The 144,179-nt window shown below is 41.8% G+C and overlaps 4 protein-coding genes across 6 annotated transcripts; 1 reads left to right on the top strand and 3 right to left on the bottom strand.

Moving 5' to 3' along the window:
- Positions 1–20,596: 20,596 nt before the first annotated feature.
- Positions 20,597–29,291, bottom strand: rgcc (regulator of cell cycle). Its single transcript, XM_078262653.1, has 5 exons — positions 29,124–29,291; positions 28,488–28,661; positions 23,656–23,763; positions 22,169–22,231; positions 20,597–21,308 (listed from the first exon to the last, which is right to left on the bottom strand). Exons 1-5 carry the CDS (start codon positions 29,149–29,151, stop codon positions 21,301–21,303), a joined length of 381 nt encoding a protein of 126 aa, XP_078118779.1. The 5' UTR covers positions 29,152–29,291; the 3' UTR covers positions 20,597–21,300.
- A 6,834-nt stretch (positions 29,292–36,125) lies between these two features.
- On the bottom strand, positions 36,126–60,623 carry f5 (coagulation factor V). The gene is made up of 25 exons (XM_078262654.1): positions 60,430–60,623; positions 59,320–59,405; positions 56,237–56,359; positions 54,590–54,802; positions 53,681–53,836; positions 52,750–52,971; positions 52,125–52,290; positions 50,819–50,999; positions 49,713–49,809; positions 49,397–49,602; positions 49,002–49,149; positions 48,641–48,853; positions 45,451–48,004; positions 44,754–44,922; positions 43,889–44,125; positions 42,870–43,086; positions 42,447–42,626; positions 40,547–40,663; positions 40,373–40,444; positions 39,843–39,928; positions 39,336–39,491; positions 39,092–39,236; positions 37,532–37,683; positions 37,088–37,270; positions 36,126–36,937 (listed from the first exon to the last, which is right to left on the bottom strand). The coding sequence occupies exons 1-25, from the start codon at positions 60,591–60,593 to the stop codon at positions 36,791–36,793; spliced, it is 6,390 nt and encodes a 2,129-aa protein (XP_078118780.1). The 5' UTR covers positions 60,594–60,623; the 3' UTR covers positions 36,126–36,790.
- A 3,132-nt stretch (positions 60,624–63,755) lies between these two features.
- On the top strand, positions 63,756–77,389 carry slc35a5 (solute carrier family 35 member A5). 2 transcript variants are annotated; one of them, XM_078262657.1, is made up of 10 exons: positions 63,756–63,849; positions 65,190–65,346; positions 65,525–65,623; positions 66,796–66,929; positions 67,973–68,040; positions 70,396–70,584; positions 72,582–72,782; positions 72,885–73,012; positions 73,272–73,576; positions 75,730–77,389. In XM_078262657.1, exons 2-10 carry the CDS (start codon positions 65,220–65,222, stop codon positions 75,796–75,798), a joined length of 1,320 nt encoding a protein of 439 aa, XP_078118783.1. In that variant the 5' UTR covers positions 63,756–63,849; positions 65,190–65,219; the 3' UTR covers positions 75,799–77,389. The 2 variants fall into 2 exon arrangements, with proteins under 2 accessions (XP_078118783.1, XP_078118784.1); XM_078262658.1 differs by having other exon boundaries at positions 73,272–73,540.
- Positions 77,390–78,773: 1,384 nt separating this feature from the next.
- ccdc80 (coiled-coil domain containing 80) lies at positions 78,774–101,659 on the bottom strand. 2 transcript variants are annotated; one of them, XM_078262656.1, is made up of 10 exons: positions 100,066–101,659; positions 98,335–98,532; positions 96,759–97,243; positions 94,330–94,668; positions 93,197–93,353; positions 90,590–90,726; positions 87,627–87,778; positions 83,950–84,053; positions 81,916–81,999; positions 78,774–79,504 (listed from the first exon to the last, which is right to left on the bottom strand). In XM_078262656.1, the coding sequence occupies exons 1-10, from the start codon at positions 100,715–100,717 to the stop codon at positions 79,182–79,184; spliced, it is 2,631 nt and encodes an 876-aa protein (XP_078118782.1). In that variant the 5' UTR covers positions 100,718–101,659; the 3' UTR covers positions 78,774–79,181. The 2 variants fall into 2 exon arrangements, with proteins under 2 accessions (XP_078118782.1, XP_078118781.1); XM_078262655.1 differs by having other exon boundaries at positions 96,759–97,246.
- Positions 101,660–144,179: the final 42,520 nt, after the last annotated feature.

A 144,179-nucleotide genomic window follows, 5' to 3' on the forward strand; every position in this document is an offset into this window, starting at 1 on the left:
CCATGTCTGCCTCCACATATCCTCCATTGGAGTCATACTCATAAATATGGTTACTGGAAAAAAAAAATGCAATGAAATTAACAGTGAAAAAAGTGTGAAACTGTAAATTTCTCTAAATGCCAATTATAGTCCTGGCCATCATCCTCCATTATTAATACTTTCTCACAGTCCTGTGATGAGTCTTGCTGTACATCACGCAGAGGATGTGGTTTTGTCAGTGTTGCTGTAGTCAGCTCAACAGATATGATAATGCTGTTGTCCTTGACTACTGGTAAACAGTGTTTTGTTGATGTGCTTGTGACTGTTGAGTTGTTAGTTCCACTAGCTATTTATTATACAAATGTGGTCATTTTTGAGGCCGTCCTTCTTGTCCCCAAAAAAAACGCCCCCATAAGTTGTTTGTTCAAGCAGCAAAACGTCTCATATTTAATGAGAGAATAGAGTATTGAGTATCATCCCCAAATAGTATTATAATTAATAGCATTCTAGACAAAAACACAATTTGAATGAGTTCAATGTCAAGAAAGTGCTTGTGTCCTACATGACGACATTTAGAAATGCAATCACAAGAAAAAATACTACAGTGTAGGTGCTTGTGTGCGTGCGTGCGTGCGTGCGTGCGTGCGTGCGTGCGTGTGTCTTTTAACACATGTTGATTTATGGGGCAGTCAGGGAGATTTCCCCTCTGACAGGGCCAAGTGTTTGTGGAGCAGAGAGGACACGCCTGGAGCCGTGGAGGAAACGACACAGCTCAAATATTCTTCTGCACTGCTGACGTCGTTGTCTTCTGTTGCTGTTTAACTCAAAATCAATTCAAGTCAATCATATTTACATTAGCCAAAAATCATAATTCACACGTGACTCAGAGGAGTTTTCAGTCTGTGATGTACACCGTCAGATAACCTTGATTTAGAAAAGGAAGAACTCTAAAGAATCAACTTGGATGTAAAAAGGGAGGGTTAATTAAGTATATTGTATACTTGTATTTAAGTAACATCTTCAATGCAGGCCTTTTACTTGTAACAGAGTGTTTTCACAATGCAGTGTTGGTACTTTAACTTAAGTTAAGGATCTGAATACTTCCTCCACCACTGTTGAATACTGACATATATTTGAATTGGGTTGTGTTTATTAGTACAGCAGTTTTGCATGTGTTCTCAGTGGTTGGTATGTGTTTGAAACACAGTATTGAGACTAATTTCCCTCCTATGTTCTCTCCTTGCTTGTTAAAGGTGTGTTCATTGGCAAAATCGGCCAGTCGTGGTGTTTGCTATGGGTCAGATTTTGAGACTTCTCAAAGTTACAGGAGTTGAGGCCAGGCCAGCTCACAGTCACATGAGAATACAGTATGTTGCATACTTGCTGACTGCGTGCTGATGTTGGCGCATGCAGTACACATCTGGCTTCACCTTCAGCTCCACACGTTGTCACTGCTGTTTGTCCGTTGTTCCGCTTCCTGCGCGGCAATGTGAGTGCGTTACTGGTGTGTGTTGGAGTCTGTGTGTGTGTGTACAATACAACCGGTGCTGCCATGATTTGTTTAGCAGATTTCTGTTTCCCTCTCCTCCCTCTCTCTCTGTCCCTCTTCCACGCTCTCACTCTTTCCTTCCTGCGTCTTTCTCTCACACCACCACGTCAACACCGAACTGGTCTGGCAAGACCTTTAACCACCCCCCATCTTTCCCTCTTTCTGTCTCTCTCTCTCTCTCTCTCTCTCTCTCTCTCTCTCTCTCTCTTCTCCAGCTGCATTCCAGTGTATGTCAGAGATGATATGCGATAATTCTCACCAGTTCAGACGAATTGAAACAAATGTTCCCTTTGCATTACTGTCTCGATGAGTGAGCCCCACTCAGTCTGTGTCTTTGTGTGTTTGTAATTGTCAAGTCATCTTTGTACTGTATATAACATAAGTTGACCCCAAAGTGCTTTACAACCAAGGCAGATGGTTTGAAATCTGCCTTGACACAGATAGACATTACGTATATAAAAAGTACATAACAAACAACCACCCCTGTGTGTGTGTCTCTCTCTCTCTCTCTCTCTCTCTCTCTCTCTCTCTCTCTCTCCTCCTGCTGCATTCCAGTGTATTTCAGAGATGATATGCGATAATGCTGCCAGTTCAGACCAATGGAAAGAAATGTTCTCTTCAGCATTACTGTCGTGATGAGGGATTTAAAAAAAAAGGACTGATGCTTCCAGCCTCACTCAGTCTATGTGCTGTGTCCAGTGGTGGAAAGTACATTTACTCAATTACTGTACTTAAGTATGCATTCAAGGTACTTGTACTGTACTTGAGTCTTCTCTTTTCATGCCACTTTCTACTTCTACTCTGCTACATCTCAGATAGAAATATTGTACTTTTCCCTCCACTACATTCATCTGACAGCTTTAGTCACTAGTTACTTTACAAATTAAGATGTCTGCACACAAAACACATGCAGCCACTGTTGCACTAAATGCTTGCTCTTGGGGGGAATGGTTGGGTCTTTGTAAATTATAGAGTGTGGTCTAGACCTACTCTATCTGTAAAGTGTCTTGAGATCATTCTTGTTATGAGTTGATACTATAAATAAAATTGAATTGACTTGAATTAGTTTATAAAATGCAATGTTTTATTATAAATCTAACTACCCAACAATATATTTACAGAACTGTTTGGATCGTTTCCAGTTTCTAAAATGGGAGTTTTTTTCTGCATTGAGTACTTTTACTTTTAATACTTTAAGTACATTTTCCTGTTGATATTACAGACTTTTACTTAAGTAACATTTTCAATGCAGGGCTTTTACTTGTAGTATTTTTACAGTGTGGTATTAATACTTTTGCTTAAGCAAAGGATCTGAATACTTCTACCACAGCCTGTGTATCTTTGTGTGTTTGTAATTGTGTTTGTGCTTCATATTTCCTTTCTTCTCTCTTTCTCCCTGCATGCACAAAACAAGGGTGGAGCTGTAGCCCTTGACCTCAGAACTGCAGCGTTGTGCAGACAGCGTCTAAGCCAGAGATTATCCCTGACAACGGCCCCAAGGAGAGGAGCCATAACGACCATAATGATGATGGAAGATACTGTAAAACTCTGACAGGTAGAGAGGGATTTCTGAAAGCCAAATGGTCCCGTTTTCCGTTGAGTTACGATAATAAGCAGGGGTGCCTGGCACTAGAGCTGGGTACCGAATTCAATACTTTTTATGTACCGACTGAATTGCCTCTAAAGTATCAAGTATGGAAAAACGCCTCGTCATTCAATACCCAATTTCAAAACCTAGGGAGTAAATCTCATCAGCGTCAGTGAGCCAATGAGCACGCAACATGCTTCTACTGAGATCTAATAATGTCTGTGATTGGCTGTTTTGCGTTACACGTTGTGGAGCACTCAGGAAAAACTACGTTACACAGAGACGGGCTCACGTAGTAGGAGCCGAAAAATACACTAAAAGATTTGTGCCGTAATGTTGTAATTTCTTTTTGTTTAATTAAATTGGTATCGAAAACAGTATCGTTTAGGAAACGGTATCGAAAGTCACGGTACTGGTATTGGTACCGGTATCGAACTTTTTTGAACGATATCCAGCCCTACCTGGCACCATTTTAACGACCATCTAGTCATCTAGATCACGATGCTGTGATATTCCTAGAGCAGAAGTCCTTAGCTCACAATAAATTAACACATACTTACTCTTTTTTTGTTGCAATTATTCTTCAGGCTAAAATTGCCCCTGGTTTTAAGTAAGCCTTTATCCTCATGTATCGCTGAAAAAGAAAACAGCATATCATTTTCCCCACACCCGTACCCACGTATGCATTCTTCCAAAGACTATACTATGTCTCCAAAAAAAAACAACACAGCAATCCTGACCTGTACTCCACTGAGGCCAGCTCTGTTTTGGAAAGACGTCATCACCCAAATGATTGCTACTGATGATCCCTTCTCATCTAATAATAGTCACTAATATTATTTTGCTGCCTAATAGGCTCGGAAATGACACAACGCTGATATGGATTTCCTGCTCTCCCTCTTTCATTGAATAAATGTTGGCGACCTGCACAAAAGATAGAGCAAAAAAATGAAAAGAGACCGCTAATGAGTATAATTAGCGTAGCCACAGTTAGATTTGGTTATTCCTGTGTGTCTGAGGCTTGATGGGCCTAATTAGCTCAACGGTCAGGAAATGCCTTTCTGAATGAGCTTTCCTGCTCTGCCAGCCAAGGGCGTAGGTTTTGTTTCAACATTGGAGGGTGAACATTGTAACCGGGGTACTCCCCCACTTACATTTGGAGTGTCAAACACTTCCGTTCCTGCATTTTTTTAATCTATTTATGGTGCAAATGTCTTTATTAATGTAAAGGAAATAATTCAATTCAATTACATTTTATTTGTAGTATAAAACCATAACAAGAGTTATCTCAAGACACTTTACAGATAGAGTAGGTCTAGGCTTGATCTCAGTGTTGCATTTGACACGGTCGACCATGACATATTACTAGACCGACTTGAAAACTGGGTTGGCCTTTCTGGCTCAGTACTAAACTGGTTTGAATCCTACTTAAAGAATAGGGATTACTTTGTATCTATAGGTAATTATGTATTTGAGCATACAAATATGATGTGCGGAGTTCCTCAAGGCTCCATTCTGGGGCCTCTTCTGTTTAACATCTACATGCTTCCACTGGCTCAGATTATGGAAAACAACAAAATACGTTACCATAGTTATGCTGATGACACACAAATGTACATAACCTTATCGCCTATATAGGTAGGCGGTGTCTGAAGGTGCCGGTTGGGGGTGTGATGAACAGTGGCAATAATAGTCACAATAAAGATAATGGAACTGTGACTAGAAATAGTAGTTGTAGTAGTTCATGGCAAGGCAGGGCACTGCAGGGCATTACAGGATTTAGCAGGGCACAGCAGAGCATAGCAGGGCACAGCAGAGCATAGCAGGGCGTAGCAGGACGTAGCAGGGCACTGCAGAGTGTAGCAGAGTGTAACAGGGCATAGCAGGGTGCGCAGCAGGACCACGGCGACAGCTACAACCCTGATTTAGGTGCCACCCTAATCAAAGGAAACATGCTGGGCAAAAAACAAAAACATAGGGACTCTGGGGAATAAGTTCCCCAGAGCTATTTTAGTAACAAGCATTTCTGGGACATGGATGCACACAGATGGAAAAAGAGAGGGGCTCAGTGTGTCAAAGGAAGGAAGTCCCCCAGCAGTCTAAAACTATAACAGCATAATGTCATAAGAGAGACAGGTTAAGGAGAGGAGCCTGGTTGGGCTAGAACTCTCCCCTGCCAGATCGGGCTGTACCGGCCTGCCTCCCTCTACTACTCTAATAACTAGTCTCCCGTATTGTTCAAAACTTTCTTCATATAATAAACATCACACATCACACATTTTTCTAGGATTCATGTAGCAACATCTTAACAATAAATCTGGTGGAGAAATGAAACCTTGTTAAAGCCAGACGCTCCAAAGTTTAAATCTACATAAAAGACATGCAATCACAAGAAATCACATCTTCATTTTTCATGCATGTCTGTTTCTGCTTTGCCTTGTGGTAGCTAAAACAATATTTTTCACCACCAGTCTTTCTTAGTTAAACTGTACTCTACATAATTCACTGTTTATGACAAATATGTTTAATAGAGTTCAGAAAAGAACAGGAAGCGTGCAGTGTCTTGTTTAAGCTTCTTCTGGAACTCTGTTTCTTAGTGCTGAGGGAGGACAGGATGATAGATAGAGGTCTTCGCTTTTACAGGAAAGGGTGATTAAATATTTTAATCTGACAGTAATTCATTATCCTTCAACTAAAAATATTCTGCTGAGTAAAGGTGCATGTTCTCACACACACACACACACACACACACACACACACACACACACACACACAAATTGTACACACACACACACACACACACACACACACACACACACACACACACACACACAATGTTCACACACAAAATAAACTTGATCAATGATTTAAACACACGCAAATGCACTTAAAAAAAAAAAAGCCCATCCCACTTAAACATTTTTGTCTCCAAAAACTGCAACACTAAAAAAAAAACATAAATCAGGGCAAGAATGGACAAGAAGTGGAAGAATAGGCATCAAACAATCTCTTTTTTCCATTTCTTATCAGCTAGGCGTGGGGGCAAAACCAAGGAACCCCCCTGTCCTTTGTCAAAGAGAGAACAGAGTTAGGCCTGTCCTCACTGCCTGTGTTGGGCAGTAATCATGTGGGGTGATTGCACCGATGCCCTGCAGGCCCTGCTGAAAATGGAACACGCTCCTTTAGGTTCCACCGTCTCGGATAGAACAGAATTTTTTCATACTACTCGCTACCGTTGTCTCTCTTACAGTTTTTTTTACAATTACTTTGCTACTAATTTCAGAACCTTGATGTCATTTTTCAAAACTCTAGACACAAAACTCAAAACGGTCATCACTTGTAACACAGGCTGTCCAATGTTCAAAACATTGCATTGTGCATTCATATCTTTAAAGAAGTATTGCACTTGCACAATCATTGGTTCAAAAAACAAATGTATTGTGAAATACCATTGAAACGTTATTTTAGATCACCCACACACAAGCTACCGATAGTTTCACTGTGTTATTGTTCGTACAATCATTAAATATTGTAGTACAAAATAGGTGATTGTTTCATTATGGTACTACATATGAATATATCCCTGTAAAAGTACTGCAGTAGTAGAGAGAATACTACAGACCAATGTGGTATACGTGGTATATATGGTACGAGTATATGTAATAAATATATATATTTATTTATTTACTGTATTTAACCTTTATTTACAGTATCCAGGTAAGTCGATTGAGAACAATTTCTCATTTGCAACAACAACCTGTCACATTCACACAGTTCCACATTTATACATGGAAGCTGCCCAGTACAACCACAGTCTGATCTGCTGGCCTGCAGTACTGTCAATACAGTAAATAGTCTTAAAGGTGGAACATGGGACCATAGAAACAGTGTCTGATACTGTAAACAGTAGTACATTACAGGAAAGAATGATGATGAAATATTACATCCACAGATCATGTAGTCTAATTGGTTCATGCTCCACGCTAGTTGGTGACAATAAATCTCTTTATCTTGAAACTTTCATGATCTAAACATGGAATATTGTTTGTCTATTTCCATACAACTATGCATTAAGAGTAATGCAACAGTTACTTATCATTTTGAGTAGTTGTATCGATTGATAGTTAGATCATTGTAATGAAATGAATAGACAATCATCTGAAATGTAATGTGTGAATTGCCTTTTGAAATAGTAGTACTTTGATGTTAAGTTGTGTCATATTGAACAGGTGATCTTTGTTAAATGAACAAATGATCTTTGGTTTATGCGTATTGTATCCAAGCAATTGAAAAAAGTTTTGAAAAAAAAAGTGCATTTTGATCATTGGTTGTGAGTTTTGTGTCTAGAGTTTTGAAATATGATGTCAAGGTTCTGAAATTAGTGCCAAAGTGATTGTAAAAAAAACTGTAATACTACGTCATCTTCAAGCGCCACATAGCTGCTGCTCTTCCCGGTGCGTTCTACACACACGCTGAAGGGGGATTTATACGTCGTCTCTGACTCTGACAGCCACTGCCCAAGTGTCAGTATTTTACGAGTTCGGAGTGAGAACGTGTTGTGTGTAAAGGCTTTAGGCCGCCCTACACGTAATTGTAGGTCCAGTTTAATATGCAACTTCATTTAATACAATATATGTAGAAGGGAGTCCCTGATCTGTCTCTCTTTCAGCTAATGGGTCCTTGGCTTAAAAAATGTTGAAGACCCCCTCTCGCCGTCCGTCAGATAAACTAAGGTGAGGTTTTCCCCTCAGGGTCCAGTTGTCAGGGAAAGTCTGGTCACGTGTGAATTCAGCCTTAATGACAGGGTGCTGCTGCTGGCCCAAAGCTAAACCATGACCCAGCTTTCTAACATGGCCACTGGGCAGGCAGCGCTGAGGGGGCAGAGCGGGGGGGCGGCATCTGGGGCTCCAGCCTTGAATGTTTTCTCAACAGCACCGAATCTTTGAGGGTTTTAAAATAACTTCAACTTTGTGTCATTTCCCCTCAGTCTCTCTGACTGGACCGACAAATCAATGCAGCAACTCTGTTATGTAAACTCAAAAAATAGAGACATCAGACAGTTTCTGTCTCTCTTTAGGTGTCAGGAGTGAAAATGAGTCATCCTCAATATTTGTTGTGTTCTGGTTTCAGAATGAGGAAGACAATCGGAGAACAATAAGATCAAAAATAGGATGTGACAAAACCTCGGAAAAAGGCGGCAGAAATGTCAAAAAAAGGCCAAAACTTTGAAATCGTCAAGAAAAGCGACAAAAATGTTGAAAAAAGTGACAAAAACTGTGAAAATAGCAAAAAAACAAATCTCTAAAAAGTGACAGCGTCTTTTCAAAAAGTGACAAAAAACTTGAAAATTGCAACAAACAAAAATGTCGGAAAAGCGGCAAAAGACCTCGAAAGCATCAAGAAACGCAACAAAAACATTGGAAAAAGCATCAAAACATTAAAAAAAACTACAAATATGTTGAAAAAATTACACAAACGTTGAAAGAACTGACAAAAATTTTGACAAAAAATAGAATGTTACAACATTCATTTTTTTCCAAAATGATGTACAGATTTTTAGGCATTCTTTTATCAAACGGCTAGAAAATAAATACATGTATCTATCTGTTTACAACGTCTGGCTCCGCCCCTGCAGGGGAGTAAAGCCACTCTCCTTCTAAATGCCACAGGCTGTGTTCAGGGTGAGAAGAAAGACAGAGAAAGGTATAAAAGACAATAGATGGGGACAAGTTTAGATGTGAAAGGGAGACATGCACAGATAAAGGAAGAGGGTGGAGAAGAATACAGTATCTTGGCAGGGTGGAGGAGGGGAAGAGGATTAAAGACGGGGGAGTGGCGGGGGGATAGAGAGATAAAACAGAAGGATGGGTGGAGAAGTGAAAGCAGGAGGAGGGATTACAGAAGGCATCTGTTGGAACTTAATTATTAACAATGGCCTTTGTCTGCTAAAATAATGTCTAGTTAAGTTATTAACACAACAGCTGTGGATTCATATTTAATGATAATGCATTTGGGACACTGAAACATGTAACAACATATTATTTATTATGTATTATTAGGCCATTAAACATGAAAGTGGCTTAACGTTTAAAAAACAGTTATAGATAGATAGATAGATAGATACATAGATAGATAGATAGATAGATAGATAGATAGATACATAGATAGATAGATAGATAGATAGATAGATAGATAGATAGATACATAGATAGATACATAGATAGATAGATAGATAGATGCATAGATAGATATATACATAGATAGATAGATAGATAGATAGATATATGCATAGATAGATAGATAGATACATAGATAGATAGATAGATAGATAGATAGATACATAGATAGATAGATAGATATATGCATAGATAGATAGATAGATAGATAGATAGATAGATAGATACTTTATTCATCCCGAGGGAAATTTTAGGCATCCAGTATCTTAGACAACCATAACAAAACAAACACACACACACACACACACACACACACACACACACACACACACACACACACATATATGTATATCTCACATACATAAAACTCACTCACAGAAATTTAAAGAGTTAACAATTTGTGAAGTGATTACAAAGGTCTGGTACGGACTGACCATGTGATGCAATGACCATGATAAGGTGCTATGGTAGAGTGTGTACAGCGCAATAGCTTATTATTAAATATTAACTATGACTATGAAAAGACCAGAATGTAAACATCATAGAATTGCTTGACAAACGAGAAAAGAAATAATATACTTTAAGAACAATATAACAGGGAATAAGTTCTAAGATGTAGATGTTGTGACCACAGCCCAGATTGTGCAGGAGGGCTAATAGAGCCTATAAGACAGTCAGGTGTACAGCAGACAAAGTGATATAATGGTAGGGGCTGAGAGAGACAGGCTCATGCTGAAAAGTCCATTTCTCCCCTCCCCCTTTGTGTGGTATTGAAGAGCTGGATGGCCCTGGGGACAAAAGACCTCCTCAACCTGTCTGTTGAGCATGACAGTGACAGAAGTCTGCCACTGAACATGCTCCTCTGTTATGTTGTTGTGTTTAAGGACACTCCGGTTTCTGAGAAATACATCCATGTTTTTTAAATAACCATTGGTGATAACTTCAAGCTTTTGAAAAAAGTATTAAATTAACAAATAAGCACTTCCTTAACAATTCCTATGATGAAGGAAGTTTCAAATGTCTGCAAGCCGATTTGCACACCGCGTTTCATACCAGCATGAACAGAAACCAGCGGCTCGGTGGAAAAAAAAGGAAATCAATCCAAATTAAATTTGGAAAATGTGCAGTGGTGTGAAAATATATCCAGATTAGATGATGACCTCAGCCATGTTTTGGTCGTTTAAAGCTTCAAGCAGCGTGACTCTGCATTTCACTTGACAAAGCACAGTGGATTCTCCTCTTCTCTTTCTATTTCTCGTTTCTCTCCTGAAGAAAAGAAGACTAGGGCCCTATTTTAACGATCTGAGCGCACGGAGTGAAGCGCCTGGCGCAGGTGTGTTTAGGGCATGTCCAAATCCACTTACTAGGAAAAAAGGGTCCGTGCGCCGGGCACATGGTTCAAAAGGGTTGTACTTAGTGTCTTCATTAATTCATAGGTGTGTTTTGGACGTAACATGCAATAAACCAATCAGAGATCATCTCCCATTCCCTTTAAAAGCCAGGCCAGTTGGACCTTGGAGCATTGCTATTATGCTAATATTTTTATTTGTAATCCTTCCTGCATGTGTGTGTGCTGCTGTGCGTCCCTGTGTGTGTGTAACAAGCATAGTGTGCGTGCTGTGCATAACCCTAGGAGCATTTTACTAATTTGCTGTTAAAATAACAATGAAATGCTGCGCTGTTGACTTTAGACCAGGTTTTTGTTGGTCAATGGCGCGATCACTTTCCGCTGCCTCAAGATAGCAATACGCCAAGAATGCACCTGAACACACCTCCCTGTAAGACCAGCACGCCCATGGGTGTACAGATGGGCGCAGGTGCATTTTCTATTTAAACGACGTGGGCGCTGGACGGGAAACTGACAACTGGGTCGGTCTTAAACTAGCAAAGACACTTGGGTCGGGCTTTGCGCTGTGCAAGATAGGACCCTGAGGCTACATCTACACTACTACGCTTTGGGTTAAAAACAAATACCTTTTGCTATGTTAACGCCTCGCGTCCACACCACTCTGGGATGCACCCTCTGTGTGTGGTTTTGGAGTCGTTAAACAGAAATAAAGACAGCTTGTCTTTCACTGCCTCAGCAGTACGTTACAACCTCACGCCCCCTAAACCCCCCTAAAATAGAAAGGTACTGATGAATTGACTGTGATTGGAGACCCTGTCGTTGCTGTTCAAACTGCACACAGTAACAGGGGGAATCCATCTTTCCTCTCCTTCTCTATAGCTTTTCCACTCTCCCCCCCTTTCTCTCTCTCTCTCTCTCTCTCTCTCTCTCTCTCTCTCTCTCTCTTTCTGTTTAATCTGCCTTTTGGCAACCACTGGAACAGATAAGTGTGCACCACAGAGAGGTCTATTGAGTGAAGAGATGGTTCATTGTGGCTCAACTGGGGGCCATTTAGGAATTAAGAGGGGACAAATTGCATCACTGCGTAACATTCCTCGAGAGAGACACAGAGTGTAAAACTCTCTGATGTGCTGCAGTATAATCTGCTTCAACTTTATCAAGTGTTCATGTTCCGTTATGTCTCTCTCTTTCTCTCTGGTGTGAAGCTAACGACTTTTATCGGAATGCCTTTTTGAGTATATCTCTCTCTTTCTGTCCCTCTTCCTTTAAATGATACATGGGTCTTATTTTTCTAGCCTTGGTTATCTAGTAGCAGTTACAATAAAAATCACTCAAGTGATTGCTGAGAGCTGGAAATATAGCGACATCACAGTTTAGCCAGATTTGTTGCATGTCATACCCCTCTCTTCATCTCCTTGTTTCCTAGATACAGATAGTTACCTATCTATATCTCTACTGTCATTATCAAAAATTAAATGCTAAAAATAAATAAATAAACCCTGTATGAATGAGATCCAAGTTGTAATGATTTGGAATTATCTTTATCACAAGGGTATTGTTTTTTGGCGCTTTTTCCGACGTTTTTTCTGTGCTTTTGACACTTTTTCAAACGTTTTTGTGATTTTTTTTCCCCCACGTTTTTGAATTCATACCTTAATTTTTTTTGTTTAGTAAATGATCAATTATTTGGACTAATAGTTAAGATCAGAGGATGTTGAGTGGATCACAGTTTATGTCAAAGTTTAGTAAAACCATTTCATTTTTTTTTTTAAATGCTATAAAATAACCAACATTCAATGGAAGGTATGATTAATTTTACCTGCGAAGAATGTTTTATGGCTTCCATACAACCATGTTATTTTTGGGCAATTGGGTTGAAAGAAACCCATATTTTTTTGACTTTTTTCCACCTTTATTTGTGACCAGACAGCTAGGTGAGAAAGGGGAAGACATGCAGGAAATTGTCACAGGTTGGAGTTGAACCCTGGACCTCTGTTTCAAGGCATAAACCTCTCAGTACATGTGTACCTGCTCTACCACTGAGCCAACCCAGCCGCTTGTATCTTTTCTTTAAAGTCAGACAACCTTGGCTTGAATGGCATTCTTATCTATGCAACTCACAGCTCTGAGACCGATTAAGTTGTGCAAGTGGAAGGCCTCCAGATATAGCGCAGAGGATCGGTGCTTTGCTAGCTCTTCTTTAAATAATAAAAGTGACAGAAAGGGGGAGAGGAAGAGGGAGGAGAGAGGTGCAGAGATAGAGGGATGCGTGTGTTGAATATTGTACATTAGGAGCAATGGGGTTGCAGAAAGACAGATGGATAAATGGGAGGAAATGGAGAGAGCAAAAGATGGGAGCCAGACAGCCCAGTCTGACAATAAGGAGGAGGACCATGACAGCACGGAGCCATCTGGGATCAGCCCGGTGCTACACACACACACACACACACACACACACACACACACACACAGAATTTTTTTATTACATTTCATTTAGCTGACGCTTTTATCTAAAGTGACTTCCAATAAGTGCATTATTTCTTTGTTTTTTACAAATGTGTGAACAATATGTGTCGCAAATGTGCAAGATTTGAGTTTGATTAGTAAGTTAACTGACACATTGAATGCAGTCACCACAGTTTCCTCTTGGGGTTACCACAGCTCCCAGTGACTCATCATCAGTTTGGAAATAAAGGGTCACTCTCCCTTTGTACTAATGGACGGTATACTGTACACTCTGACTCAGAGTCTGACTGCGAACTGGTCACTCTGCCACGTAGACGTCCTGCATGATTCATAAGAATCAAGACGATCTGGTGTTGATTTACCAGAGCTAACAGCAGGTTTAAACATGCTCAGGCTGCTCCTAATGCAAAATACATTAGTTAAATGGCATTTCCCTTTGTTTTCTGTGATCTGTGTGTGCTTTGTCTTCTCTGTCTTTCTCGCCCTGTCTACTTCAGGTGTTTCTGTCTACTATTGACTGTCCAATAAAGAAGAAATGCCAACATTTTCTAACATAAATTTGTATCAGCGGACACCAGTGTCCTCATTTCTCCCCCATATAAACCCCTCCAGCTTGACTCAGAGGAAGTGCAGGCTGAGTTAAGAGTAGCCGAGGGACACAGCTGTGTCTGAGCACTGACTGGGAATTCAGCCGGCTCAAAGCCCGGTGATATCACAAGCTCTCTTCACAAAAGCATATGCCAACATCTTCCCATCTCATGTCCCATCTGTTATGATGTGCTGCAGACACATGGAAAAAGCTGCAATGCTGCTTTACGTAAATAATATAATAAATAATATGTGCCAATAATTCACAAAGTGAATGAGAATATTTTCCACATGTAATAGACAATCTCATAGAGTTTTTTTCAACAGTGTTTTATAAAATGTAGCTATGACACTGGGTTAGTTTGTGACAACCACCCAAGTCATAAAAAACTGAAAAACTTAAAACAAAAGCTACGTGCCTGATCATTTGTAAGTGCTTGAAAATCAAACAAACAGGGATGTCTCATGGAACTACAGCTTGCGCGGCTGTAGTTCCACGAGACAACCTGTAGGGGGACCGAAGAGGGACAAGTTACATAGTATGCCTTTAAGTTAAGGAAAAGGTCGTGGGTGGGCTTACATTTCCATGACACGTGGGACAACAACGGGACGGTTGGGTTTAGGAAAACAATAACACAGGACGGTTGGGTTTAGTAAAAGAAGAAAGCGACGGTTGGGTTTAGGAAACGTGACACGCGGGACAACAATGGGACGGTTGGGTTTAGGAAAAGAAGAACGGGACAGTTGGATTTAGTAAAAGAAGAAAGCAACGGTTGGGTTTAGGAAACATGACATGTGGGACACGATCCCCGGTCTCCTGGGTGAAAGTCCTGTGTTGTTTGACCCATCCATCACCCCAACCAACCTCCATATGCGGATTTTCGGCCTTTCATACCAGTCGCTACCGTTGTCACTCTTAGTGCTACGTCATCTTCTCATTGACTTTACATTGGCATTGTTTTCTGTGGTGGCCACACAGAATTTTCACACATTCCGTGCCATCACCACGTAATGCGCTGTTAACAGTTTGTGATCATTTCACTGAATTCTGTGAGACCAGGCTGGTTCAAAAGTTGTTTTAGTTGTGAACAGAAAACTCAGATTGGACAGATAGTCTAGCTAGCTGTCTTGATTTAGATTGATTGATTGATTAATTTAGAGATCTGGCATAGTCCACATCCACACATCCGGCCAAAAAGAATGAAATCGGGTGGAATTTCCGGCAGCAACGGAGAAATCCCTGAAGTGGAACGTCGTGGATATAGACTACAGTGTATATAACCTCAGGAACATGTTTCAGGTTTCACACAGACTGATGAACGAATGCGCTAACCAAATGCAAGTGGAGCAAAGGAGAAGTTGCACAACTTCCTACTGCAGAACGATTGAATCTATTTTCAAAATGCTGTTGTCATAACACTGCGTGTTATGTGTTTTGTCCAGTTTTGAAATGTTCATTTTTGTAGTGTACACATTGGACATTGTTTCTTAGTTACCAAACAAGCCAAAAAGTAATGAGTCTTTAGAAAACCATCTAGCACCTGCTACTGAGCTTTCAGTTCATCTGCATGGACTTCCTCAGCAGTAAATTCACTGCTCTGTCAGCTGCAACACACATTGTTCAGACTTCCCAGACTTAATCAACTTTTGTTTTTGTTAAAGAAGGAAAAGACAATCCCAAAACGTAATATCATCGAATCGCAATACTTAAAAAATCGGAATAAAATTGCAATACAAATCGAACCAGCACCCATGTAGAGTGAAAGAACCCAATCGGGACAAAAGCATATCGTCACAGCACTACTAAATTTCATCATCGCGTAATTTTAGTCACAAGTTAAATGCCATTAACGTGGACACAGGGAGGTGTAACAAGCAGTAACAAGCATTACCATCTGGTACTTCATCCTCCAGTGTTGTTTTTACATTTTAAGATATTATCACGGGTCAAGGTAATACAGATGCTTAAGTGCAGAATTAGACAGAGACTGTCAGTCAGGTAATAGAAAACACAATCTGATAGTGATGATGGAGAGCATAATGGACGTGCAATTTTAGGGACTGCATGAGATCAGGGTCAGGGAGAGGCAATAATAAATACCTCCATGACAGCCAAACCTGCCTTTCAATCATCATGTAAATGAGTCTTGACTTTGTCATAATTACGAGGGAATGAGTTTAGACGTCCTTGGCGCTGGCTGCTGTCTGTGCATATGAAGCATTTACACTTACTCAGCATACTCTTCTTTTTTTTTGAACATTCAAACAGTTTAGTGATTATTATTAATATGTTATTTCCACTGAGGTAATGCCCTCTGCCTTTCAAACTGCCATTATTAAACCTTCTGTCATTCCCTCCAAAATCCTTGAACATTTAGTATGTGACAAATGACTAGAGCGTCATGCTTTGAACTACCTTTTTGAACCCTTTCTGTCAGAGACAAGGACTATTATTCACACATAGCCTATGTGCAAATGACATATCCAGTCCACTTGACTTTCCTGTCTTTGGACTGTGGGAGGAGATCAGAACACGTAAAGGAAAACCTCATGAACCCAAGAAGAACAACATGCAAACACAACTCTGAAAAAGCAAAGTCAAACCTGGGACCTTCCTTCTGAGAGGCAACAGTGCAAACAACGAGGTGAACAGAAAGATAAAGGCTCAGACACACACACACACACACACACACACACACACACACACACACACACACACACACACACACACACACACACACACACACACACACACACACACACACACACACACACCCCTCTTTATGCTTCACTACACACTAAGATGTATGCATACAGAGAGTGTATACTGTAAATCATGTGCACACATTTGAAGAGAGTAACATACAGTAAATAAATGCTCATCATTAATGTGCCCGTTTCCTTGCTCTGCAGCAGGGACATCTGGACACCAGTGATGTGAAGACCCGGTGGAAAGCCGAACCTGATATTTGGCTCTGTGTATTTCTGTCTCTTTGTGATGTGGACATACAGCTGTGTGTCTCTGCCCAGCCTATTCATAGAACGACCACTTCAGCAGTCTTGAGGGGCCTCCCATCGAGACTGACACATGGTTACAGGATTTAGTGTGCTCCTCTTTCTCCATCCAGTTCTCCATCTATCCGCCCATTCCTTCATTCACCTTAGCTTTCTATATTTGAAGGCCTTCTATTTACTGTGTTCTCTTAACTTCCAACTAGCCTGTGTCTCCTGCTTTCCCACACTTTGTTGCCAGATCTATCTCCATAGCGCTGTGGAGTAGGGTCTGGCTCCAATGCTAAAACGCTCTGGGTTGGTTGCATTTCTTTAAACCAATCACAATGGTCTTGGGCGGCGCTAAGCTCTGGACGCAGTGACGGTGGCTCTGCAAAGTAGTCTTGGGAAGGAACTTGTTTTGGTGGAACATTTGCACCCCGCAAAAGAAAACGCCACATACAATATTAAATGAAGTTAACTGTTCATACAATACAGTAACGTGAGCTATTTAAATTAGCTGGATACATAGTTAGACCTCATTATCTCTTACCAGTGTATCTCTGTGTGTTCTTCGTCCACAGCAATCCCACCAATTGCTCCCAAAACGTCCCAGTTAGAGAGGAAATGCCGGAAACATATTCTTTGTAAATCTTTAAAATCATTTCCTAGCAGACCTGTCTTGTTGCACCATCCAAATTTTCTTCATCTTCTTCTTCTACTTTCCATTTTCGGTGCGTAGATTGCTAGCTCGAAGTTCGTGTTGTTTACCGTAACTTAGGGATTTTGAAAATGGCATCTCAGCGCAGAAGGTGAGGGGAAAATGTACTTTGGTTGATCCAGACTAGTATACGGGCTGTCCACTGGCAAAGCCAACACTTCTACAGGACTAATCCATGCTGCCAAAAAGATGCCCACCTTTGCCAACTGGGAAAGTTGTTTTAGAAGAAAGGGCAACCCTCCCGCTGCCCTCGTGGGATCATGTGTTGTGTCAACATGGTCTCTCAGATCAGTGCCAGCTGATCCGTGGTGCAGAACAGTGCAGATAGGTGGACTCACAGAGGGAGAGTGCCCACAGCTTTTCGTCTGCTAACTGTAGTGAAGAAACAACACAGAGACGGGTGTCTGCATGCCAGCTTCCTGCCATCAGATTAACCCAGTCTGGCATGCACTGATAGGCTGGCTGGATCCACTGACTGTGAACAACAGCCGTGCACAGCTGTGAGCGACTCTCAATCACAATCACAGGTCTCATGTGGGCTGAGGTCTCATTTGAGCCCTTCAAAACATGAGACTTCATAGGAAATCAAATCAAAGGCTGCAGCACAAATCAGTTCAGATGCAATCAGTAACTGGCTGAAGGAAAGGAGGGACATGATGTCTTCCTTTACAACAGTTAGTGGCCAAGTGAGGACACAGAGCCACATTACAGTAAACATAGTCTCGCATTGCCATACCTTCCTCCACAGCTCTACGGAAGTAGGTCTGGCTAGTCCACACAGCATTTCTGGATGGGAGAAAAACATGCTCTGGTTTATTAGCATTTCTTTAAACCAATGGCAATCGTCTTGGGTGGTGCTAAGCCTTGGACGGAGCAACGGTGCCTCTGCAAAGTAGCCTCGGGAAGGAACGTGTATGTTCAAAAGTTGTTTTAGTTGTGCAACAGAAAACTCAGATTGGACAGATAGTCTAGCTAGCTGTCTGGATTTACCCTGCAGAGATCTGAGGAGCAGTTAACCATAGTCCTCACAAATCCACCGGAGGTTAGAATGCCAACACAGAGAAAGAGGAAGGGGACGGACATCTGGCCTAAAATGAGGCACATCTGGCCGAATTTCCAGCGGAAACTGAACAATCACTGATAAGATTTTCTCCCAGGGTCTAACACCCCTTGGAAGCCCCTTCTCACCCCTAGGGGTCCCCGGGCCCCATTTCCGGAACCATTGACGTAGGCCACGACATAGGACACTTACTGTACGTAACTGGCACTACCATAAATCAGCCTTAAGAATGTATAACAGAAAGCCTGCGTGACAAACTTGTAGCATGGACTTTACCAGGCAGGGGGAGAGACACCATTGAGTTACATTATGGGAAATGTAGGAACCATCATGTTTGGCTGTTTGGCATATAGCACTAAAAGTCAGAATATCTTGGCCTCTTTTGCACACATTTTGACCATTCTTTTTTTCAATCTGTGTCTTGCAAGTACCGAAACTTTATGAAATAGTAATACATAATTGTTGGAGTATTCCTTTAAGTACATCAAACTACATCAAAACAATTCGGTTGCACCTGCTGCACTGCTACCATGGAACCAGTGTCGACGCGTATCTGCCCATAGTTAGTGACCTTTGACCCCTGGTGGTCAGCAGATGGAGGGGTGCCTCTGACACAAGATTACTTCAGCCACACCTGCTGCTGGGCCACGAAGGGTCGCGCCCTCCTGTCTCCCTCCACCTCTGGAAATAGACCCTACTGCTGCAGAAGTTACGTAAGTCCCTGCTTTGTTGAGTGCTTGACTAATGAGCACAGAAGACGTGTAATAGCTATTTCTGTGTATATATATTTCTCAGTGAATGTCCCACTTCTTCCTTCATGCAGTCTAGTTTGGTGAGTCTTTCTCTGTGGTGGACTACAGTGCATAACTGCATCCACATTCCATGAAAGTAATTGTTTAATGTAGATCCCATTTGGTTTGCCTGCCTGCCTGTGTTTGCAGCACTGTGTTGGCCGAGTTAAGGCTACATCTAAAGAGCTACGTTTTAATTTTTAGGCAGCGTTTTGAGACAAAAACAATCTCCGTCCACACAAGAGTTTTAGCTCCAGTAGCAGAACTAATCTCTGTCCATATTAACACGTCTGACAACACATATCATATGACCATTCGCATACAAAGGTCACATTTAAATTGTGACCGTCAACATCTAATAACACCAAACCTGAGGATAGTGAAAGTAAATCAAAGTTTATTCACAAATTAACTACGATTGATTAAACCAAAACTATGGGAGGTCTGGCCAAAATGAACAAAAGAGAAGAAGCCTGGGCCAACCCATCAAGGGCTGTCGGACCCAGAACTCCCCCCCCCCAAACTAAAGAGTAGACTAACTAATAGAAACAAAGCCGCGAAAACTAGACTACCAGACCTCCATCCTCAAAGCAATGAAACACAAAAAAGAAAGATAACAGAAAACAACGGAAGACAGCGATGATCCGTGCTGCTTCAGTCTCTTCCCCCCGAGCGATTTCTGTCTCCCTCTTATATCCAAGGGCGGGGCCACCCTCAATCACAGATCAGGAACACCTGAGATGAACAGAGAGGAGGAAAGAGCAGGGCGGGGAGCACATAACAGGAGGAAGCAGATATTCTGACGTTACAGACTACAAAGCAACCCCGGACTTTTCAAACCAAAACAGGGGCAGCAGTGTTTCCAAATGTCTTCGTTTTAGGGGCTCGGAAACGCCGGAGTAGTGTGGACACAAGACGTAAACGTACTAAAAGATATTCGTTTTTTAAAACCATTGTAGAAGTGTGGATGTAGCTTAAGCCAAACAATTTGGAAGGAGATCAGCATTAATACACACAGGGGCCAAGAGAAGGAAACACCAGGAAAGTGGTGTTGGAGGGTTAATAAAGTGCTGAGATGCAGAGGAGCCAGCTGTCATTCAAAAATCCCCACTGTATTACCGCTCCAATTCAGCCAGTCAGCAGCTCCACAGCCTCTGGACGAAATCAATACCTTCTTGTGTGATTTGATTTGAATATAGATATAAGGACTAAAAAGAGAGAGGGGAATTACTACAGCACATATAAAGCTAAACAGAAGTGCACATTAAATTCAGATTACTGAGAGAATGTGACAGAAGTGCAGAGAAGCAGATGTTTCAATGAAGAGAGGAGGCACGTGTTATTAAAAGAACAATATTCCATACTTTAATATCATCTCTGGCAGGCATTAGCTGTATTAAATAGACATATATTGCTTTCCAGTTTTCAGTTCACATTTAAGCATGTAACTTTATTCCAACAATCGTAATCTGACTGTCCTGTTAATACCAAGGCAAACAGAATGTGAAGCCATTATTATTTACATGAGATACAAAAATATATTTCCCAAAAAAAAGAAGCTCTATAAAATTACAAATATATTTCAATTATAAAAAGCCATTTTTTAAATACTCTTCCAGCTCAAGTTTGGGATGAGGGAGTGTAGCCTGGCCTGTGTGGTGGTTTGTGAATCTGACAATACATTTCCCCAGTGACTTTTTGTACGATATATATCGCCACATTTTCATTCCTCACAACATTTCATGGAGTCCATTACATCATGGCTGCTGAAGTATTCTTGTCCTCAGGTTCCCCAAGAATTATTTTTGACCCTTCTTGCAGCTAGGTGGCCTGGAGTTAGTAGAGCTGGGTTAACTTTAGGAGAGTGCTGGGCTAGACCTGAAGCCGTGGTGGAGCCACTTTGGAAGTTTGCTGTGCCATCCAGCTGTATTCTGTTGGGTGGTTTTTCTGTGTGGGGGGGCCGAGCGCATGCTAGCCGCTTGACGGGGGTCCAGACATGCACTCCCTCATGGCTACACTCCAAGATGACTGTGAGCCTCCGTGTCACATGCCTAAGAAGAGACAGACAGACATGATTAGAACTGGACTGCCTGGCTCCTTTGCTTGCCAGCTCTATTCTCAGAGCGGTGGACGTTCTGGTTTACGGGCTGGTCATCGTAAACACCGGTGGCCCTAATAAACACACCATTCTCCGGGGCTAACAGGGGGCTGGCTGACTGCCCCGGCTGGCTGACTGCATGTCCAGATTTACAAAGCGACTGGACGCCTGCGAGCTCTGAAAGATGGACATTCAGTGGCCAAAACACAGAACAGAGCCAGATGGTTGAAGGAATATAAAAAAAAAAAAAAAAATGGAAATTAAGAAAGCGTTTCAACTCCTACTTCTGTCTTATTCCATTCCTGACATTTACAATTGGAATTTCAGCCCACGTTTGCACCAGCACACATTCCTTATACTTGGATGCAAGTTCAAACACTCACAAGCCTTGAAGTAAAGAAAGAAAAGTTCCAACACAAATGAACCATGTATGTCTATTACAATGCCCTTTTGCATTCTTAAGTTACACAGCTCGAGGAGAAAAGGACAGGATAAAATTGAAAAACCCAGAGTTCACAGATTGCATGGTGTTGGTTGCAGCACTTTCTGGTGAAAAGGGATACGCTGCCTTTCTCTCCAGTGTAACCCCAGAGGCCTCACGGTCCACATAACATGCCCCGGCTCCTTCACAGTCCCGACACATCCTCGTTTCTTAGAAACCTAAGGGGAGTGCCTCCTGTGTCACTTTATGAATGGTCGTTAGCATAGCTGACATAGGGAACAAACGCTCCTGCTAATCCCAAGTAGCGGGCAGCGCCAGCACATGGGCTAATTCATCAGGGGTTCTGACAGCTAGCTTGCATTAGCACTTACCCTCTAATGTCCTGTCAAGGTCTGCAATGAAGTCCTCCAGTTCCTTAGTGTCGCCCAGTTTGGCTGCAAGGGAGAGAAAGAGATTTAGACTGCACACTGCAAACCTCTGATGTACATTTACAGCTAAAATCTCACAGTATCTTTCTGTTTTAATGTTATACAGGATCATACTGTAAATGGCAATACATTCTGGGAGAAAATATTGATATTACATCGCAATTTGCGAATATTACAGATTACAGTAACAATGCATCTTGGGAAAATAAAGGAAAAGGCGGGAATTACACTGCAGCCTGTATATTAATGTACATTCAAATAATACAGTAAGAATCTGTCTATGTACAGTAAAATACCTTCAAATAAACAGTAGTTTACTGGCAAAGCTGCTGCCTGTATATTACTGTAAATTTACGGTGAAAGTTAACTAAAAATAGGGTTGAGTTGTGTTTGTGTTTGCTCGTTTGAATGACTATATTATTACAGTTATTTGCTGTTAACGTACGGGTCAGCAGTTGCGGAGGTTTTTTTTAAAAGTTGGGAATTTAGAACAACACATTAGACATTTTCAATGAGGAAAGAAGCTCTGGAAAACGTTTGGATGACAATAGAAGACTTGGCTGTCCGGGAAAGTTTGCTAATAAATTCACAAAACGCAATGAGCTGATGTAAAAAAAGTTTAAAGTCAGAATTGTGAGACTAAAATCTTTAATCGGTTTAGGTTTCTTAATTAAGGTTTCAGACTCACTAAAAAATCTCACATACTGGGCGCCTGGGAAGCTCACCTGGTAGAGTGGGCCCTAATACAGAGGCTCAGTCCTTGCCGCAGCGGCCGCGGGTTCGGTTCCAACCTGCGGCCCTTTGCTGCATGTCATTCCCCCTCTCTCTCCCCTTTCATGTCTAAGCTGTCCTGTCAAATAAAGGCCTAAAATGCCACACAAAAAAAAAAATCTCACATACTGTTTTAGCCTACTAAATTGGAATTTCAGACGCAGCCTTAAAAAAGAAAATCTGAATTCTGACTTTAATCCACAGTCTATGCTTTAATCTCACAATTCTGAATTTAAACCCAGAGACTTTATTCTCAGCATTCTGACTTGTTAACTCACAACTCAAATACATTTTTCATATGTAGCCCTAATCCTCTTTTGTAGACGTCTATTCTCTGGTTCCGCTAATGCAAACTAATAAACGGAGGAAGTGGAAATAAATGTTGGAATGAGTCAAGACCAAGACCAAACATTCTGACATGGATTTAAGTTTAATTTTGCCACATCATAAGAATAAAAATGAGATTAATGGTTCTGCATGTCTTACATTATATGATTTATGCTTTGTAATACAGAATAATTACAGAGATGTGATTTTGTCTGCAGCCCTGGGCTTTGCCACAGTAAATAAAACTGTATTTATTTCATTTTTTGTTGTTGTTGTAATGCAACAAGTCACAGTTGTGTGTGTGCGTCTACGCATAACGGGGTGTAGCTCACGTTTTGGTGACATAAGAGGAGGTGAGTTGGTGGCAGGGGAAAGCACGGTGGGGGAGTTCAGCCTCTCATCGCTGAAGCTGAAGCTGTTTCTGTTGAGTGACTCTGCACCTGTCAGTAAAAAAAGAGAGAGAAAACTAAATTTGATTAGGTGAGCGTTCACATTTTGGGGTACCCCCCACGTAGCACACGCAAATGTGATCTGTGTCAGTGGAGCAGCTTCAGGGTGTAGCATTCTCCTCTAATGACAGCCTTCCTCTATGGCCTGTCACACACATGCATGTGCTTGTATTTGGACACACAGAGGTGTGTATACCAGCGGTGGAAGAAGTATTTAGATCCTTTACTTAAGGAAAAGTACTAATACCACACTGTAAAAAAAATACTCTTTACAAGTAAAAGTCATGCAGTGAAAATGTTAGTTAAGTAAAAGTATGTGAGTATCATCAGGAAAACGTACTTAAAGTATTAAAAGGAAAATTACTCAATGCAGAAAAATCCTCACATTTAAGAAACTGTTCTGTCAGGTGTTTAATGGTCTAGTCATTTCAGCTGGACTTGTAGGCCGTTATATTGTTGGGTAGTTTCATTTATAATAAAACATTGTATTTTATAATCTACATGTGTTTTGTGTGCAACAATCTTATGTTGTAAAGTAACTAGTAACTATAAAGCTGTCAGTTGAATGTACAATAAAGTACAATATTACTCTCTGAAATGTAGCGGAGTAGAAGTAGAAAGTGGCATGAAAAAGAAAAGACTCAAGTAAAGTACAAGTACCTCGACATTTGTACTTAAGTACAGTGCTTGAGTAAATGTACTTAGTTACATTCCACATCTGGCGTATACACAAACACATACTTGGACAAAGGCAAAGTGTAACAATTGTACTCCAAAGTCAATGCTGACCCAGAAACAGTTCCATAAGCAGACGTTTGTTTGCTCTGCTACACTGGATAACCCCGAAGCAAAAAAATGTGTGTAGTGGCAGTTAGTGACAGCAATATAACAGGTTGTCCTGGGCAGAGAGGTCTCTGAAGCCATGCAACTCTTCCCTGCTCTTAAGGGAGATTTCTCTCTGACACGTTTAGACTCTGATACCAGAGCAGGGCACGGTCTTGTTCTGTCTCCAATGTACCACCCAAACTCTAAACGCATGGTTACATAAATGATATAATGGCCCCTTTGATTCTGCCAGATCCATATTTCAAGCCACCACATAACAACACATTTTCACTGTCTGGTAAGAAATAAAGGAAGAGAAAAGTAGGGCTGCAACTAACGATTATTTTCATCGTCGATCAATCAGTTGATTATTATAAAATGTCAGAAAATGGTGAAAAATGTCAATCAGTGATTCCCAAAGCCCGAGATGACGTCCTCAAATGTCTTGTTTTGTCCACAACTCAAAGATATTCAGTTGACTGTCACAGAGGAGAGAAGAAACTAGAACAATATTCACATTTGAGAAGCTGGAATCAGAGAATTTGAATATATAAACCGTATAATCCATTATCAAAAAAGTTGGGGATAATTGTATAGTTGACAACTCACGGATTGATCGAGAAGGAAGTGGAGACTCTTTCTGCAGCTAGACTCTTGTATGACAGGATAGAATTGGGCTTGTCTATCTGACTTCATTTTTTTTTTTTAAAACTGTCGAATGAATTCAGTGGTGTAGTCTAATGTATTGTAGTGGGTATACTGTACTGTATATACATATATTGGCCTATATATATGGGCCAGAATCTGCCGTTGTGGGAGGGGGGGGCATATCATAGTGGGGGGTCTGGCTGTCCTCCCCCAGGGTTATTTTGGGCGTCAACGACTTCATTTCCTGCATTCGGATAACTTTTATTCACCAATTTACGGTGGAAATATCTTTATGCCTATGCAAAGAAGGTGTTTTTTTGATGGCAATTCAAAATATATAAATGGAAATAATGGAAAGTATGTCGTTGCGTGTCATTGGGCATTTTCAAGCGGATATATGGAAATCCTGGAGCTTTCTTAGTGGGTATACTGCGTATACCTGCGTATCACGTAGACTACACCGCTGAATGAATGGTAGAATCTCTGTGAGTGTGAAGTTTGTGTGACATAAAGAAAGATTAGGGAGCACTTAAAGCTCGTCTATCTCGCTCGTCTGTGCAGATCTCTGGCGGAACTTAACAGTGTCTCAGATGTCGACCACTTACTTACCAATCTGTGATCTGTACCACTCCCACCACTCAGCACTGTGAACACACAGCGGCAGCTAGAAGACGCCACACACAACGGTCCGACACACACACACACACACACACACACACACACACACACACACCAAAATGTACGTATTTCTCCTCTAGAAAGTTTGTTTAATGGATAAGGCTCAAGATATTCTATAGTAACTTATTGTTAACAAAGCCTTTGGATAAATCAACAGTTAGTGATTCTACTATCAAGTACTGCATGTGTAGCCAAAGTCTGATGTAGCTTTGAGCTATAGCTTCATGAGCCATTACATTGCACTGGGTAACATGTTCCTACATCATGGTGAACATGGGCACTGTAGTTTATATGAGTCAATCTCACATACACCACCCTGCTGTCTTAAATTCAAATGTGTATGAGTCTGCAGCTGAAAATAGTCCCTGTCAGATTTACTCCTTTTTTTTGTAATATTTGCCAAAAAACTACAGTGCCCAGCTGTTTTGGGAAATTACTGAGCCTTTAAAAAAAATGTAATTATGCATTTGTGAGCCATTTTTAAAGATTTACAGTAATGTATTAGGAAACGAATGGGCTGAGAGCATGCACACACGCACACACACACACACACACACACACACACACACACACACACACACACAGAGCAGTGGCCTTAACCTTGACGTTTGACTTGGACATAAATCCCTCTCATTTCTCTGTTTTTATTTCTGCTCATATATTCTGTTTTGTTATTCAAACTCTCGCTCTTCTGCCGTCTTTCTGTCTCTGCCCCTCACTCAAACATGGACGTTCTAGAGTGGACCTATAAGACACTGTGTCATTTATCTGCACGTTCACCAGTCTGTCCATCCATCACGCTGCAACACAATAGGTTGTCCCTGCGTGGGACAGGCCCCTCTTCATTAGACTGCCATGGAGAGGACAGAGCTCATGCAGGAATCTGATCCCCAGAGCAAATCAGCAAGCTCATAAGCACCACAGACAGAGGTTCCAACAACTTCCTCTGCTTTTATTACATAATGGTCCTCACTGGTAATGTGGTAACAACATAAATGCATAATAACTGTGGTTCCAGTGGGTTTGTGAGAGCGTCATCAGAGAATCTGACATTTTATAGACCAAACAACTAATCGATTAATGGATAAAATAATCAACAGATTTATCGACACTGAAAATAATTGTTAAATGCAGTCCTAGTTTAGAAATGACCAAATTAGCGTCTGGATCTCTCTGGAATGATCCAGACAACTGAAGACTTTAAAGATCTTTCCACATCTTCCCCATGGACGTCCCAACCCACTCACACGCGTCTGTCTGGGAAACTATCTTTGCTCACGGGGAGCTGAAGCATATTTTTCTCTCCGTGTATCAGCATATGATCACATTTGGGTAAGAGGCTGCCGGAGGCCAGCTCTCCAGCTGGGGAAGCACACTTTTTAAAAAGACTGTTAGAGAAATAAAGTAACGCATGACAGTAAAACTTTAGAGAAGCAGCCACAATATGGGGGCAGGTGTGCCAAGAAATGCAGCAGTAGCTTAATCTGACGCCCAAATCTCTGGACTTTGATCAAGGATCTCTCTCTCTCTCTCTCTCTCTCTCTGTTCATGTGTGAGAGCATGCATGGATGGATGCATGCATGCGCAACAGTTTGCCGAAAACAGTAACAGAAAGAAGTTATAAGACTTCTCGAAAAAACTTCTTGCGACTGTATCTCACGGCAAAGTTTGGGAAACTCCTTCAGACTGACAACCATAAATGACAGATTCAGAAAACAAACCATAACTACAACATGTCAGAGCCTGATCTCCATTCTGGAGTCACAGTCTGACACCAAATCAGGGACTTTTTATTCCACAATGGTCTGGAATCCCTGCTTTCGAGACTCCTAAATGTATCTACATGACTTTTATTGATCCATGATACAGATCATAGGGAGTTTATCATTTGTATTTTTTATTATAATGATTCATATGGGTTGAAACATTTTACAGTTTTTTTCTTGATTTTTAACTATCAATATTGCATCCATATTTGAAAAATTAGTCTCTGAATCCACTTTTTTTTTAATCTTTTTTTTGGTCTGCTGTTTTACAATCACTCTGCAGCACTTTGAATTGAATATAGTTATGTTTAAAAGGTGATATCAGCGGTGTACTCTATGTGATACGCAGGTATACGCACTAAGAAAGCTCCAGGATTTCCATATACCCACTGAAAAATGCCCAATGACACGCAACTACATACTTTCCATTATATTTTTGATATATTTTGAATTGTCATCTGTGTATTTCCACCGTAAATTGGTGCATAAAAGTGTATCTACAGGAAATGAAGTCGTTGATGCTCAAAACTTCCCTGGGGGAGGACACCCAGACCCCCCACTATGATATGGCCCCCCCTCTCCCAAATGCAGATTCTGGCCAATACACAGAACAGTATACCCACTACAATACATTAGACTACACCACTGGGTGCTATGTGCCCTATTTGTCATTGCATGGTCCAAGGAGAATATTTGACAATATTTTGTTGTTGTCACACCCAGGAGAGCTTTATGGACAAAATGATGCTTCCTAAATCTGTTGAATATACATTTGATAATTGGTCCCCAATAACTCACTCTCGGAGTCGCTGATGCCGCTGTCGCTGACGCTCGCGCTGCTCCTCCTCTTCATGGTCTTGAGGTGTTCGTCGTACCGAAAGTGTCGCTTCTCCACCGGGGACGTGAAGTCCTCCATCACCGCGTCGAACTCGCACAGCACGTCGCTCAGATCCTCCTCGTTGGCCAGCTTCGCTGCAAGAAAAAAACGACGGAGAAAAAGGGACATTTAAGAGAGGCATTTTTGGATCGACTGTAACTTTCCTATGCTCCTAATTATGTGGCTATGTGGATCTACAGTATAGTGAAAAGTATTGCGATATAAATAGGCTAAAAAATGTTAACAAAATAGTTCCTATTGTAATAAAATATTCCTACATTAATGTTACTGGAGCTGTAGAGTCTCATAGGCTGCCAATTAAAACAACTCATGTTTGGGATGGCTATAAGATGATTATGAGATGACTCGAGAAGTAGTAGTAGTGAAAAGTATTGCGATATAATAAAAAAAAAACATAAAAATGTATAATAAAATATTTCCTACTGGAATAGTGTAATTGAATATCCCTACAGGGATGTTATTGGAGTATGGAGTGATACATTAACAGCAAGCAAGTGTTATTAGGCTACGAATAAAGATATTTTGAGAATATTTACCTTGAGGTTTCAGCTTTGGAGACTTCATTATTCCAGTAATCAGGTTGGAGATGATCCAAAATCTGTTATATATATATATAAAATAATAATTTACTGTATGTCCGTCAGTGTAAAGTCCCACTGGGTCCGGCTGTGTGCAAAACTCCTGCAGGTCTTGAACTAACCCTCCAGCCCGAGGACTGCCGCCTTTTATGAGTCCTACTCAGAGGGGGCGGGACGACACAAGCAGAAGAGGGGCGTGTGTGTGTGTGTGTGTGTGTGTGTGTGTGTGTGTGTGTGTGTGTGTGTGTGTGTGTGTGTGCACGCGCGTGTGCGTGCGCGCATCTGCCGCGCGTGTGAGCGCCCGTCTTTCTGTGCGTGTGTGTGTGTATGTGCGTGTGTGCGTGTGTGCGCCCGTGTTTTTGTACGTACGTGTGTGTTCGCACGTGCGTGTGCGTATTTGCCCGTGTGTGTGTGTGTGTGTGTGTGTGCTTGTGTGCCCGTGTGTGGTTGCGTGCGTGTGTGTGCGCGCGCGCGCGGTGACCAATAAAAGTTGTCCTGTTGCAGTTACACTCCCCTGACGTCTCCCTCATAAAAGTATGTTTGTAAACAACTCGTGTGTCGCCTGCCAGGCAGAGCTGAGATATCCAGAGATATTAATAATCATGACCCAGTCAGTGCTTTTCATGTTGTATCACCAGGCAGATCATGCCAGGGGGAGACCAAACTGGGACTGACAGACAGACACATCACCGTTTCTGCACTGTTGATTGTTTGTTATTGATATGTACTGTAAGTTATATAACTAAGCTAACTGAATGTTCTCTATGTAGCTGTGGTGGAGTGTCAAACACAGTGCTCGTCCTAAATAACCATTTTAAGTTGCCAGAACAATAATTTTACTTCATATCAGACGCAAACATTGTTCTTCTCTTATACTCTTAAGCAGTGGTGGAATGTAACGGAGTACATTTACTCAAGTACTGTACTTACGTACTTTACTTGAGTCTTTTCTTTTTCATGCCATTTTCTACTTCTACTCCGCTACATTTCACAGAGAAATATTGTACTTTTTACTCTAAAATATTAATCTGACAGCTTTAGTTACTTTACAAGTTAAGATTTCTTCACACAAAACACATGTAGTTTATAAAATATGATGTTTTTTTTAAATAATTTAAACTACCCAACAATATAACGGCCTGCAATGATTAGACCATTAATCACATATGTGAGGATTTTTCTGCATTGGGTACTTTTACTTCTAATACTTTAACTACATTGTCCTGATGATACTTACATACTTTTAGTTAAAGGTCCAGTGTGTAAGTTGTTCATTCTCAAAATCTGTGTCATTTTTCATGAATATTTACCACCAATACCATCAATTCCAAGTATTCCTTTTTTTACATTTACATTCACATGAACTGGGGTAGACGCTCCATATTCATGCTCCATCTTGTAATACGTTAGCCGGTAAGGGACATACAGGACGTACTGCTCCGCCTTTCTGCTTGTTTTCTCTGTCACATGATAAACTCACAGGTGCTGCTGACGCTGCTAATGGGTATAGTAGCTTCCCGGCCCCGGAAAGTTTGAAGAAGGAAACATTGAGGACCACACGTATTCAAAATCCAAATTTCAGGAACAGGAGTCTTCTTCTTCGCCCAGGAAAAGAAAAAGGATATTGAAAAAAGCAAGAGACCGGCTTTTTGAAGCGTGAAGGCTACCGTAGCTGTGATACGTACTTTGAACTGCGTGGTGAGAGAGAGTTGATTGCGATATATGATCTCAATGCTAGATGGGAGAAATTTCCACACATTGGACCTTTAAGTAACATTTTCAATGCAGGACTTTTACTAAAGTAAAGGATTTGAATACTTCTTCCACCGCTGTTTATATCAAAAGCATCTTCTCTAATAGGCTACTCTCTGAGTAAAAGAACAGCAACATGTCTTCATCAGCCAAAAGGTAAAAGCAGGGGCTGAGCCAGACGTTGTAAACATCAGGAGGATGCTCCCCCGGGGAGGGGCGGGTTCTTTCCCATTCACAGCAGCTATATGCACATTTTTAAAGTCATTTGAGATAGTAGAATGCCTAAAAATCTGTAAATATTTTCAGAAAACCATGACAGCTGCCAAGGAAAAACAATCACCCTGGAGATCCTACATCCTGTTTTATATCTAATCGTTCTCCAACTGTCTTCATCATTCTGAAACCAGAACACAACTGTTGCCACCTAAAGAGAGGCAAACATTATCTGATGTTACTATTTTTAAGGTACATACTGTAACATAAGTGGGGTAGGAATTTGGCGTAAAGAGCATTACTAATCTTGAACCCTATTTTTGTTACACTATGCTGGAGTAGAGTTCAGTTCACACAACACAATGAATGTTTAGCTGACAAATCAACTGAATCCATCCCATGATAATCTGGGCTGCTTTAATCGTAAATCAAGGATCCCCAAAAGAACGCCATGTTAGATTTCTTAATAGCATAATAGTAATGTAGAACAGGTGAGAGAATTTTGAAACCCTAAAGAACCCGATAGTCTGCAAAGGCAAAGTTAGAGCGACGTCTGGTGGTGGTCTGTCACAATTGCATCTGATTTTTTCAGCCTTTGAATTGCTTTGTTCAGTGGTGGAGTGGAGTGATTTTTATTTCGGAAAAATGCTCGGAAAAACCAATAGTTTAATAGACAAAACAATCTCAACTCATTCACTTGTAACGTTGTTCCATTCACTTGTTCCGGAGCTTTCAACCGTATCAAACAATACAGTGGTAAGGTCTGAAACAAGTGGATCCGTGGACCTGGAGTTGAGATTGCTTTGCAAAATATCATGATGAACTGTCAGTTTTCATGTGCTGTTTTGGCTTAAAGACAGCTCTTAAACTGTCCTGAAGCAAACATTTACAGCATGCCCTTTCCTCTTCCTCCCCCATTGGGGATCAATACAAACACTACACACAGGCCTGAAATACACACACATTCATGACTGCTGAACAGGCAGGTTCAGTGATCTGCTCAAGAGCACCTTGGCAGTGCCCAGGAGGTGAACTGGCATCACTCCAGCTACCAGTGCGCACACACACACACACACACGCACACACGATCAGGAGTGGGCTGACAACTGCTGAACAGGTACCCTCAGCAGTTGAGGGGGATTCAGTGACTTGCTCAAGAGCACCTTGGCAGTGCCCAGGAGGTGAACTTGCATCTCTCTAGCTACCAGTCCACACTCCGGTACTTCGGTCCATATGGGGACTTGAACCAGCGTCCCCTCCAGTTCCCAATTCAACTTCCTACAGACTGAGCTATTGCCACGCTAAAAAAGCTGTGCACTGTCCCTGTCAAGTCAAGTAATGCGTAAAAAAAAAAGTTACTTTGCAGATTCAGATTATTATTACAAAATGTAAATCAACTAATACATTCTGATGTATTATTATAGGTTAAGCTACCCACGAGTATAAGAAGAAGTTAGAATGAGCTCCACCTTTACCAGCTGCAACATTAAACAGATGAACACATTAATCCATCCATTTTTGTCCGCTTATCTGGTATCAGGTTGCGGGGGTAGCAGCTCCAGCAGGGGACCCCAAACTTCCCTTTCCCGAGCCACATTAACCAGCTCCGACTGGGGGATCCCGAGGCGTTCCCAGGCCAGGTTGGAGATATAATCCCTCCACCTAGTCCTGGGTCTTCCCCGAGGCCTCCTCCCAGCTGGACGTGCCTGGAACACCTCCCTAGGGAGGCGCCCAGGGGGCATCCTTACCAGATGCCCGAACCACCTCAACTGGCTCCTTTCGAAGCAAAGGAGCAGCGGCTCTACTCCGAGCTCCTCACGGATGACTGAGCTTCTCACCCTATCTCTAAGGGAGATGCCAGCCACCCTCCTGAGGAAACCCATTTCGGCCTCTTGTACCCTGGATCTTGTTCTTTCGGTCATGACCCAACCTTCATGACCATAGGTGAGGGTAGGAACGAAAACTGACCGGTAGATTGAGAGCTTTGCCTTCTGGCTCAGCTCTCTTTTCGTCACAACGGTGCGATAAATTGAATGTAATGCCGCACCCGCTGTGCCGATTCTCCGACCAATCTCCCGCTCCATTGTCCCCTCACTCGCGAACAAGACCCCAAGGTATTTGAACTCCTTCACTTGGACAGGAAAGGTGGGAGAGAAATTGGGGATGACACAGAGCAAAGGGCCACAGGTCGGACTTGAACCCGGGCCGCTGCAAAGGACTCAGCCGACATTGGGGGCACACGCTCTTACTGGGTGAACTAGAGGTTGCCCCAGAAAGCTTATTTTTTGCTCTAGCCGCTTTATGGTGTCTTATTGTCTCCTGTCTGTACATTTTAACCTGTACTAATGTCTTATCACACTGACGTGAAGCTATTTAGTCATAGCCCCGATCTTCTGCAAAGGCGACATCTGGTGGTTTGCTGTCACAAATGCATCTGATGTTTGCAGCCTTTGAATTAGTCATACCCAGTGGTGGAAGAAGTACTCAGGTCCTTTTTACTTAAGTAAAAGTACTAATACCATAGCCTGGTCCTACCATACTCTGGTACATTTCATTTGTACAGAGAGTCCGGCCACTCTCCATTGACAAGTGTTAACTTCCTTGAAGGCAGGTACTCTGTTTAAGTTTAAAACTATTGGATCTGCCCAGGGCCACTCTGGTAGCCTGGCTCCACCCTCCTACGTACAGTCTGGTAGGACCAGGCTAACAAGAGGGGAGATGACAACAACTATCAGCTTAGCATCTCTAGCGTTAGCCTTAGCCAACTCCTTCATCACTAACGGAGCGAGCTGGAAAATCTAACTTTTCCCGAACCCCGTGGTGAGGAGGGCCACAACATCATGGCCACCAACACAACTCAGCAAAGATTGTTCTTGCTCGGGCTTTAACTTCTGGATATTCGGCAGCGTTGCCACAACGGACCGAATGGCTTCGCTCGCATCTTTCTCTGCCGCCATTACAGAACTACAACTCAAACTAGAGCACGACCTCAACGTCATCATTCTCAGCCACTCCCTCTGTTCTCTGATTGGACCGGTAAAGATTTGGTAGAAGGAAACCCAAGAATATACCGCAGACGGAGTACTGATGGAAAATGAAAATTGAGCGGAAGTACGTAGGAGGGCGGAGCCAGGCTACTAATACCACACTGTAAGAAAAAAATACTCTGTTACAAGTAAAAGTCCTGCATTGAAAATGTTACTTAAGTAAAAGTATGTAAGTATCATCAGGAAAATGTACTTAAAGTATTAAAAGTAAAAGAAATGCAGAAATATCCTCACATTTTAGGAAATGGAAATAAAACAAAGCGTCAGAAAAAGTGTTAAAAGCGCATTTACAGAAATGTTGATTAATGTGCGTTGTCCTTTATAAATGAAATAATTGAAATTGAAATGAAATTTTCCCCTTTAAGACCACCATATATTATTTTGTAGCATATCGGCTTGGTGTAACTTGTTTCTCAGACGTGAATCGACAGAACTCCCAGACAGCCAGTCGTCCAATGCAGCTACCTGGGAGTGGATTTGTCTTCCCAGATTAGCAGCACGCAGAGCAGCCATGCTGAGACTTTCACACCTCCGGTGCCCAGTTTCACATGATCAGCATATGGATAAACACACCATGTGTTTGCAGCTGCACGTGTCTGTTGACTCAGGAGGCCCCAAGGTGCTGCTTAACGAGGGGCCTCGGCCTCAGCAGAGGTTCTAAAAGTGACACCTTCAAGACACCATGAGAAGATATCAGTCATCGCGTTCACATGCACAGCAGTAACCGGGGTATGGTCTTATAGTGCGTTCCATTTGTACTCGGAAGTCGGATTTTCCGAGGTCAAAGTCGGAAACACGCCCCCTGACCTCGGATTTCCGAGCTCGGAACTTGGTGTGAGTCAGTCTGTGCATTCCATTTACCTCGGAACTCGGAAGCCGAAGCTGGGAATGACGTCACACCCGAGTTGAATGCGTTCCATTTACAAGTCGGATTTTCATTGTTTTCATTAGGTCTAGCCAGGTTAGCCATTGTTAGCAATGCCAGTTTATAACAACGCATTACGCTGTTTTTTGTGCATATAAACAGCGTAACAACATGTCCACAGAGAAGATGGACAGCGCTGCATGAACGACTGATTTAGTGAGACACAAATAATACAGAAGTGCTCATAACTGTATGTTACTACAGCTTTCCCAACTGTTGATGCACGGAGCAGCCATGTTGGATTTTGAGCTCAGGTTACAACAACAATGAAACAATGAAAATCTGACTTGTAAATGGAACATGTTCAACTCGGGTATGACGTTATTCCCAGCTTTGCCTTCTGAGTTCCGATGTAAATGGAACACACTATTACTCTGATTAAGTGAATAACTGGGTTATGCCAGTTCTCGTCTTATACATGAACGGGGAAGAATGGGAAGAATGACAGAAGTAACTCTACTCAGGGCATAGGTTTTGTTTCACCATTGGGTGGGACACATTGGGTGGTGAGCTCAACAAATCTAACAAATCTATTAGAGAATGAGCCAGAAGCTCCAAAGTTTCTACATAAAATCTACATAAAAGACATGAAATCACAAGAAATCACATCTTTAATTTCTCCTGCTGTGTTCTTTAACCCCCTAAATGTAGCACAAGTAGATGGATATATCCCATGCATCCCCCCCCGAAATCTACGCCTTTGTCCGGTACAGTAGGTGGCACTCTTTCAACACACAACAGGGTTTTTCTTCCGGTTGACCAATGTAAATTAGTACAATTTAACAACCTAATGTTTGATTCACACTCATGTCACAGCATAGGAAAGCACAGTGCTCTCACCAGATGATCTTTAACCAGTGTAGCCCGGTGTAGCCCAGTGCCGGGTGGAATTAGCAAGCTAACATTAGCTAACGTTAACGTTTGCCAGTTCTCACACTCATACTTTGGATACCGAGACAAATAGAATCAAAAATGAATTCATGTACCCATACGTCACTGAGCTGGACACTGAAAAAGTAAGAATGGTAATTATTTTTATTAAAAAATAAATTACATCTGTATTTACATTCATTTATAGTCATTTCTGATGTCATATATCAGCTTAAAAATGCAACTAGTATTTCAAAAACATACAACTGTTGACAAAAGGGTTAAGATTACTCATGCGTACTGCACTTACCACTGAGTTTTATAACTCATTTAACTGGGCATACATTTGTATAATAAAAGCACTTTGCACATTGGATTTTGACATTACTAAGAAATAAATGTATGTTTGCGTTTGCCCACACACAAGGGCTCTGATTTATAGGGATGTAACGAAGCATCGTGAATCGGTTAAATCGTTATAAATGTGTTAAGATTACAACCGGTTGAGATAAAAAAAAAATGGAGTTTAAACAGCCGTAATCTACTTTTTAGTTCATTTATTTGAAGAGATTTCTTTTCTTTTTAGGTCGTTATTTTGATTTTTAAATGTAATTATTATTATTTTATTTATTTTTTGTTATTTATAGTAACATCAAATACAGTTGTAGTGTCACTTTTAATAAGAGGACATGTCACACTACATGAGTAATGTTTCAGTCTGCATGTGCATGGTTGATTTGACCTGTCATGATTTCGTATAGGTGTGTGTGTGTGTGTGTGTGTGTGTGTGTGTGTGTGTGTGTGTGTGTGTGTGTGTGTCACTCAAAGTCACAGCCCAGTAGTTCTATTCTCATAGTGATGGAGTTCATCCAGCTTATTGGGATGATTCGGACGAAGCGGGAGAAAATAGGAGGGTATATGTAGTTTTTCACATGGTCGTTGTTATTGGTATTTCCCAAAAAAGTCTGGATTTGGTGAGAGAGAGAGAGAGAGAGAGAGAGAGAGAGAGAGAGAGAGAGAGAAATACATTGGTTAGAATCACTTATCTTGTCCACTCATACGTAGTAAATAATAATGAATGATTACATTTCCCATGTGATTTAGCCACCACTCACCTTGGAAGGAATGCTCTCATCATCTGTGTACTGGTTCCACTTGATCCCATTGGTGCTGTACTGCAGAGCGTAGGACATGACGTACATCTCTTTCCCCAGAGACTTGGCTCCTTGCGTCATGATACCTGTGATCTTCTTAATTTTGGTAAGCTCCACCTGAAGCCACTGGTTCATGTTCCCATGCTGTGGAAGAGACAGACAGAGAGAGAGAGAGAGAGAGAGAGAGAGAGAGAGAGAGAGAGAGAGAGAGAGAGGTTTGAAAATTTGATCAACTGCACAGGCATACAATTCACACATTTTCAAGGGCTTTTAGGGGCTGCGGGTGTGGGTATACAGCTAGCAGGTCACTCAGATCCTGTGTTACAGGAACATAACATTCTACCTGATGCTTACTAATTTAATTTCATTTATTTTGACCTGTCATGTCAGTTTTAGGATTTGTACCTTAGCCTGCCATGCATTGATGGTTCCCTGTGTGTTGAGGCGTGCGAGAGAGGGTCTCCAGGGTCCAGAGTACCAGCTGGTAGCTGTGGAGCTGGCTGTGATTTGATGGTCTTCTATCAGTCTGCTCTCCATCCCCAGAGGCACAGAGCAACCTGACACAGGAGATTAGAAATGTCACATTTACAGAAACCCCAACTCTGTGACACTACTGGAGTACATACTGTGTGTACACTAGGGCTGGGTATCGGAACTCAATACCTTTAAAGCAACACCAAAGATTCTTTTGTACCTTAAAATAATGTTTCCAAATCGTTTCAGTGGTTCATCAACTCGTAACAGGGTGAACAGCACTTCTGCATTCACTTCGCGGCCCTCAATTGGCTATAACCACACTATGCAAGTTTGCCAGATCGGGTAGCAGATCTGTAATTCGAATGAGACATACGACAGCGGTAATGGACAATTCCGCTTCCAACCTGTAGGGGGACCGCAGAGGAAAAGTGCATTGGTGTTGCTTTAAGGCCGTAGTGTCAAGCTAAACTTCACTGGAAAATGAGAATTACATCAATTATCTTTTATTTAGAAAAAGTCAAATATCTTTGAGTCTTCTCACTTACAGTTTGGTCGACACAAACCCCTAAAAAAGTCAGCGAAAAAATTCTTTAGGCATCATAGACAACAAACAACAAAAAAACGTCCGAAAAAAGCGACAAAAACTAGGTGGGCTGAAATCTTTTGTGGCCCTAAATTGATATGCAGGCCTGATCCAAATCTGCGAGGGGCCTTGAGTATGAAACATGTGCTTTAAGGTATCGACCAAAATAACCCAGTACCAAGTAGTATCGAAACTTCTCCAGTCAAACAATACCTGCATTTATTAACTTTTGTACCCAGGTCTAGAAAGAAACGCAGACAATCACTGCAAGCGTTCTTCGACTGAATGCGACGTGTGATTGGCCCACTACGGCAGCAGCTGCAACCCATACAGTGTGATGAAGTCGAGCGTGGAGTATCAGTTCAACAGGCCGAGATGCCACCAAAACGTTCGAAAAGTATGGCTTTACTACACGTTTGTCTGTGGCCTCTGATAAAAATAGTTTATTTCAAATGAAGTATTCTTATTGGTATCTGTGTCACCTTAAAGGAGAATTCCGATCGATTTCAACACGTAGCTCTGTTGTTTGTAAATTTGGAGTGCTGTCAGTAGCGAGAAAAACGGAAACAATCGGTGTTGCCTACACCGCGTTATCCTCCTGCTAGCGTTAGCACCCAGGAGGCTGAAACCGGGCAAGTTTTAAACGTGCTTTTAGCCTCTTAACATGTTCGAAATGTCATTACAAGTGCTCCCCATGTGAAGTGATTCCTACCGAGTGAACACAGTGAATCTGACTGCAGTAGATGTGAAAGAAATGTATAAATGTTGTGCTAATTCAGCTCTGTTTACTTCTGGTGTTGAACTCTTAGACAAACATAAGAGAGAATCCAAAAGTGGATTATGCATATTTCGCGAATTTGAAAAAAACTAATTCCACGGCGCGCACGTGTACAGTACCATCTTACCGTCGAGCTCACAGCCGTAGAACTCCATGCGGACTGTGGCTTTGCCGTACCAATCGATGGGATGGAGCCTGATAAAGCGTCCAACCACAGGAGGAAAGAAGGTGTTTTTCTTTTCCTCGTAGGCTTCCTGGTTCCCAGAGAATATCTGGTGAAAGAGGGAGAGGCAGACAAATGGTGATCACACACTGCTCTCTTAGTTTGTATCTGTTGCCGCATTGATCAAAAGTGATCAAACTTCTCCCACCTTCCTGAGGTCCCTGCTGTCGCCCTTATAGAAGATCCACTTCTGGCGGTCGGTGCTGTAGGAGATAGCATACTTGACCACATATTGGGAATATAACATCTGCCTGGCTCCCTGCGTGGCCACCTGGCTGATTACAACTGGCCGCTGGAAGTCCACCTGTGCAGGGGGAAGTCCACAGGTAGCGGAATATTTTTATTATCATATATCACATATGTGTGTGTATTTCAACCATTAAACAAACAAACATCTTAATGCAAACACCAAATTTCAAGTCCTGAATTAAAAGGAGCAGAAAGATGACATATATATATATATATATATAATCTGCCCCCTTCTTTCACAAAACATACAGTACCAGTACGCACCACGCACGCACGCACGCACGCACGCACGCACACACACACACACACACACACACACACACCACACACACACACACACACACACACACACACACACACACACACACACACACACACACACACTTCTAACACTGACAACACATACCTGAATCCAGCTCATGTTCTGCTCTGTGCTCCATGCGTTGAATTTACCCGGATTGTTCAATCTGGCAAGATGGGGCATCCAGTATCCTTCAAAGATGGAAATATTGTCATTCCTCCTGTGACATATTGCATATAGACGTTTACAGCAATAATTCATTGTCAACTATCAAATTAATCGCCCATTTTGATAATCGAATAGACGGTGTGAGCCATTTTTATGGAGAGAAAAAAATTCTCTGATGTCAGCTTGTTAAATGTGAATATGTATGTATTTCGTCTCTCCTCTGTGACAGTAAACTGAATATCTTTGAGTTATGGACAAAACGAGACATTTGAGGACGTCTTCTCTGGCTTTTGGGAAACACGGATCGACATTTTTCGCCATTTCCTGACATTTTATAGACCAAACAATAAATAATAATCAACAGATTAATCGACAATGAACATAATCGTTAGCTGCAGCCCTATACAATAATTCCAAAAGTCAGTGTGATTGCAGTAGGACCACAGATGGGTGCGTTGCTACTGTACCTCTAGTGTTGATCGCTGTGATCTGGTTGTCTTTCACACTGCCTGATTCCAAACCCAGTGGACGGTAGCACTCTTGGAGGAAACATAATATAATATCTCAATATAGAAGCACAACATAACAGTATGTCTAAATGCTACAGGGTGTTTTTTTTTTGTTTTTTTTTTTATTTGTACCTTTATCTAGAACCAGAAAGAGGGTCTGCATGCCCTTCTCTTGGTTGAAACTAACTTCCGTCTCCAGCTGCCACAGGCCAGGTTTGGATGGATACATCTCCAGAGTAGCAAAGCTCCCTGAAAGACAGTTTGTAACAAAAATGACATTGAAACCAATGTTGACATCCAATGTAGCCGGTAGATATTCTCCGCATTCAGTGGTGGAATGTAACTCAGACATTTACACAAGTACTGTACTTAAGTACCCATGTGTTAGGTACTTGTACTTTACTTGAGTTACTATGTAGCTGTGGTGGAGTGTAAAACACAGTACAATAATGTTACTTCATATCAGAAGCAAACATTGTTCTTTTCTTATACTCTTAAGCAGTGGTGGAATGTAACTAAGTATATTTACTCAAGTACTGTACTTCAGTACAAATTTTGAGGTACTTGTACTTTACTTGAGTCTTTTATTTTCATGCCACTTTCTACTTCTACTCCGCTACATTTCAGAGAGAAATATTGTAGTTTTTACTCCTCTACATTCATCTGACAGCTTTAGTTACTAGTTACTTTACAGATTAAGAGTTTTGCACACAAAACACATGTAGTCTATAAAGTACAATGTTTTATTTTACATTAAACTAGTCCAGCTGACATGACTAGACCATTAAACACATGGCAGAACAATTTTGATTGTTTCCAGAGTACATTTTCCTGATGAAACGTACATACTTTTGTAACAGACTACCTTTACAGTGTGGTATTAGTACTTTTACTGAAGTTAAGGATCTGAATACTTCTTCCACCGCTGTCTGCATTACAGTTTTGAGCTATTGTCAATTAAAATACTTTACACCTCTTGTGCTGAATTCCCTGAAATGCTCCATGAGACAGCCTTCAAATAGTCTTCAAATGAGTTGAAAGCAGTATGGCCGTTTGGTCAGTAGGGCGAGCTGTTGACTGTGGAGTTGCTTTATCACCACATGGTAATTAAAGGTGTAGCAAGTGATGTTAATCCAAAGCATTTTTTTTGTCTAGCGCTCTGTTTTTTGTGTGCATAACATTTTTTTGTAAATTGAAAACAAACAGAAAGGAGTGCACGAGCCACAAACAATATTCCAGCCAATTGGCAACAGGCAGCGACAGTGGGAGGGGGAGGCAGCATTTGAATGTACCGGCCAGTAGTTCTCTGTCTGTGAATCTGGGGGTTGGAGCTTATAAAGGGGGGGGGGGCAAGCAGCAGTAAAACAGTGTGAAAATTCTGTGTGCGTTCATGAAGAGTGTAAGTAGGACTCGGCAATAAATGAATATATATATTGATATCGTGATATGAGGCTAGATATCGTCTTTGATATTGGATATCGTAATATCGTAATATGACATTGTGTTGTGTTTTTCTGGTTTTAAAGGCTGCATTAAAGTAAAGTGATTTGACCCACTTGACCCACAGTCATTATAGCCACATTACTAATGATTATTTATCACAAATCTCATTGTGTAAATATTTTGTGAAAGCACCAATTGTCAACCCTACAATATCGCCGCAATATCATTATCGAGGTATTTGGTCAAAAATATTGTGATGTCTGATTTTCTCCATATCGCCCAGCCCTAAGTGTAAGCTATATTTTCATTGTTCTTCACTTCTATGAGACATTAACATGTTTATTTTATATTTGAATGGTTTGTTGTAGAAGTAGTAGGCTACCGACCGCATGGCTCATTAAGCAAACCTGCTACATTGTATGTTTGACAAAAATGAGAGGTCTGTTTTCACATGTATATTATGTATATATAGAGTTCCACTCTGGATGAAGTTCCAGAGCAGTTTTAATACCGCTATTCAAAACTTGAAAGCACAAAAGCAACAGAAGATGTTATTCTGAATTTAGCAAATAGACGTGGTGTTGCTCACCAGGCAGCAGCGGGTAGACGGCTTGTCTGTAGCTGGTGGTCTTCTTGTGGAGGAACGTCTGTCCATGGAAGTGGACGCTCTGAAAGTCTTTGGGAGAACCCATGTTGATCAGGTACCAGCACACCAGCTGCTTGGTGTACATCCTCAGGCCCTTCAGGTTGTATGTAATGCCATTAATGGCTTGGGAAACAACAGACAAAAAGGTTTTGGTCTGGTTTTTCTGTTCTGTAACTGATCAATCTTGAATGCATGGAAGAAAAGATATTGCAGCTCAGTTATACCTACATATACTGACACAATGATATATTACCAAAAGTGTACGAACATACTCTGTGTGATTAAATTTGCATGTGATATAATCCTAGGATATCAAAAGGTTTTGGGCATTTAAAGCAGGCTAGTCAGAGGTACATAATGCATTACAGTGGAACTTGAGGTTCTCATTGGGGTTGCTATCCATTAATCTCCTTCGGCTTTTCCTCTGCATCATCTCTTTGTTCTCCTTGTAGTACCAGCTCTGCGACTCATCGAAGGTCATGAAAAGCAGCGTGAACTCCCGCATGTCATTTAACGTCTTGTCCAGGGTGCCCTCTCGACACACCAGCAAAGGCCCAATCAAGCCAGAGTGGATGTCTCTTTCCTAAGAGACAGATCATACGCTAGGTTAAATATTGGCTTAAAAAAAAAAGTGAATACCTTCCACTTTGCTCAACCCAAACACATCTGGGTTTGTAGAGGAATTACACAATCCTGGTGAAAATTGATACAGTTACTTTCAGCCTAGTCTCGCTTGCTCGGATCTCTACAGTGCTGCGGAGTAAGGTCTGGCTCCTTCACACATACAGTACGTCACAGTACTTACCAGTGTATCGCCGTGTGTATTTTGTCCATTGCAAATCCCTGCCAATTGGTACCAAAGCATCCCAGTTAGATAATAAATGCCATAAACATATTCTTTGTACATTTTTACCATCATTGTTTTAATTTAATATTTGCCTTTTTAACTGTAAGGTGTCCTTGAGTGCTATGAAAGGCGCCCATAAATAAAATGTAATATTATTATTATTATTATTATTATTCCCTGAAAGAACCAATCAGGCCTGCCTTGTTGCATGATCCAATTTTTCTTTAAAACTTGCCATTTTCAGTGAGTAGCTTGCTAACTCGAAGTTTGTTGTTGTTTCCCGAAACAAACAGTTTTGCAAGGCGAGGGACATCCGGCGGAAGATCCTGACAGATCAGACAGTAAATTAATTGTCGTCGATCCAGACTACTTTCAGCCCATTCATCTGTGTCCCACAGTGGGTTGTGTATGCCGCCGCTAGGGGTTGCCACATTCAGAAACTCATTCTATACACAGTGGCTTTAATTTGTATTTGTAAATAGCATTTATTCAATGCCTGACATACTAAACAATTGTCTACATAGTACAAATTACTCACAGGATTAACGCCAGAATAGTAGGCCCAGGTCCGACAGTGAGACTCGTCTGGCATTGGCCCAACCATAGAATTGACCTTCCATAAATATGTGAAAGTGGTATTGGGTTGAACCTCGTTGTCATATTTATACCAGTACTTAGAGCCATCTTCATAAGACAGACCCTCTGTCTGCTTGGTATAGGAAACCCCGTTTGGATGTAAAGAGTACGGACGGTTGGCTTTGTTCCTGAACACCACCTACAAGACAAAAAGACACACTTATTCATTTTCCTGCCGAGAGGTAGATGAAAAGATCAATGTCGGTAAATATGAAAGTCAGTTAGCTTAGTTTAGCACAAAGACTGTAAACATGGGGAATCAGCTAGCTCCCTGCAGGAAGTTACTGTTCCTGGCCAAGAAATAGTCCAGCAAAAATAAAACCCATGAAACCAAAACTTTTCTTTTTTGTCATTACACTTTGGGTTTTTGTACGGATCAAACTAATGAGATTTAACAAGTTAATTAGTGAGCTTTAGAGATGCTAGTAGACAGATTTTGTTACATGGAGAATGGCTAGCTATTGCCTTCGTTTTCAGTCTTTGTGCTAAGCTAACCGGCTGCAATCTCATGTTTAGCGTACAGACACTTCTTATTTTATTCTAAATAAGTAATTCTAACTCTTGGAAAAAAAGAAACTATGTGGTTATCCCAAAATGTCCAACTATTCCATTAAAGCATGGTTGACATAAAGCAACAATACAAACCATGTAAATGCTACAATTGATTAAAAAAAACAAACGAATGATGACAAAATACAATTTGAAAATGTGAGATCCCAGAACAGTTATACAGATTTGGGCTTTGCAGTCGATGCTGACAGTCTTACCATGATGCTTTGCCCAACCTCGGCCTTGAGGACAGGTCCCAGGATGCCGAGGTGCTCATCGAGCTCTCCACGGAAGTCAGGTGTGCTAAAGCTACTGTCCATGTAACCTCGGAAAACCACCTTGGTGAACTTAGTTACTTTGCTGTTTGGTTGCGATTCTTCCGGCCTCCTGTTGCGATAACAGGACAATATTTCATCATTGCATGTGTATAGCTGTGTACCTGATAGGGCTGCACGATAAAGAAAAGGCACCACTGAAAAAATAGAGTCAGTTACATTTTAAAGTGCAGTTTTCTATTGATATTTTCTTTCAACTAGCAAAAAATTGGAGTGTCTTTCGCAATATGTTTGCAACCTTTTGGGATGTGTATGATATGGCGCAAGTTGATATCGACGATAAAAGAAACGACCTAGAGCCCTAGAACCTGCTGTGAAGTTTTCCAATAAATCTATAACTAACTACGTGGCAGTGACTCAGTTGGTTGAGCAGGCGCACATATACAGAGGTTTACTCCTTGACACAGCGGCCGCAGATTCGACTCCGACCTGCGGCCCAATGCTGCATATCATTCCCCCTCTATCTCCCCTTTCATGTCTTCATCTGTCCTATGGAAAGAAAAGACTAAAATGCCCCAAAAAATGATCTTTAAAAAAAATCTATAACTAACTACTAACTTACTTCTATCTCTGAGCTTACCTCTGTCCGTAGCCAGCATAGTCCCACTCAACCTCCTCTGCAGCGAGGAAATAAGTCTTGACATTCGGGCCTGATAACTTTAAGTAGTATTTGGTGGTGTCATCCAGGTTGAGATTCTTGATGTCTACATCACCCTTGTAGGGGTCTATGTGTGACACATACTCGTATTCATCTGCCTTCACATTTTCCTCCAACCCTACATGATCTGGGTCGTCTCCAGGAACATACAGCTCGTAGTCACTGAAATCAGGCCGAGGCACACCGATGACCACAGGCTCGTTAATGAGCTCCTCCTCATCAGAGACGGGCTGTGATGAAAGCGGTCGTGCTCCACGCGGGGTTATGCCTGGATTGAACCCCCGGGGGGAGAATGGTAAGCCACTCTTGGCCTGAGGCTTGTATTCCTTCCTCCTCTTTGTTTTCATGCCTTGGCCCTTCTGAGGCCTCTGTCGGAGGTGCACCTTCTTGATCTTTTTTGGAGTTGGCGTCGTTTTAGGGGTTTGTTTCCCGATATATTTCATCATGTAGTCAGGGATCTCCACCGATTCCATTTGGTGAGTTCCCTCATAAGTCCAGTTGTGCCCCTGCGTTTTGACGTTGGTGGTTTTAATCACGTGCGTTTTGTTTTCTGTGAGGTAGATTAGCACTTCTTCAATGCTGTCTAAGGCGCTTAGCTCCTCAGAATTGTTCTTTCTTACCGTTTCGCTTGTGAGGTACAGCTCAGTCTCATTGGATAAACGTTCTGCAGGAGATGTGTGGTTCAACTCACCAGGAAAAGCTGTGACATTCTCCCAAATCTCTGAACTAATCTCCTCTGATAAATTTGATCTTAATGTATTCTCTGTTACATTATGTAAGGGCCCAGTTTTAAGCAAAACGTGTGTTACATTTTCAAGGCTGGAATTGGCTGAAATAGGCACACTTTCAGTGGAATTCATTTGAAGTCCATACTCCGGATCTGCTGCGGTAACCAGGGAGTCATTGTCACTCTCCACCTCCAACTCAAAGGTGATCAAGTTGCTTCTTTCTGTGCTGTTGATGCTAACCTCTACAACATCAGCCATTGGAATAGATGGCTCTGCTGTGGTGATTAGGGAGTCATTATCACTGGTTGTGTTGTCTGTGGCCTCCACTTCTAAATCTAAGATGGTCAAGTTGCTTCTCTCTATGCTGATGATGTTAACTTCTTCAACATCAGCCATTGGAACAAACAGCTCTGCTGCTGTGATTATGGGGTTTATGTCACTGGTTTCTTTGTCTGTGGCCTCCACTTCTAAATCTAAGATGGCCAAGTTGCTTCTCTCTATGCTGATGATGTTAACTTCTTCAACATCAGCCATAGAAATAAACATCTTGGCTGCGGTGATCAGGGAATCATTGTCACTGGTTTTGTTGTCTGTAGCCTCCACCTTTAATTCTGAGATGGTCAAGTTGCTTCTCTCTATGCTGGTGATGTTAACCTCTTCAACATCGGCCATTGGAATAGACAACGGAGGGTTTGTTGCGTCTGCTGACACGTTAACATGGTTAGCTGCTGTTTGATTCTCATCTTCCTTTTTTACACTGTGTGACAGAGAGGTGGCGTTGCTCTCTGGTGTACTGTGGAGATTGTTTGGGCTGGAATTGGATAGAGACACAGAGTAAGAAAACACATCCCCTCTGGCGAGTCTCTCCTCGGAGTCCTCCACCAAGACTACGCTCACGGAAGGCAGGTTATCACCAGTCAGGGTTACATGCACTTTTTCAGTCTCCAAGATGGAACTTGAATCTCCTCTTAAAGCTACACTAAGATTGGTAGTTTCTTGTAATGTTGCAGTATGATTGGTAATCTCTGTGGACACATTTTGAACCATTGATGAAACCGTAGCATTGTGAACGGTTGTGTTCCCAGACACTGTAACATTATCGAGATTTGATACAGAAGCACTGCTATCTGTTGTTATGCTGTCATTATTTAGGAATATATTTGGGCTATAATGGGTTGTGTTCTCTGTTTTATAAACCGTTGAATTGTCAAAAGATGATGGCGCACTACTGTTCTGCATATGTGTTGTATTCTCGCTCATGCTTTGGTTTAGCAAATTAACCGCTGTAAGGTTCAGTTCATCCACCTCTTCCCAATTTGAAATCAATGTCTCATTTAGTGTATTTGGCTTTGGAATAGAGGTTTCACTTCTATTCTTCGTCTCCTTGAAATTAGGGGTGATATTCGTATCTCCTTCAGGCACATCAACAGCATCATAATCGAGGAAAGAGAGGTCCAGCTGCTCCACACTCGAGGCCCTCGATTGGTTCTTCAGAGACCTGAGACCTAATTCATCTGCAAACATGTCTGTGTAACTGTCTGGCTCAGCGGGTGTTACAGGTTTCACAGGTTTGGGCTTCTCCTCATCCTTCTTGATTTCATCCAAGCTCAGAGGGTTCCACGCATTAAAGTCCATTGATTCGTCACTATACTCATACAGGTTGTCACGAAAGCACTCAACATCTTGAAACTTTACACGCATTGCTTTGGTTGTCCCATGGGAATTTAGGGAAGCCATGAGCCAGACACCTGGTTCAAGAAAGACACACAAAAACCATCCATGAAAAAACCAAGCAACTGTCACTTTGCAAATGCAAAGATGACGGCAATAAAGCTACAGTGTGCAACTATTCTATATTAATGAACTTCAGTTACAATTAAGCCATTGCCAAATGAGTTGATACAAAGCTCATTAAGCCTATCAGCTCCACAAAACTATCTCTGTATTCCTCAGTATGGCTATGTTTACAAAATGGTGTAATCTGGCGACATTAGTGCGCATCAGCTCAAGTAATGTGTTTTAAGCCACGGCTGAGAAAGCAACGTTTAGACGATTATGATTGGTTTAAAGAAATGCCAATAAACCAGAGCATGCTTTTCTCCCATCCCAGAATGCTGTGTGGACTAGCCAGACCCTCCTACGCAGCACTGTGGAGGAAGGTCTGGCAATGCGAGAGTAGCGTCTTGTGGATGTGCCGACAGTGTTGTTGCCATTAGTCAAAATTGCTCATGGGGACGCCGAAACTAAGCAATAGAGCTTTAACTATCAACTATTTAACTATTAACTCTCTGCTGTAACGATATTTTCTTAAAGTAAAAGTAACCCTACAGATGAAATATTTACATAATCTGACATAAAAGAAGGAATTGTAAGCCCTGACTGACCAATGTTGTCCATGTTCATAGTGATGGTCTCTCCAGTCATAGGGTAGAGGCTGAGGAAGTCCTCTGTCCGCCCATTCACCTCAAATGTATGGCCGTAGAAAGTAGCTGTCTGGATGTAGTCCTGTGCTCCAATGCTGGACACGTGCCATGTTGCAATCTCGCCATTGCAGAAGCCCAAGAGCGGGCCGCTCTCAAACACATAACCGTTGATTGCTGTGAGGACATACACATGAATATTAGTTGTTCGACAGGCAGTTCAAGACATTGCAGTCAGATGTGTAACCAAATAATGGAGTGAATATAGTATATCTTTTTAGGATGAGCTCTTATTAGCTTCAATTCGATTGTGGTAAAAACTTACAGTGCATGACATTGGACTTGTAGAAGTCTGGGTCTGCCTTGTTGATTTTGGATCGATCGCAATATTGGCGAATGTTTTCATCCAGGTACCAGCTCTTGTTCTCATCAAATACAGCCAACATAGCATGCTGTTCCTTGTCTGCTTTCAGCTGTAGAAACAAACCAAAAGTAAAACTTTGACTCTGACTTTTAATCTAACTAAAATGAAAGGAGTCTCTGTCTATCTGTCTTTTGATTTTCTCGACAACCGTTCATCTGATTGACACTGCATCTGGCGGGTGTATTTAAATGTGTTAAATGTGTAATACAGAATCAATTTATGGATGGGCCAACTGATCGACAGACAGACAAACATTAAACGACACGTACAAATTAATGAACGTAGAATCCTCTTACCTGCACCCCCCTGATATTGAGGGACCGATACTTGCAGATGAGGATTTGTCCTATCAGCCCTGAGGCGATGTCGCGCACTGTGTCCACTGCACTGTGGTACAGTCGTGTTAGACATCGAGAGTCTCCTTCGAGAGGCTCGTCCTCCTCGACCACTCTCCATATGTAGGTGTGTGTCTCACCTGGCTGAACACCATGAGACTGGTTGCCTGGCAAACACATTGGAAAATACCTCATCAAATTAATTGTAATCCTTTTATTTAATAAAACCAGAGTGGATACCAATACCCAAGTGTTACTGTGAGGAGAGATTTAGTACCTCCTGCTGGGTAGTTTACTCCCTCGTGTGACTTCTCTATTGTCAGACCATGTGGATAGATGCTGTAGGGCCTGGAGGCCATGTTCTTAAAAACAATCTTTAAAAAGGGACAGGAGGATGTGAGAAGATATGCCGTCTGTCGACAATGACAAATGCTGGATAATTATACTGGATGACCTGAAGGCCAGAATGAAAGTTTTAGAGTGACACATGATTCTTGAGTTGGCTCTGTGCTCACAGTCATTGTTTTAAAATACCACTGACAACAAGGCTTCTATGCTTATGCAGAACCTGGGGGATGGAGCCTGCACAGCCCTCAAGAAGACATGGGAAAGGGATTTGAGTATTACACTGGATGATGAGGAGTGGGACACAATTTGTAGGAATATTAAAACGCTGTCACGCTATGTGAGGGTGTGCCTCAAGATTCAAGTTTAAGATTATGCATTGATTCTATTGGACTCCCTCTAGATTGTTTAGACTTGGTTTGAAAGATGCACCAAATTGTTGGATTGCCAATTACTTCATGTCCTATGGTCATGTAATAAGGTCCAGGAATTTTGGACAGGGTTAGGAGATAACCTTTGTCGGATTGCAGCGACCCAGGTTCCATTCAGCCCAAGATTATTTGTTCTGGGAGATGGGTCAATCCTAAATGGGATGGATAAGCACATAAGAAGCTGGGTCCAGACTTGTTTAATGATAGCCAGACAGACTATTACTACTATATTTAAGGGGATGGAAGAATGAAGGGGTGAGTCCAGGAGTGGGCTTGTGAGATGGCTAGGGTGGCAGCGTTTGAGAAAATGTCATATGAATGTTTTTCCAGGCTGGATGTCTACACTAGGAAATGGAGAAATAACCTGAGCTATCTGGAGGGCTCCTATGAAGCTTCATGCTGGGGAGAAACTTGTATGATGGGCTTATGATCTGTCCACAGGTTTAAACCAAACCTTAAGACAGCTCTTTTAGCTTAGCATTTACAGTGCAGCTCTTCTTATTCTCGTATTGTGTTTTTCTGGTGTTTTATAATGAAGTGTGTTATGTGAATTATCATTTTGCAGACAAAGTGCTATAAACTTAGATTCATTTAAACGTGATCTCACCTTGATGACATCTCGGATTTGGGCTTTGATCACTGGGCCCAAGATCCCAAGCTCATTTTTCCTTTGCTTGGGCTCTAACCTTTCAGTGAATGACTCATTTCTGAACAGCGTGTACACTGCCTTCTTGTACTTCCCACCTATGCGTGTTGGTGACTGTCTCAGGTACTGCAACGTGAAGTCCCTACACAAAAGGATTAAAGGATTTATTTAATTTATGAGACATTGATATATAACTTCCGTAAAATAACAAGACCATTTGAAACACTGCACTTCAAGCTGTGTGGCAATGGCGTTTTTAATTGGTGCAAAACTGTTCTACTTCAAATAGAGCTCAAAGAGTTGAGAGATTCTCTCAATGGATGCAGCAGAGTGAAAGACGGAAAATAACTCCTAATATGTTTAACCTCTTTAGTGAAGCAAAAGTTGAAAGAAAAGCAGGTTTAGTGTTAAGAAACACGCTAATCAGCAGCACTTTCATAGTCTCCCTTTGACAACATACACAGCAATGTATATAACTTCAAATGCGATAGCGACAAATGAAAATACTACTTAAAGGACAATTCCGGCGCAAAATGAACCTAGGGGTTAATAACACATGTGTACCGAGTTGACCGTTCTCTGGGATATGTTTTCATGCTAATCGAATGTGTCTCTAGCTTTTAACAAGCTACCGCAAACTGGTAATTAGCTTATAATTCTAGCCTTCGGGGCAGAGGGTAAATCGCTATTTCTATACCACTAACAAGGCTAAAAATAGCACCACATTTACACGATGAACGCTGTGTTTGAGCTATGTTACTGGTTGCACGGCGTTTGTCGTTCGACTGGTCATGACTGTTTCCCAAGATGGCACCCGCATGTATACATGAACGCTACTGTCTTTTTAATCTATCTTTTTAATAAACTGTCTGTACACTTACAAAGTCTCAATGCTTCGGTTTACAGGTAGGGACCCTCATTATGCTACCGTGGAAGTGTGGCGCTATTTTGAGCCTTGTTAGTGGTGTAGAAATAGATATTTACCCTCTGCCCCGAAGGCTAGCGTTAGAAGCTAGCACTAGCTTGTTTCAAGCTAGAGACACATTCGATTAGCATGAAAACATATCCCAGAGAACGGTCAACTAGGTACACATACTGTATGTTATTAACCCCTAATCTCATCTCATCTCAATTTTCCTTTAAATTAATCATAAACACAAAGGATACATGTTGCTACAGAGGGATGTCTGATTAGTTTGCATGTGCACCTTTAGAAATGCTATGAAACTTGTGAAATATTTAAAATGGGTCCGTAAAAGCTGCTTACTCGTCGATGTGTTCGGGCATATTAGGTGCATAGTCCCAGACGATTTCCTCTGCAGCTATGTAGTACGTCCACGTCGTGCTGTAGCGTTTTTGTTCAGTGGTCATCCTTCGCTGGGGTGCTTTGAAGTTGTCACACTTTGTCACATCCACGAAACCATGCAGGCCAGCTGTAATAGTAGAAAGACATACATTTAGTTATCTATGTCGGATGATGGGTCTATTTGTCTTATAACTATGGCTGGGTATCGTTCAAAATTTTTTGTTACCGATACCAATACCGTGACTTTGATGCCGGTTCTAAACGATACCTTTTTCAATACCAATTTTATAAAACGAAAAGAAATTAGGGCACAAATCTTATTATTTATTTTTCAGCTCCTACTATGTACCGTTTTTCCTGCGTGTCTCTACGACGTGTAGCGTTACACAGCCAATCACAAACATTATTAGATCTTGGTAGAAGCATGCTGCATGCTGCATGCTTATTGGCTCACTGACACCGATGAAATTGGGTATTGAATGATGAGGCATTTGTCGCTACTCGTTACTTTAGAGGCAATTGGGTCTGTGCCTATAAAGTATTGAATTCGGTACCCAGCCCTACTTATGAGTGCTGAACCGCATACCCTCCATATGCTTGATGGTGTGTGAGGAGAGCAGCCAGCGGCCCGTGTGCAGAGCCACCATGCTGGCAGTGGCCGAGGAGCCGCTGATCACGCCCACTGATGACACTTTGTGGCCAGACTGCTGCAGCACTTGCCCGTTCATATGCACCGAGAACACCTCAGGCTCTGAGCTCATACCCACCAGATGCAGGCTCACAGAGGCGTAGGCACACACACTGACATCTGGACACAAAAGAGAAAAACTGTTGGCAACTTGTGTGTGTTTTATCTTTGAATTGTTTTGCCGGACATTTGGTGAACGTCTCTGCACTGACTCTACACCACATACTGTACACCACGACGTGTAACTCTCAATCTGTACATGTGAGCAGCGATGGAAGAAGTGTTCAGATCGTTCATTGGAGTAGAAGGAGCCACAACAGTAAACTACTGTAATACATCACTAAAGAGCCCTTGTTCCAAAGTAAAAATGAGGAAGTATTACGATTAAAATGTAAGTTTAAAGGGTAAAGTTTCATCAGCAAGAATTGCCCTGTTAATGTTTTGATGGATAAACTAAGTTATGATGTACACAATGAAGTGTCCTGCTATACAGAGACAATGCACAAGTTGGAGGCAAAGATTGCCAGCATGTTTTATATCAGTGCATTATTCCATTTATACAGTGAGCACATATCAAGTGCTAAAACTATTTTTCAATTAGTCAAATAATAGAAAAGTAATTAAATAATTTAATCAGCAAAAATGGCAAGAAAGTCTCTAAGTTGTCCAAAGAATTGATATAATAAATGTTTAATGAAACTTGTGATTTACACCCCTAACTTGCTGTTAAATATACTTTCTGCACTGACTTAGAACAGATGTTTCTCTATTGAACAGAACTCAGTCTGACTTGTCGTGATGTTTTAACAAAAGGACTGGACAGACTAACCAGGTAGCGATCCCATTGTGTATCCATTGATGGTGTATTTCACATGGTTGGCATGGCCTTTTGGTTTGTACTTGCTCTCATTCTCATCAAAAACCCCAAAGAGGAACACGTACTCCTGGTAGACGCCGACCTGCTTCCCCGACTCATCCAGACTGCCTGAGAGAGAGAGAGAGAGAGAGATGGAGAAATCCACTTAATGACCAGGTCATTTCAGATTCAGAGATTCCGATTCAGATAGTTGATTGTCATGTAAGCATATTACAAACACGAAAGAACAAAATTACTCAGACTTAGCAGCGTACACAGTAGTCTATATCGACGACGTTTCATTTCAGCGATTGCTCCGGGCACCAAATTATTCATTTTAAATTGAAAATGTCTTAACATGAATCCAACATATTATTAGCAAAATATAAATCAGCCTATTTGTGAAAAAACAGTGATGATAGGCTTACTGGCCATACAGTTAATCCCAAAGGATTCACTGTGCCACATGTATGTTTAATATTATAACATTATTTATAAAATCATACCAACAATTATTATTTGAATTGCTGTTTTATTCTATGCACTAAAAAGGTATGTATAAAGGCTTTACGCCACCCTACATCTTATTGTAGACCAGTTTAATATGAAACTTAATTGTATACAATATATCTGTAGTAGGGGGTCCCTGATCCGTCTCTCTTTCAGTTAAGGGGTCCTTGGCTTAAAAAATGTTGAAGACCCCTGGTTTTAAGAAATGCCAGTAAACCAGAGCACATTTTTTTCTCCCATCCCGGAATGCTGTGTGGACTAGCCAGACCTTCCTCCGTAGCGCTGTGGAGGAAGGTCCGGCGATGCGAGACTACGCACACAGTAACACACGGCAACTGCCATTTGAAACACAAGTCGCTTTTCGCCGCTTACCAGGCTTGCAGATGAGTAAAGCGCCAATGAGGCCTGAGTTGTAGTCCTCGACAACATTTGTGTGGGAGATGTAGGTGTAGGTGAGACAGGTAGGGTCGCTTGGCTGCGGCGAAACCTCTTTCGTCACCTCCCAGTAGTAAACGTGTTGGTGGTTCGGCCGCACAACGTCATCCTCTTTCTCTTTCTGGGACGTGTTGTCAAAGTAGTTGGCTCCTGCAAAATCACACAAAGCAGAGCAAAAACTTGCTTCGTTATGGACGAATACGGAATCATGATGGAACGATCGAATTAATTAGATCCCATCGCCAAGCAATCTGAGGACACTACTGACTATCCTGACAAACTTTGTGAGATGACATTCCTCTCAATTCCCAAAAAGAATGAAGACTTAAATAAAGAAGAGTTTCCTGGGCACCTGGGTAGCTCACCTGGTAGAGCATGCGCCCATATACAGAGACTGAGTCCTCAGCGGCAGGGGGTTCAGTTCTGACCTGTGGCCCTTTGCTGCATGTCATTCCCCCTCTCTTCCCCCCCCCCCCCCCCTTCATGTCCAAGCTGTCCTATCTAATAAAGGCCTAAAATACCCCAAAAAATGATCTTAAAAAAGCTGTTCAATTTTGAGACTCCTCTGCACTCTGACTTTCGCATTAAGAGCAAATTAAGGAGCACTTAGTGTTCATTTCCTACATTAACAACAGCAGTAATGTCCTGTTATTTTGCTCTACTGGACACAGACGGTGGTTTCCTCAGGCTTAGCAACGCTTCCTGTTGGACTTCAGTACCGTCTACTTTGATAATCTGTCCGTCCTGGTTAATATTTTAGAAAAAGACAAACAATGTTTGTGTGTTTTGGCCAATCTTGTGTAACAATTGAAATGAGTAACATCATGAGCACCCACAATGACCCTAACAGACAGATTGTGTTGCAGAGTGGTACTGTTACTGTCTTTGGGTTTGAAAGTAAGAAATACGTGTTGCACACTCTGGCTCAAAATGCATTTCTTTATGTTATTTAGACTACAAAACAATTCAATTCAATTGGGACGATGCAAATACAATAAAACGCATGATTTTGAACAATAAAGAAAGACAACACAAGCAGAGCAGAACTTAACTCAAGACAAGACACAGCACAGAAGCAAAAAAATGAGCAACAAAGCAGAACAGCTTACACGATAAAACAACAATCAACCAAGGATTGTTGGTTTTGAAAAAGGCCTAAGGGGCCGAAACGTCATCGAAATAAAATAGAGAAATGCATTTGGATCCACAGTGTGCGGGAGCGTGCCTATGTTCCCACAGCCCTATGTTCCCACATTTCTAATAGTATTTTTCAAAATTAGGTCCTAGGTTCCCAGTTTTAATGCTTTTGAAGCTTTTTTATGACAATTCTTTCACGCTTTTCTTTGACGGTTTTAACACTTTGGAGGCTATCTTTGACACTTTCAATGCACTTTTCTATGTACTCATCTGCTGCCCTTCTCTCGTTTGCCTGTTTGCGAAGCAAAAAGTTTGAATTATTACCCAATTTTGTGTTACATCCAGGCATCTAACCGAGTCCCCCTAAAGGTCTGATCCTAGAATCGCCCCTGGCCACAGCCGTGACATTCATCATTCATGCAGCATGGGGTTAACAGCCTCTCTCACCCTCTGACTGTTTCCCGTAAGCGATGCCGTGTGGGTGGATGCTGTACGGTTTAGTGGCCAGGTTTCTGAAAGTGACGACAATCGTCTCGCCCTCCTGAGCCCTCAGTGTGGGTCCAAGCAGACCTGCGGAGGAAGACAAGCTCAAGTTTATTTGGAATCCCCAGCACTTGTATATTTTGGTAAATCATCCTGACACACCAGTGACAACCCGTTATTTTTTTGACCAGCAAATATAAATTCACCATTGGCCCATATAATGTCGGTAATACTTTCCTAAGAAGGAATTAATATGGGATTTTAGGGAATATTCCTGGAAAGGAAAATGTACTTTGGTACTAATTACAAGGAAAATGGAGAACGTATTCAAAGATATAGAGATATACAAAGAGTCTGGTTTTATCATTATTTTTAAAGTGCTCATATTATGCTCATTTTCAGGTTCATAATTGTATTTAGAGGTTGTATCAGAATAGGTTTACATGGTTTAACTTTCAAAAAACACCATATTTTTGTTGTACTGCACATTGCTGCAGCTCCTCTTTTCACCCTGTGTGTTGAGCTCTCTGTTTTAGCTACAGAGTGAGACATCTCACTTCTGTTCCATCTTTGTTGGGAGTCGCACATGCTCAGTAGCTAGATAAGGACTACTAGCCAGTCAGAAGCAGAGTATGAGGGGGTGCCCTGACAGTACCTAGGTAAGGACTACTAGCCAGTCAGAAGCAGAGTATGAGGGCGTGCCCTGACAGTACCTAGGTAAGGACTACTAGCCAGTCAGAAGCAGAGTATGAGGGCGTGCCCTGACAGTACCTAGGTAAGGACTACTAGCCAGTCAGAAGCAGAGTATGAGGGCGTGCCCTGACAGTAGCTAGGTTAGGACTACTAGCCAGTCAGAAGCAGAGTATGAGGGAGTGCCATGCTAGCAGCTAGGCGAGCATTATAACGTGTGTTCCAAAGTGACCACGTTTGTCTCTGAAGTAAAGGCTGGACTACAATAGAGCTGTTTGGAGCAGTTTGTGAACAGTGTTTTCTGTTGGAGATGGTAAGTCCATCTAAAACTGACAGTTGCTTATACAGTTCTACATACTGGTGACCAGTGGTTGAAGAAGTAGTCAGATCCTTTACTTAAGTAAACACTGTAAAACTTTCAACCATAAATTTACAGTAATATACAGGCAGCAGCTTCACCAGTAAACTACTGTTTATTTACAGTACACATACTGTTTTTAAAGGCATTTTACTGTAAATAGACATAGTTTCTTACTGTATTATTTGAATGTACAGTAATATACTGGCTGCAGTGTACTTCCCGCCTTATCCTTTATTTTCCCAGGACGCATTGGTATTAACAGTAAATACCTGTAATCTGTAACATTCACAGATGGTGCTGTAATATTATTATTTTCTCCCAGAATGCATTGCCATTTACAGTAGGATCCTGTATTACATTAAAACAGTAAGATACTGTGAGATTGTTGCTGTACATTTACATCAAAGATTTACAGTGTACTAATACCAAACACAAACTGCATTTTGTTGTCTTTGTACTTGTACTCTGCACAATGACAATAAAGTTGAATCTAATGAAGACCATAATATGATTCAAATCATATTAACACTCAACACATCATTCAGGGAACCCTCATGCCTGAAGCATCTGCATTTGTTTTTATTCCTACTGTACACTCATTTATTCAGGTTGTAAAATCTGGATTATTTTGTTTTACTCTGATTTAGAAAATGAAAGGAATCAGCAGGTACTTACTAAGTGAACACGTTTCTATTTCCTCTCTCTATGTTTAATATGTTTGTTTGTTTATAGCAAATTCCACATACGTGTACTTATTGTGGCAATGAAACCTTTTCTGATTCTGATTCTAAGCTCATCTGAATAGTCTTGACTCGCACTCTGTTGTTGAAGTTGTACCGTGTAGAAAGTCTGTCTTTGTTTCATTTCTCTGGCAGCATGTTCTTCCTCCTATAGTATCAGCGTTTCTCTAACACAGAGATCTTCAACAGTGGGTCCAGGGCCCCTAGGGGGGTCCTCAGACTTACTGCAGGGGGGGGGGGGGGGGCACCAAATTATTGTTAATTTTTTTGAAAGTGTTTTTGGTTACACTTTACTTGAAGGTATCTACATAAGAGTGACATGACACTGTCATGAACGTGTCATAAACATTATAACAAGTCATAAATTGTTAACTCTGCCACATGTATTTTTAACATTATAACATAATAAAATCATGCCAACACATATTTTAACAGCTTAGTATTCTATGCACTATAAAGGTATGTATAAAGGCTTATTATGTACAGTATAAACGTTATTGTAGGCTCAATTTAATATGCAACTTCATTTTATATAGTATGTAGTAGGGGGTCCTTGCTCCGTCTCACTCTCAGTTAAGGGGTCCTTGGCTTAAAAAACATTGAAGAACCCTGTACTAACACACACTTAGACACACACCGCGTCACACACATTAGTTTGCAACATGTAGGAACAACGTCATATCTTAAATTAGGACCAAAGTACATAGTTCTTTTTAACCCTTGTGTTGTCTTCCTGTCGACCATGCAACTTTTTTTTTACTAACTTATTACCAGTTTTACACTTTTTTTTCTTGAACTAATGGTCAATAAACCTAATTTATATGAAATTATATTTAACTTTTGAGTTAAAAAGCTGAAAATTGTGAATTATTTCGACTTATATTTAAGATCAGAGGAAGGTATGAAGAAGTTTAGTCAGGATACTGTTTTAAAACCTTGTCATTGTTTTTTTCAAATGCTATAAAACACCCACAATTCAATGAAAGTAGTGAACCGATCCTTCATTTTACTTGTGCAGAGCCATCCAACTTATTTTGGGGAATTTAGGTTGAAAGAAACCCAAATTTCTGATATAGAAACTTTGAAAACGGATCAAATATGACCAGAGGACAACAAGGGTTAAGAAACCCGTTGTGAAATAACTGTTATGTACGTATGAATTCCTTTCATGTGTAATGGTAAAAAATATAATAAGGAAAAAAAGAGGACGTGTTGGTAGAAATAAGAGCCAGACAGACTGTGTGATCATGGTTTACCTAACCAGGAGGGATGAGGCTTAGGCTGTCTGAAGTCTTTGTCATCATACTCCCGAAAGACCACTTTCTTATAGGTGGGCCCAAGCCTAAGGAGTAAAAGGAAAAACACAAAACATGACTCAGCACACAAGAACACACATATCGTACACACCAGCACAGCATACCAAGATATGGTCTCCAAGATATAGACTACAAGAAATGACGTTTTTCCTACATGTTGCAACTAATGTGTGTGACCCAGTGTGTGTCTAAGTGTGTGTTAGAGAAACGCTGATACTATAGGAGGAACAACATGCTGCCAGAGAAATGAAACAAAGACACACTGTACTGTTTCTACACGATACAACTTCAACAACAGAGCGCGAGTCAACTATTTAGATGAGCTGAGATCAGAATCAGAAAAGGTTTCATTGCCACAATAAGTACACGTATGTGGAAGTTGCCTTGGTGAAAGGTGCATACAGTACATAAACAAACAAACAAACATATTAAACATTAATGTGAAATACACATTAAATACAGAAAAACTAAAATATACATGCAAAATAACTGTTGCATAAGAAAAAAGAGGCTGGCGGTGGACAGAATTCAAATAAATCAATAATAATGAGACACAGATGAAAGAATATAGTAGGAATATCATAATGAATCAAAACAGTCATCAACTAGAGCTGTAGCCATTCCTAATGGTGCTGTACAATTAATTGTCTCTTTCACTCAAATTTACTTTAAAAAAAAAATCTTTTGGTTATATCACTATTACATGACCTAGATGATGTAATAACACAAATACACAGCCTATGAAGTAAAAATACCTCTTTAGTATCATACTTTCTTTTTTTCTAACTTGTCATTTTTGTTGCTCTGAACATATTTAGGGTCAAGTGCAAACAACTAACAATTAAAATAATAAAATTATATAATCCGACAAACGATCACTTATATAATTACAGTTTTTTTAGCAATGAATGCGGTTAAACAAAGAAACTGCGATTGTGTAAATAAAAAAAAAGTTGACAATTAGACAAGTACGTCATATTTGCTACAGGCCTATCATCAACACCTGTTGCATGTCTATTTGTTGTCATTTAATATCACATATCCTCCTACCTGTCTGTGTCATTGCCAGCGTAGTCCCAGTCTATCTCAACAGCAGCGATGTAATAGTGTCTCTCCTTGGGTTGCTGCTGGTCTGCTTTGACATGGAGGACAGTCAGAAGAGCCAGGACAGGCAGAAGACACCAAGCTCCAGCAGCCCGGGCACAGAGCCTCATATCTGGGATCAGTCCTCCAGGTGAAACCGGTCTGCTCTACAAGTGAAGAAGCTGTGATCTGACAGAGAGGTCCGCTCAGTGCTTTATCTGTCACTGACACACACACACACACACACACACACACACACACACACACACACACACACACACACGCTCTCATTTAAACATTATGTCCTAGGGCAATGAACTGTGTCTCAGCATATCCCTCCCCCCTCCTCTTGTGATTGAAACCTCCTGTGTTTTGCTGTGAGTCATACCTGAGGGGTGTACTTATTCCCATCATCTCGGAAAAAGAAAAGTGGGGATGAGTGTTGAAAATTACACACAAAAAATGTCTTTGACCTCACAATGTCCCAGGAAAATCATCCCACGAAAACACGTCGTAAATCAAGAGAAAAACATTACTGTATGCGTTATAGGAGGAGGCAACCCACCCCAAACTATAGAATACAATAGAACCATCTTGTGTGAACATCTCAGCGTACATTTTTCATCATGAGCACCTATCAAACTGTTGTAGGTTATCTGGGTGTTTTTAAGAATAACTGCCCTTGCCATAAACTAAATAACAAAATAACTATGTTAGCAATAACTCTCTTTCATTCCGAACTAAAACTAAAACTAAATGTAAGAACTCAACCACTCTCATCTTGCAATCCTCGTTGTGGAGTCAGCTGTCAGCCTTATCTTACCTGCAGTTCACCAAAATACAGGCCAAAAAACCTCAACTGGTACCAGGGAGAGACAGTATATCTTCCCCGTTGTGGTCTCATCTCACAAGTTATCCGTGAAATAATATTTTTTTTTTTAGAGAGTATTTTGGGCCTTTATTTATAGGACAACTGAAGACATGAAAGGGGAGAGAAAGGGGGGAATGACATGCAGCAAAGGGCCGCACGTTGGAGTTGAACCCACGGCCTCTGCGTCGAGGTGTGAACCTCTATATATGGGCGCATGCTACCAGGTGAGCTACCCAGGTGAGCTAGAGGCCTCCCTGAGCTACGCAGATGAGCTCAGGGAGCTCTGTTCAGATGCACCAATCAGGGCCAGGGGGGGGTGTCTAACTGCGTGTCAATCACTGCTCATGCACACACATTCATTCTCTCTTGTGGGGGGAGGGGCTTAGCAGACACAGGGCTCTAAAGTGTCACGCATTGAGCGTGACAGTCACTCATTTCGGTCTTTTGTCACACACTCCCGCCACACATTGTATTTCTCACGCGGAAAAACTATTTATAATATATTTAATATGCCGCAGCGCCCAAAAGTTCTCTGCCGCGGCGCTCTCACTATGGAACCGGCAGGAGTCAAGCGCGTCTCCCCTGGAGTTCTTAGTTGAGCCTGTCACTTATCAGCCAATCAAAAAAAAGAAAGGGGCTACACAATAGCCAATCAGAAAATAGCACTATTGTATCTGGGTAAGATTTAACACAACAACCAATGAAAAAAAAAGCATAGAGCAGCGTACAGACACTTCCCTAAACGTTGGCTCATTCAGAGACCAGAGACCCAAACAGGGCTCTGAGTCTGTCAGACGGTCTGAGATCTACCGTATCAGCACAGCAATCACGTATGGCACAGCAGACTATGGTGCAGGTAGATTATTTCTGAAATACAGTGACTATTATAACTTTATTTTTCTCAAAATATCACGACTCCTCCAAATCTCAGAGAACACAGATATATTTTGAGTGTGCACAAAGTTTTGAACATGAGCAGAAATCTTGCTCAAACTTAACAATATTACAGTCCAGGGGTTTATTAATGAATTAAAATGAATTAATGTGTCATTGAGGTGAATAATTGTCATATTCATATTTAAGGAGGTTACTTCCTCAACAAAAGATGCAAAAGAGAAGGGAAGAGTAAATGATGCCTAGGCGACGTGTGCTGACTCAGATATAATTAGAAAAGTCCATCTACAGGAGAATAAATAGATGAAAGCAATACAGAATGCCTAAGAGGCTTACTGCAATATATTCCATTATGTTTTTATATTTGGATTGTAATCTATGTTTCCCTTTACATAAAGATATTTCCAGGATATATTGATTCAGAAAAAGGTAAAAATAAGTGCGTACAAATTCACCAGAATGCAGGAAATGAAGTGTTTAATGCTCAAAATGTTATGGGGGACGACCCCCAGACCCCCCCACATCATTAGTCACCATGCGGATAGAATGTCAGTCTTGCCTGTCTTCAAAACTTGAGAGCCCTGGAGACAGTTTTGGGCTTTAACGGAAAGGGGGGGAGGGACTGAGAAGTTGTTGATGTTCACATTTTTTGGCTAAGTCCTGGATCTTCCCAATCCTACTTACGGCACCTTTAATGTTTAGGCTACATTAAGAACTTACCACCAAACGGTTTGTTTAAAGTACTTTTTACTTAACAGGACCACCATTTTATTAACATAATTAACATTTACTGCATGTCTTCCCCCTCTCTCTCCCCTTTCATGCTGTTCTGGTGATTAAAGGATTTCATTAATTGCAATTATTTCACTCTAACAAAGATCAATTATTTGAATCCAGGCCTAATAAATAGTGGATTGATGTTGATGACGCATACGTCCACTCTTGAGTTTGGAAGGCGTAAAAACACAGCTGTGCTGTCTTCTTTGGGTTGCAAGTCAGAAGTTTCTTGAACATCTGGCCACACTGAACGTCATAGCTGGGTGTGCTCTGTGGGAAGTGTGAGGTTACTATTGTATTATTGTGCCACATTACATAATTAAGGAATGTGGAAAGGGTGAGGAGAAAATATGTTGTCTGGGTGAAGTTTAACATTTGTGATGTTGGCTGATGTGAACACATTAGTTAACTACTTAATACTAGGGATGATTTGCGATTACGAATCGATTTGCAATTTATTTATTTTTACAAAGTAAATCCATATTGCATGTTCTACATTCATGTTAAATAAAGTAATAAAACATAAATGGAAGATCCACTGAAAATAGGAACTATCTATGATATGTAACATTATTCCAGCATTTATCAAAAACTGTAAATATAATAATGAAGAGGAATAAAAAAATGTTAAATCAAATGTTACACCAAACATCAACTAAATATTTCACATTTGATTAATCGATAGTCTGCGTACAGAGGACTCAAACGGACGAGCAGTGCGTGTGGGATGACGTCAGCACGGCACCTGTGACAGTACGCCTGCGCGGATCAACCAGGAAGAGCAATATGCTTTAGATATGGCACTTCCCTACAAATGTAGGAGAAAAGGGAAAAAAGGACAACAAGTAAGTCTCGCTGTTTCAGTTTCACATCTTTTTGACGATTTTCTCAGGAAAGTACATGTAAGAATGTGCGTGCACTGCTTTTAATGACGGTGTTTATTCCCAGAAACATGACGGTTCTTGTTGTGGTGCAGAGGATGCTAGCTCTGAGCTCGTTGGGTTCAAGTCTTACAGTAAATTCTAGTGTCCGCAGATTTACATGCGTCTCTGAAAAGAAAAAAAATGTGACTTCGGTCGATTAATATCTCGCTTGTTATTAGTTTGTATTTCATAAAATGTCAGAAATTGGTGTGAAATGTCCAATACGACTTTTCAGAGCCCAAGTAAACGTCTTCAACGTGTTTTGTCTGCCTAGCTGCCTAACAGTCCAACGTTTCTAAACGTCAAATGTATTCAATTTGCAGTGCAGAAAGACTGGAGATTTCACATTAGAGAAGCTGGGACTGGACATTTTGTAGTTTAAACTAAGAGTCTGTCCCTGCAGGCTTGCAGCCAACCATCCTGTTCAGCTTGAAGCACTGGAGCTTGGTGTTGCCTGGTAAACAGCTGTTATGACAACAGTAACTTCATTAAAAGGGAGTGGAGACCTTTCCAAAGGGCTCTGGCTGCAGACCAAGTCCGGACAGAGCAGCAGCATGCAACATCTAAACTGATTACACAGTTAAATGATTGAATCAACAACTCTCTTAAAAACACGTCCAACATAAAAGCTTTCTATTCTAAAATCCAATGTCATTTTTTTAGCCACATGAACTCTGAGATCGGGCTGCACGATATGAGGAAAATATGCGATAACGTTGAATATCGCAACAACGATATTACTTGCGATAAATAAACGGATATTAAAGTGTACTCAGTTCTGCCTTTCTGCTGCTGTCAATATTCGGCTTAAAAAAAATCAAATTGCTTGTTGTAATTAAAACAAATGAAAGCAACATTCTTTTATTGAAGAAATTGAAGATTGAATTGAATGTACAGTAAAAGGCTAGCCTGGATGCCAGCCGAACTTAGCCCCCCCCGCCCACAACATTCGAGGTCGGGAAGTTCGAAGAAGGATATTCACATTCTGACTAGAATCTGAGTATGACCACGTCAGGCTAGTAAAAGGCACCACTAAAACACGAATGACAGTTATATTTTAAAGTGCAGTTTTCTTTTCGTGATATGTCGCAGCCTTTCGCGATGTGTTTATGGTGCCAGTTGATATTGCTATGACGATATAATATGCTGTGCAGCCCTACTTTGAGCTGTGGAAAATAAACTCAGTGATCTCAGTATTCTGAGATACTGAGCACCAGTCTGATACTAGCAATGTGTGTGTGTCTGTGCTTGTGTTACAACAGGTTTAACTGCTTCCACCTCCAGTCCTAGCCATGGTGTGCTGCCAGTCCTGCACCAGGATGTGCTCCCGCTCGTCGGCCTACACTCTGGCCCTCGGCCTGGGCTTCGTAACTCTGGGGACCAGTCGCATCCTGCTGCTCAAATTCTCTGCAAATTCTGGTGACTGACCGATAATAACTGTTTGTTTCCCACGGAGAGAGCTAAAATGATGTGCTAAGCCCGCCTTCAAGTCAGCACACATTTGAACGACATGCTGTGAAAACGGTTGTAATGTTTTTCAGTGCATTCCACAGAACATCTTGTTCACTGCTTCGCTTTGTTTGTGCTTAATTTGCAGAGAACAAGTACGACTTCCTCCCTGCGTCCGTCAATCTCCTTGCTGAGGCGCTCAAACTGCTCTTCTGCCTGGCTATGTCTGTCAGGGTCATAGTCCGAGGTAAACTTTGAAGTCACAGCGTGTTAGTTCCACAGGTTACATTTACATTGCTACGTTTTTGGTTTCTATGCGGAGTTTTGAGCCAAAAGCGATCTCCTGTTCACACAGATGTTTGTAGCTCCAGTAGAAGAACTAATTTGCGTCCAAAACTGACACGCCCAAACCAAAATATCTCATCAACATTCTCGTATACTGGGCATGCGCCGTGCCGAGGGTAAACGGGAGCTGCTGGTAGTTGCCATGGTAACGCTAGCAGCGTAGTCACAGAGAACGAGACGTCGTGACCAAATCAGGCGGTGAAACGTTGGCGTCGGCCGCTGAGACTGCAACACAACCCCGCAGATGTCAAACCAGATGTCTCCGGTTTAGGGGCTCGGAAACGCCACAGCAGGGGGAATGAGAGGGGGAAACGCCACAGCAGGGGGAATGAGAGGGGGAAACGCCACAGCAGGGGGAATGAGAGGGGGAAACGCCAGAGCAGGGGGAATGAGAGGGGGAAACGCTTTAATCCGTTTTAAAACCAAAACGTAGCAATGTAAATGTAGCCCCATTAGAAATACTTGGGAACCACTATTGATAATACATTTTGTTTTGAACCCCACACCGACGCTGTTTGTTAAAAAAAAAAAAAAAGTCCAGCTTTTCAGAGGCTTTTCTTTATAAGAAAAATGAAATCATTCAATGTGTGCTATGTTTTTATGACTTGTTTTATTGAGTCTGTCCTCATGTTTTGCATGGTGACTTGGTGTGGCAGTCTTCCATTGGCTGGTCAAAGTGGCAGATAAGGTGATCGGGGTGCAGAATATCTATTGTAAGCGTGTCACCTGCAAGGCTCAACAAATTCTCTACTGCCCTAACCACCCGCGTGCGTGCGTGCGTTTTAGGCCTGGGCATCCATCACATTATCTATTATTACACTATCCACATTATTGGTGGTTATTTATCAAAAATCTCATTTTGTACATTTTTTTATGAAAGCACCAAAAGCCAACCCTACAATATTGCATTGATATCTCCATATCGCCCAGCTCTTGTGTGTGTGTGTGTGTGTGTGTGTGTGTGTGTGTGTGTGTGTGTGTGTGTGTGTGTGTGTGTGTGTGTGTGTGTGTGTTTTTTTTTTCTGTCTGTGATGGTAAGGTGTGTTTATTCGCTCCTTTTGTCTGTTTCTTCAGAGGGACGATCCCGCAGAGAGCTTGGCTGTTCCTCCAGCGCCTCCTTCCTCAACTCCCTGAAGTGGGCCATCCCGGCTTTCCTCTACTTCCTCGACAACCTCATCATCTTCTACGTGATGACCTACCTGCAGCCTGTTAGCTCAGCTTCAATGTTTAGTTACAAAGGCTCTGACACACCAACCCGACGGCCGACCGTCGGCAGAAAAGGCAGTCGGACTGATCATTCGGCTTCCGTCTCTCAAAAAAGTGCCTCGGAACACACGGAAGCGACGCCGACCTGAGCGTACGTTTTGCGCGTGCGCGAGACGTAATGCGTCTCCGTAACAGCAGGCGACGCTAATCTGTAACGGTCGCCCAAAAAATGAAAACCGGAAGTGACGGAACATCTCTCTAGACCTAGTTAACACAGAGCACGCTGTCGTCACTCATTGTTGTTTTGGTGATAGTAGTCAAGAAGGGTCGTTGTTGTCATTACTCGCTGGACGGAAGAAAATACGATGGCTAGTAATAAGAAGGTACTGGCGTAGTCAGCTCTCGGGCTTCTTCTTGTGGAAGAAGCACTGATTCGCTAGTCAAGGGCTAGCACTCCACCAATCAGATTGGTCATTGAGTCCGACTGCCCACTGGCCGATTCAGCGAGTCAAAATCGGCCAAAATGAACGCTGACGGCTCCTCCGACTGACGACGGCACGGTACACACCGAACAGACTCGAGTCACCGACCTCGCCAGGCTGTCCGACGGCCGATAATCGGGTCGGTGTGTCGGAGCCTTAAGACCACTACCTGAAGGAAACTGTGTGTGTTAGCTTTACATCCACACACGAAGCCTTTATTGTCATTGTACAGAATGCAACTGCTCTTTAATGTTTTATGTAAAGCTCTTTGAATTGCCTCGTTGCTGAAATGTGCCATACAAATACAGCTGCCTTGCCTAACATTAGGGAGACAATTCTGCTGCATAAATTCCAATTATTCAACCCCCCCCATAGCGTTAACTCTTTGAAACAATCTTCTAATCCAGTGAAAGACTGTGTCTACATGTAGATTTCACCTTATCATATCTTCCCAGCTTTTACAAAACGTCCTGCTCAAAGACTTTGTGTTGAATGCTAATATGTTCTGCTCTGACTCTGCTGTTTAATCTCTAAAGCTAAGCTGTTCTTCCTCTTGTCCCCAGGCCATGGCGGTGTTGTTCTCCAACTTTGTCATCCTGACCACCGCTGTACTCTTCAGGATTGTTCTGAAGTAAGTGGCTCAATTGACAAGCCTGTACCGTTTTGTCCTTCAGTAGGATAGTGTGTGTTATGTGGGAGGTGATGATGAGCATGTACATCTGCTGAAAACATTTCATCCCATCCCCTTTATCCCAAGTCTTCTATTTTAACCAAATATTTTAGCTTTTCTCTTTCTGAAAATCTGCTCCCAGTAGTGTCAGAGTACAGAATGTACTGTATTGTAATTTGCTCCAAAGTTGCCCTTTTTAATTGGTAAACCATTTCATCAAATTAGACATCCTACGCATCATTTTTATACGGTGTTGAAATGTAACGAAGTACAAATACTTTGTTACTGTACTGAAGTAGACTTTTTTCACGGCTCTGTACTTGACATCGTTATTTATATTTCTTTTACTCCACTACATTTCCTGACTAAAATGTTTGCTTTTACTCCGATACATTTCTCATAAGCATCTTCGTTACTCCGTACTCCAAAAATAAAAATCAGAAGAAATTTGTCAGACACAAAAATTCTATGTCTGCTTTTCCCTCAAAATATGCAGCGTTTGGTCCTTTAACTTGGGAGCCACGATCACGTTCATAATCAAATTAATTTTTTACATTTATTATATGAAAGTTACTTTTGATACTTACTGAAGGATCCGTAGTACAGTAAATATCAGATACTTTCAGACTTTTACTCAAGTAATATTCTGAAAGGTGACTTAAACTTCTACCAAAGTCATTTTCTGCTAAGGTACTTGTACTTTTACTGAAGTATTGCTTTCAAGTATTTTATACAAGACTGTTTGTATACACATTATTGTGTAGTTCTACATATTTAATACTTTTGGAAACCTCGAGCTCTCGACACTAAACACAGCCCAAGTCATGCCACAGATGGAACTATCATTTTTGTCTCTCACCTTTTCCTGCAGCCTTTCCTTCAGTAGGATTACATTAGAATATCGTGCAAAAGTTCATTTTTTTTCACAAGCTGTACCCATTAATCATCACAATTATAACAAAGAAAGGCTTGAAATATCTCGCTTTGCATGTAATGAGTCTATATAATGTATTAGTTTCACCTTTTAAGTTGAATTACTAAAATAAATGAACTTTTGCACAATATTCTAATTTTAATATAACGGCGTTTAAGTATAACAGCGTTACTAACAGCGTTATTTTTTCAGTAACGGAGTAATCTAATTGATCACTTTTCCCATCGTTGCAACGCCGTTATCGTTACTGAGAATGTAAAGTGGCGCGTTACTACAGTTTGGTTGAATGAAGCGTGAGGTGTCAGGCTTTGGCTACACATCAGCTGCCTGGAGAGAGCAGGGGGGGGGTGATGACACTGTTGCAAATGCGATGATGATTGGCTGGGTGGGCGGATGCCCTGCTCACGCTGTCTCAATGCACGCTCTGACTACCACTAAACACAAGACAGCGACAATGGCGACGAGCCAGGGAAATCCAAAGGTAGCGTTCTCGAACTGGAAGTACCGGCACTACTTCTCGCTCATTGAAATTTAAAGGCAAGAATGTTTATGTAACATGCACGCTACGCCCAGGAAAAAAAGACTTTATTCACGTCTGCCTCAAGCAACTCGCATCTTATGAAGCACCTCACATCAACACATGCTAACACGACCCTTGTTGCTGCTGCTAACCCAACCCCCAGCCCAGGTGCAGCTAGCATCTTCAATCAGTTAATATGAACATCTTTGACGTTAAAGATGTTCTAGAACGTAATAGCGTTATAGAACATAAAAAAATGACGTCACAGTTACTTTGCTGAGTAACTAATTACTTTTACAATGTGGTAACTGAGTTACTAACTCAATTACTTTTTGGGAGAAGTAATTTGTAACCGTAACTAATTACTTTTTTAAAGTAAGATGACCAACACTGCCTGTAGGTGTATGTTTTTGGAGTTTGGCTGTAGATGAGAGGTGGTGATCAGTGTGCCTCTGCTCTGCTGATACATTTTTATCTCATCCCCTTTTTGTTGTGCTGTAGCTTCTCCCTGAAGCATTGTCCCTTTTGTGTCTTGTTTAGAACAGAAGTCTTCTATTTATTATCTTCTATTTTATGTCGTTTTTCTGAAAATCTGCTTTCACTAGCTTCAAGGTGGGCTTTTCTTACTGTAGGACAATATTACCCAATGTATTGTAATTGTTCCAAAGTTCCCCTTTTTCCATTTGTAGTGTTAAATCACAACCTAAGTTATTACAGATAGAGTAGGTCTAGACCACACTTTATAATTTCATACACATAACAATGTACTTCTACATACGTGTATGTAATACTTTTGGAAACCTTAAGTTCTCGACACTAAGCGCAGATGAAACTAAAAACTGTCTCTCACCTTTTCCTGCAGGAGGCGCCTGTCCTGGGTTCAGTGGGCAGCGTTGTTTGTCCTCTTCCTGTCCATTGTTTCCTTGACGACAGGATCGGGGAGCAGCCAAAACTCCATAGCTGTGCCAGGTCTCCACTCCAACCCCCACTCCACCCCCTCCAACTCCTGCCTACTCTACACTCAGCTGCTGGAGCAGATGAGGAACAGCAGGTGACATGATGAATGCGTGATGAATGAAATAATGAAATCCCTGAAAAGAGGACTTCACCGATGTAGCATTGCACTCACAAAATGTTGTCGGACTCACGACGAGCAGTTCAAAACAAAAAAGGGATCAAAACAGATGCAGCACAACCAGCACTATTAGTCTATATCCACAACGTTCCACTTCCAGGATTGCTCCGGTGCCGCCGGAAATTCTGCCTGACGTCCCTCTTTTAGGCCGGATGTCCGTTACCTTCCTCTTTCTTTGTGTTGGCGTTCTAACCTCCGGTGGATTTGTGAGGACTATGGTTAACTGCTCCTCAGATCTCTGCAGGGTAAATCCAGACAGCTAGCTAGACTATCTGTCCAATCTGAGTTTTCTGTTGCACGACTAAAACAACCTTTGAACGTACACACGTTCCACCAAAACAAGTTCCTTCCTGAGGCTATTTTTAAGAGGCACCATAGCTCCATCCGGCGCTTAGCACCGCCCAAGACGATTGTGATTGGTTTAAAGAAATGCCAATAAACCAGAGCACGTTTCTCTCCCATCCCAGTTGCCAGTTTCTAAAATGTGAGGATTTTTCTGGACTGAGTACTTTTTATACGTTAAGTACATTTTCCTGATGATTCTCTCATACTTTTACTTAAAGCTTTAGTGCGTAACTTTTTGATATTAATGAACGTCCGTTACATTCAAGCCATCGCCAAATGAGTTGCTACAAAGCTGATTAAGACTATCAGCTCCACACAACTCTCTCTGGATTTCTCAGTATGACTATGTTCAGAAGATTGTGGCGTCCGGCGACCAATCACAAGCCAGTCCCAGCTGTCAATCATGACGTTTCATCCCGTTTTCATAGCATCAAATAACTAACAATAAAAAGCAAACCTATCAAAAAAAGTCAGTTCAACATCAGTGTGATCAGAACTACCTAAAATGACAGAAAACCTATTTGGGAAACATTTATTGGACGTGTACTCTGATTTTTTTAGTTTGTGGTTTATGACCTATACTGCAGCCAGCCACCAGGGGGCGATCCAGATAATAATATTAGCCTTATTTATATAGCACTTTACAAAACAAATGTACAAAGTGCTTAACAAGGCAGACCAACAATGATAAAAAAAAACAAATAGATGTAGATAGATAGATACATAGATAGATAGATAGATAGATACTTTATTCATCACAAAGGAAATTTTAGGCATCCAGTATCTTAGACAACCATAACACAACAAACACACACACACACACACACACACACACACACACACACACACACACACACACACACACACACACATATATATATATCTCACACATAAAACTCAGGAATTTAAAGAGTTAACAATTTGTGAAGTGATTACAAAGGTCTGGTACGGACTGACCATGTGATGCAATGACCATGATAAGGTGCTATGTTAGAGTGTGTACAGTGCAATAGCTTATTATTAAATATTAACTATGACTATGAAAAGACCAGAATGTAAACATCATAGAATTGCTTGACAAACGAGAAAAGAAATAATATACTTTAAGAACAATATAACAGGGAATAAGTTCTAAGATGTAGATGTTGTGACCACAGCCCAGATTGTGCAGGAGGGCTAATAGAGCCTATAAGACAGTCAGGTGTACAGCAGACAAAGTGATATAATGGTAGGGGCTGAGAGAGACAGGCTCATGCTGAAAAGTCCATTTCTCCCCTCCCCCTTTGTGTGGTATTGAAGATACCACAGAACAAAATACCAGAAGATACCATAGAACAATAGAAAATAATTCAAATAATCAAAAGAATAAAGGTTAAGAGAATGCCATTACATATACACTAGTTTTGTTTTGGCTTCCCTTATTGAGTCTATACATCAACCCCTGGTCAAGACCTGCCTCCATCAGTACCTATAATTCCATGATTCTCCAGGCTGCAGTGATTTGTCTGGCCGCAGTTGTTTAGTTTTATTTCCCCCCTTGTTCATATCTCTTCTCTCTCCCTCCACAGTGCCAGTGCGTCGTGGGTGTCGTCCCTGCCCGGGCAGGCCTGGAGGGACAGCGTAGTGGAGAAGCTTCGGTCTCTGGGTGTGGGTCACATCCTGCTCCTCCTCCAGTGCTTCATCTCGGCCATGGCCAACATCTACAACGAGAAGATCCTGAAAGAAGGAGACCAGCTCACGGAGAGCATCTTCATCCAGAACAGTAAATTGTGAGAGGCGACTTGTGGAAAAAAAAAACAAGACAGAAGACACATGGCTAAATTCGACTCTTCCGTTCTAATCTCAGTCCTTTTGCTTTATGGTTTTTGCAGGTATGCCTTCGGCGTGGTGTTTAACGGTCTGACCCTCGGGCTCGGCAGCGAGGCTCGGGGCCTCACCGTGCACTGTGGCCTCCTGCATGGCCATAATGTCTACTCCCTGTGTCTAGTGCTGGTCACTGGTGAGTTAGTCTATATCCACGATGTTCCACTACCGGGATTGCTCGGTTGCCGCCGGATGTCTCTTGCATTACTTACTGGAGGCCACTTGTCAGGTGGTCATTTTAAGCTTTTGAGCAAATAGATAATGCTGTTGTTTATATGGTAAGGACAGTGACTGGATAATTCCAGCTGCAGAGTTATTAAAATCAATAAACATCATTTAAGTGCACATTTGAAAAAAAAAAAACAAAGTCCCACTGTTCTCTGTCTTCTCCTCAGCTGCCCTGGGTTTATCTGTGGCCTTCATCTTGAAATTCAGAGACAACATGTTCCACGTGCTGACGGGCCAGATCAACACGGTCCTGGTCACCGCCCTGTCCCTCTTCCTCTTCGACTTCCGCCCTTCGCTGGACTTCTTCCTCCAGGCTCCCATAGTCCTGCTGGCCATCTTCATCTACAACGCCAGCCGGCCCAAGGACCTGGAATACAGCCTGCAGCAGGAAAAACTGCGGGTCATCAACGGGGAGGTGTTCGAGAGGTCCAGAGGGGTAGGGAGCAAACCTCTTCGCTCAACTCCCCTCCATGTAAAGCCTCTTCCTTTCCCTCCCACACACACACACACCAAGCTCTCTGTAGGGAACTCTGCTCTCCTTTCTCTCTAATGTGATTTCTTCAGTGCAGCAGGAAACCCAATTCTCTGCTATGAAAACAGCATTCAGACTCATGCTGGTGCATTACCTCACGTAACGTCATTGAGGTTAGTGTAGTCTATTGGATTTCGAAAGAGGAAGCTATTAAATAGAACAGATTTCTACGGCAGTTAGCAGGACTGTGAGGTAGTTTCCATGACCATTTTGGTGATGATAACTACGTTAATAAGATAAGATGAAGTGAGATATCATGTTAATGTTAGGCTAGTCTCACATAGCCAGCTCTATCTCCCCAGCGCTGTGGAGTGAGGTCTGGCTACTCCACAGATACATTCTAGGATAGGAGAAAGAAAAAAACGCTCTTGGTGGATTCAAGTTCTTTAAACCAGTGTATCTCTGTGTGTTCTTCGTCCACAGCAATCGGTCCCAAAACGTCCCAGTCAGAGAGGAAATGACCTAAACATATTCTTTGTAAATCTTTACAATCATTCCCCAAAAGAACCAAGCAGGTCTGCCTTGATGCACGATTTACATTTTCTTCAAAACCTAACATTATCAGCTTGTGGCTCGCTAGCTCAAAGTTTGTTGTTGTTTCCCAAAGCGAAGGGAGTTTAAGAACGGCGACACACAGGGAGAGGAAGTTTACAAGCAAAGCTGGACGTCAAGCTTTATCCTGGAAAAGTACTACGTTGATCCAGACTAAGATACCTTTGTGTATGCAGGTTTGTCCACTGGATTAGTAGCAGTAGCTCAGTCTGCGGGGACTTGGCTTGGGAACCGAAAGGGTCGCGGGTTCTAGTCCCCACACGGACCAAGTACGGAGTGTGGACTGGTAGCTAGAAAAGTGCCAGTTCACCTCCTGGCACTGCCTGCCCTTGAGCAAGGCACCAAAAACCTCCACTGCTCGCTAACAACTGCTATCACCAATGCATACACATGTGTGTGTAGTTCCTGTGTGTGTGATTAAAAAAAATAAATGAATAAATAAAAATTCTATTTCATAGTACGCACAAGAACTGCCCGCCCGCTGAAGAGGTTTACTGCGTCAGAAATGAGCTGTTCTTAAAATATGTAATGTGTACGAGAGTGTGCTCCTATCATAGTCTTATCATATCACAATGACCAGTGTTTGTAAGAGAGGGAGAGAGAGAGAGGTGGATGAGCTCAGAGCAGACAGCTGTCAGCGAGCCTGTGCGGAGATATGAATAACGTGATTATGATCAAAAACAGGAGAAGCCTCAGAGCCGCCATAATTATGTCCACACATGATTCAAACGCCATGCTATAGCTCCGTCTCAGCGATACTCAGTGTCCATAGCAACCATCTATCTACGAACGGAGTCCTAAAAATGAACATTGTGATTAATAGCGGATGGGTTGTTGGGGAAATAAGGTGTAATTAATGAGAAAATGATTACTGTGAACAGAGCAGAACAGAGCTGCTGTCGGCTGCTGCTCCTGTGCACACTAACACGCTGCTATCATTAGACATGTTGCATGTCTCACAGAAGAAACAAATGTACGCACTAGAGCACTAGAGCCCGACTGATTTTTTAAGGCCGATATCGATACAAATATTTGGTGATTTAAAAAGCCAATATTCCGATATATAGGCCGATATATATTTTGCAAAAAAAAATCCAGAAACACTTTACAAAACACAAACACAATTCCCTAAGAACAGAGGAACATCAAAATACATTAAAGTTCTGATAAATAAAATGTATAAAAATACAAACTTAAGACATGAAACTTAAAGTCCTTTGAAGAAAAACACAATAACACCAAAACAAATCAAAGAGTGTAGCCAACAGGGACGTCGTAGAGCGCCCTCTGGAGGACAAACTATGCAGCGCCAACACTCAGAACATGGTTGAAGGGGGTTTCCTCCGTTTTTATTTTTTAAATATTAATTTATCGGCCATTATGAATGCCGATAGCGATAGTTTGGAAAATGCCTAATATCAGCCCTCCGATATATCGGTCGGGCTCTAGTACGCACAGTGCGTACAGGATAACGGCTGCCGGCGTGAATGTTTTGACTCTGCATGCATTCTGATTGGCTCTTTGTGTGATTTGTGTGGCAGGATGGCGAGGAGCTGGAGCTCCTGACAAAGCCCAACACAGACAGTGAATCCGAGGAGGAGTCTTTGTAGTACTGACTGACCAGACACAAGGTATTGTTCTTCACCGCTGCTAAACAGTACAGACTCATGGAGGCAGCGCGCTCGTTGACTCTGTCCAAGCATTTATTCGAATGGCGTGACTGGCAGTGATGATGGGGTCGTTTGATGAACTCTGTCCGACTCCTGTGATTCCTCTGACTATTGTGTATATTTTGAAATGTGCCTGTCTGTATACGAGCGCTGTCATTTACAAGACATCAGTGGATGTTAGGGCTGCACGATATGAGGAGAATATGCGACATATGATAACGTTGTTGAATATGGCGATAACGATATCGTTTGCGATAAATAATCAGATAAAGTTTCAGTATTCTCCTGAAATACAACAAACTGCTTGGACTACATGAAAGGCAGCACTAAATAAAGAATGACAGTTACAGTACATTTTCAAGCGCGGTCTTTCGCGATATGTCGCAGCCTTTCGAGATATGGTTATTGTTATTGCACCAGTTGATAATGCGATTATAAAAAAACGATATATTGTGCAGCCCTAGTGTATGTGCTTGGAAAATAGCCGTCACCGTGTTTGGTATTCGGGATCATTAAGGGTGTTTGTTATGGATAGTTTTATTTCTTCTAATGATTCCTGTTGAGTGTGCAGCTATTTGACAGCCTGCAGCTAATGACCAGCCACACAGTTGTATGATTGTATTGTATGATTGTATTTGGCTTGTAATTGTTGTGTACCGTTTAAAAGACATGCGTATTCAATCTATGGTCAGTATTTAAAACACTGTGGCAAACTGAAGCGCCACTTTCCAGTACAAAGTCACAAACTACAGCTTCAACTATACATTACCAGGAATGTATACGCACAACGGGACTGATGTTTCCATTACAGTTTCACGGAGCTTTCTATTTCTCCCGCTCACTCAGTGTATTTTCTTAAACATGAACGAGAACCATGAGCATCTACAGAACTGACCAGTCAGTACGCATTTCTGAAAGCACAACAAAGTGGCTCTTGGTTCTCCTAGTTGGCCTTTTTTTTTTTTTTTTTTGTCACATTGATGTGATTACAACTGTGAAATATAGTTTTTTTTTAAGATTCTTCTTGTGCCATTACATTTGAATGCTTGTTCTGAAATAAACTTCAAGTAAATTGCTTTCAGTTTGTCTAAATATAAGTAAGGGGTTAGGGGCAATTGTGATTTCCATTGGATCAGAGTACTGTCACTTGGCTGCCTGTTCTGCCAATTGTCCCAGCCTTTGTCACATGACAAGTTATTGTTTCCATGGTGACTATCCAAAATTCTGATACCATGGCAGACAGAGCTTATAGAAAATGCAGTTTAAGTACAATCTTTTCAACAAGTGAATATACTAATGAATGTTATGTTTTATTTAGCAGAATTACATTATGTTGTTCTATCCTATCCAATATGTCCTATATTTCTTAGCAGATTTTATATGCTGTATTAAAGCCCCCCCGATTGATTATTGGTCCCCTCTGTGCCACCCCACCCCCGACTGTTGTACAGCACACGTTTATCTGACTATAAAATGGGGTTGTCTTCATGATTAAATGGCCAATAAAATAAAATAAAAGTGTTTCCCTTCATCATCTCATTGGGCCACTAGGAGAAGCTGTAGCTTAAAAGATTCTTGCAATGCACAAGTTCCGACTGAAATCTGCCGCTGAGTGTTGCTATTCTGTGCTGATAATTCAAAGACCATCACTGGTAGTCAACAAATCTTTTATTTGTCATATAGCAACAACAGAGTATAAATTAGAACATTATATAGCAACAGAAACTTTACAAAAGAGAAACAATGTGACAGCTTCTTTTCATAAAATAATCGATAACTGCACCTCAAATGCAACAGAAGTCCAATAAATACATATATGTCTTTTTTTTTTGCCCATTATCTACAAAATAAAGGTCTGTGCTGACAAAAATTAACATGTAAAGTTGACCCGGAAGGCAAGTGAAGGAGACAGATGACATGATAACGTGCAAAACACTCCAAAATAACAAATCCATAAAACAAAAACTAAATCCACAACAGATCCCTGATCCTCCAGGCTCATCTACACATTTATTGATCGATTAAAGGCCCTTGCAAATTACAGTTACTTGCAGCATACTATGCTATACATATATTTGTGAAAGATCTGGATAGGTGAAAGCAGCCATTCAGGCTTTTCTAAGTGCTACAAAACATTCAAGGACCTTCTTTATAATATATTATATATAACTTCACACTTTATAATAACCATCGTAATTAAATGGTAGATTGATAGTTAATTAAACTTAAGTTATTTTACTGTTAACAAACAATGGAATTATGATCAATAATGTTTAGTACTTATTAGTTTAGCTATAATTAAAGGTGCTGTAGGTAGGATTGTGAAGATCCAGGACTTAGCCAAAAAATTTGAACATCGACAACTTTTCAGTCCCTCCCCCTTTTCCGCTAAAGCCCAAAACGGTCTCCTAAGCCCCTCCCCCCACAAGGGAGAATGAATGCATGTGCAAGAGCAGTGATTGACGCGCAGTTAGACATAGTAGTTTAGACTTAGTTGATGATTAAAACATTGTTTATAAGCCGTCAATAAATGGATGAATGAGTGGCTATTATGAAGTTGCATCTGATGAATATAATACCTTGTTAATGCTTAATTAATACTTTGTAAAGCATCTATAAACATTATATAGATAGCTGTCAGTGTACAAATAATCATCTCTTTTATAGATCGCTAGAAAAAGATTTAATGGGGCCAAATTAATGTTACTTAATGCTTTTCAAACCACTATTTCCATTATTAATTTTCTTTATTTTATTTTAATTTCTTATCTTATTATTTTCCGTATTGGTTGCAACTTTTTAAAAGCCGCTCAAACAATGTTTATGGATGTTTTACAAAACAAGTATTAACCATTGACAAAGTATTAACTTGTATGAAGTTAAAACATTATGTATAAACATTATTTTATATTACAATATTACAAACTTGTGATAAAATAACATAAATTATAATATTTCTCATAATTAGTCAACATTATAAATTGCCTTTTTTGTTTGTTAACAGTAAAATAACTATTATCCAAAGTTTAATTAGCTATCAATTCACCATTTATCAATTCACCAGTTGAAAGTGATGGTTATTATAAAGTGTTACTGACCTCCCTCCCTCCGTCTGAGCCGCAGGGGCGGGGCTAGAAGTGGGGCACGGGGTGGCACCGACCCCCACTGAAATATGATTGTATCTTGTATATGATTGATTCTATCCAATCCAATGTGTCTGATTTTCTATGCTGTATTCTGCTGAGCCGACTGCCTCGTGGAGGATGGGTAGGAAAAGATTAAAGAAGTTACGAGTGAAAAGGAACACGAACAGTAGGAGAGAGTTAGTAGCCGTAGCCCTGGTGATAGCCGTCCTGGTAACCGTGTTCGTATCCATGCTGATGGTAGCCATAGCCGCCGTACTCATCCTCAGGGCAGCGCATCCCCAGGGACTGCTGGATGGCCATCTCCTGTCTGCGTAGCTGCATGGAGTCCACCAGCTCGTAGATAATAGCCATGGACCACATGGGCGAAGGGTACCAGGACTTGACGTTGCCGTCCTTCCCAACCAGCAGCATGGAGAAGTATTCTGGGCTGATCTGGAAGTAGTTCCTCATGTCCTTCACCAGGCTACCGGACAGGCCTTCGCGCTCCACAGTAGCACTCCCTGGATGGAGCAGAGACTCCGTTTAGGAATAAAGTATTCAGGACAGATCTCTTATTCCTTCAGAGGAGAGAGTAAGGCCATGTTTTCCTTTACAGACTTGTTTATCATTTACTTTAGCTCCATGTGCTGAGCTCAAATGCCCAAAGTACAAACCTGAAGAGCTTCAGTTCACTGGCAACAGCTCGAGGAAAGTTTTGTATAACTCCCACTTCTTTTCCCCAGTAAAGTTTGCTTAACTCTTGTGTTGTCCTCTGGTCAAATTTGACCCATTTTCAGCATTTCTAACATCAGAAATATGGGTTACTTTGAACCAAAATGCCCAAAATGAACATGGAATCAAGGATTGCAGGTGACTACTTTCACTGAATGTTGGGTGTTTTATTCAATTGTATGGCATTTGAAAAATGTTTGAATGGTTTAAAAAAAAATATCCTGACTAAACATTGACATATACCAGTCTGTGATCCACTCAACATCCTCTGATCTTAACTTTTTTAGTTAATTTCTGCTTTTTTTTTTCTTCTAACATAAGGTAATATGTCATATATCAGGCCATATGAAATAAAAAATAAAGACACAATTCACATTTTGATTAGAGCTGCAATGATTAATCAATTGGTTGTCAACTATTAAATGAATCGCCAACTATTTTGATAGTCAATCGGAGTCATTTTTTTATGAAAAAAATAAAAGTTCTCTGATTCCAGCTTCTTAAATGTGAACATGTTCTAGTTCCTTCTCTCCTCTTTGACAGTAAACTGAATATCTTTGAGTTGTGGACAAAACGAGACATTTGAGGACGTCATCTTTGTCAAAACACTGATTGACATTTTTCACCATTTTCTGACATTTTATAGACAAAACAACTTATCGATTAATGGAGAAAGTCATTGTAGGAAGTGTGTCCATGGTAATAATAAGATTAACATAACGTATTTTTATATAGCGCCTTTCACAGAACCAAAGGAAACTTTAAAAAAAATAATTTTTTCAGCGAAATAGTAAGTAAGCGTAGAGTCTCTTTACCATATCTTGGATTACTGGTGAGAAGTAGGATACTAAAACACTGGCTTGTGCAGGTGAATCTGTGGAAAGACTGGGATTCTGTTTTTGCACAAGAAGGGTAGGTCTGGGCAGGGGTGATTCTAGGATCAGACCTTTAGGGGGGGCTCAGCCCCTAATGAGAATGTGACACGCATATAGTGCCTTGCAAAAGTGTTAATCTCTGAGCTAGCTACTGAACAACAACATCAGCTAACGTTTTTTTTGACACTATGATGAAACTAAACCTGATACTTTATAAGTCACAGTAATAACAACCAACGTGACACAATGTTCTAACAATCAGCAATTTTAGTTGCTTACGTTTCATTTTAGGTTCTAATCTGCGCCATGAAATTCCCAACTTCTTCTCTGTGGACAATCAACGTTAAAGCGTAACTCTCGCCAAAATGCAACCTAGAGTCTTTTTGTGAATGTACCCGAGTACGCAATCTCCGAATGCGAATTAACGGACTCCATAGGAGGAAATGTCATTCTTATATGAGGCTCTATTTTCAACTACAAGGTCAATATTGTTTTTGAGTAACGACAAAACAACGAGTTATTCGGAGATCGACACTTTTTGACTGGCATAGATGGGCGGCGGGCGGAAAAACCAACTGCTAAAGTGAGTCATTCAAAACCTTTCTTTTTAGTAAACTCTGGGTACACAACCAATGTTCTCAATGCTCGAGTTCATGTGTATCACCCTGGTGATACTTTGAGCAAAGTTTCAAGTTGTGTCGAGCCTTCTTAGTGTTTTAAAAATAGCGATTTTGATGCGATCATAGCAGCGCCCCTAGCACTCCCATTCAAAAGGCCATTTGACCGAAAACAAAAATATGGTCAATCTTAAAAGTGGTGCTTCCGTCCTAAATATGCTTTTAAACAAAAGTTTGACTCGGGTACATTCACAAAAAGACCCTAGGTTGCATTTTGGCGAGAGTTACGCTTTAAACTTCACAACCGGCCTGCTCTCCCTCTGACAGATCACATAGAGACTCAGCCGAAGCTACGTTTCCTTGACTGGGTTACAGGTGCGTAGCATTGGCGACAGCGACACAGGATATTAAACCTGTTTCAAGCCCTTTGAACCTGTAATAGTTTGTCCTCTGTCACTAACAGACAAGTTGGCAAACTCTAACTTGAAGCACTAAAATTGTTTTGTTTTTTATCATAATTTTTAGGGGGGCTGAGATGACATTTATGGGGGTTTGAGCCCCAGTTTTGATCTGTAGCGTGAGGAAAGATGGCTGTTTGGAGGTGAAACAAGTGGACTGAATGTCAGTTTGTGGACATGGTCTTAGCGTTCAGTAAAATAAGGTACGTATGTATAATATTATGTGTCCCACTCATAAGAAAGTTCTTACCATTGATAGGATAGAGTTCCAAGACTCCGCCCATATCCGCCAGCTCCGTGCCAACCAACTTCAGAATGGCGATGTGCCTCAGACCTATGTCGCCAAGGCAACGACAAACCACATGGACACATCAGAGAGAGGCAAATACAGTATGTTACATTATACCATGGTCTGGGTGAGAAAGCCATTCTTTAAACAAGAACATTGTGTTCTGTAATATGCTGACCAACTGTTCTGTAGCCACCAGTCCTCCAGCTTACGCAAGCTGATTTCACTGCGGTTGCTCATTATTGGAACCATTCTGAGCACTGGTTTTTAGGTAGAGAGAGGAGAACGTGGTGGTCCGGAGAGTCCTGCCAAAAAGCTGTTTCCTCTGAAGCGAGAAAGCCCACATTAAACACAGGAGAACGCAGGCTTTACTTGGTGAGAGAGCCAAGTGCTGAATACCAGGATCAAACCTCTCAGGCCTTCAGCCCAGTCAGCAGGACAGGCCTTTGTCTGGGGCAGCGAGGGAGGGAGCAGCCCTTGGTGCCCGCCCAGCCAAGAGCAACAACAGAGGGTAGCACGGTGGCTCAGTGGTTAGCACTTTTGCCTCACAGCAAGTTGGCACTGCAGAGTTCGATCACCGGTCCGGGCAGAGTTTGATCCCCGGTCCGGGCAGGGCATTTCTGTGTGGAGTTTGCATGTTCTTGCATATTTGCGTGTGTTTCCTCCAGGAGCTCCGGTTTCCTCCCACCATAAAGACATGCATGCTAGGTAACTAGGACTACAGTTGAACATTAGCCATCTGGCTAACACTGGCACCATCACAGAAATGTTGATTAATGTGCATTGCCCTAATCTAATATAAATTTAAACACATGGGGGGGGGAGTCCTCACAGACCCTGGGTCTGCTGACGAGCAAGACGAGATTTTTTAGTAGCCTAGTACCTTAGGCTCAAATATTTTGCATCAAATGAAGTCTTAAACTCTCGTGTGGTAATTTCATCCTGAACGTGTTAAGAATCAAATAGCAGATGTAAGATTCAAAGTCATAAATGTGACAAATAAATCTCCCCCTGACTATCTTAAGCATTACGAGAGAGTGCTAGGGAAAGAAGTAAGAGCCAGAAATCTTGAATTCCTATAAACAAGACAGGAACATTAGGTTCACGCGGGGGAGGCAACTCCAGATGACAGCATTTATTTGGTTTTTACTGAGAAGTGGTGTTCGCTGTGGGCTATTCAGAGTTTACATTTATCGTGCGTATATCCGTCAGACACGGCGGGTTGTTGAGATTTGCGAAGTTAAGATTAATGTCTCTTTTTGAGATATACAGTAATAACATTTAATTAACTGTGGAAAGGTTAAATAACTGGCAGACTGAAAAGGCCATCGGCAGGGAAGGAAAAGAGCCTCAGACAGAATAGAACGGAATCGGATCAGTACTCAGTATCGGCCGATACGCAAGTTCAGGTATTGGAATCGGTATTCGGAAGCAAAAAATGGTATCGGACCATCTCTATTTCAAATATGGTTTGTACACGTTTTGAGATTGCGTACTTCCCCTCCTTTAAAGTCACTTTCCAGACCTCAGGGAAGTGAGTTAATTGACCGGTCACAGGTTAGTTTTGGAGTAGTCTATATCCTTGACGTTCCACTTCCTGGATTGCTGCAGGAAATTCCGCAGGATGCATGCATTTTACGTTTCCTTCCGCTTTCTTTTTGTTGGAATTTTAAACTCCGGTGGATTGATGAGGACTATGGTTAACTGCTCCTCAGATCTCTGCAGGGTAAATCCAGACAGCTAGCTAGACTATCTGTCCAATCGGAGTTTTCTGTTGCACGACTATTTTACAGCGGCTCTGTGCGGAGCTTAGCTCCGCCCAAGATGATTGTGATTGGTTTAAAGAAATGGCAATAAACCAGAGCACGTCTTTCTCCCATCCCGGAGTGGATGTGGAGTAGCCAGACCCTCCTCCGCTCCGCAGCGTGTGGATGGTCTGGCAAAGCGAGACTAGTTTTGGAGTGAAGTGACAGGTTGAATTTTAGGGGGACTCACCGAGGTTGCAGGCCTGGCTGTTCAGGCCATAGAGCTGCTGCTGATAGGCCCACTCCTCATCGTTAGGGGCGGAGATGATGAACAGGCGACGTCTCCAACGGAACCTGCAATCACAGAAAATGTCAGCCCCGAATTTAAGTGGCACCTTTGGTGCAGCACTGGAAGCTCTGTGCTAACTAAGACAACTCCGTGTCTTAGTGTGCTTGTACACCAACATATTCCCATACTATTACTGCCAGAGGGTGACAACCCCGAATTATGGTTAAAATCCTGCCACAACTCGGCACTGTGATCTGAAGCTGAAATTCAGGTCTCCATGGTTACAAAAGACAGCCTGCCCAGTTTAGAAATCTCAGGAAAATATGGGACTGCAATGACTCAGCCTTGAGGTATGTTTTATGCTACTTATAATATCCGTGGAGCACACGCACACACAGGCTGCTGCAATCTGCCAGATGCTGCTTACAAACGCTGTAAATTGTGGTGCAGCTGATTATTGAGCAAAGCAACAGCTGTTTGATGGGAGCGGAAATAGCCTGGTGGGACCACCCAATAATTCTAACTCCTCAGCAGAACACATATCTAAGACAATATCTAGTATTCAAGGAGATTTTCAGTCCAACGGCTTTATTAACCCTCTGAGGTCTAAGGACATTTTTACATTTCTTTTTAAATTCACATGTAAAGCCCAGTTCAGGCCAAAGATTTGCGACGAGACGAGTTGAAACGTGCAACTTCTTGCAATGAGCCGGTCGCGTATTTACGAATCCTACTAAGGCCACCTACTAAGGCCCGCCCTTCAATAGCATTCACACACTACTATTGGCCCAGCGTCCATGCTTACGCAAGCTAACATAACCCCATTTGTACAGGTCCTATCCCCTATGCTAACCTTACCCACTGGAGGTCAATACCTAACCTCAACCAATCGAGCTGCTTCGTAGGGCGTGGCCATAGTAGGATTCGTAAATAAGCAAGCCGGTCTGCAGCGTTCTGAAACCTGCCAGTTCACACCAATGAGACAAGATGAGACAGCGTATCGTATCCATGCTCTTTGCACTTCCGTCCTAACTTCCAACTTTTAGGCTTTTTTGTAGCTGGATATATCATTTGTTTCATCTAAATATGAATGTTGATAGCGTTAGTGATAATGAGATGCTTGCTACAGTTGCATTTCTAGTGAGGAATCGGCAAAAACACATTTTATTTCTCTGATTTACGGCTTTGTTCTAACGCCACTGGGCGCTCCCTCTCTCTTCAGTCTCTCTATCTCGCGCGACCATATAACGTTACCGTGCTTTTGGGCGGTCGTTGAGGCTTTGTCTAAAACTGTGCTGTTTGTAACATAAAAATAAAATGGATTATTGATCATTTTATTTCTATAGTTTATAGCTGACTTTACCAGCTGTCTTCTCTATTGGTTGTTGAAACAGGAGACGTCTCTTACGTTCTAAAACCAGCCTCTGGAGACTCCACCAGCTGACTTCTCTATTGGCTGTTGAAACAGGAGACGTCTCTTACGTTCTAAAACCAGCCTCTGGAGACTCCACCAGCTGACTTCTCTATTGGCTGTTGAAACAGGAGACGTCTCTTACGTCCTAAAACCAGCCTCTGGAGACTCCACCAGCTGACTTCTCTATTGGCTGCTGAAACAGGAGACGTCTCTTACGTCCTAAAACCAGCCTCTGGAGACTCAACCAGCTGACTTCTCTATTGGCTGTTGGAACAGGAGACGTCTCTTACGTTCTAAAACCAGCCTCTGGAGACTCCACCAGCTGAGGCGCAGCGAAACCATCAGTTGGTTTGAGTCGAGCTGAGACGGGCCGGTCCAGACCGCTGCAACTTTTCCCTGCGACGTTCTAAAACGGTTTTGTCTTGTCTTATCTTTGGTCTGAACTGGACTTTAAGGATATTTGCATATAACCGAATACCCATGTGTTTCATACCAAAATATTCAGAACAAACTTAATAAAAACTAAAACTAAATTTGTTCCAGAGCAATGTGTAAAGAGATAATTTGGCCCTAAAGCTGAAAAGTTGGTTTTCGCTTTTTGAAATTTCTCATATCTCTTGTGAAAACAAACCTAAAGTCAATTGTTTTGGTGCTTGAAATGAGTTTAGAAAAGTCTTGGGTTCACAAAGGTAGCGTAATATATGAATACAATAGTAAATAAATGTCTAAAATGACATTTTGTAATATCGTTTTTTGAATAGGAGTGTTGTCAAACATCGCTTGGACTCGCCGGTGAGTCTTTTGTCCTCAGAGGGTTAAAGCCAATTCCATTAAAGAGCTATTTATATACAGTGTGCTCTTTTAGGTGGTTGGTAGTCAAGATCAACGGAAGTACATTTCCAGGACAAAGCCTGACATCCAGCGTGTGATTTCCCTTTGCTTTCTCTCTGTGTCGCAGTTCTCAAAATCCCTTCGCTACAGGAAACAACAACTAAAGCTAGCAAGCTACACGCTGAAAATGTCAAGTTTTGAAGAAAATTTGAATCATGCAACAAGGCCGGCCTGCTTTGTTCTGTCAAGGAATGATTTACAAAGAATTAGAACTGAAGATCTTCGTCGGGTTCGGTCTTAATTTCTATCATTTTACACAGGCTCGGGCTTGCGCTCTGGGTTGCGCGGTAAATGAGCGGCCAGGTGATGAATTTCGATAAGCGCGAAAATGGATGTTGAGGAGGTGAAACGGAGGCTGGCCTCTGGCGATTACATTTTGGTTGCACCGGCAAAGAAAGTCTGAGGTGTGGAAAACGTTTGACGATGTGCATAATGAGAAATGACGAAAGGCAAAAGAGCTGTGTGCGTGCGCACATTTGAATAATGTCAGGCTGTAGACGGGTTCGGGCTTTTAAAAAGCTGTCAATCAAAATGTACTTGTCGTGCTCGGGCCGAATTCTGTCGGGCTCGGGCCTTGTCGGGCCGAATTTTTAAAGCCCAATTACAGCTCTACAAAGAATATGTTTACGACATTTCCTCTCTAACTGGGACGTTTTGGGACCGATTGGTGGGATTGCTGTGGACCAAGTACACACGGAGATACACTGGTAAGAGCTACTGAGGTTTAACCATGTATCAGCTCATTTATTTATTGTGTCAACAGTTAACTTCATGTAATATTGTATGTGGCGTTTTCTTTTTGCGGGGTAAAAATGTTCCACCAAAACAAGTTCCTTCCAGAGACTATTTAGCAGAGCCACCGCCGCTGCGTCCGGAGCTTAGCGCCGCCCAAGACGATTGTGATTGGTTTAAAGAAATGCAAATAACCCAGAGCGTTTTTTTTCTCCTATCCCAAAATGCACCTGTGGTGTAGCCAGACCTTACTCCACAGCGCTGTGGAGATAGAGCTGGCAATGCGAGACTATGGTGGATGGTAGTTGATTTTATGCATGCTAAAAGAAATACTTTACGGCCATACTTTTGTATACTTAAGAGGCTTTTTCCATGGTTTGGGCAAGTTGTAATTAAGCAAAAACATAATGCTACATCAGTGATATTTTAGACAATAGTATGCTTCCAACTATGTGGCAACAGTAAATCATTAAACATGACAATGCTCCTGTACAAAAAGCCAGGTCTAAGAGCAGGCTTATTAATACCCATGGGTGTAATGTTGGCTGTCCACATACTCTTGGACATGAAGGGTATTTAAAACCTTTAGAAACAACTTTACCTGGAGAGGAAGTTCTCCAACGATCTGGGCTTGTCCTCTTTCTTACAGATAACCCCATCTCTCTTCTGCTGCTCCATTTCTCGGATGCGGGAAGAGAAGGTGTCGATGTAGTTGAAAACAGCCTTCATGGCGATGGGAACCTCATAGGCTTGCTGACAAAAGATCATCAACAAGAACCAGTTACACTCTACCAAAAGGCTGATTCAAAAATGTGGCAAAGCCACAGGATAAATAAACTAATATATCTCAAAAATCGGGAAACGACACAGACGACATGAAAATAGAATCCCCATTGCTTAAAAAAAACAATGTTGAAACTGTTTCCAACAAAGTGATGAAGTGACATTTGGGAAAATGTTGGTAGATGTGGTGTAGCCCTTTCCACAAACATTCTTCAGAATAACTTCTGGGAGGCAGTGTGGGGCATAAACACAACACAGCATCATGTTTAATTTACAAAATGCTAAGCAATCTCAGCATGCATATCTAACACAGCCACACACACACACACACACACACACACACACACACACACACACACACACACACACACACACACACACACACACACACACACACACACTCTCATACCTTCCTGGGATTTCCAGAAACACCAAGTTGTGGTATGATGAGACAAAGGGAAGGCTTAGACAACATCAGCACATTCATATGGGGCAGTGGTGGCCTAAAGGTTAGAGAAGCAAGCCCCAGACCTCCTTACCACCACTGAGGTGCCCTTGAGCAAGGCCCTTAAGGCCCTTAACCCCCAACCGCTCCAGTGGAGCTGCTCAGTGGCCAGCAGATCAGACTGTGGTTGTACTGGGCAGCTTCCATGTATAAATGTGTAACTGTGTGAATGTGACAGGTTGTCATTGCAAATGAGAAATTGTTCTCAATCGACTTACCTGGATAAATAAAGGTTAAAAAAACAAAAAGATCACAGGTCAGGGGACGAGCTTATTCGGCCAGTCTCTAATAACCAAACCTGTTCATGTGTAAATATGTATGTCTCTCTACAGATTCAAGGAGTGTAGACTGCAGCATGATAAGGGAATGTTTTTGTTTTCAGGACAGTCCCCTTTGGAGGTCGGTGAGCCTGCCACACTTTAGCATACTCCACAGAGAGAGAGAGAGAGGCTGAACTAGGCTTTAGCATCTGTGTTTACTGCTATATCTTTGTTTACCTTAAAGGTTCAGCTAAATGTAACGCCTCCAGCATGAGTTTAAATCCACCTTCAGGAAGAAAGGAACTTCAGAGAGTTGGGACGGCACTGCACAATAACACATGGTGGTTAAACTGTACTGCCTGCTTAATTGTCTCCTCTATTGAGTGTTCATTAAATGATCCTGTGTAAGCCATCAAAATCTCCCCAGCATTCTTCACGTATGTGAAATGACTTGCTGCTCCTGAGTTGTTTCTTAACACCTCGAGATGTGCTGAATCTGCTTTACGGCTCCTTCTAACTCTTTCACACCTCCCTCCGCTCGCTCACGCTCTCTCTCGCTCTCTCTCTCTCTCTCTCTCTCTCTCTCTCTCTCTGCCACTTTCTGTCTCGTACCCACACCCACATCCTTGTACGTTTACAGACTTCCCTGTCTCTGCATCAGTCAGCAGAGAGGTGAACACTGGCCTCTTTGATGAATCTGTCCAAAAACAGCCTGGTGAGTTACCTTGCACGCACATACACACACACACACACACACACACACACACACACACGCACACACACACACACACACACACACACACACACACACACACACACACACACACACACACACACACAGGTGTGGGCCAAATGTCATGTTGTGTGAATTATAACAGTGTTTCAGTGAAGACAGCGTGTTGGCAGTACGAGGACAGGTCTGTCCACCTTAAAAAAGAAAGAGAGGATGAAAATGTTGGGCAGAAGGGTGGTGAACCTGTAAACAGAGAGTGGAGACCAACTTCAGGGCCAGGAATAAAGCTGGAAAACCGTATTTTATCCTTTGAGGGGAACGTATGAATAAAATACTGTTCAGATTGTTAAAAGTAAGTAAGTAAGTAAACTTTATTTATAAAGCGCCTTTCAAAACCAGGGTCCGAGTCGAGTCTGAAGTCTTTTGAGGATGAGTCTCAGGTCAAGTCTGAAGTCTCTGTGTGTGTTTAGTGTTGCTTTGCCAGACCTTCCTCCACAGCACTGCGGAGGAGGGTCTGTCTAGTCCACACAGCATTCCTGGATGGGAGAAAAACATGCTCTGGTTTATTGGCATTTCTTTAAACCAATCACAATCGACACAGGCGGCGCTAAGCGCTTTATGGAACAAAGGTGCCTCTGCAGGAAGGAACTTGTTTTGGTAGAACGTGTGTACGTTCAAAAGTTGTTTAATCGTGCAACAGAAAACTCAGATTGGACAGATAGTAGGGGCCTTACGATGCGATATCATCACGATACGTCACGATACAATATTATTGCAATTTTCGACATATTGCAATATTTCAAATGATGTCGCCAAAAGAAAACTTTGTCAAGATCTTGTTTTATCTAAAAAGATACATTTCTCTGTTTGTTCATCTCATCTCAGACAAACTGACCAACACATATATATATATATATATATATATATATATAAATAGATTGATACTTGGCGTGTATCGACACAGTATAGCCGTGGAAAATATCGCGATACTATGCTGTATCGATTTTTCCCCCTACCCTAACAGATAGTCTAGCTAGCTGTCTGGATTTACCCTGCAGAGATCTGAGGAGCAGTTAACCATAGTCCTCACAAATCCACCGGAGGTTAGGACGCCAACACAGAGAAAGAGGAAGGGGACGGACATCCGGTCGAAAAAAAAGGACTAAAGTGCGACTTGAGTCCGAGTCTCAAACTCGAGTCCCCATCTCTGCCTCAACATATTATGTCTAGAAGGACTTCCAGCCCCTGACTTTGGGACACAGCTGTAGAGAGCGAGTCCTTACCTTGACTCTCATGTCGGTGTCGGTGAGAATCATGTAGAAGTCCTCATGGGTCATGCTAAACTCTTTCCTCAGCTCTGTGATCAGGTCCTGATTCACCAGGTCCTCCTGACGAAGACCCTTCATAGGCTTGTCATTTTCTGGGGAGGAAAAAAAAGACGGTACTGTTAATTCAAACTATTTGGTTGTGAAGTTAAATGAACAGGGACGCTTTTTGAATGTTTCCTGCAGAGAAAAGGCTTGTGTTCAGCAGGGTGTTAATAACTTCTGACATCTCAGCTTTTGCTTTGATATTTTGCTCGGAAGCGGAAAAAACATAAAACTGACAAATGTTTTGTTCATAAGACTAGTCAATTATCACATCTGACAAATGAAAGCTGTGAGAACATGTCTCTGAGAAAGTGACATAACTGTCAAGACTGTCTTACCGTGAAATGAAGTACAATTGTGATGATTCCCATCAAATAAACCACAATAACATGAACACAATGTGAGTGTGCAGCTGTGAAAACTAGGTTTTCTAATGCTAAAACTTCAAAACAATGTTCCTTTTGAAAAATGCGTCTGGCATGACAGTGAAGAAGACTCTGCAGAATACAAACATGCAGAGTGAATCAGGGACAAACTCCACAAAGAGCAGCTTTTATTCACGGAGCTCTGCCATTGGTCGGATGATTAAGACCTCTACCGTAGCTGCCGTTTCTACAGACCAAAGCCAAAGCATATATATATAATCACCAGTCCCTCCATGCATGTGTGCAAAATACATAAACACACACACACACACACACACACACACACACACACACACACACACACACACACACACACGTACACACACAGCCCACAGAATAGTGGAAATCAAATCAGGCAAACTCCAGCACACTCTGGAGACAGCAGACTCAGACTGTACACAACAAACTCTAACTCACATACAAGACATGCTGTCGGCCACCCAGCCATCCTAAAACACTATGAGGTCACCCTAAACTGAGGGAGGGGCAACACTGAAAGAACCATTTGTTTGTATACAGTACTTGCTCACACACACCGACACATACAGTACAGTACACACACACACACACACACACACACACACACACATATGCTGACCCGCTGGCCGGTAAATGGAACAAAAGTGTAACCGAGTCCCAGCATGGGTGGATGCGGGTGACGTCACCTTTTTCCAGCATTCCATCTGGATTAAACCTCGTTGTCATGTGGAGTGACAGGCTCATAACGTTTTACAAAGTGGGTTTGCATGTCCTGAAGTTAACACACACTAACTCAAGCCTCGGGTTTGAGACCGCTATAAAATGTCTCAAAATAAAAGTGGCCGCGATGCACAAATGACACAGCGCATTTCATATAAACAGCAGAGGTTTTGGTTCCTTTCGAACAAGCAGCTTTTCACTAAAATGGATTTCATTTTTAAATTCATTCATAATTGCATTGAGTGAGTGTGTGTGTGTGTGTGTGTTGAATTATCTGGGGGGGGTGGGGGTTATCTCTGCTCTCTTCAAAGCCACCAGACTCCTTTGACAAAAACAGTCATTTTACCTCGCAGAACACGGGAGTTGCTGCTCTACAGCTGCCTCCATAGGTTAGTTTGTTTGTGTTATTGTGTGACTTTAATACATCTGAACAAATATTTTAACACAAGAGAGCATAGAGCGATATACAGTACAGCCTTCAGTACCCTGCCTGCTTCTCCAAACTGGGGGCGTGCCGAACGCCATCTACTGTAGACTATGGAGAAGTAGCTCGTACAACCCCACTTCAAAATATCCAGACTAGCCCTTTAAGTACAGCGCAGCGCTCACAACATCAAGCTATAGCTCTCTTCACTGTAGGATTCAAAGAGGAAAACATTCACTGAGACGTCACATTCTCAGTAACAGTTATTCTGGGTCGATGCATGACTCATTAAAATGCAAGGACCACTGACAGCCCAGCGGAGGAGGCGTTTGCCCGAAGTGTCGGATGGGGTTAACACCGGTGTCTGAGAGAACTGCCAATCATCTATTCCACAACTTGTTTGAGCAGGGGCGTAGCACTACATTCTGGGCCCTGTAGAAAGGCATTCTCTATAAGCCCCTCCCCACAACCACACCTATTCATTCTGGCATCTTTTTGGGTCCTTCTCACATGAGGGCCCTGGGTACTCAGTCCCATTTCTAGGGCTGGGCGATATGGAGAAAATTAAATACCACGATATTTTTGACCACATACCTCAATATCGATATTGCGGCGATATTGTAGGGTTGACAATTGGTGCTTTCACAAAATATTTACACAATGAGATTTGTGATAAATAATCCTCAGTAATGTGGCTATAATGACTAAGTGGGTAAAGGCAAATTAGAGAAAATGACATCACTTTACAGTAATGCAGCCTTTAAATACAGGAAAAGACAACTCTTATGTCATATTACGATTAAATCTAAGACGATATCTAGTCCCATATCACGGTATCGATTTATATTAGTATTGCCCAGCCCTTTCCATTTCCACCCCCAGTCTGACACCCCTGTGTTTGAGTTACAAACAAATGACTTTTGATCCATCCCATACCCTGATGAGAAACTGTATGCACTGCATGATACTTACCCAGCTGGTAGTGGTCAATTTTCATGGTGGAGTTGGTCAGGGAGCCGAAGATGGTGATGATGGAGACTTTCCTGATGGCCATTTCACACACAGACTCCAGGTACTCGTCCCGCTGCTGAACATACATAGTGCTCTCCTCGCTGGGGGACGTAATCAGCTGGAGGAAGGGAGGGAGGTTAGAGTGGCACGTATACGCAATCACACACACACACACACACACACACACACACACACACACACACACACACACACACACACACACACACACACACAGTGTGCTGCAGAGGTGATGTTTACATTAACCTGCAGGGGGAGGATGGGGCATATTTTCCCAGCCACTGCTGTGATAAGAATCTATACTGGCTGCAAAACAGAGACACACAGTCTGTCAGCACGCAGCTGTGTGTCAGATAGCTGCTCCACATACTTTATGTCTATCCGTATTACAACAAAAAAAAATAACACTTAACATGCTCAACTCAGATTGAAATATTCATTTTTTGTAACCTTTTAACCCCTAATAAACAATTTCATAATTATCCCACTCGAAAAGCAGCTCTTAGAAATTTACTGTAGATCCGGCCTGTATATCAATTTAGGGTTACAATAGATTTCGGCCCGCCAAACCAAAAACCCAGGGAAAGTGTTTTTTTAAAATGCAATTAAGTGACATTCAAAGCAGAATATAGCAGATTTGCTGACTTTGAGACTCAGAATATTCCCACAGAAGCAGAGAGAGTTTTCATATTCAGGTTGTGAAACAGGTTGTTGTTAAAAAATGTTTTGCTTGATTTGCTAAAGTCTATGATGGTTAAGGAACTTTTTTTCCTGACTTTTGTAAGGCTTTATGTCGACAAAAAGCGTCAAATGTTGGAAAAAGCGACAAATAAAAAAATAAAAAGTGACAAAAACGTATGTGAAAGTCCCCAAAAAAGTAAAAAAAACTACAAAAATGACGAAAAAAGCTGTAAAAAAGTCAAAGATATTTGACTTTTTCAATTAGACAAAAGCATGTCAATAAACGTTAAATGTCTGACCGTTAATGTGATTCTCTTTAGCGTGAAACAGGAGCTTTGCCAGACGAGAGAGGTGGTGAGCGTATTAATGAAGTGTGAGGTATGTCATGCTCTCACCAGCAGCCGCCTCCGGTCCTCAAAGTAGTCCAAGAAGGAGGCCAGAGATCCCTTCGGAGGGGGCGTTGGCTTCTTAGCAGGCTTCGGGTAGTCCTCTTTCTCGGGGTACTTAGACAGCTTCTTTCCATTTTTCTTTCCTCCGATCTTCCCTCCCTTTCCTCCTCTCCTGTCCGCCTTCTTGGCAGCCTTGTCGTTCTTTTTCTTCTTCTTGTCGTGCTTATCGAGCTTTCCCTTGACCTTCTTGGTGGGACTGATGTCGGTGAAGGTTTCTGTCTCCTCAGGATGACTGACTGTCGGCCTGCCTGGTTCATACTTGTCCTCGTACTCATTAGTTAACACCTGCACAGATAAATATATATGTTGTTAATGGAGAAATAAGAGTAACTGTCCAGAGTATTTCTATGTTAAAGCCATAGTGCGTAGTTTCTGTCTCCCCCATGAGGAATTCTAAGGCTGCGTTCAGACTGAAGGCAAAAGTGGCCCAAATCTGATTATTTTGGGGTCAAGTGACCAGGTCAGATTTCTTCAGTAGTGTGAACTCTCATATCTTGCCCAGATCTGATTTTTTCAAATCAGATTTAGACCACTTCCATATGTGGTCCTGAATCAGACGCAGATCTGATTTTTTTCAATGCGGCTGCAGTGTGAACAACCAAGGAGGATTTGATGTGACTTTTACGTCAATCTACATCGACATTTGTCACAATTATGTGCCGGCGGGAGTTAGACCTAGACACAGACAGTAACATTATAAACTTGACCAGACCTACAAAATGGAGAACAGTGACGGAGCAAGTCAATGGAGGGAGAGGGAGGTGTTAGACCTAATTAGCGTATGGGGATCCATTTCAATTCAGCGCGCGGTAACCTGCCCCCGTTGGCAGCCAATACTGCCCAACTCCGTCACGTTTCCGCACGGAGATGGGTCGCCTAAATTGAGTGTCCTGCCGTAGGAGTCTTGAGGAGAGGAGCTGACAGAGATAATCAAAAGTTGCCCTCGACATCTGAAAGTGTTGAATAAACTGCGTCTCTGTGAAGCTATTCACAACGCAATTCACAAAATAGCCAATGTGGCTCTCTTTCTCTCCATTCTTCTCCTCCTCAGCACCTGCTCGTTAATGTTAGGGCTGCCATTACACACAAAACAATTTTAAAGATAATTTTTTGGGCTTTTCCGCCTTTATTTGATAGGACAGCTAGGTGAGAAAGGGGATGCAGGAAATCGTCACAGGTCAGACTCGAACACTGGACCTCTGCGTAGAGGCATAAACCTCTCAGTATATGTGCCCCTGCTCTACCCACTGAGGCAACCCGGCCACGACTACACAAACATCATTTGGCAGTCAGCATTACCAGTACAAAGCCACACATCCATCAGAGTTAGCACTTCAATTCCAAGGCCATCTAAAATCTATTAATAAGCAAATAATACGCTAATTGACAGGTGCCAAATAGACATAAATATATTAATAAAAAAAACATACCCATTTACAAAATGTTCTATATATCAAGGCTGAACAGAGAAAGAAAAGTTTGATTCCTACGTACACAAGTTCCAGCAAAACAAGTTCCTTCCTGAGGCTATTTTGCAGCGGCATCGTGGCTCCGTCGGCGCTTAGCACCGCCCAAGACGATTGTGATTGGTTTAAAGAAATGCCAATGAACCAGAGCATGTTTTTCTCCCATCCCAGAATGCTGTGTGGACTAGCCAGACCTTCCTCCACAGCGCTGTGCAGGAAGGTCTGGCAGAGCGAGACTAAGGCCATATAAACTCTACTACTAGGCATAAAATACACTAATTGACACGTGTCAAAACACTTTACATACTCATTTACAAAAATGTTCTATATATCAAGGCTATAAAAATAAAGGCAAGTCTGATCCTTACATTCATTTCATTAATACACCATATGAAGGAAAACACAAGTCATCTCTGCATAATGATCCCTAAAGAGACATTTTGCAACAGAAATGCGGACAAAAAGATGTAGCATGTGCCGAGGATGAACCCATTACATTTTGTAGAGGATCCAATACACACATTTTCAGTAACACTTTACTTGAAGGTATCTACATAAGAGTGACATGACACTGTCATGAACACATGACACTGTCATGAACACATGAACCCTAACCATAACCATAACCATAACTTGTCATAACCAAACCGAACGACACTTACTGACAGAAGCGTTATGTCATAAAAGTTTAGGACTTTTTATAATGTTTATGACACGTTCATGACAGTGTCATGTCACTCTTATGTAGATAGCTTCAAGTAAAGTGTAATCAAATTATTTTTCACTTTTGTTCGTCTGCTCTCTACGAGTGCACTTCGAATTTCAGGTATAGTTTTAGTACGGATTTTTTTCCCACATCTTCAGTAGCCTAAAGTATGTACAAAATGAACCTTAACCCTTTTACCTCACCTTCTCGCCACCATTCTTCCTCTTGGTAGGTTTGATCTTAGAGGGTTTATGTGTGGCAGGCGCCAGCTTGCGGCTGTGCGGATCTCTGTTGTCCTTGTCGGTGCGGTTATCTCCAGCCGGGGTGGTTTTAGCCGCGACCCGCTCCCTCTCTCTGCGGTTGTAGTAGGAAGGGTCGGCCGTGGTTCTGGGGGCTGGGAGCCACAGGGCTGGGGTGTGGGCTCTGGTTGGTGCCTGGGTGGTGGTGGTAGTGGTGGTTCGTTTGGTGGTGGTTCTTCTGGTGGTGGTGGGTTTGGTGGTTGTTGTTGTTGTTGTTGTCGCTTTGGTTGTAGTTGTGGTGGGGGGCCGGCTTGTAGTAGTCGTGGTTGGTCGTGTAGTTGTTGTGGTGGTTGTGGCAGCGGTGGTGGTTGTTGTTGTTGCTGCTGTTGTTGTTGTTGTGGTGGGCTTTCTTGGGATCTTCTTCCATGGTTTTCTTTCTGCTGTTGTATCTACTGGTCCACACACACAGAAAGGCAGACAATAGATCAGGGGTCGTCAACGTTTTTTAAGCCAAGGACTACGGTGGCCGACAGGGGCAAACGCACTGCAACTTAATAAAACACACGCAAATAGACAAAACACAAGCAAATTCAGAAGACATCTTCATTAATTTGACAACACGTGCGCAGCATTTAGCAAACGCGCTGCAAATACACACAGCACAACCAAATACAGAAACGCGCTGCAAATACACACAGTACAACCAAATACAGAAACGCGCTGCAAATACACACAGTACAACCAAATACAGAAACGCGCTGCAAATACAGAAACGATGCAAAAAGAAAAGCACACAAACTCCGAAAACAAAAACAATGCAAAAAGAAAAACACACAATCCCCGAAAACAAATGCAACAAAAAAAACCCCGCTGCAAACAGATTACACAACGGAAGTTCTCCAGGCCTCTAGGGGGAGCGCTAAGTGGAACAGCTTGATTTTTGCATTTTTTCTGTATTTGCAGCACGTTTGTGTATTTAGTAGTGTTGTGTGTATTTGCAGCGTGTTTGCTAAATGATGCGTGTGTGTTGTCAAACTTATGAAGATGTTTTCTTCGGCCACGGTAAAGGACCCCTTAACTGAAAGAAAGACGGATTAGGGACCCCCTACTACATATATTGTTAAGATGAAGTTGCATTTTAAACTGGGCCTACAATAACGTGTAGGGCAGCCTAAAGCCTTTATACATAAGTTTTTTTCATAGAATACTAAGCTATTGAAATAGCCAAAAATGTGTTGTCATGATTTTATATGTATCTGTGGGTGGCTAATAGAGGATGGATACTCGACCCAAGCCCGACAGGACCAGGAAAGCGGGCCAAGAAGTCAAACAGGCCGATACTATTATTAGTAGTTAATAAAACCGATAACCGATATTTATATGCTATACAGTAAAAATGAAAATCTTTAACTCAAAATTAAGATTTTGGAATGTTACAAACTTATCAGGCAAATAAAACCCCAATACAGATAATCTGCAAACTGCCAAAAAAATGGCCCGATAATCGTCCAGGGACGATACATCGGTCTATCCCTATCACCTGTGAGTGTGCCCTCCTCCACTTGGCCCTCCACGCCGGCTGCTCGACACTTCTGGACGAAGCCTTTCTGCCGGAGCTTCTCTAGCTTCCTCATGGGCGACTGGTCGATCACCTCATACATGGCCTCCATCCTCACAGGGTACGGGTACCTCTCCTCCACCTGCAGGGTCTTCTTCAGCAGCACCATCCCAAACTTACCTATGGGAAAAACACACCGCGGATCACATTTGGGATTCAAACAGTTTCAGGGTATTCTGTCATGTTGAGCCGGGAATTTCAAGAGATACAAGCACCATCATTTAACTACAGGCCTGCAACTAACGATTCATTTCATTATCGATGGATTATTTCCTGGATTAATCGTTTGGTCTATAAAATGTCAGAAAATAGTGAAAAATGTCCATCCCTGATTCTGAAAGTCCAAAGTGATGTCTTGTTTGTTAATTCCAAAACCAAAAGATTTTCAGTTTAATATGATATCAAACAGAAAAACGCAGGAAAACATCCATATTTGAGAGGCTGAAAACAGCATTTTTTTTGTCATTTTTGCATGAAATATTACTTTTACGACTATGATTAATCGATATAGATCGATATCGAATAGACGCTTGTTAAAATAAATACAACATGCTTCAAGCCCAGCAGACATAATGTTATCAACTATGAACTTAGTGGAGCATTAAAGGGTAATTACGTTTTTACAGTCGGCAGCGGCGAAACAAGCTACAATATAAGTTAATAGGGTGATTGTTCAGCTTGTGTTTACCTTCACAAAAGTGCTCGTTTTGCCGCTGAGAGGCTCAGATTAATATTCTAAGTGTCTGACAACATTATGGGAAGGATCCCTACAGAGACAGACATTTAAAACCTCTTTGAGACCTTTCTGTTTAACCAGAAACAGCTCTGAAGTTGCTAGCGCTAAACCCACCAGACTCCATTTAAAAAAACATTACTTTTTAGCGGGACATTCTAAAACGCTTACGTGAAAAAGCTTAACGTGGTTTAATGTACCTAAACAACGATCAATGACCACCAAATTTCGCATGGCCATATCTTGTCATGAACACTTAAGCCTGTCAAAAAAACTAAACGAAAAATCCAACGATTATAGAAGTTAGCTCACGTTAATGTTTTCTTCTTCATTGGCGCCTATGGCGAGGAAAGTTTGGTCTATGAAATATCAGAAAGTAGTGAAAAATGTCTATCGCCTTTTCTAATGTCTTTAAATGTCTTGTTTTGTCGGTCCAAAACCCAAAGATATTCAGTTTAATATGATATAAAACAGAAAGGAGCAGGACACCTCCATATTTGAGAGGGTGTAAACAGAATTAAGCCTACTTTCAGTTTTGCATGAAAAACTACTTCATCGATTAATTGATCATCAAAATAGTTGCCGATGATTTTTTTTTTCTGTCGCTCTTGCAGATATACACTTAACTCTTAGTTGCTTTGGAGAAAAGGAAACATGAGGCCATCACAACACAAACAAATGCCATCACCTGCGCGTTTGTGAGGGGGGGGGGGGGTACAGATTGGATGTGCCTTGTAGGCCTATGTTAATGTGCTTAGGCTATTATATTTTATATGTGGCAATGCTATAAATGCTGTGATGCTGTACATTGGAGGTTTGATGCACACATTTCTATGTCGTTTAGCACCTGTCCCTATTCAAAATAGACAGGAAATGAAATGAAACCTCCTTCAGGATGAACCCATGCATGCGTCCCTCACCTTTCTCCAGTTTGAGGAAGCTCATGAGCCTGGGGATGAGTGCTGTGTCCAGCGGCTCCTCCATCACCTTCCCCTCGCCGGTGATCCTCCTCACCTTGCCCCCCATCTCTCCCTCCTGGTGGAACATGACAATCTGCTGCACGTGTCGCTCGGCCAGCTCGCAGTACACATCTGACTTCAGAAGAGACATCATGAGTCGATAGTAGCCGTCTGAATCGTGCGGCGCCGATATCACCAGGACGCGGTTCTTCCCTGCGAAACTGGCCAGCAGATTCGGTGACCCGGCACTGTTGGGCATCCGGGTGACCCTGCTTCTCGCTCCTTGAGCGGCCTCGTCTTGCAGCATGTCCACCCCTCTCCTTGGCACTACATATCCTGCTCTCTTGCCCGGCACAGTCCCTGTCCTGGCGGAAACTGGAGCGCCCTCGTCCGCTTGCACATCTTCATTATTCCTGGAACTGTGCACCGAGATCGCCGAACCAAACCCGGGGCGCATTCGGCTGAAGACGCGCTCCTTGTCCGTTGCGCCCAGCTGCACGCGTCTGGAGCGTCTGTGTAACTGCACCCGCTTAAGGTGAGCGTGTTTGTCGGCTTCGCCTGTCCAGGTAAGCAGGTAAATCAGAGCTAAACTGAGAACAAAAGCCCTGCGCATTGTGGCGATATGTTAGCTAAAGTATAGGCTCACTGAGGGGGTGGGAGATAAAGATCCAGGTGGCCGAGCCGTGATCCTGGCGCGTCTTTTAGTGCATTTGAGGTTTGTTAATTAATCAATTAATTCCAGATGAAGACAGGGTCGGCACATAAAAGTCTGCCAATTATGTGTTTTCAGAGCATGAGGGAATCCACTTCACTGTCTGTCTGCTCTGTATCTGACAGACAAGGCGAATAAGAGTTATAGTGCGTAAAAGTTATATCCAGAACTTCATGTCAGAAACACTTCCCTTTCCAGGTATGATCCCATGAGATCAGGAGTAAGCTTTAGATCATCTGTTACACAAACATCCCAAAACTTTGTGATAATTCTTCCTCAGCCCTTAGGGGGGAAATGAATGGCGAAAAAGTTCGGAACCACGTCACATCTCCAAAACACACGCACGCTTACCTTAAGTCCCTCATACGTTAATGTATCCAATTAATCCTCGAGCGCTGTTTAAGTCCAACAAACCGTGAGACGATCATCAGGAATGAGAAAACCTCCGACTCCGACAAAATGCAAGAAATGTGCAAACTGCGCTGAGTCTGCGCAGGAACACGCGGCTCGGCTGTGCTGTGCTGTGCTGTGCTCCTTCGCAGGTTTCTTCTTGGCAAACTGAGCTTTGGAGGATTTCCCAGAAATGTCCACATAAACCTCAGCCTCCGGACTCTTGGCGACGCGAAGGCAGGACCTGCCCCGGGACTGCCGGTTGGCAGTTCAGTCTGCAACACCCATTTCATTAAAAAAAAAAAAAAAAAAACAACTGTTCAAAGTCTGTGTCCCCGCGCTGGGATTGTTTTAGGTTTCAGCTGACTAAAAGCACATTTCAAAAATGTGTAAGGAAAGTAGGCTAAAACATGTTTCTCACCGTGCTGGACAGACTACCGGGAAGAGAAATGACCATAATCAGACTAGTGTCAAGTTCCTCCTTTAAAGCCAATAGAGAAACGCCCACACATCCCATCCATCTCTGTCCAACATGGTTTTCTCCAAGTGCACCTTTTTGATCTCCTTGGTGTGCAGAAACTGTACGGAAACAGATGATTTAGAGGGGAATACCGTGCTTGTGTCTATTTTAACTCAAAGGCTGACCATCCATTTACTCGTCCTTTACTGTTTTTATAGGGGGAAAGCAAAAATGAATGTTGTCTTTGCACGTTTCAGGCCAAAATAGCACAATTGCAATGACTGGCTTTGCTCTTTTTTTTATGATGGCTCTTTTAGCCCAAATCAGACTATTTCCATTTCCTCTAAGAAAGTTCCCCAGTTTGGCTTGTAATTAAAGCCTAAGTAAAGAAAAGTAAACGACTAGGTCTGAGCCACATCCACTCTCCCTGCGAAGGCAAAACACTATACAGAGTGTCCCATTGCCTCTGCATGCTGTATAGCTGCTAGTTTAAAGTACATTTTGCACCTGAATAAAACATATAATGTAATGTGATAACCAGTGGCAGTTCAAGACCATTTCAAATGGAGGGGCCAGGCTGGGCCAACATGCAATTGTAGGGGTAGCACTTATATTAAGCACAAGTGTTCCATAGCACCAACCCCCCCATAGGTTTGTACGGAGTTCAACAATAAGGGTTGCACGATGACCCGGGGAAAGTAAAACGCCACATCGGGCAAGTAACTATAACAATTCACTTGCCTGTTTGGGCATCATCGTGTCATAAATGACGTTATCGTTCTTTTTTACACTTTTGATGCTTTTTTTTTAAACTTTTTTTTAATGTTTTTGACATTTTTCTATGTCAAAAACATAAAAAAAACCTTTTTTGCTGTTTTGTATTGAAGTTTGACATTTTTTGATGTTTTATTTTTACTTTTTTGGCGCTTTTTTTACGCTTTTGAGTTGTTGTTTTATTACTTTTTTTAAACTTTTTTTTCTAAAACAATTTGCATAGGGGCCAGTAAAAATGGACTCCGGGCAAGTAGAATAAAAAAATAAAAAATAAAACCTTAACATTGAACCCTGGTTTGGTTTTACAAAAGACTAACGATACACATATAACAATAAACACAAGAATACTCATTCAGTGTTAACCTACATTTTATTTATCACTGCACATGAATAATATCCTCTCTTTGGGGATAAAGGTGGGGTTAAGAATGTATGAAAATATTTGCTACAGTTAGGGGGGGTCAGAAGGGGGTCAAGGGTCAAGGCTTAATGTTACTGACCCGTGCCGCCCCTCCCCCCCTTAGAACCATCACTGGTGATAACCACATCTTATATTTTTATAGCAGTTTCATGACTTATCTTTATTTTTTCTTGGTGTTGCAAGTGACATTTGTCAGTGGTGAGATGTAACACTGGATTGGAAGCATCTGGAATGAATAGACGTTAAAGTGATGCTAAAACAATTTAAAGTCTCCCCGAATGCTCTCAGCTGTCAACCAGCTTCATCCACTTCTAGTCCGACTGCCTCAACCTAAAAACATTACATTGAAAAAAAACTCTTGACCACGCACTGTCTTTTGCCTCGAAACGTCCAACTAGGGTTGCAACTAACCATTATTTTCATTGTCATGTTCTGTTGATTATTTTCCAAATTAATGGATTAGTTGTTTTGTTCTATGGTCTATAAAATGTCAGAAAATGGTAAAATAAAATGTCAGAAACATGTTATCCAAAGCCCAAGATGTCCTCAAATGTCTTGTTTTGTCCACAACTCAAAGATATTCACATGAAGAAGCTCAAACTGTCTTCATAGAAAATTACTCAAACTGATTAATCGATTATCAAAACAGTTGCCAATTAATTTAATAGCTGACAACTAATCGATTAATGGATTCATCTTTGCAGCTCTAACTTCAACACGAACAACCATGACATTGGGAATCAACACATCTACAGGCTGCTGGGTTGTGTCTAGAAAACAACAACTGCTCCTCAGTTTATATCAGAGTCACATGCACGTTCCCCAGTGAAACTAACATGGAATAGATATCTGTTGCATGATGAGGGCACGAAAGGGCCTGAAGCTCCTGCCGATGTCAGCGGATAAAAACAGCTGCAGGACAGAGGCAGATCGCTCATGTGATTTCAGCTTATTTGTGTTCAAGTCAACAACAAGACACAGACGTGTTGCTTCTGCTACGCTGGGCTGAACTCCCCAAGATGGGCTTGGACATCAATTTTATTTATAGTGTCAAATCATAACAGGAGTTATATCAGGACACTTTACAGATAGGGTAGGTATAGACCACACTCTATAATATACAAAGGGTTAGGGTTATTATTCTAGTAACAATAAAGATAATAGAACTATGACTAGAAATAATAGTTGTACTGTATCTGTGCAGGGCGTAGAGCAGGACCACGGTAGCAGGTGCAACCGCGATCCAGGAGTCACCACAATCCAAGGAAATCTGCGAGGCGAGAAAACACAACACATTGTTTTGGTCACTTACGGTAATTAGGGCACCTGGTGGTGGGGGAGGAAGTTTGGTTTTGTGAATGAGAGTGGGGGTGATGGTGAAATTCTTACTTTTGTTGACTGCTGTTTTCATGCTTTTCTAATGCTGTTTAATGCCGTTTATCATGACTTTCGGACACCATTTCGTATGCCAGTGAAACAATTATGGAATGTATTGGATGCAGAACCTTGTTCGTTTCTCATGCAAATTAATCTACAAAACGCAGCGCATCTGGCAAGTTAGTTATTCCCTTACTCAGCCTCTCGGCGGCTAGAAAAACAAGTTTTAGATCATCGCCTATATAGGTCTTTATGATACCTTTTTGGGTTGTGAGCATTACACAGAGCACTGTCCTGTTCTAAAATCTGCAGAAGTCTCTACAATTCACTCTGTAATTACATTCTCTGTATGCAAAATCACTGCAATTGTCTGTTCACTTCCCTCTGAATGAGCCGCAGTGCAAATCATTCCCAGGACTGCCAGCTCCACTATGTATTTTACTTCCACAATGCTCTTTATTACAGACCTTTATTACATTCAAACAAACCAGTAAAGTCATAGAAGCGGCGGTCCACAGTCATATGCAAGTAGACTACACATAACATCAAGCATGAGGGAAGCAGATGCATAAGCCATAACAGAGGTTTAAAACATATTCTGCATGTGGTGTTCACATGCGCAACAGATACTGACCCACTGACCTTAACATGCCGCACCAAGCAGATCTGATAAATAATAAAGTGTTCTTTCATTTTCTGAAGTTCCCAACATGATTTCTGTTCCTCAGGCCATGTAGCACATTCTGCACATCAGATATGTGTCTCTATAGCAGCCTTCTTCTTTTTGCTTTTTATCCACAAAGAATGTCTGTTTGTCATTAACCTGACAATGTAACAGAAACATATATGGATTGTTTTAATTTGAGACTATATTTGGTGGACACTAACGTCCCACAAAGCGCAGAATGGCCAAATGGCGGAGCTACTTACAGCTGGAAAAAATTTAACAAAACTGCAGGTGGTGGCAAGACAACTCCGGGAAGACGTTGGAAAACAAACAACAAAGTATGAACTCTTGCGAAGAACAGTTTGTGTCTTTGTTAAATATTTACATTTTAAAACTACCGGTTTATTAATGTCCATCAGCATGTCATGTTAACTATTTATGTGCTTTAACTTTACTGTACTTTAATGTACTGTACTAAATTAAAGAAAAGACAGTAATGCATACAATTGTGTAACCTGAATTGTATTTGTATGTAGTATGGAACTTAGCACACCTCAGGACTGAGTCTTAAGGCAAACATTGGGAAACTTTGTTTTAGAAAGAACATTTCTGCTTTCTTGCTCCACCCTTCTTCTGTTGAAATCAGTACACAAAGTCTGACATCCGACACTGCCCATCTGCGTCTCACATGTTCTGTTCAAAGGCTTTCTTGGTGAGCGTAATATGTCTGAAACTTTACTGACATCTTGAGTTCTCTTAAAGCTCAAAAGGTCCTGATAATCCTCATATGTCCCATAAAACAGTTAGTGGTGTGTGGATGAATGGCAGCCTGCTACATCTCTAATCTTTAGACCAGTCTGGGTTCAGAGGATGTGGCCACACCTTGGAGTTTCATCCCACTCTGTTTTGCCCCAAAATGTGTATTTGGCATTACTTTGACACAGTTTCAAACACATAATGATGTCATCTAAATGGACACTTTCAGTATTTTGGAGGTCTCACTTCAAGATGTCAACCATCACTTCAAGCTTAGTCTGGATCAACGGAGGTACATTTCCAGGATAAAGCCTGACATCTGGCACGTCAGGCTCCTGCTCTCTCTGTGTTGCTGTTCTCAAAATCCCTTTGGTTCGGGAAAACAACTTTCGAGCTAGAAAGCTATACGCTGAAAATGGCAGGTTGTGAAGAAAATTGGGATGGTGCATCAAGCCGGCCTGCTTGGTTCTTTCGGGGAATGATTGTAAAGATTTACAAAGAATATGTTTAGGTCATTTCCTCTCTAACTGGGACGTTTTGGGACTGATTGGTGGGATTGCTGTGGACGAAGTACACACAGAGATCTACTGGTAAGAGATAATGAGGTTTAACCATGTATCAGCTAATTTAAATAACACACGTTACTGTATTGTGTCAACAGTTAACTTAATTTAATATTGTATGAGGCGTTTTCTTTCTCGGGTTACAAATGTTCCACCAAAACAAGTTCCTTCCTGAGACTACTTAGCAGAGCCACCGTCCCTGCGTCCGGAGCTTAGCGCCGCCCAAGACCATTGTGATTGGTTTAAAGACATGTAAACAACCCAGAGCTGGTTTTTTTTCCTATCCCAGAATGTATCTGTAGTCTGGCGTGGCAATGCGAGACTACTTCAAGAATAAAACCTGCTGATCAGAGTATAATTCTGAGACATTTGGACATATCTTGTACACCAACGCTGCTACGGAGCACCCTGGTGGAAACACGAGACACGGTGTCTCACTCCACAGTGACATCCTGGCCCTGATGAATTTTTGTAGGCGCAGCATGTCCGTTCTGGGGCTGCATTCATAAACACCATGACCTTTGACCTTTGACCCTGGCCCTTGATCTTTGAACTTGTCTTCTGTTTCATCAGCCCGCTAACAAGTCAGTGAGAAGAGAACCCTTCACGCGTTGCACACATGCACCTTTTCAAAGAAAAAAACATACATAGGACAGGCTACTTGTAGAGTTATGAGTTTACAGATCCAGGCGCAGCAGGTCCAGTCTGTGGCTGCATTCATAAACACATTGTCCCTTGACCTTTGAACTATCCCTCTGTTTCATCAGCTATACCTATATTATCAGAAATACTTATAAACATAAATATATTCAAGAAACATGCAGTGATCATGTCATCCAACTGCTGAGTTAGGGTACCGGTAGTCTTTATAGACAACTGTTCATTTACATCATTTTCAATGTTTTTTAGAGAGAGAGACCCCCTACTGCATATATTGTAAACAATTGAGTTGCATATTAAACTGGGCCAAATGGATGAAAATAAATGGATATTATTTATACGTTATGTTTTATCCTTAAACATACTTGTGGAAGGCACAGTGAATCTTTAAGCCTAAATGCATGGCTACCATAGTGGCAACCTTACCTATAATAAGCTTATCTCCAATATGTAATAATTTTTCACAATAGGCCAATTTATCGTTGCTATTACGTAATATGTTAGATTCATATCGATGTATATTTTCAGACATTTTTCATTTTTGAAAAAAGAAACTTTCAAAAAAATATTTATTTTAAATAATTTGGCGGCCCCGCTGCTGTAACTCTGAGGACCCCCTAGGGGTCACGGACCCCCTGTTGAAGATATCTGATTTACAGGATAGTTCCGGCGCCGCCGGAAGTTCAGCTGGACATCGCTCACTTTTCGCTTTCTAAGTACACTTTAAAATCCGGTTGGATAAAGCAACATTAAACCGGAACCTCTGAGCAACGTTACAGCCTGAAAATGGCAAGTTTTTAAATTAAACTGCTAATTTAAATAGCTCACGTTACTTTATTGTGTCAACAGTTAACTTAATTTAATATTGTATGTGTCTTTTTCTTTTGCGAGGTGCAAATGTTCCACCAAAACAAGTTCCTTCCTGAGACTATTTAGCAGAGCCACCGTCACTGCTTCTGAAGCTTAGCACCGCCCAAGACCATTGTGATTGGTTTAAAGAAATACCAATAAACCAGAGCATATTTTTCTCCTATCCCAGAATGCTGTTTGGACTAGCCAGACCCTCTTCCGCAGCGCTGTGGAGGAAGGTCTGGCAATGCGAGACTAGGGTACCGGCCCCTTTTTTTTGGTCCAATTCAGACACTGACTGCATCCAAAGGAATAGGAAGAACATGACCAAAGCTGAGCACACACAAAAAGTAATTCAAATGTTGATTACAGATATAGAACATACAGAATATGATGTCCTTTAATTGGTATGTGCTGTGTTCCTCACACGGTCTCCCAGCATGCATCAGAAGCAGACTCCTTGACCGCATTGACCCACAAAGGTTTCAGCTTGGCAGCGCATGAAAGAGAGGACCAGGTTTTAATAAAAAGGGCAGCGCTTGCATCCGACTAAAATAACCTAATGATTCTCATATGTCATCATTTAGTGGAGCTCAGCAGGAAACATTGAAAACATTTTGACAGCAGCACGCAGAGGTTGATGCAAGTCAGACACTGTTGTGAGTTGAGAGTTGATCGAGGGGCAGATGAGGTTTTCTTTTTAACTCCCTGATCTTTTGTCTCATGCTGTCACTTTTTGTCACCATCTCTCCATTGTTCTTTTCAGGGTTGTGTCCTCTGTTTTAATGTGTACTACTGTTTTTTTCCACCAGACCATGAGTTCACATGTAAAAACACAGAGCAGCTGTGTGTGTGTGTGTGTGTGTGTGTGTGTATGTGTGTGTGTGTGTGTGTGTGTGTGTGTGTTGGTGGGTCCTGGGTGTGGAGCTTAATCCCAACCACAAGTGTTTTGCAGAGAGCGGAGACCCCATCCACTCCTGTTGTGCACACCCTGTGCAAACAGCACAACGTGAAAACCTGTTGCAGAGTAAAGGAATGATTTATTGCACTTCTTTTATATTTTAACACTTATATTGCTCTACACAGAGAGAGAGAGAGAGAGAGAGAGAGAGAGAGCGAGAGAGAGCGAGAGAGAGAGCGATGAGGCCGCAAGCCAGGATAAATAAAGTCTTAACAGCAAAGATCAGCTTATCCAATGATTCCGAATTCTTAAAGTGCCCATATTATGAAAAAATCACTTTTCCTGGGATTTGGGGTGTTATCTTGTGTCTCTGGTGCTGGTTAGCCCCCTCGTTCTCAATGGCAAAACACTGCTACAACACACACAAGTTCACAAATCTACAAAAGAACTACTTCCATGTCCCTGTTCTGCAGGTATTCCACACAAAGTTGGAAGTGCGCCCTCGTTTAGAAGAAGTCTCCCGGCTAATCCTGCCTTGTACTGACTGAAGTTGGAGAAACAGCTAGCTAGCTGATGTGATCCTTACCTAGCTACTGAGCATGTGCGAATCCCAACAAAGATGGAACAGAAGTGAGAGGTCTCACTCTGTAGCTAAAACAGAGAGCTCAACACACAGGGTGAAAAGAGGAGCTGCAGCAATGTGCAGTACAACAAAAATATGGTGTTTTTTGAAAATTAAACCATGTAAACCTATTCTGGTACAACCTCAAAATACAATTATGAACCTGAAAAAGACTTTAATATGGGCACTTTAAGGACACTTAATAGTTTATTTCAAAGATTATCTGAAGCAAAGTTAGCCCGATCATCAGACTGAATTGCCATGTGTTTATTTTTAATTTTTATAAATGTACTATTTGAATCACTTTAAATATTAGAAAGGTCTAGGATTGTGTGATTCAGAAGTGTGGAATCAGGCTAAAGCTAATGTATTTTAAGCATATTATTTTTGCATTATCTGTGTTGTGTGTGTGTTTTGGTTTTGTTTTCTAATCATGTTAAATGATGATTACACAACGATAACCCTTGCATGGTCTCTTTCTCAGCAGCACATAACACTAAGACACTACCCTTCACATTTCCCTGTGTCTGCCTCTCTGCTCTTTTTATCTGATTTTGGCCATCAGAGGACTTTTGAAGTGGTTCGATGTACACGGATGAAACTAGGAGAGAAAAATGATTTATGATATTGTAAATGTGGTATTTAAAAACTTTACGAGCACATAAAAAAAAAAACCTCTGCACAGAGAAAATACATGGAATTCATTTCCAGTACCAGTTCTCAGGTGCAGGATCTTCACCATTCTGAAAAGCCTTTCGTTATATGACAGACAAACTACCCATTGAGACATGTGAATAGATTCTTTGGTGAGGTTTGCTCAGCTAAGTAGCCTCTAAGTGTGTTAACCCACGATGGGTGTATGTTAGGATGATTATGTTCATGTGTTGATGATTATGTTTAAACCATGGCTTGGGCCGATGACCTCCTGGCCGTGACTCTGTTTCCCCGTGTGCTGCACCGTGAGGCTGAAGCCATTCATCATGTCAATAGGGAGCCTTTCATAGAGGGCCTGCGGTGTAAGGGGGACAGACTATGAGTTACTCCCCACATGGGGCTGGCCCAGCCATGACTTCTTCCGCTAATGACCCCAACATGTGGAGCTTTCAAATCACACTTGTCTTGTGGAGCATATAGCAGATATATTGTGGAAATAACTTTCTTTTAAGGGTGGACCTGAGCCTTTAAAGCCGGTGGGAGAGATTTATCTGCATGGATGAGGCGGTTATGGGCTGAAAATTATGTATTGCTCACATTTTTATGAGAACTTTGTGCGTGGAGTTTTTCCTCATCTGAATGGAGGGTCTAAGCATAAAAAGTGTGGTGTGTGGTACAGATTGTTAAAGCCCTCTGAGACAGGTTTGTCATTTGGGATTTCGGACTATATATTTGATTGATTGATAGATAGAATCTTTATTTCTGTGTCATGTACACTTACAGTAAGTGCCCAACCCTCATGGGTTAATAAGACACCAAAATGTCAGTTGCAGTGTTCAAACATTTCATTACATTTCACAAAAAGGCATTTCCTGGGTGAACACTTTGCGCACTGATGCATTGATCAAATGTGGCAATTTGAACTGTTGCCTCCAAATCAATACCTGGCAGCAGGGAACTCTGAGCAGAGTATGCTGTCATTCAGTTGAGAGGTGTGTGTGTGTGTGTGTGTGTGTGTGTGCACGCTGCGGGTGGAATTGTGTCCAATTCGGCAAAAGCCAATTGCAATGAGCCGCATCCCCAAAACTCAGCGGGACAAAGCACATTCCTGCATTGCATTAGTTTTGTATAAAACAGGGGGAAAGAATGTTGCCTGATTCATCCTGGGTCTATGAGCGATGCGCTGAGACCACACTGTATCCCAAATCCATTCCATGTGCAGTTTTGTCACTGGTATGCTAATGTTTTTGGTGCTGTGAAACCCTGGGAATGTGCGAAGGAAGCTGTGGAACAATAACAAGGCTATCTTTTCAGGAAAAAGGAAGACATTAGCATTGTTTTACAAAGCGTACTCGATGCATCGGTTACTTTACAAACTGAAAATCCCCCCTTGTTATTGACCGCTGAATGGTTTTATTAGAATTCAAGTTTGCTCCAAACGAAAAAGATGATTTTGAGATATGTTGACACTTTAATGACTCCCATGTGGACAGTGAGTCATCCCCGGCAATGAATAGTACCAGGATGCAGCAAACTAAATACAATATAAACATATGTCTACACAGAATATGGCGTAGTTGAATAACAAGGCATTTACTGAGACGAAGACAAAGGAATGCAGAGTATGTAGGACAAGAAACTGTGCAACAGATATTAAATATATGCATTTTTAAATATGTATCTGCCACATGTGCCATTTCTGTACTCAGGAGTCTTGTTGTTAGTTATACTGCTGCACAGATTGGATAATGACTTGCAGACTTCCATCTTGGGAGAGCACAGGGACTATTAACCTTGAATACAAGCCACATAGACAGACACATGCATGCACACATGCACGCACACACACATGCAACACACGCACACACACGCACACACACACACACACACACACACACACACACACACACACACACACACGAGCACACAGACACGCACACAGCTTAACATTTCTAAATCCAAATGCATATCAAAATAGAAATCCCATGCCTTGCGGAAGGAAATAGCAGAGATATAATAGAGCACAGATGAGGATGATATTGAAATCTGGCTACACTGCAGTGTAAAGAGATCCAGAGAGGACAATCAGATCCAGGCTGGACAGCGGATGTGTTTCTTGGAATTTAAGGTTGATGATGCTTGATTGGCCTCTTTAATAAGCCTGTAAATGTGTTAGGCCTCTAAGCTGTCTGAGTCTTTGGATAATTATAAGTTAACTGAGGAGGAAATGTCCCTCTTCCTAAATTTGATTTAATAATTTCTTGTTGTTTGGATAAATCAAAGTGTCAGCTTGTTTAAAAGATTAAACATTGTTATTTGTTTCCTCATGTAATCCTGTTTGTCTTTCTTATTAGAACAAGCAATTTTGACTTTCCCACGTTTTTCAGCATCATAATGTGTCTCCATTAACCGAGAATTTTCAACCGGCCTAGCTTAAGAGTCCTGATTTGCAGTAATATCTGCACAGGTATGGTGCAATATGGTCGTTAACGGGACAACTCTTGCATTAAATGGTTTGAGGTTAAAGTAAATGTAACGTGGGACCACTGTGTAGGTGTACCAATAGGCTATGCATCAGGATTATAGTTTAAAAGCAAGTACAGGTCGAGGATCCAGAGAACTCAAACAGGGGTCAATGTGTTATATTATGAAGACAGGATTAGGATATGGTTTGGGCTTTTTCTTTTTCTTTAAAACCAATGCAGGGGGCGATTCTAGGACCAGAGCTTTAGGGGTGCCTGGCATCCTTTTAACGTAAGTTAACATTATTGTACTGTGCATTTTAACATCATTTTGGACTGTCATGATAGGGGAATCACTGAATTATTTAACTAGAAAGACACCAACAATTCTGAGAAAACTTACTTTGATGCTGAGCCACATACAGTCATGTGAAAAAATTAAGACACCCATGCTAAAGTTGACTAAAAAGAGGAATAAAATCTTTAGGAAATTGATCTTAATGCCTTAATTAAAAAAATGAGGAAAAATCCAATCTTTAAGGACACCAATTTTCTTTGTGAATGAATAATGTATCGTAAATAAATAAATGTTCTTCCTTAAAATACAGGGGGCATAAGTCAGTACACCCCTATGTTAAATTCTCATAGAGGCAGGCAGACTTTTATTTTGAAAGGCCAGTTATTTCATGGATCCAGGATACTATGCATCCTGATAAAGTTCCCTTGGCCCCCCCATCATCACATCCCCCTCACCATACCCCCCCATCATCACATCCCCTTCACCATACCCCCACATCATCACATCCCCTTCACCATACCCCCACATCATCACATCCCCTTCACCATACCCCCCATCATCACATACCCTTCACCATACCCCCACATCATCACATCCCCTTCACCATACCCCCACATCATCACATACCCTTCACCATACCTAGAGATTGGCATGGGGTACTTTTCCATAAATCATCTCTCAATGCAAATCAAACCAGCTGTTAGACTAACTGAAATACAAACCATGGCAATCTCTAGGTATGGTGAAGGGGATGTGATGATGTGGGGGGTATGGTGAAGGGTATGTGATGATGTGGGGGGGTATGGTGAAGGGGTATGTGATGATGTGGGGGGTATGGTGAAGGGGATGTGATGATGAGGGGGTATGGTGAAGGGATATGTGATGATGTGGGGGTATGGTGAAGGGTATGTGATGATGGGGGGGGTATGGTGAAGGGATGTGATGATGTGGGGGTATGGTGAAGGGTATGTGATGATGTGGGGGTATGGTGAAGGGGATGTGATGATGTGGGGGTATGGTGAAGGGGATGTGATAATGTGGGGGTATGGTGAAGGGTATGTGATGATGTGGGGGTATGGTGAAGGGGATGTGATGATGGGGGGGGGGTATGTTGAAGGGGTTGTGACGATGGGGGGGCCAAGGGAACTTTATCAGGATCATAGTATCCTGGATCCATGAAATAACTGGCCTTTCAAAATAAAAACCTGCCTGCCTCTATGAGAATTTAACATAGGGGTGTACTGACTTATGCCCCCTGTATTTTAAGGAAGAACATTTATTTATTTACGATACATTATTCATTCACAAAGAAAATTGGTGTCCTTAAAGATTGGATTTTTCCTCATTTTTGTAATTAAGGCATTAAGATCAATTTCCAAAAGATGATTTTTTTTATTCCTCTTTTTAGTCAACTTCAGCATGGGTGTCCTAATTTTGGACATTATGGACATCGAAGTAATTTATATCTTCTGGAAATGTAAGTAACACTGAATATATAAAAAAAATGTGTATCTAATTGTAGCTAATTGTTTAAAAGTAGGCTACCTTAATTGCCTGCATGGTGTTGCCAGATTGGGCGGCTTTCCGTACAATTGGGCTACTTTTAATTTAACTGGGCGCATATACACACACAAAACTAACTTAACTGTTGACACTGGTTTCTATCTTTGCCTTGCATCTATATATCTGTATCTCTCTCAGACACACACATACACACACACACACACACACACACACACACACACACACACACACACACACACACACACACACACACACACACACACACACACACACACAGCAAACTCTGCATTTCTATCAATAGACACAACATTGTTGCACTATTCAACACTATATCATATTGCACAGTCCCCCCTGGCCAAAGTGCTCTATTTCTGCTGCCCTGTTTTTTGTCCTGGCCTTAGCGCCAAGCGAATAAGGGTAGATGAGTAATGTCACAGTCTCTGTCTGTGGGTGCTGTGGGGTTAATAACAACCAAACCATGAATGCCTCTGTTTGAGGAAGGGCTTTTTTGTTAATCTGAGTGAGAGAGGAGGCTGATAGGGCTGTGGGTCAGAGGACAAGGTCTCTCTGGAATGAAGTAACTGTGAGAGAAATACCCAGCTCCCAGTATGTGAAACACACTGTACGTTTACTGTGAGAAGCAGAAAAAAAGCCCTCAACCAGAGGAGTAAGCCATGTGTTGGAAACAGCGTCTGGCTTTCTCCCAGAGAATTCTTTGGGGGAGAGCTTCAGGTTGTGACTGTTAAAAAAAATAAGATAAGAAACCTGCATATTGCAGGAGTTGGACGTCCAGCATGATAATACTGACTATCAGTCAACACAGTGGGAATGTTAACTGAAGGCAAGAGGTTAAATATAGATTATTGACTTTAAAGTGGGTTTCAAGTTGTGATAAAAGATAAAAAGTTACCAACCTGTCAATCATTGAACCTATCAGAGATTCCATTTCATGCATTTTAAAGAAAACCTCTTCAGGAAAACTCAACTAGGGCGTTGTATCTGATATTTACGTCATAAAAACATACTGCATTTTTATTCTACAAGTAATTATTACAAGTAAGAATGCATATAACCTGATCCCCATCATGATGTGTTTCATATCAAAATGTTCAAAACAAACTCAGCTTTCTGTCTAGTGATGTTGTTGATGTTCACTTTTTGAAATTTCTCATATTTCTTGTGAAAACATACCTACACTCAATTGTTTTGGTGCTTGAAATGAGTTAACAAACGTCTTGGGTTCACATAAGTAGTGTAATATATAAATAAAATAGGGAATAAATGTCTAAAATACAATTTTGTAATATCGCTTTTTGAGTAAGAGTGTTGTCAAACTTCGCTTGGACTCGCCGGTGCGTCTTTTGTCCTCAGAGGGGTAAAAAAGTGTACCTTTTGTTATGTAAACCATTTCTTTGTTAGTGAAACCTTAAGTGGATGCACCCAAAATACCCAAAATATTTATTTCAATGAAACTGTATGGCAGGTCAACGCCAGGAAGCACTGGAACCTTACAAAATCTAATAAGAGTTAGGCAATTACTTTATTAGATTGCGTTTCCCCTTCCAGTTAAGTGGTTAAGATGATAATATTAGATAAGGGAGGGTGGGGGGGTTTTGTCGACAAATTGTGTTGCTTTATGGAGTCCATTATAGTGATGTAACTGCTCTGCTCTCTGCTTTCACAAGGCCTTTTAACCGTGACCACCATCGTTGCCTAACCTAAGTTGTTATTTCAACACAAACTGGGATGTTCCCTTAACACTTGCCAAGTCATTTTTGCTGATCTTTTTTTTGCCTAAACCGGTGGTTCCCAAAGTGGGGTCCTTGGGGAAGTTCCAGGGGGTCCTCAACAAAGAGGGGAATAATTGTTTTCACTATAATTCTTTCCATAAGTAACACAATGACAGAATGTATGACTATTTTGGTCATGGGCTTTTACACACTTTCTGTATTAAAAAATCTAAAAGCATCAAAGCTTTAGTGCGTAACTTTTTGATATTAAAGTGGCCATATTATGCTCGTTTTCAGGTCAATAATTGTAATTTGAGATTGTATCAGAATAGGTTTACATGGTTTAAATTTCCAAAAAAACATATTTTTGTTGTACTACACATTGCTGCAGCTCCTCTTTTCACGCTGTGTCAGGTCTCTGTTTTAGCTACAGAGTGAGACCTCTCACTGCTGTAACATCTTTGTTGTCAGTCGCACATGTTCAGTAGCTAGGTATGGATCACATGAGCTAGCTAGCTGTTTCTCCAACTTCAGTCAGTACAAGGCAGGATTAGCTGGGAGACTTCTTCTAAACGAGGACACACTTCCAACTTTGTGTGGAATACCTGCAGAACAGGGACATGGAAGTAGTTCTATACAATTTATTTTGTAGATTAGGGTGATTTTGTGTTTGTTATGATGTTTTGCCATTGAGAACGAGCTAGCATGCTAGCGCTAGCATGCTAATGGTTAGCCCCCTAGCCCCCTCGTTTCGGCTAGTGACGTAGAAAGCCGTGCAGATTTTGAACAGCTCACCCGGAGACTGAAGGCAGGACACATTCAGAAACCGTATCTCACTCAGAACAGCAGGGATGGTTTTTTTTCAAAGTGTGTATGTGTGTGGAAGCACCAGAGACACAAAATAACACCCCAAATCCCAGAAAAAGGGATTTTTTCATAATATGGGCACTTTAATGAACATCCTTTACATTCAAGCCATTGCCAAATGAGTTGCTACAAAGCTAATTAAGACTATCAGCTCCACACAACTCTCTCTGGATTTCTCAGTATGACTATGTTCAGAAGATTGTGGCATCCGGTGACTTTCGCATACAGACTCAAGTGAACGTAATGACCTCTTCTGTAGAGTTCATCATGTTTTTAAATCCTCCATGTCCTCCTTGGCTACTAGCAACTGCGTGGAGTGGGGGGGGGATGCGCGATCACGGAAGGCTTGTATCATGTGGACGCACCTCCAGTTTTGTTGTCATTACTTAGAATTCTTCATGGGGGCGACAGAAACTACGCACTATAGCTTTACTTCTATCAGGTAAGGGACCGGGGGACAAAATCTCATCAAATAGGGGTTTGTTGTCTAAGTTGTTTCAGTTTAGGGGTCCTTGACATTATAAAAGTTTGGGAACCACTGGCCTAAACCAAGCCAAACCTAAACCAGAGCGGTATCGGATCAGAAAACTGTTATGTGTGTCAATCTTTACTTGTTGGCCTCAGTAACCATTTTTATTTGCCAACACTAGATATCAAACAAAAGCCAGTAAGTTGTTGTGAGCTGTAAATTAACCAGAAGTCAGAAGATTACATTATCTCGGATCCTTTATTTTTAAGTAAATGTGTCATTCTTCCCCTCTCTTGTAAGGAGAGTTTGTAGCTTTACCGATTTCTTGACTGTGTCTTCTCACACCACACCTGTTTCTGTAAGCCTGTGCTCATCAACACAGGTGTATTCAAAACCATTAATGATGGCTGCATTCCACTTAGGAGAGGCCCTGGTATTGTGCATGCTGACTCACTGAAATAGCTCACTGGGACACTTGATGGAATTGAGCCATCGTTAAGGTTTTCAATTTCAGCTGTGCTTTTCCTACTATGACAAGTCAAAATGTCTGCTGTGAAAAAGGTCCATTGGTATAGATGTAAAATTGATTCTAGGGAAAAGAATCAATCCTAAAAATCGTCGCAAAAAAATCACGATACATATGACTTTCGTTTTTTTTCCCCATCCCCTAGTATTCAGTCACGTATAAAAAAACTCCAGCTCCTCAGCATTTGAAAGAAGGCTAACACAACCACAAACCTGCCTTCTGTGGCAGCGTTCAAGGACTGTGACTGTGCAGGTCTTTGACCAGGTATGTTGTGGTGCATAAATATGTATGCCCATGCATACTTTTTGACACACCGGTAGATAAACGCTCCCAGCCATGCGTGATATTTTCATATACTGTACTGACCAGTGCATGTAAGACATTTAAGCAAACATCGTTTTATACTACAGAGGTGCCACCCTGATGTTTTCAATCAGCATGTGAAGGGAACGCAGTACAGTGTGTGGGTAGGTCTATAGTGTTTGAATAGTGCATTCCACAGTCAGGCTTTAGAAAAACATTCCCTTCATGCACAGCTATGGGTACAAATAACTCCAAGTCCCCCATCAGCTAATGATCCAGGCCTTTTAGACTCTCATACACACACACACACACACACACACACACATACACACACACACACACACACATACTGTACCTGTGCCCTCACATGAGTTCAGTTTACTCACTGACACAATCCAGAGTTTTCCCTACCATTGTAAGACTTTAGGCGCAGCACCCAAGCCGTTTTGGCACCACCTTAGCCGATTGAATGTAAAATATAATGTGAGCATCAAAACTAACTAAATTGCTTTTCTAGGTTCTAATGATTGTAGTCGGGCCCCCAGTGGACTTCTTTAGCAAGTTTTGTCTTTAAGCTTTATGAGTGTTATTTATTTATTATCTGCTCTAGCTTTTCTAAGGTGACAGACCATAATCGATTATTGCCTACTGATTAGGCATGGGCCGGTTACCAGTTTCAAGGTATACCGCGGTTTGTAACTGCAGTTTAGTAATCCGTCTCCCTGCCAGGCTGCAGTGTGTTTTAAAAATGAAATACATTGTGTTCAATGGAGAACATCTTTTTTTCTACCCAGACAGTAAAAAAATAATACATTTTAAAGCTGTGATTGCAATACCGCAATACCGTTAAACTAACTAATGATGTTACTTGTTGATTTTTTCCCGGTCGCTGCTTTCTTTGTTTCTGCCTTTTGTCTACTGTGTTCAAACTCCGCTACATTCAGGAAAACCATGTGTAACAATATATATATAATAATATTGAGGAGGTGATGCATCGTGATTTCGAAGCGTTGACAGAATAATCGGAATCGAATTGAATCGTGAGACCAGCAGAGATTCACACCCCTAGTTTGATGAAAATACTCACATTACTTACTTTTTATTGAAAAACACAACATTTTCTTGAGTGAGCACCCTTAAACAACCCCGAAAACACTGCAATCATGTGTCCATTCTGTATGATGCAGCGTGTAGATCAGGACGTGCATTTTTACATTTTTACTCAGTGGACTCTTCTTTCATTCTTCACCGGTTTGATCATAAGTATTATTAGTAGGAGTATACATATTTAGCTCGTTCTTTAGTTTGATACATGGTGTAGGGTTTACAGCATTCAAACTTTGTATTTTAGGATCTGTTAGATTTCCAAATCCAGAAAATGTCCATTAGAGCTGCAAAGATGAATCGATTAATCGATTAGTTGTCAAAAAATCTCTGATGTCAGCTTCTTAAATGTGAATATTTTCTAGTTTATTCACCCCTCTGTGAAAGGGAACTGAATATCTTCGAGTTGTGGACAAAACAAGACATTTGAGGACATCATCTTGGGCTTTGGGGAAACACTAGTGTCGCTTTGCCAGACCTTCCTCCACAGCGCTGCGGAGGAAGGTCTGGCTAGTCCACACAGCATTCCTGGATGGGAGAAAAACGTGCTCTGGTTTATTGGCATTTCTTTAAACCAATCACAATCGTCTTAAGCAGCGCTAAGCCCCAGACGGAGCCACGGCGCCTCTGCAAAATAGCCTCTGGAAGGAACTTGTTTTGGTGGAACATGTGTATGTTCAGAAGTAGTTTTAGTCGTGCAACAGAAAACTCAGATTGGACAGATAGTCTAGCTAGCTGTCTGGATTTACCCTGCAGAGATCTGAGGAGCAGTTAACCATAGTCCTCACAAATCCACCGGAGGTTAGAACACCAACACAAAGAAAGAGGAAGGTCACAGACTTCCGGTCAAAAAAAAAGGACATACGGCGGAATTTCCGGCAGCAACGGCGCAATCCCGGAAGTGGAACGTCATGGATATAGACTAAACACTGATCCACATTTTTTACCCTTTTCTGACATTTTGTAGACGACACAACTAATAGATTAATTGAGAAAATAATCGACAGATTAATCAACGATGAAATAATTGTTAGATGCTGCCATCATGTCCATGTAAGTGACTGTAAATGGAAATATTAAAACATGCCAAATGAATCTTCTTTTACAAGAAGAGCAAACATCTGTACTTGGTTGAACTAACGTTTTCCAAACAACATGCTGGAGACTGATTTTATATTCATGGCCTGGGACTTGTCTCAGCCAGGGCACAAATATATAAATATAAAATGGGCTTTTATAAGAGACTGTCTGTCAACACGTTGAGGCAGCATGTGAGACTTGTGAGACACACCATGTTGTGGCTGTAAGCGGTCTTAAAAGTGCTGCAGCGAGGGACTAAACATTGAGAGATGAAAAACACACTGTGACGCGCTGAAGATCCAGTTCAATCATGTATTTCCCCCACACGTAAAATCCAACTAGTAGGCCTACTGCAGTTACCAAATGTAACGCTAGTTTGTGATGCGAATAAGTGCGTGAGTGCGGTCACGCCCACCACCTACAATATCAGTGCATAATACAATAATAAATGAATAATATAAATGAGACCATAAACACACATACAGGAGAAACTTGTGGCTCCTACACACCACTACACAGGCACACATACATGCCGTAGTTTGTCTGGAGAAACAATGAAGATTTGATGGAAATAAATGAAACCAATGGTTTTAACTGCAAATACGACTCATACGACTTTCATTGATGAAAAAGTTAAATAAAGTGCGTCAAATATTCTATCCGTGGACAACAACTCGGGGGCTTAAAGCTTGGGCTTAGCCTCTACACATCTGAAGCTTCAATTTTTGTATATTCAAATATTGTGCTGTAATTTGTTATCTTACAGTGTTCGACGGCTGGACTACGGACTGAAACAGATATGACCAGTCCCGGCTCTCCTCTGTATGCCCGTTTCCAGTTTATGTGGCTCTCTGTTGGCCGCATAACAGCAGTGCAGCTGCAGTGCAGCTCCCAGCATGCTCCACCCAGGTCAGCGCTCATGTCGTATGCACAAACACTTTACACCACAGATGGTAATAGTGCGTTCCATTTGTACTCAGAAGTCGGATTTTTCGAGGTCAAAGTAGGAAACACGCCCCCTGACCTTGGATTTCCAAGCTCGGAACTCGGGCAATCTCAGAGTACCCCGAATTCAAAATCCAACATGGCTAACCCGTGCATCAACAGCTGTGAAAGCTGCAATAACATACAGTTATTAGCACTTCTGTCTTATTTCTGTCTCACTGAATCAGTCATACACACAGTCCTGAGCAACTTCTATCTATGGACATTAAACAATGTTACAAAACTGCGTAATGTGTTGTTACCAACTGGTATTGCTAACAATGGCTAACCTGGCTACAGCTAACCCTACAATGAAAAATCCGACAAATGGATGTAATGTAAATGTAAATGTAACGGATTCAACTCGGGTGTGACATCATTCCCAGCTCCGGCTTCCGAGTTCCAAGGTTAATAGAACACACTAGAAAAATAGACATATAGACTTGGTCGGCATTACTGGGAACGCCCACTAAAACGTAATTTCCGTTTATGCCGTGGGGGGAAACAAACCATTCTAATTAACGAGCGTAGGACTTGTAAGTGGTTAATCTTTGCTCTTTGTCATATTTACGTTTGTTTTTCTGTTTGGTACAATGCCGAAAAGCTGCTGTGTGGAGTTCTGAGCCTCTAATACATTAAAAAAATCCTGTTTTAAGTTTTACATACTGCTGAATAGACGGACGTAGCCGGTGTTAATACCACTAACATCGCTGCTACAGTCCAAACTGTAACCGTTACATGGAATTTATTCATTTAACATGCTAACACATACCTGTCTTTAGTATAGCTTTAATGAACGTGGGATAACAAAAGACAGACACTTACCTGGAGACTCAATCAGGTAGCTAATGTTAACAAAAAATGTCAGGAAATGATACCTCTGGCCGTTCCGTTGGGTTGTTTGTCCAGTCACATATAATTTACCCTTCACTAAGCCCGAAAACTGCCATAGGCCAATCGTGGCTTAGCAACCGTAACTAGGCACGGGAGGTCTGTCAAGCTTCCGAGCGAGCGTTGTGCGTATGGATTGTGCAAATCTGATACCCGGTCTCCTAAAAGTTTGGACGGGGTGGTGGAATTTTTTCCTTTCCTGAAACCTAAAACCCAAGGGGAGAAATGCCGGGCGTGGATCAAGCAGTGTGGAAGGCCCCATTCACAACTAAACGTCGACAGGATTAACAAAAACACCGTTTGCTCCAAGGCAAGAACACGCTAATGTTAGCTAGCTAGCTAACTGAGCACAGCATTGCTTGGAAATAATAACGGTTCTTTGTTCATAATGCATATATTTGAACGTAAAATAAGATGATTAAAGGCAAGACGGAGGCTCACTGACATACTTTAAAATATATTTCAGCATTTTGTTAATCGCTAAAAATATAAGCAGGAGAATGATATCATGCAAAGTGGTGTTTAATGTCTTGTGTTTATTCCACAAGACTTATGGATAAGCTGTCATGCTGTGCATGAACATAGCTGTTCCTCAATTTGTGTGTTTCCCATTTGAATGGTCAGCATATGAGGCAGCTGCTGCTTGCGCTGGGACCTAGCTATAAGCTTTAGCTTCAATTTTGATGAAATTATTCTCTAATCATTTGCATATTATGTCGTAGATATATCCCTCGAATGCATACTGCAGTCCCTTTTGTCTTGCTCTCTCAGATATTTCACCCGTTCGCCAAAAATTAATAATTATCTCCTTGGGAATGTCATACTGTAATAGAGCGTGCCGGGCACGAAAGCTTGTCAGGCGTAGCAACTGTAACTAAGGAGGGCGGGGCTTAGCGAAGGGTCAATTTATGGACAATCCAACCCAATACGGCTCAGTTTTTATTTATGTATCTTGCTCTGTCAAGCGGCATAAGTGCTCAGTCAGGGGAAAGGATTGTTTCCCCCACGGCGACTCTGCCACAAGCCACGCCCCCAGCTGTGACGAGTCAAAGACCAAGTGTATAGGAGCCGTCCGAAATCGCATACTCTGCATGTACATACATCTATACTATCGTTCAACATACTTTTGTGTAAATAAATAGTACTGTGTATCTTTTCGGACGCACAATTTTCAACATCCCTCCCTGAGAACCTCCTTGCCGTTGAAGACGCGTAACCATGGTAACCCTTACCGACCGTCGCTCTAGCGACATCGCCAGATAATAATCAAATTACTGAAAGAGGTAAATAACTAGACCAATATGTAGAAATGTAATGAAATGAGTGTTATTGAAGTTACACAGCTCCTTGGTTTCTGTCCGTTTGTCTGTAGTGAACGTTGGCGTTAGTACCGCATTGCATTGTGGGATGTTTATGCCGGCGTAGTGTCCAGTATTGCATACTGTAATATTTTACCGGAAATAATATGCAATTTGTGTACTATTGGTTTCATACTAAGGTTTCGGACGTACTAAAAAATCTCTCACTCTGTTAGCCTAGTAAATAGCATGTTGGTATGGAATTTCTGACGCAGCCATACTGTATAAACTCAGAATCTTGTACTTTCTATACCTGCTTTGCAACTTCCACAAAAGGGGAAATAAAAAGTCTACATCTACTCCAGGTCAGTTTTGAGCTGTCAAAACATCTCCACATTAACTTACCTAAAGGAAGTAGGAGGAGGTGTTAACATCCTGTCTGGTGCACAGTGTCCTGAGGCCTGGGCAAATCTGGTGCTCAAGTTTACTTTGGGGAGGATTAAGGATGAGAATGTTTGCTCTCTGACTAAGCACGGCTAGAGTCCTTCGGCGTCTCTCCACTCGCCTCAGCCGGCGTCACCCGGTGCCAAAACCCCCTGCGGCAGAAAGGTCTGACGAAAACTGGACACCAAAAGATCCCCGATGTCTGCAGTAGGCTGAATAGAACCCAAATACCAGGTTGAAGATCTTATGAAAGAAACTGGCTCTGTAGACATCATCATACTGTACACACACAGACTCGCAGCGGCACCTGTGCAAACACACACACACACACACACACACACACACACACACACACACACACACACACACACACACACACACACACTTTTGAGTGCACATGCACATAGAATTAAAGAGTTCAGCAGTCAAAACTAGATGTTCAGCCAAGGACCACGGATGTTAAAAAAAGCTTTTTATTACTTAAGACACTGGCAGCAATGCACCCACTAGCTAGAGCCTTAAATATAAGCCATGCATGTCTTTCTTTCCCTGCAGCAGTAATGATAAGTAAACGTTTTAGAAAATTGTTCCAGACTTGGAATTAATCATTTTGCTAAACCACAAAAGCAAATTATTAGACTCATGACAAATGTTTCCAGACAGGAAAGGAGAGTCTGTTGTATAAGGAGCACTGACAAGATGTATAGTACACTTTCTTCTTTACTTCTTTATTTTCTTTTCTTACTACTAGTGTGTGTGCGTGTGTAAATGCGTGCGTGTGTGTGTGTGTGTGTGTGTGTGTGTGTGTGTGTGTGCGATCATTTCAACTTGTAATATTGTAGAAGGGAACGTTGTTTACCGTTCTATTTGAAACCGAGCCCTTAAAATTCCAAATTCCATTTCCAATATTTTTTTAAGAGGAGAAACAGCTGTAATTGTTAGATCACAATGTTTTTCTTGGAGTTTAAACATAAGTACAGTCATGCAGCCAATCCATGTGGAATGGATTATGATGGGCAAAAATCACAATATGTAGATATGTTGTTGATATTTGGTGTGCAGGTTCTGGGTGCGTTGAGTGAATGTTGCACTGAGAGCACATTGTGTAACAGTCGTCTTCCTAAAGCTCGCAGGCTCTGTTCAATTAATGTCAAAATATTTTGACACATACCTTTCTCAAACATCCTGTATAACCGAGGCAGTACCGATTTCAATACTTTTTAGGCATTGACCGAATTGCCTCCTTAGTATCGAGTATCGAAAAATTACCCCTGCATTCAATACCAAAATGTAATACCTAAGGAGCAAATCTCATCAGCGTCAGTGAGCCAATCAGCATGCAGCATGCTTCTACTAAGATCTAATAATGTCTGTGATTGGCTGTCTAACGTTACACGTCGTAGAGACACGCAGGAAAAACTCTACATTACACAGAGACGGGACTCACTTAGTAGGAGCTGAAAAATAAGTAAAAAGATTTGTGCGGTACTATGTAATGTTGTAATTTCTTTTCGTTGAAATGGATTTTATAAAATTGGTATCGTTCAGGAACTGTATCAAAGTCACGGTATCGGTACCGGTTAGGACTGGGCAATATATCAATATTATATCGATATTGTGATTTCAAACTAGATATCGTCTTAGATTTTAGATATCTTAATATCGTAATACGGCTTAAGTTCTGTCTTTACCTGGTTTTAAAGGTTGCATTACAGTAAATTGATGTAATCTTCTGAACTTACCAGATGTTCTAGCTGTTCTGTTATTTGCCTTTAACCACTTGTCCACATACTATATGATATCCACATATCTATGTCCACATTATTGATGATTATTTATCTAAAATCTAAGTGTGAAGATATGTTGTTAAAGCACCAATTGTCAACCCTACAATATCGTTGCAATATGGACATTGAGATATTTGGTCAAGAATATCGTGATATTTGATTTTCTCCATTTCGCTCCCGCTCCTTGTACTACCAGCAAACCAATCAGCATCCGGTAGCTACGGGTGTGTTTCAGGTGTGTGTGTGACGGCCGAGACTGTTTGTTTAAAACAACAATGGTGGACGTGATAGACGTCATAGACAGATGGTTCACCCAATCACCTACCAGGTATTTTTTTGGAAGCGACTGCCCTTTTCCAAACAGTTTCCAATGGCCGATTCTCAGATGGGTCTTCGATAACAAATTGTGTGGTCTAGTGCTTCTAAACAAGAAATTAAAACGATCCAGCTTACGCAGAAACGAGCTGCCTGTCTTTCTCTTCACTGCTCAATGAGCAGTGTTGAAGGGATGCACGCCAGGCTGTTAGGGATGACGCTAGAAGAAAGATGACGGTAGAAGACTTTCTTACATACTGGTCCAGTATGTAAGATAAATCAGTCGTTGAATCGGCGTGGCGACTAAGTGACGCAAAAATGCGAAATAATCGCCTGCGAATATTTCGCATCGAATTAGCAACAGTTTCCAATAAAAAATGTGATGCAATGATTAATTTCAACACCCCTAATATTTAGGAGAATATTGTCTGTATGTATATAAATGAAGATTTAAATTCCCTTCTTTTGTTTCCCTGAGCAGTGCTGCTTTGCTTTGGTAGAAGAATGGCATCACAAAAAGTCAGTTTGGTTCTTGTAAAAACCTTCCAAGTCTAAAGAAATGTTTACATCCGACGCAGCAATACTGTGCAGAGATGGGATGATTTCTCTTTTTACTTAAACACATGGGCATATGGAAAACATAATCCTTATCTGAAACGTGTGGTCTAACATTTTTGGGTTGGCCATTGATCTTTTCATTCCAATCTGCTCGGTCTCAGATGCAACACAAGATGCAATGTGGATTCATTTACAAGCTTTCAAAGAAGTGCAATATCCAAGCCTTATGCAAGATATGCATGAGAGAGAATGAGAAGAGAAGGGTGTGTACTGTATAACTGAATACTAGTTGTTTCACATTTCCAGGCTTTAAAATGATCTTTCATGTAGGTCTGATGTCTATCATTTCAATATAAAGCACATTTCGGGCATGGCAGCAAAGAAGCTGGGTGTAATTATGCTATTGAAAATACATATGGAGACTGGTTATCGGTGGGGAGAACCTGGCATGCATGACATGCAACAGAGCTTTAAAAATTTTAAAACCGAGCCAAGCTAAGCTTTCCCAAGTGGCCCGACTTTAAAGACTTTGTCGTGTCTTTGACACTGATACAACAGTCCCATTGTGGAGCGGAGAGGCAGACAGTCTGTGTTGTACTAATGTTGACATTTCGCAGAGACAACAGCGGTGTAACTGCGACAGTGACAGTTCCAGTGATCTGACTCAAAGTCTCGGAAGCACAGACTGTCCGGCTTTCTCACACAATTACACACAATGAATGTGTGAAAAAATATCACTAAGGCATCATTCGAGATCAAAGTCGAGCAAGAAACGACCTTTTATGTAACGCGTGAGTTCATGAGAATCAATGGAATCACCCCGATGTCTTCCGGGTAGACAAATGGCAGTTGATTTTGAAGTTGAACTGTGAATGTGAAATTGGCAAACTTGTTTTTTTTCTGTTGTCATTTTCATATGTAATAACATGTAAATCTATATAGTTAAACATATGTCGTCTCTGCTGGGCTTATTTTCTGTCCTGTGTTGCTATGCTAGCGTCTTTGATAAACCAAATCTAGCGCTAGGAACAGCGACATCTCTTTGCTGGTCGGACTGACTGCCAGTTTGGGTGGTGTCGTTTTCTTTAGTCTGTGGCCCAAAAGGTAAATTAGCTCCCCAAGCTAATGTTAGTGAAAGTGTTGACATATAAAAGCATTACACATTTTTGAGATGAATAGGGTTGGGCATCGTTTGGATTTTAACAATTCTGATTCCAATTCTGATTCTTCCTTTCGATTCCGGTTCTCATCGATTCCTTGAAACGGGTCACATGTCTTTTTTATTTTGATTCAATGGTGGTTTGCAGTTTACAGCTTTTTCAATGTAAAATAAAGCCAGACTAGAGCTCTGCTTACTGTGCTCCAAGGCTGCAACACAACAAGCTCCTGGCTGCTACGGAAACCAAAACTTGCCCATATTAAATTGGGATGCTATGATCAGAAATGAAACCAAATCCTCTAGACAATCACTGTGTTAATACAGTATGCTACTCTAATGTATATATTTTTTTAAGATCATTTTTTTGGGCTTTTCAGCCTTTAATTGATTGGACAGCTAGGTGAGAAAGGGGGGGAAGACTTGCAGGAAATTGTCACAGGTCAGACTTGAACCCTGGACCTCTGCGTTGAGGCATAAGCCTCAAAGTATATGTGCGCCTGCTCTACCCACTGAACCAACCCGGCCACATGTTGATATTGGTATAATTTATAGGGCTGCACGATATGAGGAAAATATGTGATAACATACTTGCGATAAATAAACATTAAAGTGTACGCAGTTATTTCTTTCTGCTGCTTTCAGTATTCTGCTAAAATAAAAGCAATTGCTTGTTGAATTTAAAACGAATGAAAGAAAATAATTATAAAATAATAAGAATAAACATTCTTTGATTGAACAAATTGAACATTGAGTTGACCATAAAAGGCACCACTAAAAAGAATGACAGTTACAGTATATTATAAAGTGCAGTTTTTTTCTGGTAATTTCTTTCAACTAACACAAAAAAATCTCTGAGTGTCGCAATGTGTATATTGTGCCAGTTGATATCACGATGACGATTAAAAAAAACCAAAAAAAAAACGATGTATATTGTGCAGCTCTACTAATTTAGGTGTATTATTTAAACTACTTTTCTCACTAGGCTATAGAAATAGAAAAGCAGCCAGCGAGGGTGGCCCTCACAGCCAAGTATAGAGCACTTTTGAGACCTGGAAAGACCAAATGAATGATGGGGAAACTATTTTGTCTCATGCTTATTGGCTGGCCTTGCTGTGAACTAGAAAAGAAAGTCAAGGGTCAATGTAAGAAGCTGCCAATCATTTGAGGTTGCTAAAACACCCTGCTAAGTGATTTGCGGTTGATCCAGTTCAGCTATCCCCTCAAAGTCCTCCTCCTTCCACACTAAAGCAGCTCAAGCTTGAATGACAAGATTCTTGAGGGTGGATTTCATGGAGTGGCACCAGTGGGTGGGTAATTCCCATACGCAGTCATTTCCTGGCCTTTCATCCCTCTCTCCCAGGCATCCGTCTCTGGAAGAATACAGACAGGAGCTGATGGTCTGTTGAGATGAGAAAGAGCTCAGATATGAGGGGGGGGGGGGGCAAACAGTTAAATCTCCAAGATGAATAGCAATCAAGAGCTTTTGGACGTTTGTGAAAGGGCTGGGATCCAGCATTAGTCATGGGGATGGATCCCAGTGGTGGACTACAAGAAGATAAAGTGATTCACAGTAGCACCAAAACATCCAAATCATCTGCAAAGTAATGCGGACTGGAAACAAAAGTTTGGCTACATTTAGACGGAAGAACCCAAACAGTGTTTTGATTATGGGGAGGAAATCTTTAGAAAACATGATTTACAATAAAATCAGAGTAAAAAATAAATAAATCACAGCTTTTTAAAGCTTAAGTACGTTAACTTTTTAATGTTAATGAACGTCCGTTACATTCAAGCCATTGCCAAATGAGTTGCTACAAAGCTAATTAAGACTATCAGCTCCACACAACTCTCTCTGGATTTCTCAGTATGACTGTGTTCAGAAGATTGTGGCGCCCGGTGACTTTCCCGAGCAGAAACTCGAGTGAAGATAATGACTTCTTCTGAAGAGTCCATCATGTTTTAATCCTCCTTGGCTACTAGCAACTGCTTGGAGGGAGGAGGGGTGGGCGCGTGGGCGATCACGTAGGCTTGTATCATGTGGACGCGCCGACAGTGTTGTTGTCATTACTTAGAATTCCTCATGGGGGAGACAGAAACTACGCACTATAGTGTTAAATCAGGTCCAATGGTTGTAGCCAAAGGGGTAAGCGAGCATCCGGAAAGCGTACCTCCTATGGGATAATTCTGAGGCTAACAAGTCATCACCTTCCACTAGCATCCCATTGACTCCCATTCATTTTGGCGTCACTTTGACAGCGAATAACTTTACATCTGAAGCGTTTAAAGACTCTATTTGTCCATTGTTTATTCCTAAAGAAACACGATAATGTATAAAAGGCTCCATTACCTTGTATCTCACGTTATGGCCCCGTAGCAGCCGTTTTTTTGTAAAAATAGGCTAACGATTGTGTCATCACCACGCGACTTTCTGGCTTCTAGTAGACCAATTACCGTATAGTCCGGAGAAGCTCGCAGGCAATCGGAGGGAGAAGCCCGTAGAGAGTCCATGAAAGCATCGGAACAAAATATTTCAGCAACGTTTTGATGGATTGGAAATACTTCGGTATGTGGCAAGTGAATTCATATAAAGTAACATTTATCCATGATCCGCTTTATCTACAAGATTCGGAATGATTGAGATTTCTCTTGGCACAGCTACCAGAAGACTTACACATTTCAGACAGATTGCTCACGTCACATCTACGTCTTCAAGCTCAGTTTGAGGCTGCTCAGCCATCACCAGAAAAGTGCTTCTAATTGACTTCACTGGTCTCCGTTCGAAGTCTATGGCGTCACTGAGTCCATTTCTTTAACTGTCTATGGTTGTAGCGTGCTGAAAACTGCAGTTTTCCACTCAGCTCTGGGTATCATTCCAGGGACATCTGTGTCTGACTCAAATCTTGGTGGAGTAGTACGCCAGCCCCACAGCTGGTTTGGCAAATGAGAGCCATGAGAGCTGTTATAATAATGGGATTGTGTTTTGTGGACTGACAGATTGAGGAGAGGCTCGGACTGAGTCAAAATAGGTCCTAAAGCATCTAATAACTAATAATGTCTTGCCTCTGTTTTTGTTTCTCAGGTTTTTGAATAGTGACATTACAATAATAATTGATAATTGATAATACCGATAACAGAGGAACTTTTTAGCCATGCTAGCAATGTGACTCTGGGGACGACAGTGTCAGTCTGTCAGTCAGTTGGTCGGTCCACCACTTTGGTCCAGGCTGAAATATTAGATGTATTAGAGATACTTTTCAACTAGTAATACCATAAGTTTTCACAGTTATGGTAATCTCTATAAAGAGATACCATATGAATGCAGAATCTGTCCGCAACGGGACAAGATTTTGGAATCGTAAGCGTTTTGGTTTTGGTTTGTAGTCCGAGTATTATTGACCAATCCGATTGAATGGGCTTTGGTTGCATGCAGTTAAACAGTCCGTATGTAGTTCTTTCTTTCGCTCGTCCAAATATATTTAGCTTTGTATGTACAGATCATTATTACTCCGTGTCGCTTTTATTCAATTAAAATAATTTGATTTACTTTGAAAGTACTATTGTGACTCTGCATTTCACTGTACTTTTATGTCATGATATAGGTCTTAAATTTCATTCATAATTACATTTGACTTGTTGAAACCTGCAGAAACCCTGTTTATAGAGATTACCATTTGCATGAAACCTCATGGTGGCGCTAGTTAAAAGTATCTCGATATATCGCGAGGTATATCGATTAGCGGATTGGTTCTGAGATTGCATTTGTGGGTTTGAGTGAAATGTCTCGACCATTGGATAGATTGTCATGAAATGTGGTAGCGCCATCATCGCCTCAAAATCTGCTTTAATACTTTGGTTTATTACTAAATATCTGCGACATAATAATAATTCCATCAGCCTCAAGATGTACATAATGTTTACAGTGCTTATTAGAAAACTAAGATGGTGAAAGAAGTAAACATTGGGAGTGTGTAAGCTTGCTGATGTTAGCATTTAGCTCAAAGCCTCCTGTGTCTAAGTACAGCCTCACAGAGCAGCTAACGTGGCTATAAACGCTTGTTATGCTCTGGAACTTGGAAGCAAAATATTTCACACTTTACACCCTGAAGCAGGGACGTGCACAGGTACGCGCTATTGTTGCCCGGGACAACTGCCCTGTTGGCTGATTGGCTTAGCTGTCCCTCTAGTGAATGAGCCTAAATAAACTTGTTTTCGTTTTCTTTTCTTTTTTGCTGTATCAATACGATGATACGGCCATCATAACTAAAGTTAAATCAAATTAAATCGCTATATCATCCAATCAGACGACTATATAATGAGGGGTGGGGGGGTGTTCCTATAAAAGGGCCATGTCAGTAAAAGCGCGATAAAGATAGATGCTACGGCCAAAAGTATTCCTAATTTAAAGGTACATTATAGAACTTATTCAGAATTATAATTATTTCTTTTGGAGACATCTCCATCTTTGAAGTCTCTGCTGAACGGAGGGGGGGGTTCCAGATTAGAGCAATAGCCCCTCCAAATGTCTGTGCGCATCCCTGTCCTGAAGTTTGAAGCACCTTGTAGCATTTGCTTTTCTGCTTTTTTTTAGCACAGGTTTTGCAACACCCAGGCCTTCAGAGACCATGAGCTAAATACATTCGTCTAGAATCAACAGAACGTGGACTATATGTGTAAAACCAAAAAAACAAACCTGGACAAGGTACACATCATATTCACGCATGTACTGTATGTGTGTAAAACAAACCCACAGCTAAATATAGTACAAGGCTATTCCTCCCCATTGTGAGTTGAAACAGGCCTGTGTCCAAAAAGCTCTCGGTACTTTTCCAAAAAGCCCTCCTTGTTTGGAGGAGGCTGAGGAATTTGGGTGCTCTGTTTGAAACATCTGAGCCCTGTGCAGAAAAATCACTCATCAGGGAAGTGTCTTTACCCTTTACTTTATTGCTTCATTCATTCTATTCAAGAGGTTTTTGTGTTGCCGTACACTTGTAAAATTAAAGGGGAACTATGCAGTTTTTTTTAGCTTAATTTACCTTAACTAAACAGCTTCGGAGTCATTGGAATGGTTATATGACTTTCTTCGGGTTGAATGGTGGTCGTCTCGCTTCCCCCTAGCGCCTGTGAGCGAAAAAAAACGCCCTTGCAACTTTGCGTCAGGAAGTATCGCGTGATATCAGGTCTCGCGATGTAACAAATTGCTTTACGGCACTGCACACATCCAGGAACCGGCTAGCTATAAGAACAAGGTAGCGATAGTTTTTCACACTACCGTCATGGCTGAGCTAGCGAAAAAGAAGCAGAAAGCTAGGAAAGCATCGTCGGGGGAACAGAGAAAGAGGAAACGGTAGACTGACCGAGAGAGGAGTCAGACACGAGTAAACATAGGAGCTACGTTTTCAGAATGGCGAGAACGGAGACAAACACAAGAATGTAAATCCGATGCCGACCTGGCGTTCTTGCTGTTGCACTTGTAAGTATCTTTGGGATAAACTCAGTTTAGTCTTTGTATTTCTTGTTATTGTGACCTCAGGATGTTTACTATTGTCTGTAAAGGTTTTTATTATGATCGCTGTCTGTTACGGGCTTACTAGCTGTCTACCTCAATGGACATGGCTCTGTGCGTTCGCCGGCTTCTTTTTGAAAACAAATGCACATGACCAGAGGGGAGAAGATGGGAGTGGGGGGGGGGAGTTTTTACCACAGAGTTTTTACCACAGTGTTGCCAATTATCTATTCCGAAGCTGTAGGGGGAGCTCTATAGAGAAACCTGCGAGCAAAAACCGAGAAAACAGCGAAGAAATTGCTCAAACTGCATAGCGCCCCTTTAAAAAAAAAAATTCAAGTTGCCATTCATCTAAGAGGTTTGACTAACCAAAAATGAATAGTCTTTTCTGCGGAGGTTTTCCTACGCCAATGACGTTGTCATGAATGTCTACGGCTAATATGAGTAACAGGTTTCCTGCTTCCTATATCAGAGCAGACATCCTGGAACCTGAGGAATCCCAGCGTTGGTCCCTTGAGACGGGCATTTGACCCCCAGCTGAGACAGAGCTGAATCAGTCGACAGCCACTTCCCTCCCTGCGTTTCCACTGACGTCACCTTACATACAGGACTCTCAGACAGACAAACAGACTGGGGTGGGTGGGGGGGGGGTGGTTAACTATTACAACATCCTAGAGCTATGCTATGCTGCTATTCTGGAAAACTGCTATAGAAAAAATAGCAGTTTTCCTGGAACCCGCAGTGCATTAGGCATCAGGAGTCACAGACCTGATGTTGCAACTCTTGGACTGCTTAAATCATTTCCTTTTTACTAACCTGGGAGAAAAGGGAATTCTGTTTAAGCAATCAGATGTTATTGATAAAACGTATGACAGCCCATGCCACAAACAATTTACAAGGTGTACATATAATAAATCTGTTTTGACGAGAAAATGAAACCATAATCCCCATAATAGCCCTGTCTCTGTTTAAGTTTCTGACATCATCAATGTGATTGACAAACAGGCAGCATGAAATCTTGAATTTGTGATTTTAGATCTAATAATGTCTGTGATTGGCTGTCTAACGTTACACGTCGTAGAGACAGGCGGGGAAAAGGCACAGGGACGGAGCTCACGTAGTAGGAGCTGGTTTAGGAACCAGGATCAAAGTCACGGTATTGGTATTGGTACCGGTATCGAAGATCTTTGAACGATACCCAGCCCTACTCGCCACACATTCAATATGGACTGTTGTAGCTGTTCGTTCAGCTGTTCTGAAGTCATTGCTGTCAATAATACGTTTGTTTATTCCATCTCTTTATTCCATATCTCTTTCCAGCAGGCTCCACATCTAAAGAGCAAATAAGATATTGCCCAATGTTCATACTATAAACTCTAAGTTCCTCCAAAAGCATAAACAGATGAAGAAAGTAGCTGCTGTTTGCCTTTATCTTAAGAAAGACTTAGATATTTCTGTTTATGGGAACTTGTCAGTAATGTTGGCAGCGCTTCATCCTTCTGGTAATCGTACAAGAACGGCTGTGCAGCGGCTGTGCAGTTGACACGAATATTCTAACATTTTGGGAAATTTGGATTCTCTCTGTCTTGTTGAAAGCTAGATGAGAATAATCATTTTCAATTTAATTTGTGTGTGTTCAGTACAGAGATAGGTCGTTACATGCTTAGCCTGTGGTCTGTATGTTTTAGTGTTAGTCAGCAGTCCTCAAAAGAAAAATGTCAGTATTGGTTGCTTGTTCACACACCTAAAAGTGCCTACATTTATGTTTTCCTGAAAGGGACCTCTTGGGGCCAAACAAATAATACTTTTAGTTTGTCATGAGTGAAGGGGAATCTAGTTTAGTGTTGTTTTTAGTGCTGCAAAACCTCTTAAGGATCAAGTCTGCAAAGACTGATCTTTGCATCATGTATCCCATTATAGGGTAACTTTGGGGTTTTTCAACCTGGACCCTATTTTTCTTGTTTTTGTGTCTAAGTGACTGATGGAAACGACAATCTCTGGCATTGGTCCAGTGGTAAGCAAGATCGCTGCAGTCGGCAGTGGCGAAACAAGCTACAATGTAAGTTAAACGGGCAATTGGTTCTATTTACGTTCACAAAATTGCTCGTTTTGCCGCTGATAGACTCAGGTTAATATTCTAACTGTGTGTCTGACAACATTATGGAAAGGATTCCTAAGGAGGTCGACCTTTCTGTTAAAGAGTAAGATCCTTTTTTTAAACATAAAAACATCCGCAAAATTGCATTCACTAAACCCACCAGACTCCATGTAAATAAACAGTCATTTTAGCATCGTAAAATACACTTCATTCACTATAAAAAGCCGTTTTAGGTTGTCTTTCCACAACTCTAGATTTTGTTGAAATAAACACAGTTTACCGATTAACATATGACAATATGTTTACTCTATACACGCTAAAAGTATAGTTTTTTTTTAAATGGAGTCTGGTGGCTTTAGCCATAGTTATCTCTATCTGTTTCTGGTTAAACAGAAAGGTCTTAAAGAGGTTTTTAAAAGGCCTATCTGTGTAGGGATCCTTTCCATAATGCTGTCAGAAACTCATAATAAAAATATGAGCCTGTCATTGGCAAAACAGCACTTTTAGTGGACGAAATTGACCGTGCACATTTGCCACCAAGCGCGTCTTAATATGGCGCCAAAGGGATAGACGCGAGTCCCGAGAGTGTCAAATAGTGACGCAAAAAGTCCCGACCCAGAGCGTCAAATAGTGATGCAAAAAGTCCCGGCCAAGCGCGTCTAAATATGACACTAAAGGAGACTTTTTTACCTGAATAAGAAACGCCAAAGGCACCTGACCAAGCGTCACTTTTTGACACGATGGGAGTGAGAATGTGTTAAATAGGAGAAATTTGGTGTTGACAAAAGGTCTTTTTCTTCACATTTTTTTACGGATGATAGCTGTTGCCCTTAGCTAAAGCTTAGATACGTGTGCGTTGAACGCACAGAAGTGAAACACATTGTTCTTCTTACCAAGCTCTTGGTAAGAAAGCAAACAAATCAAATTTCACAAAATGTTGAAGCGCTACTTTTAAACCATTTTCATATTGCACAATGAGACATGAGTTCATAATGGTGGTCTTTCACGTTTGCTGACCAGAATATCTGCTCAGCTGTTTATTTTCTTGAAATAGTTGAGCACACACGCACGCACACGCACGCACACACACACACACACACACACACACACACACACACACACACACACACACACACCTGAGCTTCTGCTGAAATGTCAGTTCCAGCACCACCAAAGACAGCGAGCACCAGGTTTTTGAAGATTTGTTTTCTTTTCACCGACACAATTACCACAGGAATGCACCGCTGAGACGCAGAGGTCAGAGTGTGTTCAAAATAAAACCTGAGGAAAAACTATAGCTGGTGTAGATGCACACAGAAACACACACACATGAACTAAAGTAAACACACACACACACACACACACACACACACACACACAAGCGCTACAAAAGCATGCATACTTAATAACATACGCTTTTAATCCAGTCTTTACTCACTCACAGCAAGGTCACAGTTGGTCAGCTGCACACGTGCACATACAGTATACCGGTTTGTACGGTCCGTTTAATAAAATAATAATGAATAAACCGTGTTGTTCATCCACTCTCAGTGCAGGAGGACGGAGGGGGAGGGCGAGCAGCGCGGTTTAGTGTTTAGGATCTGTGGATCGCATGCATGGGAATTGCATTGAATTACAATAGAAACAATATACTTATAAGTCGCTAAGAGGGTCTGAAAAGTTGCTTAATCTAGAGAGAAAGTCACCAACTGTCTACAACGTTACTGCTGCAGCTTCCTGATTTCCCAAACTACGGAGCCAAATTACACAACGTGTGTGCGTTAGTCCCGTTTTAAAAAGTGGAGAAGAGTGGCGTTAAAAGGAATTTGCGTTAACTCGTTATTAACGTGTTTATTTTGACAGCACTATAATATACATTTTTAATCCCAAATTCTCTTCACTCACTCACAGAGAGACAGTGGTGTAGTCTAATGTATTGTAGTGGGTGTACTGTACTGTATATAAATACATTGGCCTATATATACTGTATGGACCAGAATCTGCCTTTGGGGGAGGGGGGCATATCATATTGGGGGGTCTGGCTGTCCTCCCCCAGGGTTATTTTGAGCGTCAAAGACTCCATTTCCTGCATTCGGATAACTTTTATTCACCAATTTACGGTGGAAATATCTTTATTTAGCCTATGTGTAGAAGAAAAATTAATTCAAAATATATCAAAAAATATAATGGAAAGGATGTCGTTGCGTGTCATTGGGCAATTTTATATGTATATGGAAATCCTGGAGCTTTCTTAGTGGGTATACTGCGTATACCTGCGTATCACGTAGATTACACCACTGCAGAGAGGTCACAGTGGGTCAGCTGCAGATATACCTGTTTGTACTGTCCATATCAGAATCAGAAAAAGGTTAATTGTCAAGTAAGTACTTACAAGGAATCTGCCTTGGTGGTTGTTGCATACATAAACAAACACATTGAACATTAATATGATATGAACAATAAATACAGAAACAGATATATACGAAACGGCTGTTAATATAAGGCTGAATGGATTGCGTGCAGAATGTGCAAAAACTATGATGTCCATCTACTCTATCTGAATATGAGTTTGGTCTGATTGTGCGGGTGCACATTGCAGTGCAAAAGCTGCTGAAATCTGTAACTACAACAGATTTGTTTGTACATACTTGTATTTATATGCGAGTATGTGTTTTAAGGCAGAGGTGTGTATTGCTGTAAGTAAAGTATGCAACACCACCATCTATGGGCCACAATTAGCAGCTCCTGTTGGGCTTTGACTCCATTACTGCCGCTCCATTCTGCCTTTAAGTTTCAAAGTTTCAGTTTGTCCCTGGCCTCCTCCGGTCCTCTTGTCCATTTGTTATGTCCTGTGAGAAGCCTGCCGCCTCTTGGTGACAGTGAGAATGAGCCTCCTGTGATGTGATGGGCATTAATAACATGCAGACACAAGAGGGAGCTATTAGTCCAGTAATATCACCTCCGACCTGGAGCAACCCGTTGAGTAGCTGCAAGGCAGGAAGACCTCCCGAAATCCTAGCCTGGGTAATTATCATACAACATGTGTCTTTGGAAGATCATTTCTAGATACTCTTTTAGCTGCATTTTACTGTAATGAATGGCTATTTGCTGAATTAATGGGGCTTTAAGATTGAGTTTGCTTATTGGCTGTGACTGGGCAAGCAAAGCAAAGCACAAATTGCCTGTTTCTTGTTGGCGCACGTCGGCTTTAAAGAGCAGGCTGATATTTTTAGTATATATTCACCTTGGCTCCAGATAGTACAGGTCTAAGAGATTTTGTACCGTGAAAGAAATGAATGTGCCATGCCTCAAAGGTCTGTTCAGTCCTTCAGCAATTCTATGGTTTATAATTTTCCATGGCCTCGAGTGAGCACTTCAGTCTTCTAAAAGGGGAAAGCCTTTTGTCAGGGCGCCAATAAATCAGCAGGAAGAAAATGGATGACTTGAAAAACACCACACATGAACTGTTTTTTTGGCAAAAGTACAGAATGATTTCCTTCTCAGTTGATTTCATTTGATCAGTAGGGAAAAACCTGTGATCATTTCAGTATTTTACTAGAGAAAATAGAAGTGAAACATGATCATTTCAAAAGTCGATTTGCATTTTTTTTCTTTTTTTCCTAAAATAACCTCTAGTCCTTTTAGGTGTTCGGGGTAGGGTTCCTGGGTGGTCCCACCCCCTGCTGCTCTTTGACAATCTGTTACACAGCTCAGGAGCATCTCGTCTTATCTATACCTCCTGAAAGCTGCTTCGACAGGATGAAACGTGATAGATTACACTACTGCATTTTTACCTGATCCCTCTCCGATGTGTTTTAGATAACAGAATTTTAGGCTCCTTTTAAACCAATGAAAATCTCTTTCATCTTGAAAAATAAAATCATATACATCCGGTTTGAACTTATTGGAAGGATAGCCCCTTGAGATGTAGTTTCTCATTTTTTCAAGGGGGTCCTATAAACACAAATACATGATTATAAAACGCATACAGACCGAACAGCGTCACATGGAAACATACACGACAAACACACAGATACAGACAGCTTGCTTGCTCGCCCTCTCTCACCCACACCCCCAGCTGCTGTATAATAACCCGGATAATAAAGTCCATCAGAATAAAGACTAAGAACAATTGAAGAAGGTTGTCTCCAGCACAGATAAACAAAAAATGAGTACACACAAATTAAATAAAGCACAGACACTTTGGTTTAAGATGAGAAAATAAAGATGTAGTGGTAACAGATCTCGAAGACACAGGAAGACTATTCCAATTGGAAAGGAGCTTTATATTTGAATGATCTGCGTCTGACTTCTTTGGGAATTCGGGGGACAAAGAAAAAGGTATGTTGCATATTTCTGAGTAGATATGGAACCAAAAAAATGTTCAAGTAGGAAGGACAGTTGAAATAAATACATTTAGGCTACATTTACATTGCTACGAGTTTTGAGCCAAAGAAAACTCCGTGCACAGAGTGTTTGTAGCTCCAGTAGAAGAACTAATCGACGTTTGAACTAACACGCCCAAACCTCAAATCTCAACATTCTCGTGTATTGGGCATGCACATGCTGGGGTAAACAGGAGGCAGCGTGTAGACTCTGCCCGTTGCTTGTAGTTGTCATGGTAACGTTAGTAGCTTAGTCTCAGAGAACGAGACGTCATGACCCAATCAGGCGGCGAGTGTCGGCGTTGCCAAAGATCTCCGTTTGCGGCCGTTGAGACTGCAAGACAACACTGCAGATTCCAAACCAAACCAGGTCAGAAGTGTTTCCAAATGTTTAGGGGTTCGGAAACGCCAGAGCAGGGGGAATGAGAGGGGGAAACACCAGAGCAGGGGGAATGAGAGGGGGAAACACCAGAGCAGGGGGGAATGAGAGGGGGAAACACCAGAGCAGGGGGGAATGAGAGGGGGAAACACCAGAGCAGGGGGGAATGAGAGGGGAGAAACACCAGAGCAGGGGGGAATGAGAGGGAGAAACACCAGAGCAGGGGGGAATGAGAGGGGGAAACACCAGAGCAGGGGGAATGAGAGGGGGAAACACCAGAGCAGGGGGAATGAGAGGGGGAAACACCAGAGCAGGGGGAATGAGAGGGGGGAAACGCCAGAGCAGGAGGAATGAGAGGGGGAAACACCAGAGCAGGGGGGAGTGAGAGGGGGGGGAAACACCAGAGCAGGGGGGAATGAGAGGGGGAAACGCCAGAGCAGGGGGAATGAGAGGGGGAAACACCAGAGCAGGGGGAATGAGAGGGGGAAACACCAGAGCAGGGGGAATGAGAGGGGGAAACACCAGAGCAGGGGGAATGAGAGGGGGAAACACCAGAGCAGGGGGAATGAGAGGGGGAAACACCAGAGCAGGGGGAATGAGAGGGGGAAACACCAGAGCAGGGGGAATGAGAGGGGGAAACACCAGAGCAGGGGGAATGAGAGGGGGAAACACCAGAGCAGGGGGAATGAGAGGGGGAAACACCAGAGCAGGGGGAATGAGAGGGGGAAACACCAGAGCAGGGGGAATGAGAGGGGGAAACACCAGAGCAGGAGGAATGAGAGGGGGAAACGCCAGAGCTCTGTATAGATACACACCAGTCCTTCACTCCGTTGGGTATATTATAGATTAGATTAAGGAGAAGGTATGAATGGCAGTGAAGTAAGCAAACAGTGATGTTAGAGAAGGAAGGGTGAAATCCATCCATCGTGTCTGTTTAAGATGTAATAGTTTCCGTCAGTGTCTCTGTTCCCCCTGTACCCCTGCATTCCCCAGCTCTCCCCTTTGTTGCCCCCCCCCCCCTTTTTCCTGAGGGGCCTGCAGTCAACTTTGACCTGTACAAAGAGCTTGCTAAATGCCTGTGTAATCCCTGTGTCTCTGTTTGCGAGTGTGTTTTCATCCAACATTTTTGCGAGTGCCAGTGTCCGTGTGTCCGTGTCCGTGTGTGTCCGTGTGTGTGTGTGTGTGTGTAATTCTTGGGTCGGTCACTCAGGAGACATCTTGTCTTGGCCCATCACATCAACCTGATTGATCACACAATCCTAAAAAGCTTTAACTCACTTATCCAACAATCTTTTTTTAAAGCCAGAGGGCGGCCTCCTTTCAGCCGGATCAATACTCCCCAACAAATCTCACCATCCGACATATTTTTCCCGTTTTGAAATACGGCCCACTGGGGGTGGGGGGTTTAACAGCAAGAGGGAAGAATTCAGCGCAAGCTCTGAGCGGTGCCAACTGTGGCGGCCTCTTTGAATAAAGACAGATGATCCAGAGTGGTCTGACAGTGAGTCACTGACATCCACAGACATGCCTGTCTCTTCCTCTCAACCCTGGTGTTCACCTCAGCATGGACTGCAAAGGAATGTGCTTCGGTTCTCATGGCTAACAACCGAGGATATGAATCAACTCGCCCTCCTTACATTCGCACATACGAGGAAGGGGGGAAAAGTGTGTGTGCATGTCTGCGCACTGGTGAACAGATATAGAAAATAGTTGGGGTGAGAGTCATGGTGTGAATGAGGACAATGTTTATAGTATAGCAGAAATATGTGGTGGAACAGTTAAAATAAGCTTGTTTGTGCAGGCAGTGCAAACAGAGGCACATGCATGCTGTGCACATTAGGAAATGCGTTGAGATGTGAGCTTGAATTTGAGATGCTCTTGCAGATCATGATAGTGAAGGTGTTGATAGATGAGGCTGGCGGTTCAGTTTTAATATCTGTACTGTGGGTGGATGATTCAAAAATGAGACAAAAACGATCTCCGTCCTACAAGAGTTTTAGCTCCAGTAGCAGAACTAATCTCTGTCCATATTAACACGTCTGACATCACATATCACATGACCGTTCACACACACACTGGGCATGTGCGTGTCAGTGTAAACAGAAAAGCAGTGTTCTGATGTTACTCTGCGGTTGGAAATCATGGATGTAGAAGTTGAAAATACAGAAAATACTTTGGAGAAAGACCAACGGTGAAAAGTAAGAGCAGGGATTTATCAGCTTGGACCGACTGCGAGGTGGAACTGTTACTGAAAGGTCTGTAAGCTACCTAAGAGATAATGTCTCCGTTTTATCTCCATCCAGACTACAAACCAACCCCGGAGTTTTCAAACCAAAACGGGGGCAGCAGTGTTTCCAAATGTCTCTGTTTCAGGGGCTCGGAAACGCTGGAAGATATGTGGACGCGAGGCGTAAACGTACCAAAAGATATTTATTTTTTAACCAAAACGTAGAGGTATAGATGTAGCCTCAGTAGAATCATATGTGGATGATGTTATCATATCATGTTATCAATAAGTTCAGCCAGCTTTTTTTCCTGTCCAAATAACTTGAATCATCATCCAAGATGGTCTCCACTTTTACTGAACTTCAGAAAAGCCAAAGACTGTCTCTGTGTTGATGGGAGTGGGTGGTACATTGTGACAAGATCTCATGGTTCCCATAGCATTTCATGGCCTGACAGACAGGAACTGACAACCTCTAGTTAGTTTACAAGAGTGTGTGTGTGTGTGTGTGTGTGTGTGTGTGTGTGTGTGTTCTTGTTTAACTATATTCTTGAAATGCTAAAATGCTGGACCCCACAACTTTAAAGGTCTGTTTGAGGGTTAAGACTTGGTTTTAGGATTAGGGTTAGAATGAGGTTCTGGTTAGGGTGAGGGTAAGGGTTAAGGTTAGGCATTTAGTTGTAATGGTTAAGGTTAGGGTAAGGGGCTAGGGAATGTATTATGTCAATGACGGGTCCCCACAAAGATAGTGAAACGCACTGTGTGTGTGTGTGTGTGTGTGTGTGTGTGTGTGCGTGTGCGTGTGCATGCTCATCCAGTGTGCCTGTAAGCTGTGTGTGTCCCTCCCAGACTAATGTTATCTAAACTACCCCAACAAGCATTTTAGATAAGATCACCTTAGTGAATACATTAGCACCCATCAGTAACCATTCCATCCTTTTTGTGTAAGGAAGGAATGCAGGGTGGTGCTGTGGGTCTGCTGCCTCCTGAAGCTTCCCCTGGCTGCGCCTCAGGGGATAATAACTCATTCCTCTGACACTGGGCTACACATCTATGCACGCGCTTTCAAGCTACTTTCACCGGCCAATACAGGAGCGGTTGTTGTGACAGCTACATGTTCTGCACAAACAGGCTTTCTGCAGAATGGGATGCTCAGGTTAAAAACACAATAGCACTCAGGACGCGAATGTGTGCCCAAATACATCACACAGGAGGGCGTGTAGCATGAAGCCTTCATGAACTGAGACCAAGCACCCCAAGTCAAAGGTCAAGCTACTGATTTGACCCCCCCCCCAATCCACACATCCAGACCTCGCCACGCTTCAGAGACAGAGTGCTGAACATATCATGACCCTACAGCCCCATTCACCGCCACAGGGGTAAAAACACAAGGTGCACGAGAGATCGCCCCACCCTGATGCTTTCTTCACGGTCACTTTCCTGCACGAAAGCCCTCGCTTCTCTCAATAACATTGGAACACATCTTTAAATCTTTCCGTCTAGCCTTTCCTTCCGTCCTCTCCCTCCCTCTTTACCCCCTTGTTTGTCCTTCCCTCCCCCCCCTCCCTGTAGCTGGTGGAATCCCAGCCCCATCCACCTAAGTGTCACTGAAGAATGTTCTATCATTTAAACAGGGGAGAATGCTCCGCTAATATATAACCAATTACACTGGTCACATTTCCTGTGTCTCCTTTGAGCTCACTGCAGGCTCAAAGTGCCAATCAGGCCAGGAATGCCAGAACATGGCTCTTATTTGCCAGGGGTCAGCGCACCAGTAACCTCACATTCTAAAGGACCATTGTTCCCATGGCCAGAAAATTCGGAGAGGCACACATACACATCCAGGGTGAAAGACACACACACACACACACACACACAAAC

Source organism: Sander vitreus, chromosome 11, assembly GCF_031162955.1.
Source record: "Sander vitreus isolate 19-12246 chromosome 11, sanVit1, whole genome shotgun sequence".
Taxonomy (NCBI): Eukaryota; Metazoa; Chordata; class Actinopteri; order Perciformes; family Percidae; genus Sander; species Sander vitreus.

Coding starts and splice junctions, on each gene's coding strand:
- slc35a5 (XM_078262657.1), top strand. CDS start 65,220: ATGGTGTGCTGCCAGTCCTGCACCAGGATGTGCTCCCGCTCGTCGGCC. Junction 65,347..65,524: donor CAAATTCTCTGCAAATTCTG/GTGACTGACCGA, acceptor CTTAATTTGCAG/AGAACAAGTACGACTTCCTC. Junction 72,783..72,884: donor TTCATCCAGAACAGTAAATT/GTGAGAGGCGAC, acceptor TGGTTTTTGCAG/GTATGCCTTCGGCGTGGTGT.
- f5 (XM_078262654.1), bottom strand. CDS start 60,593: ATGAGGCTCTGTGCCCGGGCTGCTGGAGCTTGGTGTCTTCTGCCTGTC. Junction 56,360..59,319: donor GCCTCATCCCTCCTGGTTAG/GTAAACCATGAT, acceptor CTTCCTCCGCAG/GTCTGCTTGGACCCACACTG. Junction 36,938..37,087: donor ATGAGAGCATTCCTTCCAAG/GTGAGTGGTGGC, acceptor CACCAAATCCAG/ACTTTTTTGGGAAATACCAA.
- rgcc (XM_078262653.1), bottom strand. CDS start 29,151: ATGAAGTCTCCAAAGCTGAAACCTCAAG. Junction 23,764..28,487: donor CGGCATCAGCGACTCCGAGA/GTGAGTTATTGG, acceptor TTTTACTGACAG/GTGCAGAGTCACTCAACAGA. Junction 22,232..23,655: donor TCCTCTTATGTCACCAAAAC/GTGAGCTACACC, acceptor TCTCCCTTGCAG/CCAAACTGGGCGACACTAAG.
- ccdc80 (XM_078262655.1), bottom strand. CDS start 100,717: ATGCGCAGGGCTTTTGTTCTCAGTTTAGCTCTGATTTACCTGCTTACC. Junction 97,247..98,334: donor GGAGGAGGGCACACTCACAG/GTGATAGGGATA, acceptor TGTGTGGACCAG/TAGATACAACAGCAGAAAGA. Junction 84,054..87,626: donor TTGGAGAACTTCCTCTCCAG/GTAAAGTTGTTT, acceptor CTGTGATTGCAG/GTTCCGTTGGAGACGTCGCC.